General features: G+C 39.0%; 7 protein-coding genes, 1 long non-coding RNA gene, 1 other non-coding gene and 1 pseudogene across 11 annotated transcripts; 3 read left to right on the top strand and 7 right to left on the bottom strand.

The window, feature by feature from the left end:
* Positions 1-11292: 11292 nt before the first annotated feature.
* Positions 11293-32763, top strand: LOC131235148 (uncharacterized). 2 transcript variants are annotated; one of them, XM_058232377.1, is made up of 10 exons: positions 11293-11469; positions 21768-21932; positions 22968-23162; positions 25092-25173; positions 25282-25424; positions 26598-26679; positions 27680-27753; positions 28660-29921; positions 30748-30839; positions 32453-32763. In XM_058232377.1, exons 1-10 carry the CDS (start codon positions 11428-11430, stop codon positions 32614-32616), a joined length of 2301 nt encoding a protein of 766 aa, XP_058088360.1. In that variant the 5' UTR covers positions 11293-11427; the 3' UTR covers positions 32617-32763. The 2 variants fall into 2 exon arrangements, with proteins under 2 accessions (XP_058088360.1, XP_058088302.1); XM_058232319.1 differs by having other exon boundaries at positions 27680-27756.
* A 4385-nt stretch (positions 32764-37148) lies between these two features.
* LOC131235073 (putative glucan endo-1,3-beta-glucosidase GVI) lies at positions 37149-38279 on the bottom strand. The gene has a single exon (XM_058232212.1). The coding sequence runs from the start codon at positions 38277-38279 to the stop codon at positions 37257-37259; it is 1023 nt and encodes a 340-aa protein (XP_058088195.1). The 3' UTR covers positions 37149-37256.
* Positions 38280-38327: 48 nt separating this feature from the next.
* Positions 38328-50033, bottom strand: LOC131234984 (uncharacterized). Of its 2 annotated transcripts, XR_009165903.1 has the most exons (3): positions 49666-50033; positions 42093-43792; positions 38328-38441 (listed from the first exon to the last, which is right to left on the bottom strand). XR_009165903.1 is itself a non-coding variant. In XM_058232072.1 (2 exons), exons 1-2 carry the CDS (start codon positions 49840-49842, stop codon positions 42224-42226), a joined length of 1746 nt encoding a protein of 581 aa, XP_058088055.1. In that variant the 5' UTR covers positions 49843-50033; the 3' UTR covers positions 41962-42223. The 2 variants fall into 2 exon arrangements, 1 of the variants encoding a protein (XP_058088055.1); XM_058232072.1 differs by lacking the exon at positions 38328-38441 and having other exon boundaries at positions 41962-43792.
* A 9734-nt stretch (positions 50034-59767) lies between these two features.
* LOC131221664 (small nucleolar RNA R71) lies at positions 59768-59874 on the top strand. Its single transcript, XR_009159518.1, has one exon. It is a non-coding gene; the product is annotated as a small nucleolar RNA R71 (small nucleolar RNA).
* A 12055-nt stretch (positions 59875-71929) lies between these two features.
* On the bottom strand, positions 71930-73727 carry LOC131234919 (uncharacterized). The gene is made up of 2 exons (XM_058231957.1): positions 73263-73727; positions 71930-72563 (listed from the first exon to the last, which is right to left on the bottom strand). The coding sequence occupies exons 1-2, from the start codon at positions 73648-73650 to the stop codon at positions 72052-72054; spliced, it is 900 nt and encodes a 299-aa protein (XP_058087940.1). The 5' UTR covers positions 73651-73727; the 3' UTR covers positions 71930-72051.
* A 6499-nt stretch (positions 73728-80226) lies between these two features.
* On the bottom strand, positions 80227-83418 carry LOC131234762 (UDP-N-acetylglucosamine transporter ROCK1-like). The gene is made up of 3 exons (XM_058231741.1): positions 83101-83418; positions 82867-83010; positions 80227-81337 (listed from the first exon to the last, which is right to left on the bottom strand). The coding sequence occupies exons 1-3, from the start codon at positions 83416-83418 to the stop codon at positions 81311-81313; spliced, it is 489 nt and encodes a 162-aa protein (XP_058087724.1). The 3' UTR covers positions 80227-81310.
* A 251-nt stretch (positions 83419-83669) lies between these two features.
* On the bottom strand, positions 83670-134510 carry LOC131234838 (PI-PLC X domain-containing protein At5g67130-like; annotated as a pseudogene).
* Positions 91537-92070, bottom strand: LOC131251388 (UDP-N-acetylglucosamine transporter ROCK1-like). Its single transcript, XM_058252087.1, has 3 exons — positions 91894-92070; positions 91727-91820; positions 91537-91616 (listed from the first exon to the last, which is right to left on the bottom strand). The coding sequence occupies exons 1-3, from the start codon at positions 92068-92070 to the stop codon at positions 91537-91539; spliced, it is 351 nt and encodes a 116-aa protein (XP_058108070.1).
* LOC131250867 (uncharacterized) lies at positions 91540-103920 on the bottom strand. Its single transcript, XM_058251284.1, has 10 exons — positions 103881-103920; positions 103628-103816; positions 99895-99925; positions 99697-99812; positions 99292-99467; positions 99111-99216; positions 93714-93911; positions 92874-93097; positions 91727-92712; positions 91540-91662 (listed from the first exon to the last, which is right to left on the bottom strand). Exons 1-9 carry the CDS (start codon positions 103918-103920, stop codon positions 92470-92472), a joined length of 1323 nt encoding a protein of 440 aa, XP_058107267.1. The 3' UTR covers positions 91540-91662; positions 91727-92469.
* A 7252-nt stretch (positions 134511-141762) lies between the features above and the next one.
* Positions 141763-143239, top strand: LOC131227780 (uncharacterized). The gene is made up of 3 exons (XR_009164045.1): positions 141763-141858; positions 142253-142363; positions 142696-143239. It is a non-coding gene; the product is annotated as an uncharacterized LOC131227780 (long non-coding RNA).
* The last annotated feature ends 940 nt before the right edge of the window (positions 143240-144179 follow it).

Below are 144179 nucleotides of genomic sequence, written 5' to 3'. Positions count from 1 at the left end.
GGACCATCACACCTAATATAATTCAACATATGAGTAGAAACCCACATCGCATATGGATTAGCCCAATTGAAAAAGGTGATCTTGAATGTGGGTACCATCATTTACATGGCATGGATGTCCTATACAACTTCCACTTGATGACAAAGAAGGGCTGCAGGTAAGTTAGCATGCAACCGGCTCTAGGTGAACTCTTCAATAAAAATATTCCCCAAGATGCCCCCACAAGTTACCAAAATCAATCTCCTTTGTATAAATTTCAATGATGGACCAGTTGGAGTAGACCCGTGATGGTGACTTCTTGGTTGGTTGTGCTTGGCTGATCAGCCCATTCACACTAGCCGAGTCGACCACCTTCATGTCGACCGGTCATGGTCAGCTACAACAACTGCTAGGGCCAGTTTTGTAAGTTGTGGAAGCATCATGGTCAAATCAAAACAGCTAATTTGCATTTTTTTCCATCAGCCCAAATTTTGGACCATAGGTAGTGGGCCATGCCAATTCAAACTTTCTCATTTGCTTGTCTGCATGCAACCACTTAGTGGGCCAGAGTCGTCCATTTGATACTCTGGCAGAGTGGGATGGTTAATACGCAGGCACTAGGAAACTGGAAGCCTATCTTATATTATCTAAATAAAACGCAGGATCCACTATGGTTGGATTATCATTGCAAAATTAGATTGACTTAAACTTTCTAACCTTTTACAGGCAGTAAACACGTTTGCTTTTAAAAAATAATCATGCATCATGACCATGACTTCGTGGTCGCCTACCACCCACACGCATTCTTCTCCAACAACCTCAATGAGATGTGATGCCAGCCTAACATGAACATTGCGTGTGAGATGACATGCCAATGTGAAACGTGTGAATGATATGAACCATTTGTTAGGTGTGGCCCACCCACACCCAAAACTCAGGCCAATCGATTCATAAGTGGGCTACACTGTATGTTGAATATGGGATGTGGGTGTTTTTTTCATGACTGTTTATTTTTAGCAGGGAAATGTTCATGGTGGGCCCCACTTGATAAATGGCCCATTGGAGGGTTTTATTAATTTGTGGGAACAAAATACAATCTAACCATTGACATTTCCTATGTATAGATAAAATTGCAGCATAACCAAGCTGATTTTATAACTGGCCAGTTCTTTTACTAAATATCCTCCTACAGAATAGTAATGCTTTTTAGATTTGAGATTCTTGGTATGGCATGAAAATAAGATATGGCCCACCTGATGATTGGTGTAGCACTAGATACGGAAAATACGTACCCAAAAGCAAGTCATTGATAAGCTATATGCGACAGAAAGCGACGTCCACATTATAATTCAACGCCATTAAAATGATTCAAGTGAGGAATGAGAAACAATCAAAATGAGTATTTCAAAATGTATTGAAATTCCCTGATCTTGAAATGGTGGGAAGTGTGCCTATACCAGCTTTCAAGTAGGGTGGAAGTGTTTTTAACAAGGTTTTAAAACCCAACCGAGTCGAGTATGATTTGTGTAAGTGTGACGTGGACTCAGTCGGACCTGAACTAGTTTGACACTGCAAATCATGATTGAAAATAAGGGGTGACTAGGCCAAACTCCTCAACTCAGCTGAGTCACGGCTCACTCAAGATTGAACGAGTCATTCCGAATCACTGATTCTGAAAACCATGATTTCTAAGCACCCCCAATCGGCAGAGTTACAGCCCACTGAGGAGTCGTTCTGAATCACTGAGTCACAAAACCATGATTTCTAAGCACTCCGCTCGGCCGAGTTATGACTCGCTCATGATTGAACGAGTCATTTCAAATCACTGAGTTATAAAACCATGATTTCTAGGCACCCATGTGATCTTTTTGTTGTTTTATGGGCAGTTGAATCTGTGATTGGATGGGTCACGTTTCCAAGATAAAAGATCTACGGAAATCTACTCATAGTTTCATGCTTTAGTGTTTGACTTTAAGCTAGTTGAGTTTGATGACTTTAGCCAGTATAAGATTTGGGTTTTGATATTGTATTCCGTAATGCAACTTGTCTTGAAAAATAGAAAAATAAAGTTTCCAATGCATAAAATATTAGATAGTTACAACTTACAAGAATAATGAATCAGGTGCAATTAGCTGTCCATTTTTTAATCACATTGATTATTACTAACCATTTGATCGTTATCGGTTATCGGGCATCACATGCGTGGGGACCACTATTTGAAGTTGATCACGACCAACCTACCCTTCTGTGGTGGTCCCCACATGCTACCGTTGCATCAATGCATATCCATAACTAACGGATACACTGAAAATTTCGTGTGCATAAAGGTCTTGTAATTCCTGAGTTGTCAGGGCCCACCACGATGTATGGTTGGCATCCAACCTGTGCATTGCATGCCGCCCTGTATTGCAAAATTCAGCATGATTCACAACTTAGGTGGGCCACACTAAGAAGTTATCTAGGAGTGTAGATTCGATGGTGATTGATGTGATTAGTAAAGTTGGTGTAGTTGGGAGAGTGTATTTTATGTGAATTAAAATTTAATTTACATCAAATATATTAAAGGCCTTTTATTTTAAAAGCATATCAAATGTAATGTATGTTTGGCTCTTCCATGGGCCCCACCATGATGTATGTGTTTTGTCTGTTCCGTTCATCTATTTTGCTACCTCATTTTAAGGAAAGTTGTTTTCCTGCCTAAGCCTTTAGCAGAAAGTTTCTGCACGGAAACTTAGATGGGGGCCAACGTGTGTTTGTGAGAAATTTATCTTGTCCATCCATTTTTTTAGCTCATTATAAGACTTGAGACAAGGACTGAATAGGATTTGAGACTCAAGTGGTCTGCACAAATGGAAAAGGTGTTTAGAAAAATTTCAACCGTTGAAACCTATCTGGGCTTGACAATAATGTTTACAAGCCATCCATACCGTTCAAAACATCATTCTTACTAGGATGAACCGTGGACATTCAATCCTCATGTTTTCAGATCACTTGAGTCTATGATCAGGTTCATTTTTGACATTATGTTAAAATGAGATTAAAAAACGAATAAACAAGATAGATTTAACACAAACATAACAGTTGAACCCACCTAAGTTTCCAACGAAATCCACATCCCATTCCAGGGGATGAGCCCAAAAATAAAGCGATCTCAATCTCAGGTGAACCACATCACAAGAAACAAGGGTGATTGAACACCTGAGTTTTATATCTAAATGATTCTAGGGATGTATGATGCAGGTTTTGGATTCTTTACAAGTCATGGGTGGGCCCCACACAGCTCACATCAGAACGTATGGGATTATTTCTCATTAATCATTCCTCTATATTAAATCAGTTTCATAACTATATTTTATCAATGTGTGACAAAAACGAAGGTATGATGATGTAATGTATGGGAATAGGGAATGCTACTTGCAGGTTGACATGTGCACGCGTCAAAACATGTGACCAGCACGTGTCAATGTGCACACGTGTGCAAAATTTGGGGCATTCATGAGGCAGGTGGGCCCCACGGAATGTTCCTCAAATAAAATAGATTTGGACCGGTCATTGATCATCCTTTAGGCTACACGGAAACGAAGAAATACCAGCCGTCCTCATCTGATCGATCTGACACGAGGCCAGACACTTTCATCAAGAGTACCTGCCTGATGAACGTCCCAGATCTCACACACGTGTGAGAAAATGCATTGCATCTGGATGGTGGGTTTCATGAGTAGATTGAATGGAGATAAACACCATCCTCAATAATTTATGGAGAGTGGTGGGACCCATCGGAAGGGTGACCAGCTATCCAACTAAACCCCCATTATGTATATATATAGAAAACCTTTAATACTCTGGCAGGGTTTGATGAACGATGCTCAGGCACTTATTCCAATTTGTGGTCCCGGATTACATTTATCGTGAACCCAAAGTTACGTTGATTCGATTAAATGACTTTTGGGTTGGTGGACATCGTTTGGACGGTTCAAAATGAATAAAAAAATAAAAAATCAATGGCCATATTTTAATAAATAAGTGTCCGCAAATCATAGATTAAGATTGTTTAACCAATCTGATTTGGGGAGTCTGACAGCTATGGTGGGTCCGCAATTTAACCGACTTAGTTTTATTTAGTGCATGCCACGTGTATAATTTCTTCACGCTTGTGTATCAAGTGTCATACTCCGCAGAGTATCAAATAACTTCTCCTGTACATGTGGCACCATCAAGGCATCTCATCTCACGAAAAGTGCATTGAATATTGGTAGCCTAACAAGCAACAAACAAGTATGGGTGCACGTCAACCTGGCACGCGTATAGCACATCCGAGCCGTGTATTAGGTGGGCCCCACTGCATAGATTATCTGGCCAGACCTTGCTGTTTGGTTTTTGTAGTAGGTGATTCATGCATAAAAGCACGGTCGAAAATGACTCCATCCAATGTTTTCATAGATGTCTGACCACCAGATTGTCAAGCAGACAGGCGATCTTCTCTGTGGGTCCCACCTGATACTTGGCTTGACTATCGTAAGAACGAGCCAGGTTTGGGACAGGCGATTTTCATTGTGGGGCCCACCTCTCGGACGGGTGAGATGTCCTCTAATGTGATACGTGCTGAAGTGACGTCACTAAGTTCGATGGGCCCACCATGAGATATGTGTTGTATTTACACCGTCCATCCATTTGGAGAGATTATTTTAGGGAACGAGACAACGAATGAGGCAGATAGCAGTAGTGGACCCCACCACAGAAAACAGTGGGGAGAGTGACGACCACAGTTGAAACCTTCTTAAGGTCCACCATGATGTTTATTTGAGATCCAACCTGTTCATAAGTTAAAACAGACATGAAAGAAGGGGAAAAAAAACATATCAGCTTGATCAAAAACTTTGGTGGCCCTTGAAGATTTTAGTGGTGGGCGTCACTCTCCCCACTGTTTTCTGTGGTGGGGTCCATTGTAGCTTTGGATCTGAATAATTCTTTGAATCATGCCTTAAAATGGTCTTTCCAGATGGATGGACGGTGTGGATACAAAACATACATCACGGTGGGCCCACAGAACTTAGTGACGTCACTTCAGCAGCAGTCTCCCTACTCCACCTGTCAGTAGCTAATCCGCGTCCCCGTTGGTGTCATCAGGCGTGCGCCACGTCAGCCACTTTACGTGTGGCATGCATACCTGCCAATTTTGGACATTCTGAATTGTGGGCCCCACTTTGGATGGAGAGTAGACTGAAAATCAGCGTGATTGTAAAAGCGTCTAGCTTCAGATCTGGCCGATTAAAATTGGACGACTGACAATTTTCTGCTCAACCATCACAGTCAGATGGTTAGGATCGTCCAACCGGTTGGAATTCCAGTCCATCTATAATAGTGCTCACGGGTCTATTAACCTGGTGGGGTCCAGTTAGCTGGATTTCAGCCTTTTCTATTTATTTACTTTTCCTTATTTTCTTCTTTTTGGTAGGTGGATTTCGTGTTGGCAACTAACCCATAGCTGCTTGTTTGACCAGAATGGGATGTGCGCCCCCTGATTTGTTCGTCAGAGGTGATGTTGAGCCATACCCTATCCTATCCATGATGTGGGCGACTAGATGAACGGTTCTCATCTCACCTTATATTTGAGAAATATCCATTCATAATTTATTTTTATTTCACTTATAATAATGTGTGTCCATGTTGAACTTGGCAGAGGCCTCTCTGAGATGCGTGGCGATGGGTCGGGTTCTGCCGGTGGGTGGGCCTACTGGCCTGACACACTTTTGAGGTGTGTTCAAGCTTGGGCTGAGCTCGATCTGACCTGACCATGGCTTAAAATGAGTGCATTGGGTATCGTATCATCCACCACAGATGGATCCTAGCTCATCATGCATCTATTTGGTAATTTTGGACTGAAGTAGTTGCTTGTTCAATGTAAGGTACTGGTAATGATGGTACTGATTTCGGATGATACTTCAAATCATGGGCCTGACTTGCCCATGCTGTTTGTGTCAGAAAATATTTTGAAAAACTGAAAAATAAAATTATTTAACTTTAACAGTTATACTGAAATCACATATAAATATGCTGTCCTTAAAGCTTGATTTGCCCCCCTTAAAAATTACAAACGGATTATAAGAGATTTACTTAAAAACTTTTCAAACGTAGCTGATTGTCTGATAGATTAGATTAGTAGTCATCTAACAAAAACTTTAGAAGAAATTCTTTTTAGAGGGATCAAATGAATTTTGATGAGGTATACTGGAGTTTATGTTTCCGAATCAAAATAATTTAGTTTATATAAGCTCTAGGGGAGTAGGTTGTTGCCATGTAAATAGAGACATTTCAAATTGTTAGATCTTCAAAGCACGTCTGTTTCGGACTATTGTGGCTTTAAAGGCTATTGGCCGTTTTCAAAACAACCGACACTTTTGAAATCATAGATCTAATCGTTCCCACTACCTATGCGTGTTCCAATGCATATTGGAACACACAAACCTTGTATCTTAACTTTCAACTCTTCAAGTAAGAATATTACCAATACAACCTCTTAAAAACTGCAAATTATTATTTTTATTATTTTTTGATGTGGGACTTAAGAAAATGCAGTTTTTTATTTGAAAATTTTAACATCATTTTTAGATGGAAAAGCAAAAATTCCAAAATTTTTTTATTTTTTAAAATCAAATTTTCAATAGTTTGCCAATTGATGCAGCCTCCGTTAGCCCAATTAAAGTTGAGTTCAGCTACTGAATTAGGACCATGTCTGGAGATTTAGCCCATTATTTTAAGCCCATGTGCATTCACCGAAGGTAACTTTTGACCGATGACTTTGGGAATATACCGCATGCATGAAAAATAAATGATATTCATGTATATTTTAGAGAGGCCTTTTGATTTGAACTGTTTCGTTGTTATACTTTTGAGTGGAGCAAATGCTCCTTTGAAGTTTGAGTGATTGCTCATGCTCCGTCGTGGCGATTCAACTCTAATTGTAGAGAATTGTCAGTTTTCAACCACCTCTGCAGCCCTACCCTGCCATCATCAATGAGCGGGCTAGAGTACCCTACTCAGTCCCGGACGCCAAAAAAACTAATAAAAGATTTGTACACATCGATAATACGTGCATGTAATGTATGTTTCCTCTAACTAGGACATGTTGTATTCCTTCTTAAACATGAGTTCGATCATGCCAGGCTTGGTTGGGCTGATCAAATCAGGTCCAGTCAAGCTTGGACCTAATGAATTTTAAGTGGGTTGCGTCAAGCCACAGGATAATAGGTCGCAAATTTAGTCTAGCTGACAATTCTCTACCTGTTTTGTAAACATATCATGTTAAAATTCCTTCATATACATTGATACACTATTTTCTAATAGCTTGAGCATTTAGAACAAGTGATTATTTAATGTGATATCAAAGCAGAATATAAATTATACTCTCATTGGAAAGTTCAATGTCTAAATACCTATATTATTCAAACTCAACTTTCTAGCTAAATATCAAAGACTGGGCCCAGATGGTGTTAAGCTGGTTGGGCTAGGTTATCCTATTATGCCATTATTTAGACCTAAGCGTAATTTGAATTCATGCCCAAGCTCATCTCATGGCCCCGGCTCGGTACATCCACTTTAGTACACTGATAATGGGAGCGGATTAGGTTTGGGCCCGGCCTCATCCAAGACAGTGCAACCCCTATTATTGGGCCTACCTTGATATGTGTATTCTATATGATGTTGTCCATTTGTTTTTCAAGATCATTTGAAGGCATGTGCCCAAAAACAAAAGACATCCATTCTATATCTTTGGGACCATGCCATGGGAAATAGCAGCCAGACTACAAAAGATTTGAATTAAGCTGGTTTTTTAAAACCTTTGTCTAGATTTGTGTGACCTTATCAACCGGTAGGATGGCAAAGAAACATTATGGAAACATCACAGTGGCCCTACAAAGGTTTCAAAGGTGGAGTATTCAATCACCATTGTTTCCCATAGTATAGTCAACCTGTAATTTTGATCTACTTCATTTTTGGGCTCATACCCTGAGTGAACTGACAAAACGGATGGATGGTGTGGATATAGAATACATACATCAAGGTGGGCCCCACGGTATGGGCCACACCATCTTAGGTGAGGCCGGGCCGCACCTAATCCTGCTCCCACTGTTAATGCCTTGGTAAAAAATTGGAACCGTCCACTTATTAGGTGGAACCGACGAGCGAAAGAAGGACGGATGGTTATAACAATGGCCAACTGTCAGCATTTTATTTTTGTTGGGACTGTCTGACATTTTGCCGGGGCATCTACATTTTGGGCCCACCTGATGAGTGGCGTGGATCTCACGCATGTGCCCCACTAGTAAGGGCGAGTCCTTTTCCCTTTTTCAACGGGTGGTTTTAGACTTTGCATGCTGAGGTATATTCTACATGCGTATGCAGCTAACCCATACGTCCCATGACACACGTGTAGAATACCTGAGCCGTTCATTAAATGGTAGGCCCAGCACGAAAATGACCTGTTCTAGGAAAACGGAGGCCAGAAGAAAATTTTTAAATGAGAATTTGATACTCTACGAGTGTGATGGTTGATACACGGGAACTAAGAACTCGTGCATGTGGCCAATAAGTAACTCAAATTAAACCGTCCAAAGGGTGTACGCAATGGATCACAAACCAAACTAATTACTTATTTAGTTGACTGGTGCTCACGCAATTCGATCAAAAGCAAAGGTATAAATGTAATCGAGAGCTTGTACTATTTGGTTTTTTTATACAAATAAGAAGCATGAGTGTGCTAGAGTTGTATTGGACTTGATGCTTGATTGAACATGGTGCGGAAAGACGGTGTAAAACTGAATTCAAAAATCTAGTTGTTAAGTCAACCACCAATTGTGATTAGCGATTAGGTGATTTACTGAAGAGGAATTCTTTTTTGCTTTGTGTATAATGATTTTTCTTTCATCAATAATTATAACTAATATATTTCTTAAAAGAATAAAAATGAACAAATAAATAAAAAGAATGCTAAAATAATATTAATTTTATTAACATGTAAATGAAGTTCATCACAATTGATATAATATCAAAATAAACAAAATGAGAGATATATGCCTAATTGGTCAGCAAAAACAATATACCGTTGCGAATTGTCAACAAGATGTGACAAAAAAAAGATCATTCAAGTACAAACTTGGTTGATCATAATTCGAAAAAGCAAATATTCAATATATTTTTATGATATTGTAGCTATGTCGTTGGACAATAGCAATCTATGTTAGAATTATATTATGTTAAGATAAGATAAACGTAAAGTATATAAGAGAGATTATATTTTGCATGGGCTTCAAAGTCTTCATCAAATTATGCTATGTTAAGATAATATAAATATAAAGATAAATATAAAAGATATACATAGTATTTGTGTGTAGTTTATATTTGGCGTGGCATTAAGTTCTTCATTGCATGGTACTTTTATAAGCTTCGGAGAGACGGTGGACTTGCATAAATTTTAACATTGTAAAAATTTTAAACTATCAAATGTGCAAATCTTCTTAATTATCCCACATAAGTATAATTTATTGCATGCAGCCGTGTGTATAAAGAATATATTATTGCTTAGTCAAATCATAGTTGGACTCTCATATAGAAAATTTGTTAAAGTTCCCACATCACCCAACTTTGGCATTTGTAGAGTGCTATTGGCTTTGACATTTAATACTTTCTTATTTGCGATCTCTAACCGTCATGGAGTCTTTTAGACAATTTGATTTGGTTACAATAATTTTTTATTTATTTTTTATTTTTTTGTTTATTTGTTAGTACACTTGTTGTCAATTTACATTTCATAACAAGATCCCAGTGTTGAAATGAGGTATCTTTCACTTAATCTACCACTTATGTTATGGATCTAGTTAGATACAAACAATACTTTTAATACACGAGTATAATTTCATCCATTATTTAGCACGCAACATCTCATTGGTCCACGTAAGATGCATTGAAAATGAATGTAAACAAGTGAAGTTGCCTGACGGTACAAATTCAGCAAAAAAAGCCCCGGTGAATTAGAGCCGATTAGGCGATAACCTCAGTGGGCTATTCCAATTCCTGCAGTTCAATTTGAGTTATTGCAAGCAACGTGTACAAGTTCCGAGTGCCAGTGTATCAACCATCGCACCGGGAGAGCATTGTCTTGACTGTTTGGCAGTTATTGACAGTTCGGTAGTACACATGCATGCACTCCCATGGCAACAGTTCGACACCACTTAAAAATTGGTGGTGAGTGGTGACTCTTCAACTGCACGCACGGTGTAGAATTATTGAAATCCAGACCTTCCAATTCTCTGATCCACTTGTAAATAGAGCACAGTTACTCTGAGAATATGATAGTAGTCATATGGGGTTGCCTTTGGAGTTTGGGCCACTCACATTTTTACTTTCAACACTTCAATTTAATACCGGTCGTGGATTGCGTGGCGAACCCAAGGCCCAAGTGGCTACATGGTGTGAGGATTCTGTGGGGCCCACCATGATGTATGTATTTTATTCCAGCTGTCTATCCGTTTTGCCATCTCATTTTTGGGGCATGATTTCAAAATTAAAGTATATCTAAAGCTTAAGTGAATCACACCACAGTAAATATTAGGAATGATAAGGAACACGGTTGAAACCATAGCAAGGCCCAAAATGATGTTTATTTGTCATCTAACCTGTTGATAAGGCCACACATACCTTTACGAAGAGAAAATACAAATATCAACTTGATCCAAAACTTCTGTAGCCTCAAGGAATTTTCAATGGTAGGTGTTCAATCCCCACTACTTCCTGTGGTGTGGTCCATTGAGCTTTGAATCTGCTCAAATTTTGGTCTCATGCTTTCAAATGAGCTGGGAAAACAGATGGACGGACTGGATGAAACGCATATAGATCACAGTAGACTCCACAGAGTGCTCACACCACGTAGCTATGTGGTGTTGGGTTCACCACTCAATCCGCGTCCTTTGATGCCCACCATTGGATGGTTATGATTTCTTGACCACTGATTTTACAGGCATGGCCAGGGCAAGTCAACTATCATAGGCGTCCAAAAATGTTTATTAATTTGGGACCATTCAATATTTTCAATCTAGATCATCCATTTTAAAAAATCATTACAGTATCCTTTATTTTTTATGAACAACCTAAAGTAAGGGCCACCATTTGGACGGTCCAATTTCAGAGAAATAATAATTCTACGTGTACAATTTCTAGGTGCATGTTTATGAACCATGAACACCGCCGGAGTATAAAACTCTCTAGAGAGCTTTCGCTCCACATTGCAACTTCCGATCAGAAAGAAAAAGGTACTCCTCTGTCTTTCCTTTTCTCTGATATAAACAAAATTCAAATCACTTGCAAGAATTTCATTTTGAATTCTAAAGAAAACCAGAAATTCATTTTTATCTATTTTGCTCTCTTCATTGATTTTCCAGGGCTGTTTTTGCAATGGAAGATTCTGTGAGAAGGAAACTGACAATGCAAAACGAGGTTTGTTCTCCGCCTTTCATTTTTCCTTAGGATTTCAATTGCAATTTTATTGGAGACGCGTTTGGCTGCTGAAAAATAAAATCTTATTTGTGAGTTTTTTTTTTTCTTTCTTTTTTTGGGGAATTGACATATACGCCTTCATTTTTGTTAGAGTAGAACACTTTGGTACTCGTCTAGTATCAAAAGTAGAAAAGATGCATGGGAGAACTGTATAGATTTTTCGTAACACTCCTTTCGTACGTAACTGAAACTCATTAGTCAAAAGCTCAGATTTTTTTTAATTGGAATATAGTAATTAACGTCATTAAATGCTAATGATACTGTTAAAATTGGAAATCAGAGATCGTGCCGATTATAGAGTGGGAAAATGCCCCGAGACTGGGAATCACAATGGGCAGTATGTTCTTCCAGATCATAGGAATTGTCTTGTGTTTTCTTGTTGTGTATCAAGGGGTTGCTAAAACCCCCTTTATAGCCACTAATCTACCATCCCAATGGTTGGATCATCGATACCCTAATGTGAAATGACTCTACATGCTTTAGAAATGCTAACAAGAGTTTGATCTTCAATTAAACGGTTGCAAACTGATATTTTGAAAATAAGTATTATTTATTGTAATAATAACATATTAGAAAGTTTAAAGACTTGATTAGCAAGCCATTTTGAGGATTACCTAGGATCTCCAATGTGAATGGCCAAGGTCAGGAGAGATTGATCCAACAAAATATACATTTTTATGCGGTTTTGGGGGTGTGCATCAGTACCCATAGTGTGTAGAGTTTTGACATCATGAAACAAATGTTGTTGCTAATGGCTTAGGTTGCATGGATTCACTATTGAACTGAATTGTGACAATTAGGTCAATAAAGTGGAATTGACCAAATTGTGGTTACTTCCCTTAGTATTCATATTGAGGGACTAGTATCACGATCCAAGTGCTTCCCCCAAACGTAGACCATGTTGCACTCTCCTGATAGCCCCTTTCTGAATGAGTTTGCCAACCTACCAAGTGTAGCCAAGCTGCTTTAAGAGCATAGAGAGCACAAGAGTGTTAAAGGCAAGAGAAATTATATTTCACTGATACTTGAGAAATCTTACAACTTTCTAAGATGTCTCCCAGATGATGAGCCCTCCCCCTTATATAGACCTAAGAACCTTCTAGTCTCCTTACATAGATGACTAGCAATAGAGAAGGCAATAGAAATCTTTAGAATGTTCTAGAAATCTCTACACAACTCTTATCTTCTCCAGAATTCTCTAAATTATATGTATAAAATCTCTAGTGTACAAGTAGTGCCCAAATGGCTAAGTCAATGAGGCCATGGGGATATCCTGTTGTGACACTAGGCTCCAAATTGTTTTTGTTGTTACTTTCAAATTGGATTTGAAAGGAATGAAATTGTAGTTTAGGTGGTACTTCCTCATAACCTCGTTATGGATACTAAGGAACTCATCATCATCATCTAAGCTTCATCCCAACTAATTGGGGTTAGTTACATGAATCTTGTTCCTCCATTCCATTCTATCAAAGGCCATTACTTCAGTTAGACCATAGGTCGTACTAAGGAACTCATCTGCAATATTTTCAATTCCACTTGATTGAAATCATTGTTACAAATCTATTCAATAGGTATTGAAATGCATCCTTACCTAATTGTGGTGTTGCTCTACTAGCTTGTTGCATTATTCATGGGCTTTCCCGAACTTTCCGGATTGATGGTCTAACCTACAGGTGACTTTGGATGCACTACTGAATTGAATTGCAATAATTATTTCAATAGAGAGGAAGTTACTAAGTTGTATTTACATTCCTTCTAATTCTATACCGAGTGAAGGCTCCCAACTGCAATTGCTTTTTCTTATGCATTACTTCTAATGTGTTACATTCCTTCTAGTTGAGTACCTTTGAGTTGGACTAGAAAGGAACAACTTTAATTTGGGAGCTACTTCCTCATTATGAATACTAGGAAACGAAACATCATTGCATTTTTGTCATTTTTTCTTGACTATCTTAGTTGTGCATCCAAACATAGCCCAAGTCTTTTAATCTGCCAGCTTCTTGACTCTCAAAAGGAAAACAAAAAGTCAATACCTTTCCAAGGTAGTAGGTGAGAAAGGACCCTGTTTTGTCATCTCTATATCTTCTCTTATACCTCAGCTTCAAAACTTGAGTTGCTGCCTATGAGAATCACTATGTGTGTCACATCTTATTCAAATTTGATTGGTCTCAAATGATCCCACGTGGAATGCATTAAACTCCCCAAGCTTGATTTAGACATTGACCACGTTCCTATAGATACTACCATTTTACAAACAATGCATACAGGAAAATTCCAGTGTCCTCATGTAGGGATTGGGAAACAAAGTCAATTCTCTAAATAGTAGTAAAAAAGGGAGCGAAGAAATTCACCTCCAACTATATTAGAAGCAATAGTTTGAAAAAAGAGAAAACTTCCTTCACTAAAAAAAGAAAAGAAACTAAAAGAAACGACACGTGAAGTTTCCAACCCAAACCTCTTTATTTATGCTTCTACAAAGTACCCAGTACCCACTGTAACTCTCTCCGGAACTATTTTACCTAAGCTAAGACAACCCAAATCCAATTGAATAAAAATTCAAGATAAAGACTTGACTATACTATTCAAGGATTGAATGCTTGCCATATATAGCAAATCAACACTTACCCAAAACCTTTCACACTATAAAGTTTGTGACCAAATCAGCATTCCAAATTGCACTACCAACCCATCTCTTCTAGTTTGACTCAAATCCAAACAGGTACCTCCCAAAGCCTCTAAAATACATGATTCATGACTTATGCCATGTACTAAAGATCCTCTTTATACCTAAATTCTAACTAAAACCATACTCCTAAAATAAACCTTCCTAAACACAAACACAAACTCGTAATTATGTTTTACTTCAGGTGGACCATAGTTGACTGCATTGCAGCTTCGTTTAATTCACCTTTGGAGACAGGGGCAACCCTAAGATACTTAGAACCAGTGGTAAGTACTAAGTAGTAAGAGCAAGGTATTCAATAACAGTAACAATGGCTGTAAAGGCCAGCCTTATAGCTGTTACAACACAGGCTATAAAGTCTGTTACAGACGTGTAATGGTCGTTACAGCCCTGCAGTGGTCAATTTCTTTTAGTAGAAGAAAATTTATTTGCCCCATATCGGACTGTTATGGGCTCATATTGGCCCATTATGACCCTATATCAGCCTGTTAGGGGCCCTTAACGGCTGTTATAGGGCCATTTAACGGACCATTTAAAAAAAAATTAAAAATTAAAGAATGGGCATTACAGCACCATATCGCGTAACAGATCCCGGCATTACTGTTAATGCCATTATGTAACTGTTTTTTAATGCCATGAGTAAGAGAAAAAATTCATAACCAATGGTAACTAGTAAGAAGGAAAAAAATTCATCATTTCCACTAAGGGTCTGCAGTGTTTTTCATAACGTTATCGCGTAATATAGCGCACCCTTGGGATACAGATACATATTCGTTATCGCATGGGATATATCTGTTGTATCTTGTAATGTATCTCTTTTGTTGTGAAACATTGGGAAATTGGTCGATTTTTTTCAATGAAATTTTAGGGATTGTTAAAAATGACATCAATACATACTTAGAAATTAAATCATTACAAAAAACAAATGCACATAATCGGTTTCCTTTGTATGTGGTCCTAATCTATCTGCTATCCAACTGAAATGATGCAAGTATATTCAAAGTCAATTCATATAATCTATAAATGTAAGAAGACATGTATGGAAACACAACCAATACATTCCAAAGCAAAAGAGAAAGTAGAAAACTAGAAATATGTCTGTGAATAATGTGTATGGTTTTGGCTCAGACCCACATAGAGTTGCACGGTGGCTTAAGATCATCATCTCCATCTCGATGAAGCTGGGTATAGAATTGCTGCTCTACAAACTGACAATACTATGCCCAAGTCATAGTAGAATGATACCAGTGAAGACACTCTATAATATAATGCTAGTACTTATCCTCTCTGATTTGAGAAAATTTTAATTTTTTCCAAAATTTTCACAAATCAGCCCATTTTCCCCGAATTCCAATATTAGAGTGTATGTGACGATGATTTCATAAAAAACTCTCCTAAATACTCTGAAATAGGGGCCAATTGAATGCTGATCAGAGGGGCTTCGATGAGTTTTTTTTTTTTTTTTTTTGCCTTTGACCTGGATTTCCCACGCTTTCATACGATATTTGTTGGTATCAACAAATATCGTTGATATGAAATATTTTTCTTGTTCTAAAGGATTGGTCATGATATCTTGTGATATTGCATGATATTTTCGATACCATGTGATATATTACGATATATCCTATGATATGAAAAATTTTAGACACTACTTGTGCGTTTTGTATCGCACAAGTGGGATACAAGATATATTGTGGGATATATCTGTTGATATCGTCAATATTGAAAACATTGGGGGCCTATTTGATAAGTGGGAATCTATGGAAAAGGAAAAGAAAAGTGTAATCATTAATGTTATCTCGTGTTTGATTTGCAATCATTACAATTTTCTACTACAATTCTTAAGCATAAGATACAAGGTGACCCTTGTGAGATGTGTTAGACAGGCTATGATAGACAGGCTGAAACATACCTTGTATAGACCTTGTATAGCTAGCATACCTTATATAGTTGGTTTTCCATAGGTAGATGATTCTGATTTTATTTCTTTCCTTGTATAGATGCTGTAATCTCTATATATTCAACCCCTTTGAGTTGTCTCAAATACACAAAAAGCTTTCAGCTCGTCTTGGTTTACATGGTATCAGAGAATCACTGATCCAAATCCGGCACCACCTGTCAGATCCGACCACCCCTGCGTCGTCCGGCCACCCCTGTTGCGTCGTCCGATCATCCCTCTGCTCGTCCAAGCACCATCTGCTGCTCGTCCCGCGCCCCTGTTGCAGATCCGACTATCCCCTACTCTTTCAAACGTCCCCTGTTGCAGATCCGACCACTCCTTGCTTGTCCGAACGTCCCCTGTTGAAGATCCGACCACCTCCTGCGTCCGACTGTTCGTCCGACCACCCCCTGTGCGTCCGACCGCCCCCTGCTGCGTGTCCGACCACCCCCTGTTGCCCGTCCGACCACCCCCTGCGCGTCCGACCACTCTTGTTGAAGATCCGACCACCCCCAGCGTCGCCCGATCTGTTGCTGTTGCTGCTGCGTCGCCGGATCTACATTTTCTAGATCCACAGGTCCTGTTGCTGTTCCTATTCTTCTTCTGCTGCAACTGTTGCTGTTCCTATTCTTCTTCTGCTGCAACTGTTGATGTCCTGTTGCTGTTCCTATTCTTCTTCTGCTGCAACTCTTTACGTGCTTTATATTAACTCCGATCAATGGACAAGAACTCATCACGTACAGAGGCCCCAAGGTGTAGTTTTGATGGTACCAACTATTCACTATGGGCCATCCATTTTCAGAACTTCCTGAAGGGTCGTGGTTTGTGGGGACTAATTGATGGATCTGTTACTATTCTCACTTCCACGGATGCCGATAAATTGGCTGATTGGGAAATGAACAATGGACGGATTATTACCTGGATTCTCGATTCAGTCGATCGGTCCATTGCTGTTGGCCTCACACCTCATCGCACGGCTAAGGCAATGTGGGAGCATCTTCAGACAATTTATCAACAAAGTAATGCGGCCTGGTCATATCGTCTGGAACAGGATCTCGTTAACCTTACTCAGGGTGACGACAATATTCAATCATTTTATTCTAAAATTGTCACAATTTGGACTGAGATGGCCTTGATGGATCCAATATTTCCTAATGACTTTAGGATTTTCCAAACTATGCGCGAGAGTGCGCAAGTTCGCCAATTTCTTATGAAACTGCGTTCGGAATTCGAGCATTGTCGAACTGCTCTCTTGAACCGTAGCCCTACTCCTTCATTGAATTCGGTTATTAATAATCTATTGGCTGAGGAACAACGACTGAAAGTTCTATCACTTCCTTCCTCGACTCCGGGATCCTCTGATATGGTGCTTGCTGTGTCCACCACTATATCAACGCGTGGCTCCTCTCTTTTAACATGTTGCGGCTGCAACAAGGTAGGTTATGTTGTAGCTCAATGCAAAGAATGGTGCGCTTATTGTCGACGAACTGGTCATGGCATTCAAGACTGCCGTACACGTGCATATGCATCTTCTTCCGTCCGTGGACGTGGTGGTCGTGGTCGTGCTCTTTCTGCTACTGCTGCCACTATTTCTTCCGAGCCAACTGTTACTGATTCTACATCTACTGTTTCTGCTGAAGGACTTTCATCTCCGTTAACTCCTGCGATGCTCCAGCAAATCGTTCAGGCCCTTTCTGCTGTCGGTATGTCAGGTATATCCCCATCTTCTACATGGTTCTTCAATTCGGGTGCTTCCAATCATATGACTGGTGCTGTATCCCATCTTCGTGACATTCGTCCTTACACCGGCAATCAGGCTATTTCTACTGCGGATGGCACTAGACTACCTATTCAGTCTGTTGGATCATTGACTTTCTCTCCTTCTGCTCATCGCCAGTTCACCCTTCGTGATGTGTTTCATGTCCCTAACCTCTCCTTCAATTTAATTTCAGTTGGTCAACTCACATCAAATAACTGCTTAGTCATATTTCTTCCCAACTGTTGTTTTGTGCAGGATCTGGCGACGGGGAAGGTACTTGGGAGGGGTAGGCGGCATGGTCGTCTGTACGTGCTGGATTTTGATCCATCTATCACTCCGGCCCGTTGTTTCTTTTTTCCTTCTTCATCAGATATTTCTTTAGCAAATAAATTGTGGAAACTATGGCACTTTCGCCTGGGTCATCCACATTCCGATCGGTTACTTCAGTTAATTTCGTCTGGCATGTTAGGGAATATTTCTCTTAATAAAAATGATTTGGATTATTCTTGTTCTTCCTGTTGTCTTTCAAAAAGTAAGTGTGTTCCATTTTCCCTAAGTATTACAAAATCATCTTCTATGTTTGAACTTGTGCATACGGATGTCTGGGGTCCTTCACCAATTATGTCTCTCTCTGGTTTACGATACTATGTAATATTCATTGATGATTTCACACGTTACACTTGGATTTACTTTCTACAATCAAAGTCACAGGTTTTTGAAAAATTCAAGTTATTTCACTCTATGGTGGAGACTCAATTTCGGGTTTCAGTTCAAACTCTCCGCTCTGACTCAGGGGGGGAATATCTCTCAACTGATTTCCATACATTTCTTCAAGGGCATGAAATTATTCATCAAACCACCTGTTCTGATACTCCACAACAGAACGGGGTGGCTGAAAGAAAAAATCGTCATATTGTTGTAACTGCCAACATCCTGATGACAGCTATGAGTGTTCCTCGTTCTTTCTGGGCTGAAGCAATGTTACATTCCGTCTACTTGATTAACCGGATGCCAACCAAAGTTCTGAACAGTAAATCTCCTTACTCTGTTCTCACTGGCTTACCTCCTGCATATTCCACATTTCGTGTTTTTGGTTGTATCTGTTATATTCACCTGGCTTCACGTGAACGTAACAAACTATCTCCAAAATCAGTCAAATGTATGTACTTGGGATTTGGGGAAACTCAGAAGGGTTTTCGGTGTTATGATCCGGTTTCTCGTCGTGTTCGGGTTTCACGACATGTTGTTTTTCTTGAGCACATTGCTTTTCATTCATCTCTTCCTCCTCCGCACACTCCCAACTCTCCTGGTCTAACTGCCTTTCCAGAAATTCCGTTTGCCTCAAGTACTCTCCCTCGTCCGTTGCAGGTTTACTCATGTCGACCACGTACAGATCCACCACCTATTACTCAACCCGAACCTACTGTACCCGTTGCTGATCCCGAACTTACCTCGATCCGTCGTTCCGCTCGTGAACATCGAGCGCCTGATCGGTTGATATGCTCTATGTCTGCCATGAATGCTACTCTGGATACCGTTTCTATTCCTACTTCATACTCTCAGGCAGCCACTCATGATTGTTGGAAGAAGGCTATGGCAGAAGAACTTGCAGCATTGGCAGATAATCATACGTGGGACATTGTCACTCGACCTGCTGACCAACAGCTAATTGGTAGCAAATGGATTTATTCGGTCAAACTCAAGTCTGATGGATCATTGGATCGATATAAGGCTCGACTTGTCGCTCAGGGATACAAACAAGAATATGGAATTGATTATGATGAGACTTTCGCTCCCGTGGCCAAGATGAAAACTGTTCGTACTCTTCTGGCTATATCTTCTGTTCGCTCATGGCCACTCGCTCAGATGGATGTGAAAAATGCCTTTCTTCATGGAGATCTTCAAGAAACAGTGTATTTGAAACCTCCTCCTGGTTCCTTAATCCCTGACAATAAGGTATGTCGCTTAAAAAAAGCCCTGTACGGCCTCAAACAGGCACCTCGGGCACGGTTCCAACGCTTTCACGATGTTGTTACGGGTGCTGGCTTTACTCAAAGTGGTCATGACCCATCCTTATTTTTGCGCACCACTGCTCGCGGAATTGTAATTGTCCTCGTCTGTGTTGATGACTGGTAGTGATGCTACTGGCATCTCGGCTTTAAAGGAAGTTCTGCAATCCTCCTTCAAGATGAAGGATCTCGACCATCTCACATACTTTCTTGGGCTTGAAATTTCACGTTCTAAATGTGGGATCCTGGTCAGCCAGCGTAAATATACCAAGGATCTTCTCGCTTTGGCATCATTGACAGATCAGAAAACAGTTCAGACTCCCTTAGAACTTAACATTCATTATGGCCGCGACGATGGTAATCTACTTGCACAGCCCGACTTATACCGTCGTTTGGTTGGGAGTCTGGTTTACTTAACTATGACTCGCCCTGATATTGCCTATGCTGTCCAAGTCGTCAGTCAGTTTGTTTCTGCTCCTCGGACTCTTCATATGACTGCGGTGTTACGCATCATACGGTACCTGCGTGGAACTCTAGATCGATTACTGTTCTTCTCCTCCACGGCGACTCTGGACCTTCGTGCTTATTCGGATGCTTATTGGGCTGGTTGCGCTCTCACACGAAGATCTACCACTGGCTACTGTGTTTTTCTCGGCAATTCTCTCATCTCTTGGAAGTGTAAGAAGCAGGCCACTGTTTCCAAATCAAGCACAGAAGCCGAGTATCGAGCGATGTCTGCTGCATGTAGTGAGCTTGTTTGGTTACGTGGACTTCTTTCCGACTTGGGCATTCCTGTGCAGAATCCTACTCCACTCCATGTTGATAATCTCAGTGCCATTCAGATTACCTCTAACCCGGTTTTTCATGAACGGACTAAGCATATTGAAGTTGACTGTCACTTTATTCGTGAGAAATTTCAGTCTGGGCTCATTTCTCTACCACATGTTGCATCCCATGATCAGATTGCAGACATTTTCACCAAGTCCCTAACTTCTACACGTCACTCATTTCTCGTTGGCAAACTATTACTTGTCGATGACCCGCATTAGTTTGAGGGGGCATGTTAGACAGGCTATGATAGACAGGCTGAAACATACCTTGTATAGACCTTGTATAGCTAGCATACCTTATATAGTTGGTTTTCCATAGGTAGATGATTCTGATTTTATTTCTTTCCTTGTATAGATGCTGTAATCTCTATATATTCAACCCCTTTGAGTTGTCTCAAATACACGAAAAGCTTTCAGCTCGTCTTGGTTTACAAGATGAACGGGATATTTCGACTTACAAATCAAGCATACCACTTAAAATGGCATCCCTCGGAATCCATATTTCAATAGCACCTTGGGAAATAATAATTATGGATTCTTTTGTTTTCCCATGGATTCCCACTTATCAAGCAGGCCCTAACTTGAATGGCAGCTTACATTCACAAGGGACCCCAAATAAATCCATCTAGACTAGGGGCTTTATTCCAGCAAATGATAAATTTCAATGCAGTAGTGACCTTTTTTCAATATCTCATCAAAAGAAATCTTCCATAAAAAAAAAAAAAAAAAAAACTCATCAAAAGAAGTTCAAAGTGTTGTCCTTTTAGTATGGTATCCATGTTGTGCTGGTGTTTTCAGTACCATTATCTTGTTGTCTCTTCATACTGTCTATCGTTTCAGCATGCAAGTTACCTTAATTAAGCTAGATTATGTCTTACTGGTCCAAGAATCTCGTTGGTTTCTAATGCCCCTTTCTAGGCACGATCTTTGTTTCTAGGCAGGATCTTGATATTTTGTGTTGGATTATATGCTACATTATGAATGTCCATTGTCTCATTCCTGGTAACTATTGTGTTAGGTTCTCAAATGGTTGGAGGACTTCTCAGAAAAGCTGCAAAAGAGAGCAGATGCTACCACAGTGGAAGTACTTGGGTTGCTAGACCAGACTGAAGTTGTTGAGCGAGATCTGAAGAACACTTTCAATTCTTTTCGCAACCTCTCCTATCACCGATTTATTGAAAATGCAAGTATTGCTTCCAGCGGATACACTTATTTATCTACCTACCCATGGTGTTCCAATGGATACAATTTGAGTAGAGATGCTAGTTTTCAACAATTTTGCTTTTCTGCGAGGTTTTAGATGAAAATGAAGCTTGATTAGCACGAGGGTTAATTTTTCCTGCAAGCTTTTGTGACTGTTACATGCACGGTTTAAAATGTCGTCCAATACAATAGGGATTGCATGTTGTAAAGTTTCGGCCCTCTAGTGAATGATACACTATGGATATGTGTATGCATCACTGATACAATGCTAAAACTTGCGAAAATTCATGATGTACAGAAGGTATTTCCTACGCATCATCCTACATGTACCGATATGTTATTGTTTTAGGAGCTGTCTGCCTCATGCTCCAGTATCGATATTTTAAACTAAGGTTGCTTTCAAGGCTTTAACACTTTGTATGTGTCAACTTAGCCATGATTAGAACTGATGCATAAATAATGAGAATATTTCAATCTTTATTTATTTATTATTATTCCATGGATTATTCCCCTTGTTAACATGCACAGAAGGGAGGAGACGTATGAGATGAAAATATCACATACAGTTCTGGAAAGACCAAGTCAGGTATGAATTGGCGGGTCTTGTATGAAGAGTATTGGAAAAGAAGGGATAAATTTATGGAAACTTGGTGTATCTGCCCATCCATAAAGGTTGAGTCTCCATCACAATGGGCCATATCATACAAACGATTCAGCTATTTTAGATATGTATAGGTCGACTCATCTGATTCGGGAGAGGTATCTGCCGAGTCACGTCGCTTATATACAAGTTGCTGGTTACATAGGCGATTCATATTGGTGACCTTTGACACTGAGTCATGACAACCTGGCCATGTCTTGGCTGGATGCCATGATCCTTTTTTCCATGTGCTCTGGTGGTTTTATTAGTTATACTGCCAGTATCAGCTGACATTTGCATTTATTGCATTTCATGTACTATGTTATCTGCTTTGATATTCTCTTGTTTGAGAAGCACCATCTCCCTTGGATGCAGAAAATATCCGAAGAAAAGATAACCGACAGTATGAAGGAAGACATAAAAAATTCAGTTCATGCAGGCATTCCTGCTCAGAGTTATGAAGTTGACATATTGCCAAGATATAAGGAAGCTTTATCCCTGGGCCTGAGTTCATACAAGCATCACTTGCAGAAAACAAAGATAACTGCATCAACAGGTTCTGTTTTCAAAGTATGCTTCTCTGTTTGTAATGTCTTCTTATATGCTTGGTTTTTAGATCTAAAGCTGATTATTACTATTTTTAAAGTGTTGACTGTCCAAAGAGACATTAGTTAGCTTTTTCTGCAATCTGTGATGTTAATCAATAACAATGCCATATGTACAAAGCCAAATCTTGGTGACTTTAATTGCTCTTCACTGCCAACTTCTCCACTTAACGAAGACAATGTCCTTTTTCTCTTTTCAACAAAGATAAATTCCGCTTCACTGTGAAAATTAGGCAGCCATATATATTGTCTCTATTCTCGTTTTCCATGAATGCACCAAACATACAGAACTTCATTGTCACTTTGTTTGAGAGAAACTGACAGCTAAAATTCTACATACTGCATTTGTTCGTTCCGAAGATCAATATGTGGACATTTTCACCAAGGCATCATCATCTCACCACTTCAAGCACATTATCGGCAAGCCTGGCATATATGATATCCATGCACCAGCTTGAGAGGGAGTGTTAGAGCACACGGTTCTTTCTTATATGTGCAGAGCTCCATCCCAGCATATTCTAGCATACATTGCTCTATGGTACTTCGAAATACCCTATAATTTTTGTGTCTCCTTTGGATTTATTTTTTGCTTATCATTGTAATGACCTTGATTATTAAAATTCCACATGTTCTCCCCATTTCCCCTCTTTCCTCCTTTCCCCAGATTACAGACTGAAATAAGGATTATCTTCACACAATATATTTCTGCACACTGGGACCATTCGATGGTGAGTTTATGGGGGTACATAATCCAATCGTTGCTTGGATAAATTGCAAGAAATTGGAATGTCTCAGTTACCCATGAAAATATCCAACCAACCATACTTTCAATTTCATACTTGGATTTCTTGGCCAGCAAAACAGAGAAGAAAGCTTAGCTTTCTAAACATGGAATAGGCAGGATGCCAGCAATGGCAGGAACAGTTGATGTAACCAGATTGCAGATCGCTACATATGCTGTCCCATCAAAGCTCTGGTCATTATGTTTGAGATCAGGCCATATATCTTTTTCAAATTCTTGCAAGTAGAAACAAATGGTTGATACTTTTGACCTTGACCGGGAAGAAGGAATCAAATCTGCATGCATCAGATGAACTGATGGTATGTCCTGAATCCACTGAAAGTTGCACATGTAGCTTGACACCCATTCACATTTACTTTCTGCGGAAGCACATGGGGATTTCTATGTCCATATGTGGTGGAGGAGACCAGAAGTCATTTTTAGAAGTAAATGTGTTTCTATAGAAATTAAAAAAGGGCTGCAATCATAAGCCAATCAAATTACCCTTAGGATCAAAGACTTGAAGTAGTTAATTACCAACTGTTCTTGAAGAGTTTGACCAATAGTTATGACTGTCCTTGCAGCATGTTGTACTGGAAATTTAACCACCCAAAAATCTAGGAGGTTCAAATTATAATTTATGCTTTTTTGATCAGTAAAAGTATAATGCATGTTCAGTACTCTCATTGCAGGAAATGCCTATCCCAATTACTTGGGGTGAGGCTTAGATGATGATGATGACGACTCTTATTGTAGGAAATGGAATTTTTAAGTGAAAACGCTGATAGTTGAATCTTTTTCCATGACTTCATAAAAATTATTGTATGAAAATTGTGAGTTCCACCTTGTAGTTATTTAGACAGTATTGTTAAGATTTCTTCAATAGCTTTGAGAATGTCCAACATTTAACTTGTGCCCCCTTGAAATTTATGTCATTAATCATGCTTGAACTCGGTACTTATTTTTCTTAGCAGTCTTTTTTCTGAATGTTTTCAAATGCAAACTTTTGCTGCAACTGTTAATTTGTTTCTGTTGGAGTTAGATGGAAGCTTTGTAAAATAGAACTCTTGGAAATGAAATTGACCTGTTTCTTTTATGTATTCATGTCCAAAGATTGGGTCAGCACGTGGTCCACTCCCTCATATTATTGGCTCAGAAGAGTATATTCATGACAACAGCTGTGGATTAGCAATTGGTAGTACCTCATTTAATGTTGATTTAAAAGATGCGTGCATACTTCTATGTTCATGTTGGTATAAAGCATTTAGCATTAATTTGGTTTCCTTGATTCATATAAATGCAGATAATTTCATGTCAGATGCAGCATCACTTGATTTCAGACATGCAGTGGAACCGAACTCACTGCATTCGAGTTCAGGAGAGTCCGGCTCTCATGCTAGGTTCAATGCAGATTTGTTTGGGATGGAACAAGGTCCATCTGAGAAGGCATGTTCATGTGACCTGACAATGCTTGCTATATTTACCATATTTCAGACTTCAATATTTTAACAATATCACTTCTAAGGGTAACATAAAATAGGTAGCTTGATTAGAAATGTTAGATCTTAGTAGAGCTTATCTTGCTTATTTGTTGAATGTTTTATTGGAGAAACTTTCCTTGTTATAAGTTTGATAAGAGCATATTACTTGATTGAGCTTTATCTATAAAACTCATTCACAAAAATTTGAACTTCTATCTTTCTATTTTCATATAATTCACCAGCCACATGCTAGCTTCCGATTATTTTATTTTGTATTGAAATGAGTTTCTTAACATCAACCATTTATGTTAACAGCCTTCTCCTCTGAGAAGTCTGGATGAAAATGGCCCTAGAGAAAGTTCTAATTTATTGAATTTTTAACATGTCTTGACATCATTTGGAAAATATGTAAGATATTTCCATTTTCAGTAAAAATCTGCTGATGCAATTTTGCCTTTTATTAGGTCAATGAGGCCATTTCTTTGGCTGTCAATTGACCATCAGATGTAACACATGGAAATGTCAGAAGAAACACCCTTATTGACCATTGAAGAACAAGATAGCCATACCATGCTCTTTTTTCACAATACCGCGCCTATAAATTTTCACAAATTCTCCTTGACTAAACCCACGTTACCTTCTAGCATAGTTAATTTCCTGATGTTCTTCTCTTTCCTTTTCTTGTTCCATTTTCTTCTCAATTAATGGAACACATGTTTATCTCTTGCCTTCATCTTCAATATTTCCACATTTTATACATTTCGCTTGCCTCTAGATTTGACTTTTTCCTTCCGTATTCTTTATCATCTAAAGAGGGACACTTGACACGCGGGATCAAGCTGAAGGTGTACTTTTGCTAGTTTATCTTTAATGATTATTTTTCTTGAATTTTGGTGGATAATTGTCTAACATTCCTTTTAGTGACCCTTTTATTTTCTTCAGTTTTAGTTCAATGCCATTTCAAGTGTTACTCCCAAAAGTAAAAATAAAAAACAAAAAACAAAAAACAAAAAAAAGAAAAAAGAAAAAAAGAAAAAAAAGAAAAAAGAAAAAAAGGTTGTTTCGAAAATTGTTACTCCAACTGTTTCTTGTTTTGAAAATTGGCTTTGTTACATTCTGATTTTTCCATCATTGACAGGATGGAATTGAACCCCTGGTATCTGCTGCATTAGATTTCAAAGCGATGCTTGAGGCGGCACTTCTTAGCCCTTATAAATTCTGTACGCCATGCTTCTGGATTTCTATACTTGTTATGAGCATCAATGAGCCTGCTGAGTCATATCAATGGTCCTTTAGTGGCAGAAGGCTGCTCTAAGATTTTATTGCTTTTGGTATCTTATGAGTAAGTGGAACCATGGAGGCTTGCCTTGATATTCAGTGAAATCAGTGACAGAGCCTCATGGTTAAACATTTTGATTTCCTTGGTTCCCGGTGATAGTAACGTCATAGCCATTGTTCTTGCCAAGAGGGATCCAGACATGAATCCTTATGTATTGGGAATACATTCTTGTCAATGTATCTTTCTTTTGTTTCTAGTAAATTTGCATATCCATCAAAGAGATGCTCCAGTGCTCTCAGAGCACTAGTGTCCCTAGTTGCATTGGTTCCCTTGGGCAGTCCAATCAATCGATCTGAACTGTCCAATAAGTTCAGAATACATATCATAGTCTACCATGCAAAAATCACACTGATTGGGTGATCCAATCCATCCTTTATTGGTCTTATTTTCTATACCCATCCCTTTTCCAAGCTATGGATGGGATGGTTATGATTGCCTTGCAAAAGTGATTCTTTAGAATCATAAGCATTCCATGATACTCCCTAACAGATAGATGGATCAAATTGTTGCTTAGACCACCTTTTTTTTTTTGGTGTGTGTGTAAATGGCCATCGCCGTCTGTATTTAATGCCATTGACCAATGGTTAATATTTGTCAGATTAGTATGATATTTCATGGTATCCCATGAAATTTGGACCAAATGAACAGTCTAGATCAACGGATTAGACCGTCCAAGTGTCCCAATGCAACTAGGAGCACTGGAGCATCTCTCTCCGTAAAAAAAGTTTGCTTTGTTGAAATGGATCTGAGTTGATTGCTTGTTGAAATGGTCAATCTCATGCTTCTCCATGGTACAAAATAGTTAGACTTTGAAATCATTAGTGTTGATTCTGCACAGATACATTCTGATAGAACCTAAAATTGCTCTTTTTTGTGTGTAGATGATGAGGATAGTCCCTCGTTACCTGATGCTGTGAGTGGCTATAACAACAATGTGGAATATTTGCATGCAAAGGTGGTCGGTTTGTTTAATTTCCCTCTGAAATTATCTACTCAATCATATTGTCTTTGGATTTCATGTTTTTTTGTTGTGAAAAATTTTGGAATCAAGCTGGCTCTACTTTACAAGAATCTTGCTGTTTTCTCTTTATAGTTCTGCACACTTAGCAGAATTCTTTAGACTGTTTTATCACCTTTATGCTACTCTTCCATATAAACTTTGGTCCACTATGCTACTCTTCGGGGAAAAAAAAAAAAAGATTCAATAAGGGTATGCTGTAAAACATGCTGTCATGTGAGGAGTCCCATAACTACAAGATTTCAGTTGGTCTCCCCTGATACTTGTATGTTTCAATGCTTTATACCCTCTTTATAGGGAACTTATAACTCCTTTTCTTTTGAAGAGTAGGAAACTTCTAACTCACCCACACTGATCCAAAAAAAAAAAACAAAACTCTTTTAGTCACTCTCAAAGTCTAAAAACTTGGTTTCGGAGGGACTCACAGTGGCTGAAACTCCTAAGAATCCTCCTGTTTTGGCTGAAATCTTTGAGTTGCTAAGTGGCTAGTCTGGAATGCATACACGTTTCAGGAAAGTGAGTTGGTCTGTTCTCTAGAAAAACTGGATGAGTTAGACCTGGTTTTGATGGTTTTTAATGCCTTGCTCATTTGTGTGTTTTTTTTTTTTTTAAAAAAAAAAAATCTTGATCTTTATAGGATGTTTGTGAACTTCTTCTTTATCTGATGGTCAGGAGTTCGCAAACCATTTGATTACTGATTATTCTAAATTGGATGTTTAAAAACTGGAAATGTCTAGATATTTCGATTGACTTTTATAAGCACTGCCTTGTCAGTAGGCAGGGTTATTATCTGCCATCGAGAAATTCTTATTTTTTTTCATATTTTGATATTCTTTCCTGAAGGATCATGCAACATCTACAGTATCGAGCACTGATGTAATTTCAAAGTCCCAACACCGTGGTATTGAGGATGCTGCTGCCAGTGTGGCCGATACTGCAGGAAATCTTACTTTCTTTCAAGATTCAGACATTCACAGACATAAACTATGTTCTGCATTTCTCTCTGATAGCCTTTTTGATACAGAAGAAGAATCAGTTCCTTCCAATCAACAGCAATCCGATTGTATTCCTACATCAACTGCAGAGGTTGTTTCCTCATTATCAGTAAGCACCTCTGGTTTATCCTTTCAAGAAAGTTGGGATGTTTCCTCAAGTAATGAGAAAGAAAATGCATCAAAAGAAGTCCCACCAGAAATCGTTTCTACCTTTAGAGAAGATATTGCTTCAAATTCCAACTCATTATCCTCAAGTGATTGTGGTGATAGAACAGAATTTAGTAAGAGACTGTCTGGATCTGATTGCTTGGTTAGTCAAGTTCCCGAGGAAGGGAAACCATCTGGTAGTAGCTCAGTGACCTTTCACGATTCATTCAATCATGAGATTGCTTTAGATCACGCTATGCAAAGATCATTACCTCTTCCAGCAAAGGTGGTGTTTGATGATTTTGATAGTGATGATGACAATGATCTTCCAAAGCCCGTTCATGCTCTTGGACATCAAGTTATGCCTAAGACAGCAGTTGTAGTTGTGAATTCAGACACCAGTCATGCCATCCCCACTTGTGAGTTTAGTCCTTCAAGTGCTGTTGGTGGACTGGTCAGTGAAATTCAGCCAAAATCTACTAGCAGCATCTTTTCAGTAAGTTCATCTATGATAGCCAATACAGAGAGTTCATCTCCGCCAAGAGAATTTGCACAAAATAAATTAGCCAAGTCAGTTATTAACGAAATGCCTAGACAAGAGGAGCCCACATTCTCGACAGTGGTGTCTGTTTCTCAAGAACCAGGAAGCCTGTTCTTGCCAGCCACTTTGAACAGATTCCCTGATTTGGATGCCTGTTCGAGCTCTAGCAAGGGGAATACTAGCGGTGGTTCATCTCTTGAAGAAATTACAGAACCAACAGAAAGCTGCAATGTTGCACAACTACCATATAGGCAGTTGCAAGCATCAATGGTTGTTGGGGAGCCATCCATAGTGAGAATTAAGGATGATTCTGTAGCCGGCAGTGTTCAACACTTTTCTGTTCCTGGAGAGACTGTTGGTGGGGGACCCTCTCTGGATACTGAAGAAAGTAAAAGATTTCAATACCCTTCTTCTGAGAAGAGGTCCTTCTCATACCCTTCAATGCTGTCTTGTATGTGTTCTATGATAGAATTAGTTGCAGAGGACAGATATTCATGTTTTTTAAGCTACTTGCCTGCTCCTCCTTTTTTCCTTTTTTCTTTCCCGCCTCATTTTACTTTTCAACAATTTACTGGGAGTACATTTGCTGTGGTGAGGTCTCTTCAAATTTATGTAAGACAGCTCTTTTTACACTCTGTTTGATTCGTCGATTTCATTGAAATGGTTGTTTGATTTAAAGATGTGGTAACTTGCATAGTTACGCTAATTGATTTAGTAATCTTTTGATATTATTTTATAATTGAGAAACTACCTCTCAATAGTGCAAAAGAACACAGTCAACATCTATATCCAAGATATCCCATCTTTGAGTCCGATTGCACCTATCCTACAATGATCACTTCTAAAGACAGTTTGCTTACAAAATTTTTTATTTGGAAACACGACAAATATGAAAGGTTGGCCTAGCTTTTATGGACATTCTTACATTCTCACCATCCTCCATCCAATTCTTCAGCTTCTATGAGAACTATGTGAATCTTCAAGCAACCTTATATATTTCATTTGGGTCTTTTGATGCTTTTGCGATCACATGAATGGATGAAAGGAATTCATATTCAGGTGGACAACCCTATATAAACTGATTTCTGGTCACTTGTGTTCCAACTGTTTTTTTTTTTTTTTTTCCTATTAATGTTCTCCTTTCTAAGAACAACTGCCTTTTTCTTGTATACATGAGCTGCACTGTTTTGGGCACTCATTGAATTTCACTTTCTTTTGTATTTTACTAACTATTTCTTTATTTTTCAGCTGCAAGTTGGATTCAGCAGTGAATGATTTATTAGAGGCAGAAGATGTCCAACATACATCAACTACTCAAGTAGAGCAACATGGAGATCAAGGTCAAAAGATTTATCTTTTGTATCCTTACACATTCTTTTTTTATTTCTCTATGCAAGTGATCACTGTAATTGTCGTATACCACTCATTGTGATCATCGGGTACTAAAGCTGAAAGGAAATTTTATAGGATAACTATAAGACCAGCCATGCTTTATGAGACATAATGTTGGGAAGTTTAGGAACAACATATTCATAGGATAAGTGTATCTGAAATGAGGATGTGGAGATAGATTATTGGTAGGATGAGGGAAGATAGTGTTTTAACTAGGGCATATTTGTTTCATTGACTTCCGTGGTAAACCTAAATGGGCCATCATTATTATTTTGCAACATTTGTTTAAAGAGATATTACGATACATATTTCGAGGGTCAAATGCAGATGTAATCGGAGACAGGTAAAGAAATGTGTAATCATTACAAATTTACATTGTATTGCAATGGAAATTCCAATCCAAACACTAACATTATTTTGGTGTTGATTTGACAATGAAGTAATGTGAAATTGCCATCATTACATTTTTATCATGATAAACCAAACAATGTAATTGGTGCTGCTATTGTGATCAAATGCAATTGCTGTCATTAGACAAGAAATTTGTAATCATTGCCCATTTCCATTACTGTGGTAATTAGTAAAACAAACAAGCCTTTAGATGTTTTGGTCATGTGCAATGGAGACCAAGAATTGCGTCAGTTAGGAGTGAGTTAGTACAAGTTGAAGGCTTTGAAAGGGCAAGGGGAAGGCCCGAAAGGACGTGGTTGGAGGTAGTATGAAAAGACTTGATGACCTATGGTCTAACCGAATTTATGAACCTTAATAGAGTGGAATGGCAAAACATGATTCATGTAGCCAACCCCAATTAGTTGGGATAAGGCTTAGATGATGATGATGATGATGCAAGGTATAATCTGCAAATGAATATCATGATCTAACATATTCAATTCATATTAAGGGACAAGACCAAAATTGGTTTTAGGGCTTTGGTTGTCATTATGAATTAAAATGGTGCTACCCCACTTTGGCCATTTCTTCTACAATGGAATGTGTGTTTTCTCAACTTAGTCAATTGACTATCCAAAATCCAAATGTATCCTACTCCTGGGTCAGAAAATGACCTACTTTGGACAGTCCTAAAGGAAATCTATCCTTAGGTACAAGGCTTGGTTCTTGACTGATTCTACTTTTTAAAACAATATAAGATTAAGGTGTTGAAGACTTCTAACAACTTTTGGAGTTCTCTTTAGGTTAGAATGTGCTATTAGTTTTATTTGAATTCTGGGGACTTCCACCACCTTTTCAGTTCCTTGGGCTTGTGTTAACCAGATTTGTATATTTCTTTTATCAGTGAATCCCTGTTAACTGAAAAAGAGGAAAAAGAATTATCAGGTTGTATTAGCATCTGTAAGAGAACAGCCAGTGGCATTTCAATCCGCACTTATTAGACTAGTTATAATTAATGATCATAGAATTGCAGACTGTTGTGTATGATGTCCTATTACAGACCCCAAAAGCATATGATTTCTACTGTTAGATAAACATTTTATCTGTTTCATTAACAATGAGATGTGTATTAATGTATACTTTTGTGTACATGTGCCCACAAAATTTTCAGGAGCAAGCAGTAATTTGAACTACAGAAGCGCGGTTTTCACTGAGGGGAAGAAAGATGATACAGCCCTTGGAACGCAACCTCCAGAAGGAAAAAGGTCGGTGATCGAATCGCTTCTAAAACTTCCTGTGAGGCGTCCTTCGCTTTTTGACAGCAATGAGGAATAGATAGATCTATATTTTTTTGTTAACCATCTGAGGAATTCATGATTCTCGGCTGCTCAACCAATGATCAATTCCTTTTATGGATGTAGTGTTATTGTGTTTGGGTTATATAAATTTCCAATCTTATTATAATGTATTATCATTCATTTACTAATAAAGCCACTTTCTTCAAAATGTTGGTATTGAGGATTTGAATAGTGGCTTGAGTAAGTGATCCAGATCACTGACCTGATGGGCCCTACCATGAATAGACCCTATATAATCCTAACTACTTGATTGGGTTTGTAAACAGACATTTAGGACAAAACAAAGTGTTCCATATCCGTTACGATACACTTGTAAAGGCCGATACGTATAGGTAATGACCATGACCGTCACACAATATGGGGGTGAAACGGGGTAGTTGATTTTTTGGGACTGTATCAGCCATTACGGTGGCCATAATGGCCGTTACGGGGCATAATGACTGTTACCCCCCTAACGGTTGAAAAACGGGCAGTTTTTTTTTTTTTTCTATTTAAATCCATTTTTCCCTCCCCCCTTCCTTTTTATTAATTTTTTTACATTTCTCATTCCAAAAACTCTCCTATATCATTTTTACAATAAATTTCGACCACTCTTACTATAGTTTTTAATATTAAAATCGTAGATTGAAGTGATTTGAGTAAATAGAAGCTCCCATGGCCTTTTTTTTTTTTTTTTCAAAAAATTGAAAAAGTAGTATTTATGCAAATTTTCTTATTTCTAGTTTTAATGCTTTATTGTGATGTGTAAACATTAGATACATATAGTCATGTTCACAAATTCACTAGACAATCTCATAAAACACTCTCACCAAAGAGTGGACCGTTACACTACCATAAACATGTTCAAAACAAAAAATGAATACATATTTCGAATATTTATATTATTCTTGATTTTTAAAATATTCTTTTAGAATTTTTCAGGCAAAAGAGAATTTTCAACCGTTACGGTGGTCATAACAGCCGTTATGCCCCCATATCGGCCGTTACAGACTATACACGTATCGGTAATAGTAGTGACCGTTAGGGCCACTATTACCGATATGGAATACCGTAACTATTACTGATACGGAATACCTTCGGAATACCTTGGGAAAAAACACACAACTATTGTCCACTGTGAATGGTAAAAGAGGCCAAAAGGTTGAATAGCTGGACCCCTGTCTGGGATATTTTTGGGCAATGCGGTCTGTGCAGTCCTCGACCTGGATTCTAAATGATGGAGCCTGCTTGTATGAACTCAATGCATGAGGATGCTATGCAAGGATAAGGTTGGTGGTGACACGATTCTTTCACCTGACATCCAAGCTGTTGCAAAAGCTTGTCGTTAAAGAATGTGGCGGTTTTCCCCTCACTATCATTAAGGTTGGACAGTCACTGAGGCAAGTGGATAATGTTAGGGTGCGGGAAAACGTGTTGAATGAATTGAAAGGATCAAGGTGAGAATGAATATTTGATATTTTGGAAAGTTTCTATGGTTAATTTCCTACTCCATAACAAAATATTTGTATGTGTTCAACCAAATGGATGTAAAAATATCTGGATTTGCAACAATCACAATGACCAATGTATATTAGTATGAACTTTGAATTATCAATTCCCATTTGAGAGTGATTCCCTTGGAGTATTGCAATGTTACTTCAGCAATTTTCTTAACTTAAAAAGGGATAGGAGTTTCATACACAAGTTTCATTTTCATACAAAAAAATAAAATAAAAAAATCATTGGTTTCTGGGTCACTGTCATGCATGGTCCTTTGTTTCAATCCAATGTTAATTTTCTATTGATGAATTGGCCAAATCCAACTCTCCAATTATAAAATTATTTAAACATACAATTTGACTAATCTTGAATTGTATCACACGAACCCATTTGATTATCTTTAATTGATATTAAGAAATAATAAAGATTAGTATGATGCAAGTAGATTCAATCTGAGGTGGTGATTACTATGTACTTTTCGTCGTAACCATTTATCAGCATGCCAATAATTTAAAGGTTACAGGTCTCCAATTAAAGAGATTATTTGTGCATGGTCCATACATGATGGGAGCCACAAGCTTGGTGGTCTGGTTCACTAAGCCATGGCCCCACATCTACAATTATATGCAGTTTTCTATTAGTTATAGGGAACTTTTATCTCAAGAAGAGGTATTATACAATTGTCAGGTATGCTCTTTTTTTTTTTTTTTTAACCCCAATTTACATAAGCAGTGCCTGTAATCCTCTAATCCAAGACATTGATCTGACCAGATGGCCCATTAACCAAAATTCTCCTAGATTTAGGCTAGAGTTTTTTTTTTTTTTCTGGGCCTCGGCCTAGGTCTACCCGAAAATTGATAAAATCCACATTTCCCACTTGAATGTTTCTAATCTATTTGTTTATCAGTGGCCCATACATGCATGAAGAAATCAACACCTGATAGGGACGCGGGTTAGCTACTGACAGGTTGAGCAGCGAGACTCGCTACTGAAGTGGCGTCACTGACTTCTGTGGGCCCCACCATGATGTATGTTTTGTATCCACACCGTCCATACATTTTGGGAGATCATCTTAGGGCATGATACAAAGAATGAGGCAAATCCAAGGCTGGAGTGGACCCCACCACAGAATACAGTGGTGAGAGTGGCACCCACCATTGAAACCTTCCGAAGGTCCACCATGATGTTTATTTGAGATCCTACCTGTTCATGTGTTAAAGTAGACATGAAAGAAGGGAAAACATAAATATCAGCTTGATCGAAAACTTTTGTGGCCTTTAGAACTTTTTAATGGTGGGCATCGCTCTCCCCACTGTTTTCTGTGGTGGGGTCCACTAGAGCTTTGGATCTAACTCATTCTTTGGATTATGCTCTAATATGATCTCTCCAAATAGATGGACGGTGTGGATACAAAACATACATCATGGTGGGGCCCACAGAAGTTGGTGGTGTCACTTCAGTAGCAAGTATCGCTACGCAACCTGTCAGTATCTAATCTGCTTCAACTTAACATGAATGAAATATAAATTCATGCATGTGTTACTTAGTTAATTATTAGAATAATATATTTGTAAGATATAAGACATACATATGAAGTCCGTTGGTTCATTCTGGACCAGGTTGTTAGATCTGTATTGTAGAATTGACGGATCTTCTATGCATCAATAAATGAAATTCAACACAATAATCTTAAGGTGTACTTGATTGAGAAGACATTCCCAATGCCTCGATGTCGCTAAGAGGAATCCTGATCTTTCGCGCCTCACACCTTTAGGAGAACCTTTAATAGGACTAGAGTTTTCTCTCTTGTGTTGGAGAGGGGACCAAGACATCTATTTATAGGAAAGAGAGCTAGAAGCTTACCCATCATACTTCTCTCCTTTAGGGTTTCTACACCGTAGGTTTCCCTATCCAGCTTAATAACTGCGTAAAAGATACTACGGTTCAAGCGTCACACTCTAAACCTATTTACAATTATCACAACTATAGTGGCGCCCACTGAATTGCTCAATCTGAATAATCCAACGGTCAGATCTGAACCGATGATCATGTGTGGCCCACCTAATAGCAGTCTTACACAAGCCACATTAGGCTAAAATGACTAAGTCCTCCACGGGCCAAATTAATTGGTCGGGCGTGCCGGTTACCTGGCCCATTGCCACAAGTCCTTGCTTCCCTTCAACTAACTTTACCGAATAATCTCTACCTAACAACAAATGGTTTGGTTAGCAAACTCGCATGCCGTTTACTTTAATAGAAGACTAATGGTGGCAGGTATTATTGGTGAGGTCGGCATGATCCTACCAAATCAAATTAAAAAAATAAAGAAAATAAAATTAAAAATACTAGTGGGTGTGGCACGTGCAAAGTGCAACGATTGATAGATTGATACACGTGCATTAAGAAATTGTGAAGCAGCACATACTACGCCATTTCGACGGCCCAAATTAGGAAATCTGTTGCAAATGGGCCATCCAAAAATCATATTTGTGGAGCCATCTTAACATCTGATAAGTGGACACATGTTTTCTAAAATCAATCTATCAGATGTTTTTCATTTGAACGTATTTTAGAAGTCCATCATTAAGTTGTGTGGACACTATTTCAGTGCCTGTATATCAACCATCCTGCCAGGCCGAGTATCAAAGTGAATAGGTTGTTATGGGGAAATCACACTGAAGGATGGATTCACCTCTTAATTGTTTAAAAGCCCTTTGAATATGCTTCATATATAAGATACCTTCTGATGTATGATTAATATTAAATGGATTACACTTCTATGTTAGTTTTGCACCGTTCAAAAAATGGTGGTGACTCTTCGAACGTGCACATGGCATAGTTGTATGGCAATCCAGACCGTACCTTACCCAACTACTGATGGAGCATAATCTACCAAGGAGATGATATTAACCATCTGATTTTTCATTTGAATTTGAACAAATCACCATGTTACTTTTAACCGTCCATTCGATAGCCATTAATTGGATGGTTAGGATTGCTCGCTTAGTGTGATTTTAGAGATGTGATACATCCACAATGGGACCCATAATTTAGATGGTCTTGATAGTTGTAAATCAGTGCCACATGTGAGGTGAAATAGCCACTAATATATCCATTATAAACATTACTAGCCGAGGTCTAAGAAGAAAAATTAACATTGTAGACCTGAGTCATGTTGGGGTAATACAACCCGAAGTTCTGCTCAGTTCCAACAGGCTTTTGATTCTCATTGAAAATGGAAAATATGTAGGACTCAATGGCCTTTCCAGGCCTCTTTGGTGTCCCACTCAAGTGTGTGATCATATTGTTGATGTAGGTCTGTGCATTCGCAATCGTCGCGATGTCGCCATTACCGGAAGATGGCCATCCACTCTCTGCAACCACAATCTCAACTGATGGCCCGCCTGCCTTCTCAAGTGCCGAGTACGCCGCATCGATGATTGAATCGTAGAGGTTGAAATATCTGACAGTACCATCGGTCACGACCGGATCGACAGCGGTGAAGAGCGCGTAGTCTAGACGAACGTTCTTGGGGTCACTTGCATGGGCGAAATATGGGTACACATTGACAAGGAGTGGTGCCTTGTTGGCTTCCAAGTATTTTACAATAGGGACCATGTGGACACCAGCATCATCAGAAAATACACCTTGAGATGGAGGGAATGATGCTCCAAGAACTTGGGTAGCAACTACTGTGCTGACAGGGATCTCCAGGTTGGCAGCTTTTAAGGCCGCGTCAAGGTTCTTCATAGCTGGGAGCACGTTTACAGCTAGATCGCCGGGAATTACCTCATTGCCAGCGGTCACATATCGGAAGTGGATCGCATTAGCATGTGGAACCACATTGGTGCTGACCCAAGTTGCGGCGAAGGCCGCATCACTGCCAAGTCTTTGGAGATCCTCGTTGAAGGTCCCTAGGACGACGTCGATTCCCGAACTTTGTAGAGCCTTAAGTGCATCAGGATTTGGGTCGAAAAGCCGGACCATCTTGATATTCTTGGACTTGAGAAGGGCGACCACCTTGTCTGGGGTTGGAAGGTTATCACCCAACATTCCATAGTTCACACCAACACTTTGTGCTTCTGCTGCCCAGGTGTTGAGAATTGCAAATCCCACAACACTGACCAAAAGCAAACCTCTCATGGAAATCAACCTCTCCATTTCTTCTAACTTTTAGCTCTGTATTGCAATATATTTATATTGCATGGATGGTGAATCAATCTTCCCAACTCCACTTGTATAGATGATTGGATAAGCTCCAAACCGCCACGTGTACACCGCGTGGAACTCGTCCAATTGGATTGGTCCCACCTTGAGGATCACCTAGTGCAAATTTCAGCTCAGTAGGTGGGCAAGACTCTTTGTGCTAGTTTGCACCATTTAGAAAATTGTGGTGGCATTGTTGTGTGGCAATCCTGATCATCCAAATGATTGACCCAACTCTTCGTCGAGCATAATAAAGAAATTGAACTCTTAATGTAATATCAACCATCCAAATTCTTCATTTGGGAGTGTAATTTTAGTAATAATAGGAGTTGGAATGAGGAATTAATTAAGATTGCTTACCAAAAAGTTTTCTAAAATAATAACTTTCAATATCTTGGATTGATAATTCATGAGATTGGAGAGATTAAAAAGGATGTTGTCTATTGAATTCAAGTGGGGTGGGAGAAATAGAGATGTGCCCTTGGAGTTTTATGTCATCATCGTAAACCACTCAAGCTGAAGTGATTAGACTATAAGATTAGATATGCTTTATAAGACAGAATGTTAAGTAATTAAAGAACAACATATTTATAGGATGATCATAGCTGAAATGAGGATGTTGAGATGGATGAGTGACAAGGAGAGATATAATTAGAAATGAATGCATTTGAGCCAATTTAGGAGTCGCACTGTTAGGTAGTAACATGAGTGAAATTAACTTAGAAGGCTTGATCATGTGCAACTCATCATCCTTTAAAAAGTGGTGGTGACTCATCAATCATATATGTAAGGCTATGACAGTCCAAATTGTGATTTTGGGCAGATCGAAGCTGAAACCATACTCATTTGATGATCTTATCCATTGGGCCCGTTCATTGAATTTGGACGGATGGCTGTTTTCTTTTCAGCCATGAATTTGCTAATCAGCAACTCCGTTGGATGGTTGTATTCATTTGACATTAGGGTTATGTTCTATCCACCACATGAGTGATGAGTCACCACCATTTTGAAAAGTGGGGATGAACTATCACCATATTTTTTCATTGAACAAGAAACAAAAACACCTGAGGACCAAGTCATAAAGACAAATTTTCATATATGCATTTTCAAAGAACTGCAACATCACATTGACATTGAAGCACAAGTTTGGAGGTTTCTGTTCAACCTTTCCATCCATGCATTTGACTTCTTCGGTGTTTGTTTCCCATGGCACACCCTTTTTCTTTGTGAGTTAAGCTCAACGTAAGACATGATGTGTGTATTGGACATTGTCATGTGGGGCCCACTGGTGGGTGGGTCCCACACATTTTCCCCTCCCACTGCCCTCCTAGGCCCCATTTTAAAATCAAGATTGGACGAGATAGGGATAAGCTTGCCTCACCCAAGAGGGTGTGGCCCTTACCATGGGGCCCACCTTGATGTATTTCTTCTATATCCACACCGTCCATCCATTTTTAATGATTGGTGTCACCATGCCAACCATTCCCTGCGGTGTGGCCCACCTGAGCATTGGATCAGTATGATTTTTGGGTGCCCAGGATAAAACGAGGGGCAGATGATAAATGGATTCGATGTCATGAACACATCACAGTGGACCCCACACCACGTGTTATAGGTTAATCTTAACCTACAAATCTTTAGACTAGATCCGGTCAATCTCAATCTGTATCTAGAAAGCCGCTTAAAATACATACACAAAGCATCAACCATCTTTGCAGAACCGTGCAAGTGAAGCAGGATCCACCAGTACTTAATCAAGATTCTGATAATTTTCATTTTGATTCCCTTAAAATAGAGGATATCCTTTTGCTCGGAGAATCATGTCAGCTCATGTGGCATAAGAGATAAGTTAATATGGCATCTGAGCTAGTTCTTAAACTTCATCTGTTTATACTTTTAGAGATAGTTAAAAACATAACAACCCAGAAAAATAAAAATACATGGTGGCAGCTAAAAAATGAGTTAATTTCGTTTTAGTTAACAGTAACTATGTATCATTGACCGTCGTTTATATAAATTACATGCCTCCATGAATGAGGCATGGCCATTGCCATAATTCTACTGCATAAAGTCGAGCTCTGAGTTCATTTCGGGATGCTTTACCCTGATTGGTCGAGGAAATCCCGAGCAGCAATCCGGTTATAAGATCTACAAATAGAGAATGCTTTGTATCATATTCCAAAAACCTGAAAACTCGGCTAGATGTACAGCTTGGTTGTTTTTTATTTCAAGCCTAGAACCTGGTGGGGTTGACTCAAAAGACTTTGACCCAAATTAACTCGATATTTAATTAATTATAATTAAAAATTTAGGACTGTGTAGATGTTTAAAAATTTTAAAAGTTATCCACTCAATATTTAATTAATTAAAAATTAAAAATTTAGGATTGAGGGGAGAGATTTAAATTATCTATATCTTATATATGTAATATAAACCACAACCCAATGAAACAGCTATGTTAATGCCACAATATTTAAGGCTATTGAAGCTGAATTTGGGGTCGGGGTTCAACTCCCAATCTCAGCATATTTTATTTTTAATAAATTCCCACCAGCTCAAGGGGAGTGACTTGGTTCGAATCACACCGAGTCGACTGAGCCACTGAGTCAACACAGAATCTCTCCGAGTTGGTCCAAGTAATGAGTTGTTTTCTAGAGACTCGGCTCGAAATCTCATCATTTAGTCAGGAAGTTTTAGAACCATGCTTTGTATGCTATTGAAAAAAAAGAAGGAAAAAAATACATAAAAGTTTCTCTAAACTCACTTGGTTTGTCATTTATGGTGGGTGCAAAGTGTTTTAGCTAAAACATGTCTAGAAAAATAAAAGGCTAAGAGACCTTGTGATATTGCAAAACCAATGACTGTACATGGAGGGTTGTGAATTGCACTGGCTTCTGTGCATGGAAACTGCACTCGCAGTGTGGACACAAGGTGGATTGATAAGGGATCTCATCTGCTAGAACATACTAAAAACCTATTCAATATGATCATCAGGTGGCCACCCTGTAAAAGACTAACGGATGGTTAAAGAGAAAATTTTAGAAGGATTTTAGTTCTGCATGGCTACAGCCCACCTGAGGATTGTATTTGCCTGATGAAGGATATGTAATCTACACAGTGAAGAACTGGTTTGATACACATGTTGCATGCCATGAGCATTACAGATGAGTTGCTTATTATTATGAGTATTCTACAGCTTGAGCATTGTGGATCAGGATTTTTTTTTTCTTCTTATTCTTATTCTTTTTTTTGGCAATCCAGCAGATGAATGGTCTGGATAACTAAAAAGGTGGGTCCCATGTAAAGAGGTGTTGTCGTCTTTTTAGTCTCAACAAAAAGTGATTTTTACCACCTACGCAGCTACACTAGAATAAAACTTAAAAAGATGTATTTCTGGCACATATTGGCAGATAAATACTGAAGCTGATTCTGACAGAACACAGGCCAATGCAGCACAGCTTCTGCAAGATCCATGCCGTCAACTAGGTAGTGTTCAAAGCGAATATGCTGTCCCAAAAGTCAATCTGCTCCACTCATCAGGTGGGTCACATGTGCATGTAGGCCCATGCCCAACTATTTTGACTTCTCCCAAGCAACTCTATTATGTCTTCCTAAATGCATATATTGAGATGGTTAATAGAAAAATCTAAACTTTTGCATATAACTTTTTCTTCTAAATAGCTATATAGCAAAGGAACAAAAAAGAAAACTACTGTTTATCTGGCACCATTATTTATAGAAAACATGTATGCCATACATAGTACATACCATCTGCTGCTGGATTCAGTTAATTCTCCAGTTACTGCCCGTCTCTTGAAATAGATATTTCCTCTTCACCTTCGGATGCGATTTTGTCACTTTTTTCTGTCTTGCAAATTCTTAGAAATCTCCAACTGTCCCTAGTTAGAAACTGCTTCAGATTCCTTACCTTCTTCCAAATTGTTTTCATCACCATTTTCCACTATCGTTGTTGAATCGTTGCCATATCCCAATTTTTGGGGCACTTTCAACTGCACATCACCAACTGCTTCTTCCTTTTCATTGCCTTCTGACATGTTTTTATCACCTACCTGAGAATTCTCCACTATTTCCATCTGCCCATTTTTAGAAACAGCTTCCTGTTTGATTTGTTCAACTGCATTTTGATCTGCAGTTTCAGCTGTCATACTTGAATCTTTGCCATTAGATTTTACAGTCATTTCCAGCTGCCTGTCATCAGAAACCACCATCTGCTCACTACCTTCCAATGAGTTTTTATCACCACTTTCATCTCTCATTTTGGTGCCTTCACTGTCATTAGAATTTTCAGCCATTTCTGGCCACCTGTTGTCAGAAACTGTTCCTCCCTCATTATTCATCTCCAAACCCTCCATTGCACTTTCATTACCATCTCGAGACTGCCTGATATTCTCTAGCTCTTCACCACTTGGAATTGCCTTCCTACTTTCATCCTCCACTGCATCTCTATCACCGCTTTCAACTTTCAGTGCTGCATCTCTATCACTGCTTTCAACTTTCAGTTTTGTATTATCATTGCCCCGAGAATTCTCAATCTTCAACAACCCACCTGTGGAAATAGTTTTCCGTCTTTTATTATGCAATTTAGTTCTAAAAGTTTGTTTTTCAACTTTTCGAGAATGCTTGGGCGTTTCCAAGTAATCATCTTTTGGCATTGCGATCGGTTCCTTCACCTCACCATCTTCAGAATTCTTGAGTTTCTGTTGTGGCCCATCTTTAGAATCTCCTCGTTCTTTGGAAGTTTCTCTTCGTTCATTGCCCTCAGTAACATTTCTAGGACCCTTTTTGTCCATCTTTACAAAGCCTTCACCACCTTGCGATTCTTCAAGCTCCTTCTCCAACTGCTCTTCCAAAACTTCCCCCTTTTCACGACCCCCTAATGCATTTTTCTCACCCATTCCTTCTCTCCTCACACTGTCCCCATCTTGATTGCTGTCCGGCTCCTTTGATAGACCATCTCTGGCCTCTATTCCATTTTTATCCCCATATTCACCTCCCTTTGCCAAAGCTTCACCATCTTGGGAGGTTGTAGCATTCTCTGCTGAAGCCATATTTTCATCCTTGACTTGGACATTTTCCACCACAGTAACATTTACGGGCAGCTTTGATGAGTTACCGGCACTAACCGACCAGACATTAGTTGGCTTCCTGAGGCGGCGTTTCATCTCCTCAATTTCAGAATCTTTCTGCTTCAAAAGCTCTGTTAGAGCTGTCACCTGAAGGTTTCCCTCAGTCGCATTTGTTTCCTTATCTGCTAGAATTTTGATTCTGTTATCTCTCTCCTCGATCGCTGATTCCAAGGCTCTTCGTTCTCCTTTAAGGGATGCTATCATGGATTGCATTTCCATGATCTTGTTAGAAAGTCCCATCTTTTGGGTCCTCAGGGCGACTGCTTTGACCTTCATTTCTTCAATTTTTCTTTTCATTTCTTTGGCAGAATCTCTTTCTTTCTGTTGGACAAGAAAAATGAAGCTGGGCTAATGAGGAAAAGCCAGCCCGTGTTGAATAAATGCAAGGATGGTTTAAAAGTAAAATTGGATGAGAGGGCCTATTTGAGTTCAAGCAATTAAAGAGGATGTCCTTTTGATTGGTTTTAACAAAATTACCACATCAGAAGAGGATACAAATCCTGTTTCAATTCACAACTGTGCTATTGCTGCTTGGCAGAACCAGTTCCAAATTCAATGCGTCTCCTTTTAAAAGGAAATTAAATGTAACCTATTCTAGTCTATCTGCTTGTTTCCATTAAACAGCGAGGCTGCCACTGATGTGGTGCTCTTGTCAGAAGACTCAGAACATTGAAAAGGATCCGTATCCCTTTTCATCTCTTGGATGCAAAGGGGCCCTTAAAATTGAAACTGATTTGGTTCCCATGACTATTAAAGCTTTGAAATTTAAATTTAAATTGTAGAATGAGTGGTTATAAAATAGATATGCAGGCAAATACTAAGACCACTTTAAGAAATGACATTGAACACAAAAAAATGACCAAAACACGATTTTGGAATGTTAGAATATGTTTGATTAAGTTCTCTTGCCATTGCTTTAAGTACTTTATATTTCAGTAAAAAGCTTTTGAAAAACGTATATTGCATGGAGTATAGTAGTTTTTTTTTTTTTTTCTTTTGTTCTCTTTCTAGAAAATTGAGCATGAAACAAACAATACATCATCACAAATATGTAGACCCATTGCACACTCCCCCTTTTCAGATAAAAAGGGACATAAATGTGCACTCATGTGGAAATTTAAAAGAAATGTATAACAGAGATATTACACTGTGGATAAATAAATGGGAATGCTCTGTTCTTAGCTCATGGGATTCATCATGATCTGCTCATGATATGGCATATATACCAACATTCTACGATAATAACATATGGATAAAATACATTATCATACAGCACATTAGTTGACAAAATAAATGCATAGCATGGTGCCTTATAAATGACCATGCAATGATGTTGTGCTTTATATTTTAAACTATGTTTACCAATACTCATTGAGGATTGTATGCTGAAATGTACCATAAAAATGAAAGAATTGTCATGGGGTTATCTGCAATAGCATTTCATGACTTTTTACTATATACAAGGACTTGTTTTGCATTTTCTTTTGACCAATAAGGTCATTTTGGTCATTTCAATGACGAAATAAGTTGAGAAGGCTGGGCATTTTGGGAATCATCATTATCATCATCTAAGCCTTATCCTGATTAATTCGGGTCAGCTACATGATGGGAATATGATGCAAAAGGTATAAAGCATAAATGCTATTGCACGCAACAACTTTTTACATTAGTTATATGATGGCCAATAACAGACCTACATTATTATGACCATTATGGTTGACAACGGGCTAATATATCACTTCATAATGGCTATCATTTAGGTCCATCACAACCAATATCTTGCTAATTATAATCGAGCTATCAAATTATTTAATTAAGCTTTGGGTGCAGTTGGTTACATCAAATATCATGATATTTTTCACCAAATTAGACTGATTAATAATGAAATACCATGAAATTTGGTACAACCAAATACATCCTTATATAAAATAATAATTGCATTTAATATTAAGTTAAATGCATGTATGGCACTATACGCATGCACTGTATAATTCTATTGTTAAAAAGGATTGTAGGGTTTAGGGTGGGAGACATGCTTCCTGCTCTGTGCACTTCTCTTGAAAAGTCCAACTTCAAAGTGTTTATTAGATTCCTTCCAAAATCTTTAAATGTTGGGATATATGAGCATACAACTTGATCTGTTCCATGTGCCCATTGAAGTGCCACTATAATCATGCATATATTATTTTTAAAAATATCTGCTGATAATGACCATAACGGCTGATTCATCACCCGGTATCTTGGTTCCTAATGTCCAATGTAAATAAAAAAATATGAGAAATGCTGAGTCCCCACCTTCAACACCTTCACAGGGAAATCAAACTGATATGCAACTAAAGAACAGGTGGCGGATGATGACTTTATGAACGACCAGGAGGGAAAGAAATCAAGCTGGAAGAAGGCTCGAACTAGGCCAAAAACGGCCTAAATGCGCACTATTGCTTCTAGCAGCAATAACTAAGCAACCGTTGTCCATTTCATGCATATAATACACAGTTGGAAACATATAGATGAGATCTACTCCTGGACTCAAGGGCATGACAATGTTTTTGGGAAGGAAGGGGTATGTTCCAGCCCATTCCAAATTCCAAATGGATTTTTATATTGAGCCCGTCAGATTGAGAGAAGGACGAGCAGCGGAGAGGGATTTGGGCCTGGTAATAGGGTTTGAAGTTGAATTTGAACTTCAACTTTGAGAGTAGATCGGATAAGGGGATAGGATGAGACCGGATAACCTCCAGCCTCATCTAAACTCCCGACACTTCCCTACAAATGGAGAGTTTTTCTTGTGAAAATCATCCCCTGTAACTCCAAGAGTCCATAGAGAAAAATAGAGAGACTAATATTATCCATCTGGCCCATCCCTTAAACGATCCAAACCATTCATCAAAATCTAGGGCCATTTATACCGTAGAATCAGAGGGGCGATCAGACCCATCTGTTCCTGTAGTGGTTAGGCAGACCACTGGACCTGCGCGGTTCATCATCCGCTTTTGCAAAGGTCCCATATCATGTAGACTGTTGTATCCTATGGGCCTACTCTTCCGGGCCGACTTTCATCTAACCCTGGCCAACAACCCAAGGTTCATTGGCCCCAAATTGCTTAACGAAATTCAATAATCTTAGGGGACATATTAGGGCTTTAAGTTAAACTTCCAATCTTTAGTTTCTTTTTTGTTATTTTTTAAGATTTTAAGAGTCCAGTTGTAGTCCAGTCTTTATTTTAGCCATCCAAGGGTTGTTTACAAGTTTAGTAGGATTAGACATGTTTTTACTATTTTTAGTAATTGTTACTATTTCAGGCAAGTCTCTTTTTTAGTCCAATTAGGTATCTAAGGCTTATTTTGCTTATATAAGAACATCAAATAGTACTCAACACTTTCATCAATAATATCAAATTTATATCCTTTTCAGAGATTCTCTCTCATTGGGGATTCAAGGACTATTTTCTGAGAAGAAGACGGCAATCTCCTTTTTATCTACACACCCTCTGCATTACAAACCTCTTAAATGACACTAGGAAAATAATCAATTTCAACTCTATTCATTCCATTCCATTAGGGCAGGCCATGGTACAAAAATCAAGCCAATCAGATGATCCTAACTTTGAGTTGACCATTTTGCAATAACTCTGTTTTTTGTCTGTTTTTCCATGACCTATAGATTGAATGTTAGCATCATGTGACCGAGTGAGTTTTTGGAATCACAGGTAGTCCATGCTAGGCCTAGTGAATAGATGTTTCAAAATAATGATTGGACCTATTTTTCTACCGCTCAATCTTGACCATCCATTAATGCAATTAATCAAAAGTTAAGATTATCTAATAAGATTTATTTTTTCCTCTTGGTAGTATGGAACAAATGGACAGTCCAGATTGATGATTGGTTATTCCACATGTTGTTTAAAATCTCTAGGGATGTTGCTAACCTTCCCATGACAATAACAATGGTGGCATATGTTAAAAAAACATGATCAAACGCTAGTATCTTGGCTCAGAATAGATTTGGAAAAAATATAAAAATAAAGTGAGAAAGACAACACTTCATGATTGGGGAGGGGAAATATCATTAGGCTGAAGATGGCTGTTGCAAAGCCTTTCTCTTCAAGGAACATGACAATGTGATTTTTCTTATTGATTGGTGATGAACCATGCATAACATTCAGATTTCCACATTGCACCAGGGCCCACCCTCTGCTCTCGGAAATTCCATTTGCATCATGTAAACATTTGTGCTTATGTAGTAAGGCTTTTCAGGAAATCAATAACAAGAAGACAAAAAAGAAAAAGAGAGGCTGTAATGGCCATCTGTACCAACATTCCGCTACGGACTGTTATGAGATGGTTGGCCGTTATGAACCGTTACATTGGGACTTCTGACCCTGACACAATTAGAAACGGTCACGTGGAAAGTATAAAGTCCGTGACGGTTGACATCTTCCCACCAGTTGGTTTTGAGTTTGTCCTCACCTGACTAAATTGCCTTGTACTTTTAATTGGGAGTTTCGGAAGCACAAAGGAGTTATATCACTTACATTTGGCAATCGGCTAGGCTGGCTAGTTACGTTTTTAGGCCGAAGGTGCTATGGGCTGGTCTTGGGCCTATATTTAGGCCCGCATTTGGGGCCATACCTCAATCTCTTGTTCAAATAAATGAGAAGCATAGGCCCACTTTCTACATATAAAACAATTGCATGAATTTCAAACTTGTCTATCATAATCATCATCCATCTCCCTGGTCATCGATCAAATGGTTAGAGTCATCTGAAAGAGACTTTAAACATGATGAGCAACCCATTGTGGGCTGCACATGATGGACAGTTCAGATCAGGTATAAGAGGATGGGTGATTTAAAGGTGGGATCACATGATGGACAACGAATAGGCACATATACGATGGGTCATCCATTTCCTAGCAATGGATAGGATGGTTTGAACCCTCCAATCAAAGTGATCTTTTGGGAGGAATTAATAACGAAAGGTGGGCGCCACTTGACGGCCAGTCCAGATCACAGATAGGACCTTTTTCTAATATAATAAATATGGACATACCATTCCTATCCATTGATTGGATGGTAAGGATCATCATATTGGAATAGCTTTTTGTGGGGCAATCAAAGGTGGGCCCCAAATGATGAACACTCAAGATCAATGATTGAATATTTAAAATTACCCCATCAAAAGTGGGACGCGTGATGGATGGCTTAGATCCATCATTGGACCATTCTTATACTATATTTGATTATGACCATTGATAGAATAGTTTGAATAGTCTAATCCCAGGCAATTTCAAAGGACTTTGAACCAATCTAATGAAATATAAATTTGATTTAACCCAAGCAAACAACAAAAGGAGAAAATCATGAATTTTACAAGCAAAGCCCCAATCAACAAATCTGCTATTTAATGAACTTCCAATTTCACAAAGACACAAATTTAAAAATTCAAATTCATGAATTGAATATTATCATGCATCCAAACATGTCCTTGGGCCTGGCCGCACTAGGTCAGATTTTCAGGCCCAATTAATAAATGGGCCCACTCCATTATCACCTACAAATCAAACAACCCCACATGAAGGAGTTCCATTGCATGATTCAGACTTTAAAATCTTACCCAAAAAATCCTGAAAACGGCCCACCACCCTGCCAGTATATTTTTCTTTGACCAAAATACCCTTTCAAGCATCTGATGCATGGACGCAAGATCTGGTTCACCATTAGGCGAACCCTATCACTTATGTTCCCTGCCTCCCTGGTCCAAGAATCAGGAATATCCAGTTGTAAGATGAACGTGGATCATTCCTCAATCATTTTTAACCGTCCGTTTCTTTCATGCATGTGGCCCACCTGATTGAAGGAAGGCACTGGTCCAATTTTCGGATCATTACAACATACACACCCATGACCCACATGATGAACAGCTCAGATCTCGAACATGCATACTGCATGGGACAGGAATCTGGGAAGAGTAGGAGTCTGTGTAGGGGACAGGAGTCTGGGAAGTGTAGAAGTCTGTGTAGGGGACAGGAGTCTGGGAAGAGTAGGAGTCCGTGTAGCTATTATAGAGAAGATACAGATGATGCATATGTAAAAACTCAAAAACAAGGAAAATACAGACATAAAAGGCATGCATGTGAAAGGGAAGGGATCTAACGTGCATGTGGGGGAACGTGCGAGAGGAAGGAGGAATATACCTGCAGAAAGAGCTGAAGAGAAATGAGTTCTCGGTCCTTTTCGCTGATGAGGATGTTGTAGAGACGCTTCTCTCTGAGCTTGTGGAGGACCATCACCCCCAAAACAGCTGCCCCAAAAGCCAACAGCAGCATCAGTGCATAAGGCCTACCTCTATTGCTCTTTGACCCAATAGCCATCTCTGTCTCTCTCTCTCTTTCTCTCTCTCTCTCTCTCTCTCTCTCTCTCTCTCTCTCTGTATACAGCCCGAGATACTAGTTTTCTAGCTACAGTGGCCTTGTTGCTTCATAACTGAGAAGACCCACAAGCTGCTTTTTCAGCTCTCTCCCTCCCTCTCTCTCTCTCTCTCTCTCTCTCTGGCTCTCACGTAGAAGAGAAGGCGGAGAGGTGGACGAAGCTTGGGGACATGTGTCTAAGAAGGCGCGAGTCTCATATTTTTCTTTATTTGGATTTTTCTGGGAGCTTACCTCAGGGGTGTTACCAAAATACCCTTGTACTTTCTTGGGGCTGACACTGTAGACCCTATAATAAAATGAAAAATGACAAAAGTACCCGTCAATAAATTTTGAGTGTTGCAAACACCCCCATCTTCAAGCGCCAAACAAAAACGCACCACATGAGCTAATGTGGCATACTTCCTAGGTGGGATATGTTCATATGGTGAATGCTCCTTGTACTAAAATCAGACTAGTTCCTTCATTGGGTGGAAAAATTCATAGGAAGAAATGAATGGTTAGGAAATTTAATAACTATTTATCGACATCCAATGTGCATGTGTTGCTCCCCGGATGAGTGGCAAGCCTCATCCTAGCATAGTATATGAGTAATGTCACCTTATAAAGGTTCAAGATCAAGTGTGCCATGTAGGCATGTGAATGGATTTATATCCTGCGCTTGAAGTTGTTGTGTTTGAATTTGAATTATGATTTTTTGCATCGGGCATATATAATGGTTTCTAATCTCAGATGGATAAAATAAAATAAAAAGCGAAAATTTTATGTCTTCCGCCAATCAATCATGAGAATTTATGTTTACAATTTTGGTGATTTGAAAAAAAAGAAGAAGAAAATTTATGATTTCTTTGCTAACAAAATTTTAAAGAAAAAATATTAATTTGATAACAAAATTTAGATAGAGGAATCACTATATCTTAATGCATGATTATGCTTACATTGCTTGTGTACTTGCTTGGTACAAGCGGAGTATGCCATTTTTGTGGTGGAGACAATTCTTCACATAACCAACCTCCATCATCCATGTGGAGTGCCCTAAGAATTTGATGTTTGAAAATCCCAATCACCCCTGAATTTCAAAACATTGGACATCTAATGATTTGAAAAGATTAAATTCAACAATGGACATTGATCTTTAGTTGATTACCTAAATCCCCACATGATAATCGTTATTGCTGGATCAATCACAAAACATTGCTTCTACGAAGGAATTATTTACCCACGAGTAATGGACTGATTCCTAATTTATTTGTGCTCATCACTTTGTTGCATGATCGAATTATTACGAGGACATACAACTTTCATATGCTTTCCGAAAGTCACGCAGATCACCTTGGGAAATAAATTAGCTTGAAATCGAGTCACGGGAGGTGTGATAGGATCACATATGACCAAATGATGGTAACCATATATGAAAAACTTGTTCAAGTCAAACGATCGAATGGATGATCAAAATTTATTATAAGTCTTTTTTAAAAATTATTTATGTTCACACCCCAAGTATAGAGTTGTGATGTAGTAATAAACTCGGTAAGACCGAGGTCGAATCCACAGGGACTGATACCTGTACGTTATCTGAAACCAAGTAAAACTAGAACTAGACTAAGATGTGATCTAACCAAATAGAATTTTAAGGAATAATTGTGGAATAATTATCTAAAACTTTAAGGAATTCAGAGGAAGGAAACTAGGGATTCAGAGGATCCACTTGTAGAGATCAGGGAGAAATTATGCCTGCTTCAGAAATCATGGAATTTAACTAGACTTCCTTTGATATAGTTTTCAAGAGGTGAAAGATATATGAATTAGAATGGATTCCATTATCTAACCATGCCCAGGAGATAAAGCAAACAACAGGATTAAACTAATTACCAACCAATCAACAATGTATGAGGATCAGGAAGGGTACTGCCATCCTACCATGCCCATGGAGCAATGATGAACAACAAGGCTTCCTGACTTCATAAACATAAAAAGAGGAAAGAAATATTCAAAGCCATTGCAAACCTATTGTAATTTTAGTCACAACAGACCATTAAAGACTAATAAAAATATTCCTTATAATAATCAACTAAATCAAATTAAGTTCAGAAATTTAATTTAAATGCATAGAATAGACTCTCCCATCTCGCTACAGGCTTCACCTCTTAGCCCTAGCTAAGAGGTTTAGCCATACATGAATGGCCTGAACAAATCAAATAGAAATAAAAAGAGAAAGAAAAGAACAAGAAGGAAGAAGAGAGAAAACCCGCTTCACATCCCTGCCAAACTATTCCCGTTTTCAGCCTCCATGACGTCTAGCCCCAAGTCCTCTCTCTGCCTCTGCTCTCTCTCTCCAGCCACGTCTAGCAAAAACCCAGCCGCTGCTTCCAATCCTCCCCAGCAGCAGAAAACCCACCTGCTGCTTCTCTATACGTTGCCGACAGCCCACCTTCTCCCTGTTTTCCTCTGTTTACGGCTTCTCACGTTCCTGCCAAAAACTCCTCACGTTCCAGCCCGTTTTTCCTCCCTGCCAAACTAAAGACCAGCCAGCAGCCAACCTCTTCCTTCTCTTTTTAAAGGTGAACGGCCTCCTCCGAGAGCTACTGTCGAGTCCCATACGGAATAGGTTGCAGAACCTGTTTTTACGCAGCCAGCTTTCAAAACCGCGTTCGTATGCGCGTGAAAGAGAAACATATTGTGTTTGAATCGAGATTTTGGACGACTGATCGTCCAAGATCAGAATCGGACTTCTTGGAGGTGGTCACGGCTCCCTGTTGATGAGGATGAACGATTTGGATTGCTGATCCGATCACCGTCCTGATCACGGAACGGCCTGGAAGTCCCGGTTGCGCATAACAGGGCTTGCGCGGTTCTTGCGCTGGGATGTTGGTGGAGGCCATGAACGATGCTGGAGAGGAAATCCACTCCGTCAGTTGGATTCACCTCGGAATTCCGGTTGGAGATGGACGGTTTTGGTTGTCCGTTGATGCGGCCCATTGAATTGCAACTCAGCCGTCCATCCTGCATTTAAGCAGAGACCCACGCACATATGCGTGTATGGGTTTAGAGAAACCCCTCTTGTACGGTCGTTTGGATCCTCTGGAATGACTGGACGGTCCGGATTGTCGAAATGAGGCGCGAGTGGGGCCCACATGGAGTGCCCGTCGAAACAGCGTCGGTCGCTGTTTCCTTGTTGAGGACGGACTTCGGGTCAGCTCGATTTTTGACCGGACTCTCCGTCCGGTGCATTGCTCGTGCACATGCACCCTATGTACATGTAATGTACATATGGGTCCATCGTAATGTTTGAGAGAAATCTGTGCCGTCCATCCATTCTGTCATATCTTATAAACCGTCCATACCAATTTTGAAGTATATCCAGATATCAGGCGGGCCCCACATAATGATTAAAGGGGCTGATCTATCCGTTGAGCCACTTCCACAGTGATCCAGGAGCTGAAATTTTACGTGTATGGTTCATTTATGGTCCTCAGGCCACGTATGGAGTTTCGAACTGATCGGATGGTGGGAACCCTATGATCTTGCATTCTGGACACTTTTCAGGCCAATTGAGCTTCAATTTCTCGATTTTCTTGGATCCTTGGTGTGCAAATCTGTCGATCTTGGTCCCTTGGAGTCTGTCCCTTGCCTTGGTGCATTCTGAATGTTAAATCCATGCTCTTAGTACCTTTTCCCAGTCCAGGCTCGTAAATACGCCCTGCAACACAAATATGATTAAAATGGGCTATTAAACGGTACCATGTTGATAAATCCAGGCAATAACTGGGTATAATATGCAATATTTGACCCTCAACACAACCCCCAACCAGCATTTTACTAGTCCCGAGCAAAATATGCGAAAAGTAAGTTGAGAATTACAGAACAATTTCTATAAACTCGAGAGATTTATGAAAAACAATTCAGATATTCGAATTCTATGATTCATGAATGTTGGCATTACTTTCTCCTAGAATCAAACTCACAGTACTTCATAATCAAGCTCAAATATTAATCCATTAATTAGAACGATTCTAAATATTGGATTCCATGGATGTATAGTGTAATCTCAGCTTAACACCATTAAATTTCACTCCTCTATTTCAGGATATCATTGGTAACCACAATAGAATTCATGATAACCAATACCCAAGCCCAAGCTTGATTCATTCTTCCAGCTTTTGATGATTTCCATACTATGTCCACTTTTTAAAAGTACAGCCAAGGAGGAGAATCGAATCTACACCTATAGGGAGCAAACCTATGGTAAAGACCGGTCGCCAAAAAGTTTATGAATGTCAACCTTGGGAAATCAAACCTTCACCTGTAGGGAGCAAACCTATGGTGAAAACCATTCGCCCAATCTTTTCAATTTCTCAGGTTGGTTCCTTTCAAGCTTAGTGATCACCAAATTAATCCTTCGATATCGAATGAAACCTTAATGTGTAAGCGAGATGTGACATGTAAAATTATGATTCAATCAATGGTTAAAACTTCTAATCATGGATTAATAGTTCTAACTTAATTGTGAAATCTAACAAATAGTTAAATCCAAGAGTCATCAATTCCAACATCACTTATTTTGTAATTCTAAATCCAAGATGGCCATCAAAATCGCTTCGAATTCATCCAAAATTCTAGAAAAAATTAAAAATTTTCACAATTTCTGCTCAAGACTAAGAAAATACAGATTAGGAGACCTAATCTCCCACCCCCAACCTAAAATCTACATTGTCCTCAATGTAAAAGAAATAAGCATGCGATGCACATGGGACAAAATAAGTAAATGAGAAGTGATGAGAAGATAATACTTGAAAGAATCAAGAGGCTTTCCACAGATATTTACGTAAAAGGGGTTTAGTACAAGAGAGAAACCAAAAAAATAAAGACAAAATCCTACCTATACCACTTTCGTAGGTGCTCTCGATTGCATTTAGCGTATGCAACAAGCCTTTAAACCCCTAGGTTACCCCTAGGGGACGAGTTGTAGTCTCGTGAGGGTTTGCAGTAATGTTACCCACAAACATTGAACTAACTAATGATACAAACAAAATGAAATGAAGAGCTGGGTTGCCTCCCAGGAGCGTTAAGTTTACCGTCTTCAGCCAGACAAATAAAGCAGCTACCCTAGTCCTATAAAAGCGATAAACTTACCTGTACCTCCATCAGACTAGGAGATCAATCCTGGTAAACAGGAGCAGTCAGGGGCATGGACATGTCCTCTGAATCAAATTTCTCGACAAATGGTTTCAATCGTTGTCCATTGACTTTAAACTCCTTGCCATTGTCGGGATCTCTTATCTCAACGGCCCCATAAGGAAAAACAGTAACAACAATGTAAGGGCCGGTCCAACGAGATCGAAGCTTACCCGGAAAGAGATGTAATCGAGAATTGTACAAAAGGACCTTCTGACCAGGCGTGAATGATTTTCGCAAAATGTGTTGGTCATGAAATGCTTTCATCTTGTCCTTGTAAATTCTTGAATTATCGTACGCATCATTCCGGATTTCCTCCAGTTTATTCAATTGAAGTTTGCGTAGCGAGCCAGCGTTGTCAAGATTGAAATTAAGATTTTTGATCGCCCAGTACGCTTTATGTTCCAGCTCCACAGGCAAGTGACAAGCCTTCCCATAGACAAGTCTAAAGGGAGACATTCCAATAGGGGTTTTAAATGTAGTACGGTATGCCCATAAGGCATCGGTCAATCGAATTGACCAATCCTTACGATCAGGGTTGACCGTCTTCTCCAAGATGTGTTTAATTTCCCTATTAGAAATCTTGGCTTGCCCACTTGTCTGTGGATGGTATGGGGTGCTCACCTTATGAGAGATACCGTATTTCTTCATTAAGCTCTCGAATGGTCTATTACAAAAGTGTGAGCCCCCATCACTAATGATGGCTCGAGGCGTTCCGAATCGAGAAAGGATGTTTTCTTTTAGGAATTTAATGACCGTGCGATGGTCATTCTTTCGACACGGAATCGCTTCGACCCATTTAGTGACATAATCCACGGCGAGCAAAATATACAGATTCCTAAACGATTGGGGGAATGGTCCCATGAAATCAATGCCCCAGCAATCAAATGCTTCAATGATAAGGATGAGATTCAAAGGCATCATATTTTGACGGGACAATGCTCCCAATTTCTGACAACGCTCACAAGCTTTGCAAAACTCATGAGTGTCCCTAAACATAGTGGGCCAGTAAAAGCCACACTGCAGAATTTTGGCCGTGGTCTTTTTAGCAGAAAAGTGACCACCACAGGTCTGTGAGTGACAGAAGGAGATGACGCTCTGATGCTCATCGTCTGGTACACATCTCCTTAGAATTTGGTCTGGGCAATATTTAAATAAATAAGGATCATCCCAGAAAAAGTTGCGCACCTCGGTGAAGAATTTCTTCTTATCTTGCGCAGTCCACTGTGTCGGTATGGCACCTGTAGTAAGATAATTAGCAATATCAGCGAACCAATGTGAATGAGAGACTCTGAACAGTTGTTCATCAGGGAACATATCATTGATATGGGTCGCCTCAAGGGAATCAGAGGTATTAAGGCGAGAAAGGTGATCGGCCACTACGTTCTCTACTCCCTTTTTATCTTTAATTTCCAAATCAAATTCTTGGAGTAAAAGGATCCATCGTATCAAACGGGGCTTAGAATCATTCTTAGAAAGAAGATACTTAAGTGCCGCATGATCTGTATAGATAATGATCTTGGATTCGATCAAGTAGGACCTAAATTTGTCCAAGGCGAACACTACAGCTAAGAGTTCCTTTTCCGTGGTCGAGTAGTTCACCTGGGCAGAATTTAAAGTTCTACTTGCGTAATGAATGACGTAGGGCCGCTTATCTTTTCTCTGGCCTAGGACCGCTCCAAGAGCATAATCAGAAGCGTCGCACATAAGCTCAAAAGGAAGGCTCCAGTCTGGTGGCTGCATGATAGGTGCAGTGGTTAACGTCCCCTTAAGTTTGGTGAAAGCTTCCTGGCATTGCTCAGTCCACTCGTACGGAGCATCCTTTTGAAGAAGATTACATAAAGGACGAGAGAGAAGACTAAAGTCCTTTATGAATCGCCTATAAAATCCTGCGTGTCCTAAGAAGGATCGCACGTCTCTGATGTTCTTGGGTGGAGGTAGGTTAGAGATAAGATCGATTTTTGCCTTATCTACCTCGATTCCTTTGGACGAGATGATATGCCCAAGGACAATTCCCTTCTGAACCATGAAATGGTACTTCTCTCAATTAAGTACCAAGTTCTTTTCTTCACATCTTTTCAGCACACATTTAAGACTTTCTAAGCACTTGCTGAAAGATGGACCGTAAACAGAGAAATCGTCCATGAAGACCTCTAGATATTGTCCTACCATGTTAGAAAAGATACTAAGCATACATTGCTGAAAGGTGGCAGGGGCATTACATAGTCCGAATGACATCCTTCGGTAGGCAAAGGTGTCGTAGGGACATGTAAATGTGGTCTTTTCCTGGTCTTCAGGGGCTATCTCTATCTGGTTGTAGCCCGAATACCCGTCAAGGAAACTGTAATAGGAATGACCAGCTAACCTTTCCAGGATCTGATCAATGAATGGTAAGGGAAAGTGGTCTTTCCTCGTGACGGTATGCAACTTCCTGTAGTCAATGCACATTCTCCAACCAGTAGTGACTCTAGTTGGCACGAGTTCATTATTAGCATTGATTACGATGGTGATTCCGGACTTCTTAGGGACCACTTGAGTTGGACTCACCCATTGACTATCAGATATAGGGTATATAATACCCACGTCCAATAGTTTAAGAACCTCGGCCTTAACCACTTCTTTCATATTTGGATTTAGTCTACGTTGTGGTTACCGAGCGGTTTTTGCATTATCCTCAAGATATATGCGGTGAGTACAAATCGAGGGATCGATTCCCTTGAGGTCCGCTATCGTCCATCCCAGGACTCCTTAATGCTCAATGAGAGTAGATATAAGCATACTCTCCTGTTCTTTTTCCAGGTGGGCAGAGATCACCACCGGGTATGTCTCATCTTGACCTAAATAGGCATATTTCAAATTAGAGGGCAAAGATTTTAGGTCAAGCTTCGGCGGCTTGAGTTTAGACGGTAGAGGCACTACATCGGTTTGTGGCAATTCTTCAAATTGTGGCCTGCACCGGTTAACTTCAAGTACTGGTGGAGTATCAAGCAAGGCACACGTCTCCCTAATTATGTCATCATCAAAATCATGGGAGTGGGCCAGGCACGTCTCCAGATGGTCGGAGGATAAGGTCAGCGGTGTCGTATCTTCCACGAAAGAGTCAATCATATTAATGTCGTGGAAATCGTCATCATCCTCTGAGTTGCTTCCGTTATTGAAAAAAATGTTTGACTCCAATGTCAAATTTCCAAAAGACATAGTCATGACACCATTCCTGCAATTGATAATTGCATTTGATGTGGCAAGGAATGGGCGACCAAGAATGACGGGAATCTGAGTGCTCATGTTATTGATGGGTTCGGTGTCCAGGATGATAAAATCTACAGGGTAGTAAAATCTATCGACCTGGACTAACACATCCTCAATTATCCCTCTTGGTACACGAATAGAGCGATCAGCAAGTTGTAGTGTGGTTAGGGTGGGTTTTAATTCACCAAAACCTAACTGTTTGTATACCGAGTAGGGAATCAGATTGACGCTCGCTCCTAAGTCAAGAAGTGTGTGATCAATTCGATGGTTTCCGATTACACATGATATGGTTGGGCTACCGGGATCCTTGAATTTCTGTGGCACGTCTTGCTTCAGGATGGCACTCACTTTCTCAGTCAAGAAGATTTTCTTTTGAATAATTTTCCGTCATTTGGTCGTGCATAAGTCTTTCAGGAATTTGGCATATGAAGGTATCTGTTTAACGACATCAAGTAGAGGAATGTTGACTTTCACTTGTTTCAACACCTCTAGTATATCCTGAGAGTTAGAGAGAGGTTATGGTGAAACCAACCGTTGGGGGAACGGAGTAACTGGCTTCTCTAGAAGTTCCGGTTCTAATTTTTATGGGGCATCACTGGATCCATCATTGTTGTCCTCTTCTAGTTCTTGAGGCTTTTCGGGCCTAACCGGAAGAGTTTTATCAATGATCTTTCCACTCCTAAGAGTGGTGATGGATTTAGCGTGCCCCATCTGATTTGAAGAGCTGGGATCATTAATCTCGTATTGCGGTTTAGGATTGGGGAGAGGTTGTGCAGGAAGCATTCCCTTTTTTATAACCGTCATACGAGAATCTATCTTTTGCATAAAATCTGTAATTCCCCGCATAGCCTGAGCCAGCTCTTGTATGAGATTTTGAACAGGTTCCTCTTGAGGTTTCACTTGATTTGGATTTTGATTGAAGAAACCTGGAGGAGTCGCTGTTTGTCCATTCCTCCAACTAAAGTTTGGATGATTTTTCCAGCTAGGATTGTATGTATTGGAGTTAGGTCCAGTAAAAGGTCTTTGATAGTTGTTTACGGCATTGGCTTGTTCATTCAATACTCCTCGAAAGGCGGGTATGGTAGGACAGTTTTCAGTTGTGTGAATGTTGCAATCACAGATGCCGCAAACAATTTCATTGACCTTATCCTTCTTTCCTTCCATGGCCTCAACTTTCCTTATGAGCGTAGTCACTTTACACTTGAGATTATCCTCTTCTTTCAAGAGATATAATCCACCTTTCTCCTTTAATTGAGTCGGCCTAGACGTGGTGTTCGACTTTGGGTAATAGTCCCAAGATTGTATTTTTTCAGCCAGACTGTCGAGGTAGTCCCATATCTCGTCGACATCTTTATTAATGAACTCTCCATTACACATTGTCTCGACCATTTGATGCATGGAAGATGTCAGTCCATTGTAGAAAAAATTTGTAATGCGCCACGTTTCAAATCCGTGTTGTGGGCATGAACTGACCAAATCTTTGAACCTTTCCCAACATTAGAAGAATGTTTCATCTTCCTTTTGGGCAAAGTTCATGATTGCTTTTCTGAGGGTAATCGTTTTATGATGTGGGAAGAATTTTTTTATGAATTCCCTCTGCATGTCGTTCCATGTGCCAATGGATCTAGGACGCAGTGAATGTAACCACGTCTTAGCTTTCTCTTTTAAGGAAAACGGAAAGAGTTTCAGCCTAATTGTATCCTCAGATACATTAGGAAAACATAATGTAGCTATAATCTCATCGAACTCTTTCAAATGCAAATATGGACTCTCTGATTCAAGTTCATGGAATTTGGGAAGGAGTTGGATAACTCCTGGCTTGATGTCCATTTGTCTTGTGTTTTCAGGGAAAATCATGCATGAGAGCGTACTCAATCCCGCCGGTTGTAGATAATCTCGTAAAGTACGAGGCGGGGGTGCCTGTTGCACCTCATTCTCATCTTGGGTATCCTCCACCCTGGGTGGAAGTAGAGAAGGTTGGTCTTCAGCCATAACTTCAATTAACTCAGGGGATTTTGAGCGGTGTCTAGTCCTGCGATGGATAGTCAACCACTCAACTAATCCTCCTTCAGTCAAGAGACGTCGAGTGTCGTCACGGGCCCACTTGGGCATGAAAACACTCGCAGCCCTCAATTAAAAACCTAATCCTAAGAAAGGAAAAGAAAATCTAGAAAGAAAGAGAGAGTTGGAAAGAAATTACCAAATTGAAGCTCCTAAGTTAAGGACCTGCAAAATAAAACAAAATAAGTTAGATTCTAAAAAGGAGAAGAACAATCCTTTAAAAGAAAGGTAGCAGTGAATTAATTTCTAAAAGAAAGTGGAAACTTCTAAAATAAATTAGGAAAGTCCTAAACTAGAAAGTAAATTACTAAAAGAGAACTGAAAAATAGAAAGTAGGGAAGGAGCTTACCGAATTAGAAATTTCTATCTTAAAGGCCTACAAAATAGGAAGGTTAGTTTCTAAACAAAAATTCTAAAAATAAATTAGGAAAACAAATTAGATTTTAAAAGAGTTAAAATTAGAAAGTTACTAAAATAAAAATAGAAAGTTAATTTCTAAAAAGGGAAAGAAATAACCTAATTTCTAAAAATAAACTATTTCCTACAGAAGGGAGGATACTAGAATTAGAAAATTTCTAAAATTTAAACCCTAATTCTAAAAATAGGAAAAAGTAGAGAGATTAGGAAGGAATTACCAATTGAGAAACTTATGTCAAGATCCTATAAAACAGGAAACAAGTTAGTTTTGAACTCAAATAATAGTTTCTAAAAATAAAATAAAAACCTTTAACCTAAAGTTAGTAAAATCCTAATCTTAACCTAATTCTAAAACTAATTAATTTCAGAAAAACGTAACCGTCAGTCTCCGGCAACGACGCCAAAAACTTGTTCACACCCCAAGTATAGGGTTGTGATGTAGTAATAAACTCGGTAAGACCGAGGTCGAATCCACAGGGACTAATACCTGTACGTTATCTGAAACCAAGTAGAATTAGAACTAGACTAAGATGTGATCTAACCAAATAGAATTTTAAGGAATAATTGTGGAATAATTATCTAAAACTTTAAGGAATTCAGAGGAAGGAAACTAGGGATTCAGAGGATCCACTTGTAGAGATCAGGGAGAAATTATGCCTGCTTCAGAAATCATGGAATTTAACTAGACTTCCTTTAATATAGTTTTCAAGAGGTGAAAGGTATATGAATTAGAATGGATTCCATCATCTAACCATGCCCAGGAGACAAAGCAAACAACAGGATTAAACTAATTACCAACCAATCAACAATGTATGAGGATCAGAAAGGGTACTGCCATCCTACCATGCCCATGGAGCAATGATGAATAACAGGGCTTCCTGACTTCATAAACATAAAAAGGGGAAAGAAATATTCAAAGCCATTGCAAACCTATTGTAATTTCAGTCACAACAGACCATTAAAGACTAATAAAAATATTCCTTATAATAATCAACTAAATCAAATTAAGTTCAAAAATTTAATTTAAATGCATAGAATAGACTCTTCCATCTCGCTACAGGCTTCACCTCTTAGCCCTAGCTAAGAGGTTTAGCCACACATGAATGGCCTGAACAAATCAAATAGAAATAAAAAGAGAAAGAAAAGAACAAGAAGGAAGAAGAGAGAAAACCCGCTTCACATCCCTGCCAAACTCTTCCCGTTTTCAGCCTCCATGACGTCCAGCCCCAAGTCCTCTCTCTGCCTCTGCTCTCTCTCTCCAGCCACATCTAGCAAAAACCCAGCCGCTGCTTTCAATCCTCCCCAGCAGCAGAAAACCCACTTGCTGCTTCTCTATACGCTGCTGGCAGCCCACCTTCTCCCTGTTTTCCTCTGTTCACGGCTTCTCACGTTCCTGCCAAAAACTCCTCACGTTCCAGCCCGTTTTTCCTCCCTGCCAAACTAAAGACCAGCCAGCAGCCAACCTCTTCCTCCCCTTTTTAAAGATGAACGGCCTCCCCCGAGAGCTACTGTGGAGTCCCAAAAGGAATAGGTTGCGGAACCCATTTTTACGCAGCCAGTTATTCAAACTGCATTCGTATGCATAGTGAAACGCAAAACATCTTGTGTTTGGATCGAGATTTTGGACGACTGATCATCCAAAATCAGAATCGGACTTCTTGGAGGTGGTCACGACTCCCTGTTGATGAGAATGAACGATTTGGATTGCTTATCCGATCACCGTCCTGATCACGGAACGGCCTGGAAGTCCCGGTTGCGCGTAACAGGGCTTGCGCGGTTCTTGCGCTGGGATGTTGGTGGAGGCCATGAACGATGCTGGAGAGGAAATCCACTCCGTCAGTTGGATTCGCCTCGGAATTCCGGTTGGAGATGGACGGTTTTGGTTGTCCATTGATGCGGCCCATTGAATTGCAACTCAGCTGTCCATCCTGCATTTAAGCAGAGACCCACGCACATATGCGTGTATGGGTTTGGAGAAACCCCTCTTGTACGGTCGGTTGGATCCTCTGGAATGACTGGACGGTCCGGATTGTCGAAATGAGGCGCGAGTGGGGCCCACATGGAGTGCCCGTCGAAACAGCGTCGGTCGCTGTTTCCTTGTTAAGGACGGACTTCGGGTCAGCTCGATTTTTGACCGGACTCTCTGTCCGGTGCATTGCTCGTGCACATGTACCCTATGTACATGCAATGTACATATGGGTCCATCGTAATGTTTGAGAGAAATCTGTGCCATCCATCCATTCTGTCATATCTTATAAACCGTCCATACCAATTTTGAAGTATATCCAGATATCAGGCGGGCCCCACATAATGATTAAAGGGGCTGATCTATCCGTTGGGCCACTTCCACAGTGATCCAGGAGCTGAAATTTTACGTGTACGGTTCATTTATGGTCCTCAGGCCACGTATGGAGTTTTGAACTGATCGGATAGTGGGAACCCTATGATCTTGCATTCTGGACACTTTTCAGGCCAATTGAGCTTCAATTTCTCGATTTTCTTGGATCCTTGGTGTGCAAATCTGTCGATCTTGGTTCCTTGGAGTCTGTCCCTTACCTTGGTGCATTTTGAATGTTAAATCCATGCTCTCAGTACCTTTTCCCAGTCCAGGCTCGTAAATACGCCCTGCAACACAAATATGATTAAAATGGGTTATTAAACGGTACCATGTTCATAAATCCAGACAATAACTGGGTCTGATATGCAATATTTGACCCTCAACAATTTATACATTAAATATTAGATACTTTTAACTAATTTTAATTGAAAATATTTACAAAAGAAATTAATCAAATCTTAAAAAGTAGATAAGCATGTATCATGATGAGTACATTAGATTTTATGCTTTAATACATAGAATTAATTAATCATGCATGATTAGATGTGATCAAATCAATGGCGATAATAAAAAAACATTGAACGTGCGTGAGATGTCCGTTGCCATTGGTTTCAAATATGAATTGTTGTGCCATGCTACCCTAGGGAAGATAAACAGTCCTCCAGGTTTCACATACAAACTAGCAAGATATGATGCTAGATGTACAACTTCCTATGCAGAATGTAGATGGGAAATTTTGTACCTCAATGCGTATAAAAAGAATGATGATCATACTTAATTTGGAAGTATTTAATCAAACATTCTATATTGGTGTGCTAGGGCCTAGAGAATAAACATAACTGTAGAGAAATTGTCTTTAAAAGAGTAAAATCTTTTGAAGGTTTATTACATTTAGAATTTTGTAGTTGTTGAGACAATTTAGTAGTTTTAACCTGCGATTTTACATTTTTGTTCCTTCCCATCTTCAAGGATAATAATAATATGGTTTTCTACATTTATTTTTATATTTATCATTGATAGGATTATTATGATTTGGTGTTGTTGCGTCGGATTTAATGCAGTGGCAGTGAAAGTTGCTACATCAACTATGTTGGCCAAGGCAAAGGGAGAGGAAAAGAAAGGTGAAATAGTAAAGGGAAGGCTTCCCTTACTATTGTTATTATATTGGATATAGGATTTTTTTCTACTTTAATACCATGTTGTTGGAGGAAAAGATCAGTGCTAAGATCTTTCCATAAATCATCTTATTTATAAGAAAAAACATGGAAACAAGCTATCCTACTCTTAATCAGCCTACTGGCTATGGCCCAACAACAATACAACACAAAGGTTGGTTCAATCCAACCAATATATATAAACATCCTATGTATGGATTCTCATTCACTTCATAAAACCATCCAAATAATGAGCCACTTTAGGTAGGGTATTAATAAAATATCAGCTTGATTAGATGATCTTAACAACTGTTTCATGGACTCTTATGAGTTACTTTCTTACCCAACTGTTTCCAATCTCAACCGTCCATTAGAAGTCCACCAATCAGCTAGTTAAGACCATTTTTCAGTGTGGTTTCCCATGTTTTGGACAGTTCAGATTGAGGTACATCTTTCCATGTATGCAATGGTTGAGTGCACGCATATGGATGCTCACACTTCGCCCGAGTATCAGAGCTTTTCTTATTTCCATCTGTAAGGGTAATCTCGTCCGTTCGCAAAACATTAAGGGTAACTTTGTCATTTTGAGAGTCTCGGGCATTGGGGATTGTCCATTCAATTGAAAACTCCTCTTTCAGACCTATAAAAAGTAATTGTACGTAAATACTCGCAGCGGTAGCATTTCTAAAATGGCAATAAAATAGAGGCCGTTCTTCTGCAGCGATTGTTTGTAAGCCTATGCTATTTCTATATTTATGAGAATTAACATACATGAGGTCCCAAATCCAATCCGTCCATCATGTGAAACACCTCATATTCCTCATGGATCCCTTAAATTAAATTGATTGAAAACGCAGGTAACCCATACCATGTAAAATCATGCTGGAACCTCTAACTAAAATCATCTGATCTGATCCACATGAATTTCGTTAAATCCAATTATTTTTTACCTAATCTATTAATCCTGAAGAGGATAATCTTTTTAATGGACTGGATGGACTATAACAGTCACTGTGGCCCCCAAAAAAATCTGGAAATTTTTAATGGTTTTCATCGCCATCCCAACATTTCCAGTGTGACGTGGTATATATATAGTTTATATCAGTCTAATTTTAAGCATAAGAGTGAAATTGAAAGGATACATATTATGGACAGAGTAGATTTATTCCCTATTTGATGGTGGGCCCCACATACGGAGTTGTATTATAAGCTTATTTTACACTAGTGGTCACTTTTCCAAGGGAGATGCTATTTACACCCAATTTTCTTGATATTCATGCACTCATTTTTTCTACGTGAACTCAAATAGTACCATATTTTACTACTAAAATTACAAACTGAGAAAAATGGTGTATGGAAATAGAAAAAGAAGGGTGTAAATCTCAATTTCAACAACTTTATAGTAAAAGCAGGTGCATGTCTCGTGAAAAGGGCTTGCATTTATTAACTCCCAAGTCAAATGCATGTTAAAAAAAAAAAGTGGAATGCTACAATGCAGTCGCACGGTTTCACTTTTAAATCGCACTTGACTCACATGAATGGGGAGGCACACATGTCGATGATCCGGTCCATTCATCAGCCAATCCGAATTAATTAGTTTCGTGAATAAAAATATAAGACTATAATAATCAGATAGGTCATAGATCTACAAAATAAATGGACGGGTCTGTCAAACTGATTAACGGTTGAAAGTTTTTGAATATTTGTGGTAGATTTTATAAACAAATTTATCCTATTTTAAATTAATAAATGTAAAATCTGAGGATAGACAGGATATACAGTCCGATGTCATACACATATGAAGAACTTGCACGTATGACGCGCTCGAGCATGTGGAATGGGTGTTCCTGGAGAAAGATCAGGCCCCATCGGAGATTACAAGGTCTGAAAGGTCTGAAGAATCCGTTCTCTGAAAACGTGTGAAGCGCTTTGGCACGCTCGCATGCCATTTGGAGGATCTTTCGCTGCAGCCGGTTGCATGTTTAGATCTAGCTTTAGACGGCCCATGTATTTCTACGTTGTTTATTGGGCCTAGACATGGAAATCTGACGGACCACAGAGACCCATTGACAGGCCTAAATTGTTAGGTAGTCTGCTGTGTTGATATGTCTGGTTCATTTATGGTGCATGTATTCATTTTGTGGTGCTACTGCGGCACACCATATGTTATGTAATTAGTGTTTCTTCATTTCTTGGAGAAAAGGGTGAGTGAGCGGCTCTCTAATCTCACTTGAATGTGGGGTCCACGGTGATCTATTTATTTCATATCTAATCCGTTCATCTGTTTTCCTAGCTCATTTTAAGAGATGATGCCAAAATTAAATCAGATCCAAATCTCAGGTGGAGCACAATATCGGAAACAGTTTTGATTAAACACCCACCATTAAAAGCTTCCTAGGCACCGCAAGAGTTTTCATTTCTCTTTGCTACGGGAACAAGCGCAGTCTCACCGAGTTATTACTACATCCTGGACGTACACTTAATTTTGATATCTCTTTGTTATCGCCCGCTAAAGTTTTAAATTAGGTTGAAATTTAGGCTTACATAGTTCCAAGGAGTGCCTCATCACGTGGACCGTTTAGATTCTATGCCCATGATATGTGTGCAAAGGTGGGCACAGGCGCTAGTGTAAGAAAGCGCACATGTTAGCATCTCTCTCTCTCTCTATATATATATATAGTATCATTGGCCCCTACATACATTTTAGAATGCTTTAGTGGTGAATGGTTTGAACTTATCACTTAGACACACGTGCCATGTTGCTCGCAAGTGCGAGATCAGGGCGCCGATTAGATACTCCAAATCACTACTGAAGTGATGTCACCAAGCTTTGTGGGCCCCACCATGATGCATGTATTGTATACATACTGTCCATCCATTTGGAGAGATCATTTAATGGCATGAGAAAAATAATGAGATAAATCTAAAGTTCAAGTGGACCCCACCATAGAAAACAGGGGGACAGTGACATCCACCGTTCAAAACTTCTTAGGGGCCACGGAAGTTTCCGATCAAGCTTATATTTTTGTTTTCACTTCATCTATCTCTACGTTAACTTATGAATAGGTTGGATCTAAAAAAAAATCATGGTGGGCCCTCTAAATGTTTCAACAGTGGCTGTGACTGATCCCACGGTTTTCTATGATGGGTCCACTTGAACTTTAGATCTATCTCATTCTTCTTCTCATGCCATAAAACCTACGGATACAACACATGCATCATGGCGGGTCCATAGAGCTTGGTGATGGCACTTTACGAGCGATTTGCCTACTGACCTTGTCAGTATCTAATCTGTGCCCACGAGATCATATCCCTGCTTTACAAAAGTGTGAGATCCAATTGGTTTGTGTCGAGTGCCCCGTCCCCACTCTCACATGTAAATGTATATGTGCAAACTTCAAGCCTACTCAAAAGGCGAACCATGAGGTTGAAAACAAACTTATTCAATGTTTTCTTGGAATGAATGTTTTTACTTTTATTTTTCACCGGACTATCCGGGCCACCATGATGTATGTGTTTTATCTATGCTGAGATTTGTTTTTCCATGTTGTTTTAGAGCATGAGCTCAAAATTGAAGAATGTCCAAAGGTCAAAAGGACCACACCATAGGAAGATGAGGATATTGATGTCCGCAGTTGAAAACTTTTTAAGCTAGCCATCACACTTATTTTTTAACCTGTTTATAAGGTTACACAGGCCTAGGTGAAGGGGAAATAAAAACATCATCTTGATCTAAAACTTTTGTGACCTTTAAGAAATTTCAAAAGTGGACATCTAATCCCCACTACTTTCTGTGGTGAGGTCCACTTAACTCCAAATACACTTTAATTTTTTTGCTCATTTTCTAAAGTGAGTTGGAAAATTGATGTAGAGCAAGCTGTAGACCTATTCATGACATAAATAAACCAAAAGAAGCTCGAACGAAAGTGAACCTAGTCCCCGGGGAGGCATGACGTAACTAGGCATTAAGTGTGTCCAAATTGAAGAAATTCATTTCGGATTGAGAGAAATCATCATTTGAAATGTAAACTATAACATTTGATCTAAGTTGAGTTACGAGAAACATGACTTATGCATTTTGATTGGAATATACGCATCGCTCCTTTTTGTGAGAAAATGATTCATTTCTATTCAAAACTACAAATTTATGGAAAACTTACTACACTTACTAAATTTTAAATTTGAAGTATTTCTTTTATTTTAGAGTTTTAGTATGTAATGTCTTTTTAGAATTTGTTTCTTATGATGCCAAAAATCATCTGACAAAATTAAGTTAGAACTTTTTATTTTTAGTGAATTTTATTATTTTTAGTAAGCTTTGATTTAGTCAAATAGGATCTTAATTAGGGTTTGCGTTAATCATCACTGTTTCCCATGTACCATCCACACCGTCCATGGTATAGGAAACAATGGTTATTGACCATAAAGAACGTCTAGAGGGTCTTAAAAGCTTTAGATCAAGATGATACTTGTGTGGTCTCTTCATCTTGGTGTTTGTGACTTTATCAACAGGTTGGATGGCGGATGGCAAATAAACATTCTGGCGGAATCCATGAAGTTTCTATTGGTGGGTATTCAATCAAGATTGTTTCCTGTCATGTGGTCCACCTAAGATTTGAGTCAGCTTCATTTTTGGGATCATGCTCTAAAATGAACTTTCGAAATGATTGGTTGGTGTGGATTTAAGGCACATACATCACTGTGAGCCCCACAGTCAGGGTCCCACCCACCTCGGTGGATCCGGGTCACGCTTAATCCGCTCCCCACCCAAACTTCAAGATACTGAAGACAAAATTAGTCAAAATTTTCTCATCCGTACACTCGTCATTAAACTATGGCCCACCTAATTTAAAAACTAGAATGATTGTTTTCATCAGGGCATGTACATTATAGTTCTACATCAAGGATGGCTACGATCGTCCACTCTCATGGGACACCCTTTTCGAACCAGGAAAACGGATTGAGTGGTGACCCTAACGCCACCAATATCCTTTGTGACCAGACTATGGGTTTTATCTACACCATCTATCTATTTTTCCAGCTCATTTTAAGGCATGACCCGAAAATTGAAGCATGATCACGAAATAGACTAGATCATCTCCCTTTAGGCATTGATCTAAACCCTTAAAAGTTTCATGTCCTTTTAAAGAATTATCTGGGCTGTGTTTGAGTAAGAAGCCCACAGGATCATTCAAACCCAGTACACATGTCTGATAAGCATTGGGTTGGGCACGTACCTATGGGCTTGGCGGCCCGTTGGCCTTTCTTTGGATTGGGCTTGGACTTATTACCTCGGCCTGTGAGCTGGGCTTGGGCTCAAGTCATTTTTCCCAACCCACTTTAGCCGGGCCCGACTTCATATTCTATCCTACCAAGAAGCTTTTCTAGTCTCAGTTGGGTAAACACATGCATCTTCCACACAGACTGTTAGTTTCATTTTTGTAAATGTCTATTTTCAACCGTAGTTTCTGTGTGAATTTGAGTGTATTTTGATTTCATTTAGAATTCAAAAGTGAGTGTATTTTGATTTCATTTAGAATTCAAAAGTCATTTGGCTGGGATTTGGAACAGGAGGTATTTGAAATACACAATTTTAGTATGTTTTGAAATCTCTCATTTTTCTATGATTTCAAATCTTAGCTATTTTACATTTAAAAAAAGTGTTCCTAAGTTACTAATCCATTATAAATTATATATGTGGCACACTCATGATAACGTAAAATAATTAAATTATTAGCTGCATCACTAAAATTACATCAATAGAATGATTTGAACAGTCTAAAAATTGACTATGTAAATTGATGGTTAAAAAACATCGACGAGTTGCTCATTTGTGATCCTATACTTGTGGCCCACCCGAGACTAAGAATTTCATCATTTATTGCCAAAGTAAATATTTCAATGCACTTATTACAATCATTCTGTCAAAATATCATACATGTATACTAATTTGGGATATTAACATAGAATTTGTAATCAAATTCAATTTCCTATAAATATACTACAAAATTTCAATGCATTGCTATTATAAAATTATAGCTACACCAATGGGTTCAATGTGGCATAAACACATGCTATTCCAGCCCATTCAAACCATGGGCCTCATTGACAATTGAGCACGCCCTGAAAATTGTACAGATTAGATGACCTACTATCTAATGTTAGCCATCAAATGGACAAGTACAATAATATGTCTAAAGGTCCAAATTAAGGAGGCAAAGTCAAACAGTCAGGGTCGCCCTATAGATGGGATTTTTGGGCCATTCCACATTCACATAATTAGGACCCACAATTTGGACAGTCCAAACTAGTAATTGGCATGCAGGCATGTGTCATGTACAGTAGACGAGTTGCCACAATTTAGTGAGTTGGAACATATATGCACATTGCCAAAAACAAAAAGAACAAAACAATTCTCTTTTAAGAGGAAACTACTTAACCTTATCTCTTGAAGGGAATAAAAATTAGGTTGTGACAACCACATACAACCAAACTGAAAATAAAATAAACTTAAAAAATCATAGAAGATGGATTCTCTTTCTTGATTGGTATGGATATGACAGCTCAGATGAATGTAGAAACGACAACCATTTTATCATGGAGAGGGAAGTGGGGTAGACAAAATCAAGGAGAGAAGGAAGGGAGAAAGAAATATGGGAGACAGGAATGGGAAAGGAGAGCAAATAGGAGAGAGAAGGGGCAGCCGCTGGCTAATTGCAAGTAAAACAGCAAGTAAAATCTAAGCCTGCTTTTCGTGGATAAAATCCTTGCCGTTGATTGGATAACATCTGCATTTTCGAATTTCCAAATGCCTTTCCACGTCTTTGGAAGATTTAATCCTTGACACCCTCTAAAATCTAATTGAGGGGCAAAAATGCCCAAAATCTGGTCTCTTCGGTTAGCGGTAAATGCATATAAATTGTGTAAATAAATAATGATGACTTGGTATTTCCTGATGGTAAAGATGCTGGTAAGTATAGTTTTTGGAAGGAGTGTCATTTAAACTTTGTAGGCTCTACCATGATACAAGTGTTGCATCTACACTATTCATTCATTTTGTCAAATCATTTTTGGGCATGAGCGCAAAAAATGAGGCAGATTCAAAACTTCTATAGTCTCCAAGAGGTTTTCAATAGTAGGCATTCCATCATCACTATTTTCTATGGTGTGGTCCACTAGAGATTTCAATCTACCTCATTTTTGAACTCATGTCCTAAGATAATCTGAAAAAAAAATGAATGGACAACATGAATATAAAATATATATTATGGTAGGGCTCGTTACCACGTTGAGTTTTGCCCCATTTTTTTAGGCTAAACCAAACATTGACCATGGTTGGACTGTTGATCTAATAGGGCACCTTGTAAATGGCCCATGGACTGAAATTTTCAGTGATTGCATGGTCCTATTGTCAATGTTTTCTATTGAATGCGGACCATTGCTCATTTTAGCTCAAATATCCCTTGCATGGATATCAACAGGATCAGTACCACAGTCTGGTCTCCTAGCATTTTGTTCTATGGCAAGTCCACATGATGGCCTATCAAAGAAAACAGTCTGAATTGGGGCAAATAGGTGCTATGTCATGTGTATGGTGAAAATATTCAATGTCCAGCAGTCTAAATCAGAGTACCATAACTACAATGGAAACCAAATATACCTACTAAATGTAAACTCTAATCGAATGACAGAAGTATGTGGATAATTCTTCACATACACACACATAAAAGCTCAATTGAATTACTCCAATTGCGATGTTGCTTAATCAAGAAAACCCAATTTCAAATAATTTTCAATGATCTCTTCGGGTGATAGATCAGTAAAATAACCATTCCCTACCTTCATTCCCTCTTCCCTTGCGAGCCGCTCAACTTCCAGCTGAACTTGATCAGCTCCCACTCGACTTGGATCCAACAGATTACATGCCACTTCAATTGTGTCCTCACCATGGGCAAGTGCTATCGCTTCCACTGATGCAAGCCCACCTCCTCGACTGCTCACCTGTCTAGCAATCCTACGGACACCAGCAATGTCAGTTGATGAAATGGGCACATTGTAAGTGGCAACCCATTGCGTTGCACCAACAATTGCAACACCTTTGGACCGAGCCGCTTGAGAAGGGCCAATGTCTGGCTCTAGCTGCAAGGACTCAGGTTCTACCCCACCTGACCACTGGTTGCCAATGGCATTGGGCTTGTAGTAACCCAATTCTCTTCTGATTGAATCAAGGGTCCTCCCTCGTTCATCTGCTGCTCCATATAGAAACACAGGAACTGCATGATTTGTATCATGTAACATTAGCAACAGGAATAAAAGTTTAAAGAACTGTTTAGGAAAACAGGATTTAGAACGTCTCAATCATAACATGCAAAATCAATTGATATTTTGCAAACTACAGCAGATTTTTATTGAAAGGATTGGCAATGTTCAGCTCTTGGATATTCAGAATCTTGTAAAGCTATTGAATTTGGGTGCCAGTTAAAAAATGAGTTCATCTCATTTTAGTTAATCCTATGTGTAAGAATGACGGTTTTTGGTTATCGAGATTAATCTTAATCCTTACCCAAAATGAATATGATCCCTAATACACAATTACATTAACTAAAATGAGATGAACTCCTTTTCAGGCCCTTCTCATCTCGCTTGAGATTTTTGGTGGGCTCTGTTTTCCGCAACATTCCAAACATGAAAACCGTGTTTGGATGCTCAAGTGACTTGAATTGCAAAATTCCAATATGAAGTATCCCTCAAATTGCAATTTTCTAGTCCCACTTAAAAGCAATTCAATTGAAAAATGGAGCGCTTTATCACTTTATATGTATGCCATTCAAGGAAATAAAAACATGGTCATTTCACATTTCAGGGAATAATAAAAACTACAATCCAATCAGATAGTGCATCCAAACAAACCCATTATAGGAAATTTGAGAAGTGCAATTCAATTTCAATTTCAACCCCAACACCACACATACCTCCAAGCTTAAGTCCTATATCGGCTGCGACAGAATTGGCAAGGTGGGCTGCTTGATCCAGCGAAGCCTGAGAGAGAGGGTGGAAGCAGATGTGATCGACGACTCCTATACGTGGATGAGTCCCGGAGTGCAGTTCAAGATCGATTGCGTCGAGAGCCGCTTCGACCATTGAAAACACGGCATTTCTGAGGGGAGAGGGATTTGATGGGTCAGTCGTGAAATGGGAGACGAGCGTGTAACGGACTCGGTTGTAGGAGTCGTCTGGGAAGTTGTTGATGATGGGAACTTCCGGGAATAGCTTGGCAGCTCGCTCGATCGATTCCAGTGCTGCTGGGTTGCGGCTTTCTGATATGAAGAGCGTGCAGCAGACAAGCATCTGCTTCGGCATTTTCTTTTGAATTTCTTCCAAATTCCTCTGCACGAGAGAGAGAGAGAGAGAGAGAGAGAGAGAGTTTCTTCCAACTTCCTCTGGAGAGATTCTTCCAATGTCGAGAGAGAGAGAGAGAGAGAGAGCTGACGATAAAAAAGAGGTGGTCTCTCGTCCGGGAGCGGATTAGGTGTTACCCTCACCGTATGGGGCCCACCTTGATGAATATTTTGTAAATCCACTCTGTCCATCCGTTTTTTCATTCATTTTAGGACTTGATCCCAAGACTTAAGAAGATCCAAATCTCAATTGAACCACACCATTGGAACCTGTGATGAATGGTCATTAAAAACATATTGTGGGCCACAAAATTTTTGGATTAATATGATGTTTGTATTTTCCCTTTATCCATATATTTTTGACTTTATCAACAGGTTGGATGGAAAATAAAAATTACGATAGGCCCCAGGTGGACCCTTGGTATTTTTTATGGTGGAAAATCAATCACCACCGTTTCTTATGGTGTGGCCCATCTGATATTTTGATCTATTATTTTTTACAAAAACTTACTAAAAATTATCTTTAATAAATGGATGGACGGTGTCGATATGTAAAAACGTAATCAAGTTAGGCCACGGTCAGGGTAACACCCACTAACCTGTTACCGGGTAACACCTAATCCGCCACAAGCACCGTCCACCCAGCATTTTAACTTCCAATATTTCACGTTTCGAAAAATCCAAACCGTCCATTAGGTTTTCTATATAACGAGAATCACGTTATGTAAAAATCAGCCACATCCACTCAGTAGGTGGACCAGATCATAGAAAAATCTGTACACCCATTGATGAATGACAAAATACAAGTAGTCCACTCGATGAATACCAATCAATACATAATACAAATAATCCCCTGATAAATAACAAATCATCCACCTCCACTCATCAAGTGGACTACTTTTATTTTGTTATTTGTCAAACCCCTGAGGAATTAATGGGGCTTACATTTGCACTGTGTGATTTTTATGGTCGGGCCCCACAATTGGACGGGTTGGATTTTGCAGGCACAAGACATTTTGAAAGTTACCTGCTCGGCGTATGAGGTAGATTATCGTCCCGAGCATTTCTCATGATAAAAACTCCCAGAATGCGCTTGTGAATGTGATTTCTTCTGGCCCAGGCCCACCTACTCACGTGGTTGGTGATAGTGGATAAGGCGAATCCGGGTTGGTGGGGCCGAAGCAGATTGCGTTCGATCAGGTCAGACATTTAAGCGTCCAACCAGATCTGTGTGGGGCCCACCTTGATGTATCTGTTTATCTAGACCGTTCATCCATTTTCTAAGATTATGGTAGGATGCGAGCTCAAAATTGAGGCAGATCCGACGCTCTAGGTGGACTACACTAAATACTAAGCTTGGGTTGTATTAATGTCCATTGAATACACAAGGCATTAAATGCAAGAGTTATCTACGTGGGTGCACTAGAGCGTTGGATCTACCTTATATTTGGGATGAACAACGTTAATAAATAAATAAATAAATCACGGTGGGCCTCACACGGATCTAATCGCTTAAAAGTATGAGCACGTGCATGTGCTGTATCCATACCGTCCAATCATTTTTAGAGACCGTTTTATGGCATTACAAATAGAATGAGATAGACCTAAAGTTCAAGCGGACCCCATCATAGAAAATAGTGGGGACAGTGACATCCACCGTTCAAAACTTCTTAGGGGCCAGAGGAATGCCCTTACCTAATTTTTCCAGACGTGCGGCCCACATAAGTTTTGGATCTGCCTCATTTTTGAGTACACATTCTAAGATGATATGGAAAAACAGATGGACGGGGTGGATTTATCATAGACATCACGGTGTGCGCCACCTAGCTTTGCATGGAAGGAAGTTGCTGCGGATAGCTTTGGCCGCTTAGGCAACACCTAATCTACTTCCTATGTTCTCCAGATTGAAAATTCGATGTAACCAACAATCGGTAGACGTCCACTTTTTCATTTTTTTAAAAAATGGCCCACCGTGATGTGTTCATGAGAACCACTTAAGTCATTAGATGTGTAATGCTATGTTGGGCTCGGAGCTAAAAAATCAGGCCATGCAACGATTTAAGTGGGTCATACCAATTGAAACAGTAAGGAGAGACGTCCAACCTTAATTTTTACGTGGCCCAACATGATGAGCATGTAAGATTTACTCCAACCATTAGCTGCCGCACCAAATGTTAGTCCTCTGACCTAAAAATCAGGCCCAAGTCCAGGAAAGCACCGATTCTGAACCTGACCACGTTGTAAAATGGGTCCAGTCTTTTAGGGCCAAGAAAGGCCCAATTAATAGTTCATCAAGCCCCAGGCTGGCCCATTACATCATTTCTACATGTAAATAATTGTTACTCGTGGATCTGTATACAACCAATGTACCTCTTTTCTTTTTTTTCTTTTTTTTAAAAATTATTTTATGAGGCTGGGACCAGACCTGGTTCATTGATGAACCAATGAGCTTGATTCGAGCTCAGCTTGATTACTCTTCAGACGTTGATTTTAGACCTGAACGACGAGCCTAGAAGTCTACGCTTACGATTAACCTATGATGGCCAGGCCCAATAACCTACAGGCAGGCCCGCAACATTTAGACATCCTTCAAACGCCAACTTGGGACTGACTGAGTATTTCCGCCTCCAAAACAGATATACCAAAAGGACTGTCTAAGATTTTTGGGCCCAACAGTGATGTATGTGACATATCCTGCCGTCCATTTGTTTTGTCGGAACATGTTAATGCATGAATCCAAAAAGAAGGTAGATCCAAAGCTCAAGTAGCCCACATCAAAGAAAACAATGGTCTTAAAATGTCCACCATTGATGGAGTGTTTCCTTCCTAGGGCTCACATTGATATTTATTTGTCATCCAACCTGTTCATTTCGTCACATATACATGGATAAGTGCAAAACACAAATATCAGCTTGATCCGAAACTTCTGTGGCCCCCAACGGTAAGCGTTCAATTCCCACTATTTGGTGTGGTGTGGTCCATTTGAACTTTGGATCTACCTCAGTTTTGAACTAAAGCTCTAAAATCATATGGAGAAATGGATGGACAGTGTGGATAATTCACATACATCAAGTGGGCCCTAGATTTCTTTTCACCCCTTCCCCATTTTAAAGTGAAAAGACAGGCCGTATATTTACCCATTTACAATTACAATGATTTTCTGTATATTAACATGGGTTTGAATTTAATTATTAAATTAACCTTAATATTTCTAAGTAGTGTACTTATATAATCTTTGACACAATAGTTGTAAAAGCCCGTTGAAATATATACTTCGCTTGAAAAGGATGAAATTTCAAGTCTCGTATGGGGCACAAGCACAAGATCACATCCGAGTGACTAACCAACAAATTTTTAACCATTGATTTACATGGATAATGTTTGGATGACATAGGTTATCCTATTAAAGTAATTACAGTGATGCAAATAAAATGATTGTTTTGATATCATCAATGGGTCATGTGCCCAATAGCCTAGTGACATACGTGTTACACATGCAACTCTTGAAAGGATTTTAGATGTAATCCAAGCTTCTACCTTGAATTTCAAACCCCCTTTTTAACAGGATTTGAAATTCCTTGTATTTAAAACCCACAATTATCTAGAAGTGTTTTGAGTCAATTTTGGTGATTTTGCTACTTTTGGTGACTTTACTAGCATTTGAAGTAAATTCAAGTTAGGAATTTAAGGCCAGTATAAGCCTCATCAATTTGTTTGTAAGAAGGGCAACTCATTTTAATCAATTTTATTCAACTTTGAGAAGTTTTCTTTTCTTGTGGATGATCTTTTTTCCTTCTCCCTTTGCCTTTGAGAAGTTTTCTTTGAATGTCGCTAGACATAGCCCTTCCAAGTTGGGGTCTATTGAATTAACAATCTTAAAAATCTGATCACTAAAGCATATCAAGTTAAAAGTCTTGGATACTAATTACAACTTTACAGCCATTTGGGAGCTTGTATTTCTAATGCTTAGATTTCGAATCAAGGTGATTCAAAATCCTTCACTTATGTTTGGCAACTTGCATTCAAATTGCACTGGAATCCAAAAATAACAATGCATTGAAATTATGTAGTATATTAATGGGATATTGAATTTGATTAGTAAATCAACTTTAATATCCCTAATTAATGTACTTATGTAATCTTTGACACAATGATTGTAACAAGCCCACTAAAATATGTACTTTGGTAAAAAATAATGAAATTCAAAGCCTCGAATGGGCCACAAGCATAGGATCACAACTGATGAACCAACCAACATTTTTTTAACCATTGATTTATGTGGCTAATTTCGATTGCTCGGATCATTCTATTAATGTAATTTTAGTGATGCAACTGATAATATGATTTTTTTTAAGGATATCATAAGTGGGCCATGCGTGCAATGGATGATTAGACTAACAATAATAATGTTACACACATGTGACTCTCCTACCTTTAAAAATGAGTAAAATAGAGGATTGACAATTTCAACAAAAATAAGAGACTTCAAAACTCAGCAAACTGAGTATTTAAAATCCACATAGCTTCCAAATACTTCCTAATCCACATTGCCAAATGATCCCTGGATTTTGAATCCATTTAATACCCCCAGAATCCATTCAATACCCCCATCCACGACCCCTTAATAGGTTTATAAATTAAGATTATATGAATACTTTAAATGGTATGAATCAAGGAATAACGATATTTCATTTGTCATCAATCTTGTGGAGATACTAGCCATAGATTCAAAAAACCAAAATCCAGACAACCAATCCACTCACCCAAACAAAAAATACGATCGTCCATTTCTAAAGTTTAAGCCGTGGACATGCGCCCGGTATTAGTTCGCGCCGGCAAAGGATCCCCTCCAACGTCGGCTTTGCTCCAGGAAAGACATAAAAGGGTACAGAAAAATGGATGGATGGTTTGAATTGTACACATACAACAGGGTGGGTCCCACGAGTGGAGCACCTATTGTTTGGAATGTTACTAGTCCAGGCTTGTATCACTTTATGAAAAGTTAAGTGCAATGAATGCCATGGTACTGGGTGGTGTTCAATGGTGGACGTTTTTGTCTCCAACCATTTCCTACAGTGTGGCCCACCGAGAATCTAGGTCAGGCAGATTATTGGGACCAATGCCTAAAATGGAATAACCAATCAGATGAACAGTGTGGATTCTCACAAAACGGTGGATCCACGACAATATGTATCAACTAGATAGTTATGTTTTCACTTTACATAGGCATACATGACAATACTAATAGATTAGATGGCAATAAATGCCATGCTATGGCTATAGGAATATTTCAATGGTGCACGATGGTGACCACTGTATTTCATTTTCCGCTTTCTCCTGCATAACATGAAATGGGCATAAATGCTTGGATGAAGACCATCCATCCACCAAACTTGAAAACCCATGTCCCAAAAACAGAAATCAATGCTTCTCTACTTATTACAAAGTCTACATGATCCTTTGGAAAGTGCAAAAATTCGACAGGTTATATGAATCAAAACAAATCCTAACTTAAAATGCTGAGATGAGTGGGTTATACCTGAAAATGATAGCCAACAAGAAAGTCATTGATGGAAATAAGTTGGACATGACATATACAAATGTCGATGAAGTTCGTTCTCGTCATCCAGTATAATACAATATCCTAGCAAGCATAACCCTGAAACACACCATAACAGAAAAAAAAAAAAAAAAAAACCCCTCTGAAAATCATGGGTATTAAAGACTGCATTTAGTTACAAATTTCAGCTGAGTTGGGAACATCGATTCTGTTTTTTGATAACTTTTGGGAATGCATGGTCCATTAAGCAAAAGAGCTTGTATAAGAAAGTTCAGTGATTTTATTTCCAGATCGCTATCTATAGCACCTGTCGTGTGCAATGGGTACAAAACCTGCCTATCATGTTGTGTGTGACATCTACTTGGTCTGCATCTCATGTGAATGAATGGTCCTAATCATAGGTGAAGATGCTTTCATCATGAGGCCAGTGTGACAAAGGGTCTTGGACCACCAGCATGTCTTTCAACTTTTTGTTAGACACCTATGCTGCATACATGGCTTCATAATTACCCTGAGTAGATAAGCACACCCATCTGATTAAGAGCCTTTGAAATGGACGATAAGACCATTTTGCACTAACCATCCCTTTTGCTACAAATGAATGGTCATGGAGTGTCATACCACATCAGAGTGAATAAAACTCTTACACAATAGTGTGGTCCACAAAGCTTTTCCAGCACCACCAAGTGACAATGTTGGTGAGTGCTAAAAAAGCCAGCCATGTGTATGTGAAATCCTATTCTATCAGTAGATGTGCCTTGAATTGAATATTCTTACAGTTTTAGCTAAATTGTCGAGTGCACAAGATACTGTTATAGTCCATCATTTCTATTATCTTGCTTCACCATGGAATGTCACATTGATGATTTTATTGTAGGACATTTTCTGTAAGTGCCGGTTCTTCATTTTTATCCCCATTTTAAAAATGGCTCCTACCTTTATCTTTAGAAAAAGCAAAGCTAAAAGAAAAAGAAAAGAAAAAAAGAAGGAAGGGCATCTTTATCTGTTCATGACCCCATGTTTTTAGACCTTGTTTTCAGCTCAAGCAAAAGATTTTTCTTAAAAAAAAAAAAGAAGAGAGAGAGAAAAGAATCATCCCAAAAGCAGAAAGAACTGCATCATCATAATTGTAAAGATACAACTATCTGCATAATATGATCAAAATATACTTCATGTCAGACCTTAGGAAGGTTCCAACAGTGGGCAAACTTGTCAATCTCATGGGACAAAATGGCAACTGATGGTTGAAAAAAAATCAAACCGATAGTACAATCCTAGCTGCCTAACATTTTCTCACTGAATGTGATCCAATGCCATTTTATTTAACTGCCCATTTTAAGGCCATTAATCTGACGAATAGGAATAACCAACCAGTATTTATACAACTGCCCACTGCATGCAACTAGAACCCACATATACAAATCACTTCTGTATTTTGTATCTCATGTAAACGTTTTGAAATGAACAGACCAATACCTTTCTTAAGCATTGAATGTGAGGTCAATCTATCTCAGACAAAGTGTCAAGATCTGAGCATTCCACCTTTTTTTTTGGAAAAAAAAGGGCTTTTTCCCCTGTATCTTTGTTAATTAGCAAAAACAGATATACAAAGACTGGACATTCAGGAGGGCTCCACAGATACATCGGGCCTCACCTATCGTATAGCCAAGATAGGCAGCAGGAAAAGGAAAAAAAGAAAAAAGAAAAAAAAAAAAAGAAGAGAAAATTGGATAGACAAAATGGGCACTTCTCGAGGATGAGAAGAGGGAGACGGGGGACCATGTAGGATGAGAGGTTGAACCTAGCTGCGAAGCAGTCCAAGCTCCCAACCCACTCACTGAGATCGAATCTCTCAACCCACTCCCTGCCTTGCGCTGGAGCTCCTGATAAAAGCCCATACCAGTGCAATCTAGCACAAGGGAGCCTCTAATGTGTCTCGGGAGATTGGCTCTGGAGCGATAAAGGGATTCAGCCTGTTTATCGCTGCCTAACTTTGCTAGAGCATCCGTGACAGAGTTACCTTCACGGAGGGTGTGGGAAAAAAGCAGGTTAAGTGGCCGAATCATGCATCTGAGCATTCCACTTGAACCTGTATGCAACATGAAAATTAAAGCATTTGCGCAAGTATTCAAAAAAAAGCTAAGGTAAGCTAACAACATTTGAACAATGCAAAGAACTCCAGCTGCAGCACCATTCCACATCTAAAATCCTTTAAAATCCATGTATCAGAAAATTGATTTCTTCTCATAGAAGTGAAGATCTGATGTAGTGAGAAAAATTGAAAATTCATATAGTAGACTAAGGAAATAAAATTTCAAACAAAATTCACGATGAATCATTAAATACAAAGAAGCAGAAAATTCAGAATTTCAATCAAACTAGCAGGTCAGGACAGATGCAACCTATTACTATGAAATCTAAAATTTTTGAGTAAGAAATGATAACAGAACAGAACCTTTCTGTAAATCTTCACAATGAGCATATGTTTTTATAATTTTTAGTTGGAATTATAATCTAATGGTACATATCATGTGCCATGCACTCATGTTGCATTGTGCACACTCTTTCTCTATGTTCAAGCAACCACTAATTTTCTTCTTGAAAGTGCTTTAAATTTGTATGAATTGGAAATCTTTCCATCTCTTCCGTTCTGTTTGTTTCATTCTCTTAGCTTCCATTTCTAATGAGTTTTCTCACTGCCTTTACTGTAAGATATGATTGTGGGACGATTCTCATATATCATATGATTTTTTTATATTTTTTTCTGTGCTCTTGACTCTCTTCTCAATATCTTCCAAAGAATCTTATTATTATTCAGCAAAATCCAGAAAATCTGGCTGTAATGCTGTGCATTATAATGACTGACTTTTTTTAAAGCAGCCAAATTCTGGCGTTGTGAAGGAATTCAGAATGAAGCTTGAGGAACAGGGACACATGTGCAAGCAAGACAATGTAAGAGCACATGATGAAAACATAGCCCACGTACAGCTAAAAGTAACTGGATGATTGGAGTGACAGATAGGTTGATTTAAAAAGTTTTGAATTAACCTATGAGAGGCAAGCATAGTCTATCATGCGGCTGAAAATGAAGAGAACACAGACCAGAAAGATATTACGCTTGAGAGTGAGTTTCAGGTGTAAGTTGCATACAAGTGAAATCACTTCTCTTGCTCAGGATTTCAAATGCACTAAAAAAGTTGTGAGTGACGACCTACAGGTGAAATTTTCTGTCCAAACACCACCTTTAAGTGGGTTGCCTGTAAACCCTTACCAACTAATAAAACTTCCAGGCATCCAAATGACCCCTAAATGCACCGGAAAATTGAGAAATCATATGATCCTTGGTCTAAGAATGTAGTGTCCTCAGATAGATGGCTAAGAAAGAACTAGAGTGACAATCTAAATTCAACAGAAAATGCCAAATTTGGGTTGGTGGGTCTTCCCAATCTTGTTATATTTGGGGCATGGTCCATCCACTGTGCGTCTCATCATAGCAACGGTCTCAAAGACTGAACCATTGGCTCCACTTGTACAAATTCAAGGCTTATACAGTAAGTATCCCTGGGCCAATGATCAAATAGTATTTCAAGGAGAAAATCATATAGAGGAGACAATTACCACAGTCAATGCAGTCCAACCATGAAAAAACCCATGCTGTCTGATGGCTTCTCCATCTGGAGACTTAGACATACTTGCCAATAAGCACAGGCTTCCAACTATAGACATTTCCACATTCATGAAGCATGAGCTATGTTTCTTCACCTGCACCAAAAGGAAACAATATGGAAAGGATAGAAGAAAATGGAGAAAATGGAGGAATGTAAAGGAGTCTAACCTGAGAAGCCCACTGACAGAGAGAAGAAGCCCACTGACAGGCTTCCAACTATAGACATTTCCACAGTCATTAAGCATGAGTTGTGTTTCTTCACCTGCACCAAAAGGAAACATTATAGAAAGGATAGAAGAAAATGGAGGAATGTAAAGGAGTCTAACCTGAGAAGCCCACTGATAGAGAGAAGAAGCCAGACAAGAGAGCAAAGAAGCAACTAAAACAGGAATGATTCCATGAAAGAGAACTTGATCTGGGTTAGTGCCACTAGAATCGCTGCCAGAACCTTCTCCAAAGCTTAGAAGTATGGCAGCAATTATTAGTAAGAATAGGGCCCCCATTTGTTTAACTGATTGCTTCTACCTGCAGATTGCACCCAGAAAAAATAGAGTAAAGTGACTATCAGAGAACTTGGTAATTCCCTGAAATTACCTGCAAGCGCATAGCCATTAAAAAGGCCTAGCATCAGCCTAGCCAACAGAAATGCTCAACTCAGAAAATATAAGAAAAGCTTTCTACTGCCTTTGGAACCAATAGGAAATGATTGAAAAGTTAGACATAAGACAGTGATTTACTATCTAGAATGGGCCTAGGAAAATAACCAGTGATTAATAACCGCTACATTCAAAGAGTAAAATGGAGAGAAAAAATCAATCTACAATACATCTGGTAGTATAAACTATAAAGTGAGTCAGGAGTCAACAAAAAACATTGAAACTTATAAAATACTCTTACATGTATCAAGACCAACGGACCAAGTCTATGATTCTTATACGGTTTCCCGTCAAGCTAGAAGTGAGGTTCTCAAAACTCGGTTTTAGTGTGCAATTCAACAACGAATGAAACCAACCAAGCAGACAGTGACTCATCCCAAAACATACATGTTTATGGTCAAAAGTCCAAAAAGAAAGAAAGAAAGAAAGAAAGAAAAAACTGATGGCTAGGATTATCCGGTGGGGCTTCCCCTCCATCGCTTCTCTGCAACACAAGATCCACATGCAAATAGGCACATGTACTAAAATAAAAAAAAAATAAAAAATCCATGAACAAAGACCCAAATGCATATAAAAGAAACACAATTCTTTATCATGTTTCCATTTCCATCTATAATGAAAGTGAGATCTCATGCATTACCTTGTAGAAATCGACAGCAATGAAGTTGGGCCATCGTTTTCCTGCTGCTTCATGACATGTACCAGTCATGCTAGTAAGTGGAGCTGAGTTGTCCTTACAAACTATCGCTAAATTAGGATTGTCAGGGAAATAGTTCTCTAAAACAAGGGATCTTGTTGTTGTGTTCATGGGAGATGATTCCGCATGATTAGGATAAGAACTCGCCTTCATCCTACTGTCACCTTCTGCAGTTTCAGCCCAATCACCAAAACCAATAAAAAGAGAATCAGCAATAGCTTCACATGTTTATACTCCTATGCATCAGAAATTCAAATTGGACAATGCTTCCTATTTTGATGTATTTTATATCAATTTCATTTTATCTCCAAAAGCAAATTGATTCAAGGAGAAAAAACAGAAATTTTATATTTTTACTGAATTTCATTAACAGTGCAGACCTCCTCATGAGGCCGCATTCGCCAACCTGCAGAAAGCATTAGAGCATGCATCAAGCGGTCGACACTAATAAATAGCCAGGCTCGAAAATCACGCCAGTTCACTCGTCAGGTGGAACACATTAAAAAAAAAAACAATGAACATTTTAAAAGAATTACCAGGAGTCCACATTCAACTATAGCACGTGGCCTGCCCAATGAGTGTACAAGCCTGATTCTCAGGCACATCATCTACCCGGCAGGGCCCATGTTATGCATGGCTTTAACATCAGGGATGGATGCATGTGGGCTTAGCAAAGCATGTACTAAATTTCTACAGAAAAAAATCATCCGTCTATCTAAGATAGTTCCACCGCAAGATCTGCATGGGATATACATTTATGAAAGGAGAGAAAACAGGGCTTACATTGGTTTTCTACAACGTATCTCCACTCATAGGCAATGCCTTCAGAAGCCTCCTTGGCCGATTTTGAGGTGAATACCAACAAACGCTGGTTCTTACTAAACATATCATCGATGATGGGCCAATCCTGCCCATTTTTAGGCATCCCCAATACCAGAAACCAAAATTTCCTAAGGCCGGCGGCATTGAATACCTTAGTTAGGCCTTGAGGTGATGTGACATAATCTTCTATGAAGATCGTAATGATCTCCAAAGGGTTGGCATCAAGGAACAGTTGAATTTCTTTCATCACATTAATAGCAGGTTGTTGTTAATCAGATAGGTCAATCAGAATTCAATCATTTCATTAGATTTATATAAAAAGGAATCAGCTGCGACTTACGAATGCTGTCAAATTGTAGCATTGGCCTCCAAAGGAGTGGCACAAACAAATGTCATTGTTGAAGTCGTACATGTCAAGCATCAACCCTCTAACATCATTCTGCAATGATTCAGAGTAGAAATAGCAGCAACTAAAAAAATAACAATATCTTCTCCTTTTTTTTCGTTCCCTTTTTTCTTTTTGCACAAATAATTCTATATTTGTTAAGATGGACGTCTTGTTCATGAACATTATATATTAGCAAGCATGTAAATCATATCTTCTATCTAAGAAGACCCACCTACACATACATACAGATCCCATCTTCAAGATACAAGTGTTTATATGTTGCGTGTATGTGATTTTCTGTTAGTAGAGATTGCTTACGGATTTATTATGGACTCCTAGCTGAGCCCAGGTGATGACTTCCAAGAGCTCTTCTAAGGTTCCATACCCACCTGAAATAGGAATGGAAATAAGAAAACCTGAAGGCTTTAGGAATCTGATTAATTGGGTTGTTGAGAGAAGAAGAATAGAACCTAGTAATGCGATGAAAGCATTGGAATGGTGGGACATATCTGCCTTCCTTTGATGCATGTTGGCCACTAGTTTCACCCTCTCCTTCTGTTTCTCCTGTAATCTGCCATTAAAGAACATCTTTCAGTAGCATAAGAAAATGAGAATAGATGAAAGATGCAAGAGAAGAAAGGCATATCTACTTACTTCTTTGCACTTGAGAGTCTTCGGTATGATCCTACAAAGAAAAGCCATCAAAGAAAAGGTTGAAAAACGTTCATTAATCCAATGAAAAACAAAACCTATATAAAAAATCATTCCTTTCTTTTATGATTGTGTTGGTTTTTCTCACCCTAAAACATGTCCGCCTCCTTTATGAAACGAGTGAGAAAAACTCTGTTTCAACATTAAGAAAAGAGTGGCAAACTCAGCTCCTTTCTTTCAACCAACATTTATGAAAAATTTTGTTTTCTTCATCGAGGAAACAATGATAAAGGTTGATGAAAAGAGTAACAAAACCTTGAGGAGAAAATAAAGTGATGATGGAATGATTAATGACCCAGTCGTGATTACAGGATTCAAATGTCTAAAAAGCAAGACATGCACACATGCCAATATGTTAGCATTAATATTATAAAAACCTATGTATCAAAAAAATATATTATAAAAACCTAGAAAAAAAAAAAAAACTAATAAGCTTTTATTCTCTTCACAATTTGTTGAGAGAAACCAAGAAGACAAATAGTTTGATCCGGATCCAAAAGAAATAGTACCATGCCTGATCAAATGGCACCTAATCATCACATCAAGGATTAAAATAGTTTGTGTGATGACTTCCAATGTGTCCACATGTGCAAACATGGGTAGAAGCCCGATTGTCAAAATTAATTCTAGAGCATTTAAGCAACCATGAAAGGTAAAGATCAATTAGTACAGGGTGCATAGGATGAGATTTAGCTTACCGGAATGATTAGCTTTTGCCCCCAACGATGGAATTCAATTCTCCAAAAGGTTCCCTACAAGGACAGTTCGAGTCTAAATACATTGAGCATGACGAAAGTAAAAACAAATCTCAGCATGATAAATGGTGCTAATTCAAGGTAATTATGAACCATGAACCAAAAGATGATTTTTTAGAAATTGAAACGGGAATTGAAAAAATGACAAAATGACAAAATGACAACGAAAGCAAGAAAAGAAATCACATTTAGATACAAATGGCAAAACAGAATACCTTTGATAAAAACAATATTGTAATGAAATCCCAATTTCCTAGTATTCATGTTGAGAAAGTAGCCCTCAAATTACAGATAGATTCTTTTCAAATCCAACTTGAAAGTAATGCAATTGCAATTTAGAGCATGGTTCCTCAATATGAATGCTGAGGAAGGTAATTACAATTAGGTTGTTTCTGCTTCATTAGTCTGAATGGACTACTGAATATTTTTCTTGTCTATTTTTAGTGATTTTCAGCTCCATTGCTGAGCATTGGAGGAAAGTCGATGTGGGTGTCGTTGTTTGCGGCCCGCCAAGCCTTCAATCAAGTGTTGCAGCAAAGCGCAGATCATGAAACGCCCCACCCAAAGACACAATATTGTCCGCTTTGCCCAGAGGGCTCACGGCTTTGTTCTCGGGGTTGCCCCCAAAACGCGTTATATCCTTAAGGTACGAACCCCACATATAACCACCACAACTTCCTACGACTCTTCCGATGTGGGACAAGTTCAACCCCACTGTGTACACAATAGGTTGCCAACACATTAGCCTGCCAACCACTGGTAGCTCGTCCAGGCCCTTAGGACCCACCCACATCAGCGTCCACCCACATGCGCCCGCCCACATGTGCAACAGTGACGAGGCGTCACAATATCGCCCACCGAGGGTAGAGCCGTCCTCGGCTCTGATACCATATGAAACGCCCCACCCAAGGACACAATATTGTCCGCTTTACCTAGAGGGCTCACGGCTTTGTTCTCAAGGTTGCCCCCAAAACACTTTGTATCCTTAAGGTGCAAACCCCACATATAACCACCACAACTTCCTACGACTCTTCCATGTGGGACAAGTTCAACTCCCACTATGTACACAGTAGCCTGCCAACCACTGGTAGCTCGCCAAGGCCCTTAGGCCCCGCCCACATACGCCCGCCCACATGTGCAACAATGACGGGGCATCACAATAAGGAACTTCAGTGATTTTATTTCCAGATAACTATCTATAGCACTTGTCGTGTGCAATGGGTACAAAACTAGCCTATCATGTTGTGTGTGACATCTACTTGGTCTGCATCTCATGTGAATGGATGGTCCTAATCATAGGTGAAGATGCATTCATCATGAGGCCAGTGTGACAAAGGGCTTGGACCACCAGCATGTGTTTCAACTTTCTGTTAGACACCTATGCTGCATACATGACCTCATAATTACCCTGAGTAGATAATCACAGCCATCTGATTAAGAGTCTTTGAAATGGACAATAAGACCATTTTGCACTACCGTCCCTTTTGCTACAAATGAATGGTCATGGAGTGTCATACCACATCCAAACTGAGAGTTGGATCTACTTCATTTTTGGGATCATGCACTAAAATGATCTAGAAAAATGGATGGACAGAGTGAGTAAAACTCTTACACAATAGTGTGTAGTGTGTTCCACAAAGCTTTTCCAGCACCACCAAATAACTATGTTGGTGTGTGCTACAACAGCCGACCATGTGTATGTGAAATCCTATTCTATCAGTAGATGTGCCTTGAATTAAATTTTCTTATGGTTATAGCTATATTGTCGAGTGCACAAGATACTGTTATAGTCCATCATTTCTATTATCTTGCTTCACCATGGAATGCCACATGATGATTTTATTGTAGGACATTTTCTGTAAGTGCCGGCTCTTCATTTTTTCCCCCATTTTCAAAATGGCTCCTACCTTTTATCTTTAGAAAAAAGCAAAGCTAAAAGAAAAAGAAAAGCAAAAAAGAAAAAACGAGGGGCTTCTTTATCTGTTCATGACCCCACATTTTTAGACCTTGTTTTCAGTTCAAGCAAAAGATTTTTCTGAAAAAACTAAGAGAGAAAAGAATCATCCCAAAAGCAGAAAGAACTGCATCATCATAATCGTAAAGATACAACTATCTGCATAATATGATCAAATATACTTCATGTTAGACCTTGGGAAGGTTCCGACAGTGGGCAAACTGTCCCTCTCATGGGACGAAGTGGCAACTGATGGTTGAAAAAAAATCAAACTGATAGGACAATCCTAGCTGCCTAACATTTTCCCACTGAATGTGATCCAATGCCATTTTATTTAACTGCCCGTTTTAAGGCCATTAATCTGATGAATAGGAATAACCAACCTGTATTTATACAACTGGCCACTGCATGCAACTAGAACTCACATATACAAATCACTTCTGTATTTTGTATCTCATGTAAACGTTTTGAAATGAACAGACCAATACCTTTCTTAAGCATTGAATGTGGGGTCCATCTATCTCAGACAAAGTATCAAGATCTGAGCATTCCACTTTCTTTCTTCTTCTTTTTTTGGAAAAAAAGGGCTTTCCCCTGTATATTTGTTAATTAGCAAAAAGAGATATACAAAGACTGGACATTCAGGAGAGCTCCACAATTACGTCGGGCCTCACCTATCATATAGCCAAGATGGGCAGCAGGAAAAGGAAGAAAGGAAAGAGAGAGAGAGAGAGAGAGAGAGAGAGAGAGAGAGAGAGAGAGAGAGAGAGAGAGAGAGAGAATTGGATAGACAAAATGGGCACTTCTCGAGGATGAGAAGAGGGAGACAGGGGATCATGTAGGATGAGAGGTTGAACCTAGCTGCGAAGCACTCCAAGCTCCCAACCCACTCCCTGAGATCGAATCTCTCAACCCACTCCCTGCCTTGCGCTGGAGCTCCTGATAAAGCCCATACCGGTGCAATCTAGCACAAGGGAGCCTCTAATGTGTCTTGGGAGATCGGCTCTGGAGCGATAAAGGGAGTCAGCCTGTTTATCGCTACCTAACTTTGCTAGAGCATCCGCGACAGAGTTAACTTCATGGAGGGTGTGGGAAAAAAGCAGGTTAAGCGGCCGAATCATGCATCTGAGCATTCCACTTGAACCTGTATGCAACATGAAAATTAAAGCATTTGCGCAAGTATTCAAAAAAAAAAAAGCTAAGGTAAGCTAACAACATTTGAGCAATGCAAAGAACTCCAGCTGCAGCACCATTCCACATCTAAAATCCTTTAAAATCCATGTATCAGAAAATTGATTTCTTTTCATATAAGTGAAGATCTGATGTAGTGAGAAAAATTGAAAAATCATATAGTAGACTAAGGAAATAAAATTTCAAACAAAATTCACGATGAATCATTAAATACAAAGAAGCAGAAAATTCAGGATTTCAATCAAACTAGCAGGTCAGGACAGGTGCAACCTATTACTATGAAATCTAAAATTTTTGAGTAAGAAATGATAACAGAACAGAACCTTTCTGTAAATCTTCACAATGAGCATACGTTTTTATAATTTTTAGTTGGAATTATAATCTAATGGTACACATCATGTGCCGTATACTCAAGTTGCATTGTGCACACTCTTTCTCTATTATCAAGCAACCACTAATTTTCTTCTTGAAAGTGCTTTAAATTTGTATGAATTGGAAAATTTTCCATCTCTTACGTTCTGTTTGTTTCATTCTCTTAGCTTCCATTTCTAATGAGTTTTCTCACTGCCTTTACTGTAAGATATGATTGTGGGACGATTCTCATATATCATGTGAATTTTTTATATTTTTTTCTGTGCTCTTGACTCTCTTCTCAATATCTTCCAAAGAATCTTATTATTATTCAGCAAAATCCAGAAAATCTGGCCGTAATGCTGTGTGCATTATAATGACTGACTTTTTTTTAAGCAGCCAAATTCTGGTGTTGTGAAGGAATTCAGAATGAAGCTTGAGGAGTGGAGACACATGTGCAAGCAAGACAATGTAAGAGCACATGATGAAAACATAGCCCACGTACAGCTAAAAGTAACTGGATGATTGGAGTGACAGATAGGTTGATTTAAAAAGTTTTGAATTAACCTATGAGAGGCAAGCATAGTCTATCATGCGGCTGAAAATGAAGAGAACGCAGACCAGAAAGATATTACGCTTGAGAGTGAGTTTCAGGTGTAAGTTGCATACAAGTAAGTGAAATCACTTCTTTTGCTCAGGATTTCAAATGCACTAAAAAAGTTGTGAGTGACGACCTACAGGTGAAATTTTCTGTCCAAACACCACCTTTAAGTGGGTTGCCTGTAAACCCTTAACAACTAATAAAACTTCCAGGCATCCAAATGACCCCTAAATGCACCGGAAAATTGAGAAATCATATGATCCTTGGTCTAAGAATGTAGTGTCCTCAGATAGATGGCTAAGAAAGAACTAGAGTGACAATCTAAATTCAACAGAAAATGCCAAATTTGGGTTGGTGGGTCTTCCCAATCTTGCTATATTTAGGGCATGGTCCATCCACTGTGCGTCCCATCATAGCAACGGTCTCAAAGACTGAACCATTGGCCGCACTTGTACAAATTCAAGGCTTATACAGTAAGTATCCCTGGGCCAATGATCAATGAAAAAACCCATGCTGTCTGATGGCTTCTCCATCTGGAGACTTAGACATACTTGCCAATAAGCACGGGCTTCCAACTATAGACATTTCCACAGTCATTAAGCATGAGTTGTGTTTCTTCACCTCCACCAAAAGGAAACAATACGGAAAGGATAGAAGAAAATGGAGGAATGCAAAGGAGTCTAACCTGAGAAGCCCACTGACAGAGAGAAGAAACCCACTGACAGGCTTCCAACTATAGACATTTCCACAGTCATTAAGCATGAGTTGTGTTTCTTCACCTGCACCAAAAGGAAACAATATAGAAAGGATAGAAGAAAATGGAGAAAATGGAGGAATGTAAAGGAGTCTAACCTGAGAAGCCCTCTGACAGAGAGAAGAAGCCAGACAAGAGAGCACAGAAGCAACTAAAACAGGAATGATTCCATGAAAGAGAACTTGATCTGGGTTAGTGCCACTAGAATCCCTGCCAGAACCTTCTCCAAAGCTTAGAAGTATGGCAGCAATTATTAGTAAGAATAGGGCCCCCATTTGTTTAACTGATTGCTTCTGCCTGCAGATTGCACCCAGAAAAAATATAGTAAAGTGACTGTCAGAGAACTTGGTAATTCCCTGAAATTACTTGCAAGCGCATAGCCATTAAAAAGGCCTAGCATCAGCCTAGCCAGCAGAAATGCTCAACTCAGAAAATATAAGAAAAGCTTTCTACTGCCTTTGGAACCAATAGGAAATGATTGAAAAGTTAGACATAAGACAGTAATTTACTATCTGGAATGGGCCTAGGAAAATAACCAGTGATTAATAACCGTTGCATTCAAAGAGTAAAATGGAGAGAAAAAATCAATCTACAATACATCTGGTAGTATAAACTATAAAGTGAGTCAGGAGTCAACAAAAAACATTGAAACTTATAAAATACTCTTACATGTATCAAGACCAACGGACCAAGTCTTTGGTTCTTATACGGTTTCCCCTCAAGCTAGAAGTGAGGTTCTCAAAACTCGGTTTTAGTGTGCAATTCAACAACGAATGAAACCAACGAAGCAGACAGTGACTCATCCCAAAGCATACATGTTTATGGTCAAAAGTCCAAAAAGAAAGAAAGAAAGAAAGAAAAAACTGATGGCTAGGATTATTCGGTGGGGCTTGTGGGGCTTCCCCTCCATCGCTTCTCTGCAACACAAGATCCACATGCAAATAGGCACATGTACTAAAATTAAAAAATAAAATAAAATAAAATCCATGAACAAAGACCCAAATGCATATAAAAGAAACACAATTCTTTATCATGTTTCCATTTCCATCTATAATGAAAGTGAGATCTCATGCATTACCTTGTAGAAATCGACAGCAATGAAGTTGGGCCATCGTTTTCCTGCTGCTTCATGACATGTACCAGTCATGCTAGTAAGTGGAGCTGAGTTGTCCTTACAAACTATCGCTAAATTAGGATTGTCAGGGAAATAGTTCTCTAAAACAAGGGATCTTGTTGTTGTGTTCATGGGAGATGATTCCGCATGATTAGGATAAGAACTCGCCTTCATCTTACTCTCACCATCTGCAGTTTCAGCCCAATCACCAAAACCAATAAAAAGAGAATCAGCAATAGCTTCACATGTTTATACTCCTATGCATCAGAAATTCAAATTGGACAATGCTTCCTATTGTGATGTATTTTATATTAATTTCATTTTATCTCCAAAAGCAAATTGATTCAAGGAGAAAAAACAGAAATTTTATATTTTTACTGAATTTCATTAACAGTGCAGACCTCCTCATGAGGCCGCATTCGCCAACCTGCAGAAAGCATTAGAGCATGCATCAAGCGGTCGACACTAATAAATAGCCAGGCTCGAAAATCACGCCAGTTCACTCGTCAGGTGGAACACATTAAAAAAAAAAACAATGAACATTTTAAAAGAATTACCAGGAGTCCACATTCAACTATAGCACGTGGCCTGCCCAATGAGTGTACAAGCCTGATTCTCAGGCACATCATCTACCCGGCAGGGCCCATGTTATGCACGGCTTTAACATCAGGGATGGATGCATGTGGGCTTAGCAAAGCATGTACTAAATTTCTACAGAAAAAAATCATCCGTCTATCTATGATAGTTCCACCGCAAGATCTGCATGGGATATACATTTATGAAAGGAGAGAAAACAGGGCTTACATTGGTTTTCTACAATGTATCTCCACTCATAGGCAATGCCTTCAGAAGCCTCCTTGGCCGATTTTGGGGTGAATACCAACAAACGCTGGTTCTTACTAAACATATCATCGATGATGGGCCAATCCTGCCCATTTTTAGGCATCCCCAATACCAGAAACCAAAATTTCCTAAGGCCGGCGGCATTGAATACCTTAGTTATGTAAACCGAGAGAAGCTGAAAGCTTTTGTGTATTTGAGACAACCCAAAGGGGTTGAATATATAGAGATTACAGTATCTATACAAGGAAAGAAATAAAATCAGAATCATCTACCTATGGAAAACCAACTATATAAGGTATGCTAGCAATACAAGGTATATTTCAGTCTGTCTAACATCCCCCCTCAAACTAATGCGGGTCATCGACAAGTAATAGTTTGCCAACGAGAAATGAGTGACGTGCAGAAGTTAGGGACTTGGTGAAAATGTCTGCAATCTGATCATGGGATGCAACATGTGGTAGAGAAATGAGCCCAGACTGAAATTTCTCACGGATAAAGTGACAGTCAATTTCAATATGTTTCGTCCGTTCATGAAAAACCGGGTTAGAGGCAATCTGAATGGCACTGAGATTATCAACATGGAGTGGAGTAGGATTCTGCACAGGAATGCCCAAGTCGGAAAGAAGTCCACGTAACCAAACAAGCTCACTACACGCAGCAGACATCGCTCGATACTCAGCTTCTGTGCTTAATTTGGAAATAGTGGCCTGCTTCTCACACTTCCAAGAGATGAGAGAAGTGCCGAGAAAAACATAGTAGCCAGTGGTAGATCTTCGTGTGAGAGCGCAACCAGCCCAATCAGCATCCGAATAAGCACGAAGGTCCAGAGTCGCCGTGGAGGAGAAGAACAGTGATCGATCTAGAGTTCCACGTAGGTACCGTATGATGCGTAACACCGCAGTCATATGAAGAGTCCGAGGAGTAGATACAAACTGACTGACGACTTGGACAGCATAGGCAATATCAGGGTGAGTCATAGTTAAGTAAACCAGACTCCCAACCAAACGACGGTATAAGTCGGGCTGTGCAAGTAAATCACCATCGTCGCGGCCATAATGAATGTTAAGTTCTAAGAGAGTCTGAACTGTTTTCTGATCTGTCAATGATGCCAAAGCGAGAAGATCCTTGGCATATTTACGCTGGCTGACCAGGATCCCACGTTTAGAACGTGAAATTTCAAGCCCAAGAAAGTATGTGAGATGGCCGAGGTCTTTCATCTTGAAGGAGGATTGCAGAACTTCCTTTAAAGCCGAGATGCCAGCAGTATCACTACCAGTCAGTAGGAGGTCGTCAACATAGACCAGAACAATGACAATTCCATGAGCAGTGATGCGCAAAAATAAGGATGGGTCATGACCACTTTGAGTAAAGCCAGCACCCGTAACAACATCGTGAAAGCATTGGAACCATGCCCGAGGTGCCTGTTTGAGGCCGTACAGGGCTTTCTTTAGGCGACATACCTTATTGTCAGGGATTAAGGAGCCAGGAGGAGGTTTCAAATACACGGTTTCTTGAAGATCTCCATGAAGAAAGGCATTTTTCACATCCATCTGAGCGAGTGGCCATGAGCGAACAGAAGATATAGCCAGAAGGGTACGAACAGTTTTCATCTTGGCGACGGGAGCGAAAGTCTCATCATAATCAATTCCATATTCCTGTTTGTATCCCTGAGTGACAAGTCGAGCCTTGTATCGATCCAATGATCCATCAGACTTGAGTTTTACCGAATAAATCCATTTGCTACCAATTAGCTGTTGGTCAGCAGGTCGAGTGACAATGTCCCACGTATGATTATCTTCCAATGCTGCAAGTTCTTCTGCCATAGCCTTCTTCCAACAATCATGAGTGGCTGCCTGAGAGTATGAAGTAGGAATAGAAACGGTATCCAGAGTAGCATTCATGGCAGACATAGAGCATATTAACCGATCAGGCGCTCGATGTTCACGAGCGGAACGTCGAATCGAGGTAAGTTCGGGATCAGCAACGGGTACAGTAGGTTCAGGTTGAGTAATAGGTGGTGGATCTGTACGTGGTCGACGTGAGTAAACCTGCAACGGACGAGGGAGAGTACTTGAGGCAAACGGAATTTCTGGAAAGGCAGTTAGACCAGGAGAGCTTGGAGTGTGCGGAGGAGGAAGAGATGAATGAAAAACAATGTGCTCAAGAAAAACAACATGTCGTAAAACCCGAACACGACGAGAAACCGGATCATAACATCGAAAACCCTTCTGAGTTTCCCCAAATCCCAAGTACATACATTTGACTGATTTTGGAGATAGTTTGTTACGTTCACGTGAAGCCAAGTGAACATAACAGATACAACCAAAAACACGAAATGTGGAATATGCAGGAGGTAAGCCAGTGAGAACAGAGTAAGGAGATTTACTGTTCAGAACTTTGGTTGGCATCTGGTTAATCAAGTAGACGGAATGTAACATTACTTCAGCCCAGAAAGAACGAGGAACACTCATAGCTGTCATCAGGGTGTTGGCAGTTTCAACAATATGACGATTTTTTCTTTCAGCCACCCCGTTCTGTTATGGAGTATCAGAACAGGTGGTTTGATGAATAATTCTATGCCCTTGAAGAAATGTACGAAAATCAGTTGAGAGATATTCCCCCCCTAAGTCAGAGCGGAGAGTTTGAACTAAAACCCGAAATTGGGTCTCGACCATAGAGTGAAATAACTTGAATTTTTCAAAAACCTGTGACTTCGATTGCAGAAAGTAAATCCAAGTGTAACGTGTGAAATCATCAATGAATATAACATAGTATCGTAACCCGGAGAGAGACATAATTGGTGAAGGACCCCAGACATCCGTATGCACAAGTTCAAACATAGAAGATGATTTTGTAGTACTTAGAGAAAATGGAACACACTTACTTTTTGAAAGACAACAGGAAGAACAAGAATAATCCAAATCATTTTTATTAAGAGAAATATTCCCTAACATGCCAGACGAAATTAACTGAAGTAACCGATCGGAATGTGGATGACCCAGGCGAAAGTGCCATAGTTTCCACAATTTATTTACCGAAGAAATATCTGATGAAGAAGGAGAAAAGAAACAACGAGCCAGAGTGACAGATGGATCAAAATCCAGCACGTACAGATGACCATGCCGCCTACCCCTCCCAAGTACCTTCCCCGTCGCCAGATCTTGCACAAAACAACAGTTGGGAAGAAATATGACTAAGCAGTTATTTGATGTGAGTTGACCAACTGAAATTAAATTGGAGGAGAGGTTAGGGATGTGAAACACATCACGAAGGGTGAACTAGCGATGAGCAGAGGGAGAGAAAGTCAATGATCCAACAGACTGAATAGGTAGTCTAGTGCCATCTGCAGTAGAAATAGCCTGATTGCCGGTGTAGGGACGAATGTCACGAAGATGGGATACAGCACCGGTCATATGATTGGAAGCACCCGAATCGAAGAACCATGTAGAAGATGGGAATATACCTAACATATTGGCCGCAGAAAGGGCCTGAACGATTTGCTGGAGCATCGCAGGAGTCAACGGAGATGAAAGACCTTCAGCAGAAACAGTATATGTAGAATCAGTAACAGTCGGCTCGGAAGAAATAGTGGCAGCAGTAGCAGAAAGAGCACGACCACGGCCACGACCACGACCACCACGTCCACGGACGGAAGAAGATGCATATGCACGTGTACGGTAGTCTTGAATACCATGACCAGTTCGTCGACAATAAGCGCACCATTCTTTGCATTGAGCGACAACATAACCCACCTTATTGCAGCCACGACAGGTTAAAAGAGAGGAGCTACGTGTTGGTGTAGTGGTGGACACAGCAAGCACCATATCAGATGATCCCGGAGTCGAGGAAGGAAGTGATAGAACTTTCAGTCGTTGTTCCTCAGCCAATAGATCATTAATAACCGAATTCAATGAAGGAGTAGGGCTACGGTTCAAGAGAGCAGCTCGACAATGCTCGAATTCCAGACGCAGTTTCATAAGAAATTGGCGAACTTACGCACTCTCGCGCATAGTTTGAAAAATCCTAAAGTCATTAGGAAATATTGGATCCATCAAGGCCATCTCAGTCCAAATTGTGACAATTTTAGAATAAAATGATTGAATACTGTCATCACCCTGAGTAAGATTAACGAGATCCTGTTCCAGACGATATGACCGGGCCGCATTACTTTGCTGATAAATTGTCTGAAGATGGTCCCACATTGCCTTAGCCATGCGATGAGGTGTGAGGCCAACAGCAATGGACCGATTGACCGAATCGAGAATCCAGGTAATAATCCGTCCATTGTTCATTTCCCAATCAGCCAATTTATCGGCATTCGTGGAAGTGGGAATAGTAACAGATCCATCAATTAGTCCTCACAAACCACGACCCTTCAGGAAGTTCTGAAAATGGATGGCCCATAGTGAATAGTTGGTACCATCAAAACTACACCTTGGGGCCTCTGTACGTGATGAGTTCTTGTCCATTGATCGGAATTAATATAAAGCACGCAAAGAGCTGCAGCAGAAGAATGTTTTAGGTGTACCGTACAGCAGGAGATATCTAACGGGTAGCAGTATCTGGATCTTGGCGGAATAGGAACAGCAACAGGACCTGTGGATCTGAAAAATGTAGATCCGGCGACCCAGCAGCAACAGCAACAGATCTGGATGGGAGCAACAACAACAGATTGTCAACAGATCTGGATGGGAGCAACAGCAACAGATTGTCAACAGATCTGAATGGGAGCAACAGATCAGGATGAGGTTACTGGAACTCAAAGAGAACGAGCAATAGAGGTGACCAGGCGACGCTGGATGAGCAGAGGGGCGACGCTGGACGAGCAGAGGGGCCAATGGACGAGAAGAGGTGGTCGGACGGGTGGTCGGACGACGCAGGGGTGGTCGGATCTTCAACAGGGGATGGTTGAACGCGCAGGGGTGGTCGGATCTTCAACAGGGGACGGTCGGACGACGCAGGGGTGGTCGGATCTTCAACAGAGGGCGGTCGGACGACGCAGGGGTGGTCGAATCTTCAACAGGGGACGCGGGATGAGCAGCAGATGGCGCTGGACGAGCAGAGGGATGATCGGACGACGCAGGGGTGGCCGAACGATGCGGGGGTGGCCGGACGACGCAGGGGTGGTCGGATCTGACAGGTGGTGCCGGATTTGGATCAGTGAGGCTCTGATACCATGTAAACCGAGAGGAGCTGAAAGCTTTTGTGTATTTGAGACAACCCAAAGGGGTTGAATATATAGAGATTACAGTATCTATACAAGGAAAGAAATAAAATCAGAATCATCTACCGATGGAAACCCAACTATATAAGGTATGCTAGCTATACAAGGTATATTTCAGTCTGTCTAACAAGTTAGGCCTTGAGGTGATGTGACATAATCTTCTATGAAGATCGTAATGATCTCCAAAGGGTCGGCATCAAGGAACAGTTGAATTTCTTTTAGCACATTAATAGCAGGTTGTTGTTAATCAGATAGGTTAATCAGAATTCAATCATTTCATTAGATTTATATAAAAAGGAATCAGCTGCGACTTACGAACGCTGTCAAATTGTAGCATTGGCCTCCAAAGGAGTGGCACAACCAAATGTCATTGTTGAAGTCATACATGTCAAGCATCAACCCTCTAACATCATTCTGCAATGATTCAGAGTAGAAATAGCAGGAACTAAAAAAATAACAATATCTTCTTCTTCTTTTTGGTTCCCTTTTTTCTTTTTACAAAAATAATTCTATATTTGTTAAGATGGACATCTTATTCATGAACATTATACAGTAGCGAGCATGTAAATCATATCTTCTATCTAAGAAGACCCACCTACACATACATACAGATCCCATCTTCAAGATACAAGTGTTTATATGTTGCGTGTATGTGATTTTCTGTTAGTAGAGATTGCTTACAGGTTTATTATGGACTCCTAGCTGACCCCAGGTGATGACTTCCAAGAGCTCTTCTAAGGTTCCATACGAAAGCATCGGAATGGTGGGACATATCTGCCTTCCTTTGATGCATGTTGGCCACTAGTTTCACCCTCTCCTTCTGTTTCTCCTGTAATCTGCCATTAAAGAACGTCTTTCAGCAGCATAAGAAAATGAGAATAGATGAAAGAAGCAAGAGAAGAAGGCATATCTACTTACTTCTTTGCACTTGAGAGTCTTCGGTATGATCCTACAAAGAAAAGCCATCAAAGAAAAGGTCGAAAAACATTCATTTATCCAATGCAAAACAAAACCCATATAAAAAATCATTCCTTTCTTTTATGATTGTGTTAGTTTTTCTCACCCTAAAACATGTCCGCCTCCTTTATGAAACGAGTGAGAAAAACTCTGTTTCAACATTAAGAAAAGAGTGACAAACTCAGCTCCTTTCTTTCAACCAACATTTATGAAAAATTTTGTTTTCTTCATCAAGGAAACAATGATATAAGGTTGATGAAAAGAGTAACAAAACCTCGAGGAGAAAATAAAGTGATGATGGAATGATTAATGACCCAGTCGCGATTACAGGATTCAAATGTCTAAAAAGCAAGACATGCACACATGCCAATATGTTAGCATTAATATTATAAAAACCTATGTATCAAAAAAATATATTATAAAAACCTAGAAAAAAAAAAAAACAAAAACTAACAAGCTTTTTATTCTCTTCACAATTTGTTGAGAGAAACCAAGAAGACAAATAGTTTGATCCGGATCCAAAAGAAATAGTACCATGCCTGATCAAATGGCACCTAATCATCACATCAAGGATTAAAATAGTTTGTGTGATGACTTCCAATGTGTCCACATGTGCAAACATGGGTAGAAGCCCGATTGTCAAAATTAATTCTAGAGCATTTAAGCAACCATGAAAGTTAAAGATAAATTAGTACAGGGTGCATAGGATGAGATTTAGCTTACCAGAATGATTAGCTTTTGCCCCCAACGATGGAATTCAATTCTCCAAAAGGTTCCCTACAAGGACAGTTCGAGTCTAAATACAATGAGCATGACGAAAGGAAAAACAAATCTCAGCATGATAAATGGTGCTAATTCAAGGTAATTACGAACCATGAACCAAAAGATGATTTTTTAGAAATTGAAACGGGAACTGAAAAAATGACAAAATGACAAAATGACAACGAAAGCAAGAAAAGAATTCACATTTAGATACAAATGGCAAAACAGAATACCTTTGATAAAAACAATATTGTAATGAAATCCCAATTTCCTAGTATTCATGTTGAGAAAGTAGCCCTCAAATTACAGAATGATTCTTTTCAAATCCAACTTGAAAGTAATGCAATTGCAATTTGGAGCATGGTTCCTCAATATGAATGCTAAGGAAGGTAATTACAATTAGGCTGTTTTTGCTTCATTAGTGTGAATGGACTACTGAATATTTTTCTTGTCTATTTTTAGTGATTTTCAGCTCCATTGCTAAGCATTGGAGGAAAGTCGATGTGAGTGTCGTCGTTTGCGGCCCGCCAAGCCTTCAATCAAGTGTTGCAGCAAAGTGCAGATCATGAAACGCCCCACCCAAGGACACAATATTGTCCGCTTTGCCCAGAGGGCTCACGGCTTTGTTCTCAGGGTTGCCCCTAAAACGCGCTATATCCTTAAGGTGCGAACCCCACATATAACCACCACAACTTCCTACGACTCTTCCGATGTGGGACAAGTTCAACCCCCACTGTGTACACAATAGGTTGCCAGCACATTAGCCTGCCAACCACTGGTAGCTCGCCCAGGCCTTTAGGCCCCTCCCACATTAGCGTCCACCCACATGCGCCCGCCCACATGTGCAATAGTGACGGGGCATAACAATATTCCCCACCAAGGGCAGAGCCGTCCTCGGCTCTGATACCATATGAAACACCCCACCCAAGGACACAATATTGTCCGCTTTGCCCAGAGGGCTCACGACTTTGTTTTCAGGGTTGCCCCCAAAACACGTTGTATCCTTAAGGTGCGAACCCCACATATAACCACCACAACTTCCTACGACTCTTCCAATGTGGGACAAGTTCAACCCCCACTGCGTACACAGTAGCCTGCCAACCACTGGTAGCTCACCAAGGCCCTTAGGCCCCGCCCACATCAGCGTCCGCCCACATACGCCCGCCCACATGTGCAACAGTGACGGGGCATCACAATAGGAAACTTTAGTGATTTTATTTCCAGATAACTATCTATAGCACCTGTCATGTGCAATGGGTACAAAACCAGCCTATCATGTTGTGTGTGACATCTACTCGGTCTGCATCTCATGTGAATGGATGGTCCTAATCATAGGTGAAGATGCATTCATCGTGAGGCCAGTGTGACAAAGGGCTTGGACCACCAGCATGTGTTTCAACTTTCTATTAGACACCTATGCTGCATACATGACCTCATAATTACCCTGAGCAGATAATCACAGCCATCTGATTAAGAGCCTTTGAAATGGACGATAAGACCATTTTGCACTACCGTCCCTTTTGCTACAAATGAATGGTCATGGAGTGTCATACCACATCCAAACTGAGAGTTGGACCTACTTCATTTTTGGGATCATGCACTAAAATGATCTAGAAAAATGGATGGACAGAGTGAATAAAACTCTTACACAATAGTGTGTAGTGTGTTCCACAAAGCTTTTCCAGCACCACCAAATAACTATGTTGGTGTGTGCTACAACAGCCAACCATGTGTATGTGAAATCCTATTCTATCAGTAGATGTGCCTTGAATTGAATATTCTTACGGTTATAGCTATATTGTCAAGCGCACAAGATACTGTTGTAGTCCATCATTTCTATTATCTTGCTTCACCATGGAATGCCACATGATGATTTTATTGTAGGACATTTTCTGTAAGTGCCGGCTCTTCATTTTTCCCCCCATTTTCAAAATGGCTCCTACCTTTTATCTTTAGAAAAAAGCAAAGCTCAAAGAAAAAGAAAAGAAAAAAAAGAAAAAAACGAGGGGCTTCTTTATCTGTTCATGACCCCACATTTTTAGACCTTGTTTTCAGTTCAAGCAAAAGATTTTTCTGAAAAAAAAAAAGAGAGAAAAGAATCATCCCAAAAGCAGAAAGAACTGCATCATCATAATCATAAAGATACAACTATCTGCATAATATGATCAAAATATACTTCATGTTAGACCTTGGAAAGGTTCCGACAGTGGGCAAACTGTCCCTCTCATGGGACAAAATGTCAACTGATGATTGAAAAAAATCAAACTGATAGGACAATCCTAGCTGCCTAACATTTTCCACTGAATGTGATCCAATGCCATTTTATTTAACTGCCCGTTTTAAGGCCATTAATCTGATGAATAGGAATAACCAACCTGTATTTATACAACTGGCCACTGCATGCAACTAGAACCCACATATACAAATCACTTCTGTATTTTATATCTCATGTAAACGTTTTGAAATGAACAGACCAATACCTTTCTTAAGCATTGAATGTGGGGTCCATCTATCTCAGACAAAGTATCAAGATCTGAGCATTCCACTTTCTTTCTTTTTTCTTTTTTTTTTTGGAAAAAAGGGCTTTCCCCTGTATCTTTGTTAATTAGCAAAAAGAGATATACAAAGACCAGACATTCAGGAGGGCTCCACAATTACATCGGACCTCACCTATCATATAGCCAAGATGGGCAGCAGGAAAAGGAAGAAAGGAAAAGAGAGAGAGAGAGAGAGAGAGAGAGAGAGAGAGAGAGAGAGAATTGGATAGACAAAATGAGCGCTTCTCGAGGATGAGAAGAGGGAGACAGGGAATCATGTACGATGAGAGGTTGAACCTAGCTGTGAAGCACTCCAAGCTCCCAACCCACTCCCTGAGATCGAATCTCTCAACCCACTCCCTGCCTTGCGCTGGAGCTCCTGATAAAGCCCATACCAGTGCAATCTAGCACAAGGGAGCCTCTAATGTGTCTCGGGAGATCGGCTCTGGGGCGATAAAGGGAGTCAGCCTGTTTATCGCTACCTAACTTTGCTAGAGCATCCGCGACAGAGTTACCTTCACGGAGGGTTTGGGAAAAAAGCAGGTTAAGCAGCCGAATCATGCAACTGAGAATTCCACTTGAACCTGTATGCAACATGAAAATTAAAGCATTTGAGCAAGTATTCAAAAAAAGCTAAGGTAAGCTAACAACATTTGAGCAATGCAAAGAACTCCAGCTGCAGCACCATTCCACATCTAAAATCCTTTAAAATCCATGTATCAGAAAATTGATTTCTTCTCGTATAAGTGAAGATCTGATGTAGTGAGAAAAATTGAAAAATCATATAGTAGACTAAGGAAATAAAATTTCAAACAAAATTCACGATGAATCATTAAATACAAAGAAGCAGAAAATTCAGAATTTCAATCAAACTAGCAGGTCAGGACAGATGCAACCTATTACTATGAAATCTAAAAATTTTGAGTAAGAAATGATAACAGAACAGAACCTTTCTGTAAATCTTCACAATGAGCATATGTTTTTATAATTTTTAGTTGGAATTATAATCTAATGGTACATATCATGTGCCATGCACTCATGTTGCCTTGTGCACACTCTTTCTCTATTTTCAAGCAACCGCTAATTTTCTTCTTGAAAGTGCTTTAAATTTGTCTGAATTGGAAATCTTTCCATCTCTTCTGTTCTGGTTGTTTTATTCCCTTAGCTTCCATTTCTAATGAGTTTTCTCACTGCCTTTACTGAAAGATATGATTGTGGGATGATTCTCATATATTATATGATTATTTTTATTTTTATTTTTTGTGCTCTTGACTCTCTTCTCAATATCTTCCTAAGAATCTTATTATTATTCAGCAAAATCCAGAAAATCTGGCTGTAATGCTGTGTGCATTATAATGACTGACTTTTTTTAATCAGGCAAATTCTAGCGATGTGAAGGAATTCAGAATGAAGCTTGAGGAGCGGAGACACATGTTCAAGCAAGACAATGTAAGAGCACATGATGAAAACATAGCCCACGTACAGCTAAAAGTAACTGGGTGATTGGAGTGACAGATAGATTGATTTTAAAAGTTTAAATTAACCTATGAGAGGCAAGCATAATCTATCATGTGGCTGAAAATGAAGAGAACGCAGATCAGAAAGACATTACGCTTGAGAGTGAGTTTCAGGTGTAAGTTGCATACAAGTGAAATCACTTCTTTTGCTCAGGATTTCAAATGCACTAAAAAAGTTGTGACTTACAGCTTCTAACTCGCTTATAGGTGAAATTTTCTGTCCAAACACCAGTTTTAAGTGGGGTTGCCTGTAAACCTTGACAACTAAGTAGATTTTTCCGCGTAATGTTACACCTGAAAACAAAACCAAGTATAAAAACCGTCACGCCCCAAACTCGAAAATCGGGCTCACAATGTAGACATTTAACCATCATTACCCATCAATGTGGACATCTGACCAACATTGCTCCCTAGAAGTGGTCATTTAACAACCAAACTAGATATTGGTATTAGAATTTCTATTAAATAGCGTTAGTAAATTCTTCCACGACATGTTACTCCAGAAAACAAAAACAAGTATAAAAACTATCACACCCCAAACTTGGAAACCGAGCTCACAATGTGGACATTTAACCATCATTACCCATCAATGTGGACATCTAACCAACATTGCTCCCTTGGAGTGACCATTTAAAAACCAAACTAGATGTTAGTATTACAATTTTTATTAAATATACTTAGTAGATTTTTCCACTCCATGTTACTCCTGTAAACAAAAGCAAGTATAAAAACTAAGCTAATTAGATCTTAGTAGTAGAATTTAAATGTCTCGTGTCTCTCAATCCCCACAAAATATGTAAACAAGTAGTGGTCGGATTAAAAACTAGATGTTTCAATAATAATCAAATTAGATTTAATATCAGAATTTCTATTAAATAGCGTTAGTAGATGCTTCCACAACATGTTATTCCTGAAAACAAAAGCCTCAAACTCAAAAACCGAGATCACAATGTTGACATTTAACCATCATTGCCAATCAATGTAGACATCTAACCAACATTACTTCCTAGGAGTGGCCATTTAACAACCAAATTAGAAGTTAGTATTATAATTTCCATTAAATATATTCAGTAGATTTTTCCGCGTAATGTTACTCCTGAAAACAAAACCAAGTATAAAAACCGTCACGCCCCAAACTCAAAAATCGGGCTCACAATGTAGACATTTAACCATCATTACCCATCAATGTGGACATCTAACCAACATTGCTCCCTAGAAGTGGTCATTTAACAACCAAACTAGATATTGGTATTAGAATTTCTATTAAATAGCGTTAGTAAATTCTTCCACGACATGTTACTCCAGAAAACAAAAACAAGTATAAAAACTATCACACCCCAAACTTGGAAACCGGGCTCACAATGTGGACATTTAACCATCATTGCCCATCAATGTGGACATCTAACCAACATTGCTCCCTGGGAGTGACCATTTAAAAACCAAACTAGATGTTAGTATTACAATTTTTATTAAATATATTTAGTAGATTTTTCCACTCCATGTTACTCCTGAAAACAAAAGCAAGTATAAAAACTAAGCTAATTAGATATTAGTAGTAGAATTTAAATGTCTCGTGTCTCTCAATCCCCACAAAATATGCAAACAAGTAGTGGTCGGATTAAAAACTAGATGTTTCAATAATAATCAAATTAGATGTTAATATTAGAATTTCTATTAAATAGCGTTAGTAGATGCTTCCACAACATGTTATTCCTGAAAACAAAAGCCTCAAACTCAGAAACCGAGATCACAATGTGGACATTTAACCATCATTGCCAATCAATGTAGACATCTAACCAACATTACTCCCTAGGAGTGGCCATTTAACAACCAAATTAGATGTTAGTATTACAATTTCCATTAAATATATTTAGTAGATTTTTCCGCGTAATGTTACTCCTGAAAACAAAACCAAGTATAAAAACCGTCACGCCCCAAACTCGAAAATCGGGCTCACAATGTAGACATTTAACCATCATTACCCATCAATGTGGACATCTAACCAGCATTGCTCCCTAGAAGTGGTCATTTAACAACCAAACTAGATATTGGTATTAGAATTTCTATTAAATAGCGTTAGTAAATTCTTCCACGACATGTTACTCCAGAAAACAAAAACAAGTATAAAAACTATCACACCCCAAACTTGGAAACCGGGCTCACAATGTGGACATTTAACCATCATTGCCCATCAATGTGGACATCTAACCAACATTGCTCCCTGGGAGTGACCATTTAAAAACCAAACTAGATGTTAGTATTACAATTTTTATTAAATATATTTAGTAGATTTTTCCACTCCATGTTACTCATGAAAACAAAAGCAAGTATAAAAACTAAGCGAATTACATATTAGTAGTAGAATTTAAATGTCTCGGGTCTCTCAATCCCCACAAAATATGCAAACAAGTAGTGGTCGGATTAAAAACTAGATGTTTCAATAATAATCAAATTAGATGTTAATATCAGAATTTCTATTAAATAGCGTTAGTAGATGCTTCCACAACATGTTATTCCTGAAAACAAAAGCCTCAAACTCAGAAACCGAGATCACAATGTGGACATTTAACCATCATTGCCAATCAATGTAGACATCTAACCAACATTACTCCCTAGGAGTGGCCATTTAACAACCAAATTAGATGTTAGTATTACAATTTCCATTAAATATATTTAGTAGAGTTTTCCGCGTAATGTTACTCCTGAAAACAAAACCAAGTATAAAAACCGTCACGCCCCAAACTCGAAAATCGGGCTCACAATGTAGACATTTAACCATCATTACCCATCAATGTGGACATCTAACCAACATTGCTCCCTAGAAGTGGTCATTTAACAACCAAACTAGATATTGGTATTAGAATTTCTATTAAATAGCGTTAGTAAATTCTTCCACGACATGTTACTCCAGAAAACAAAAACAAGTATAAAAACTATCACACCCCAAACTTGGAAACCCGGCTCACAATGTAGACATTTAACCATCATTGCCCATCAATGTGGACATCTAACCAACATTGCTCCCTGGGAGTGACCATTTAAAAACCAAACTAGATGTTAGTATTACAATTTTTATTAAATATATTTAGTAGATTTTTCCACTCCATGTTACTCCTGAAAACAAAAGCAAGTATAAAAACTAAGCTAATTAGATATTAGTAGTAGAATTTAAATGTCTCGTGTCTCTCAATCCCCACAAAATATGCAAACAAGTAGTGGTCGGATTAAAAACTAGATGTTTCAATAATAATCAAATTAGATGTTAATATCAGAATTTCTATTAAATAGCGTTAGTAGATGCTTCCACAACATGTTATTCCTGAAAACAAAAGCCTCAAACTCAGAAACCGAGATCACAATGTGGACATTTAACCATCATTGCCAATCAATGTAGACATCTAACCAACATTACTCCCTAGGAGTGGCCATTTAACAACCAAATTAGATGTTAGTATTACAATTTCTATTAAATATATTTAGTAGAGTTTTCCGCGTAATGTTACACCTAAAAACAAAACCAAGTATAAAAACCGTCACGCCCCAAACTCGAAAATCGGGCTCACAATGTAGACATTTAACCATCATTACCCATCAATATGGACATCTAACCAACATTGCTTCTTAGAAGTGGTCATTTAACAACCAAACTAGATATCGGTATTAGAATTTCTATTAAATAGCGTTAGTAAATTCTTCCACGACATGTTACTCCAGAAAACAAAAACAAGTATAAAAACTATCACACCCCAAACTTGGAAACCGGGCTCACAATGTGGACATTTAACCATCATTGCCCATCAATGTGGACATCTAACCAACATTGCTCCCTGGGAGTGACCATTTAAAAACCAAACTAGATGTTAGTATTACAATTTTTATTAAATATATTTAGTAGATTTTTCCACTCCACGTTACTCCTGAAAACAAAAGCAAGTATAAAAACTAAGCTAATTAGATATTAGTAGTAGAATTTAAATGTCTCGTGTCTCTCAATCCCCACAAAATATGCAAACAAGTAGTGGTCGGATTAAAAACTAGATGTTTCAATAATAATCAAATTAGATGTTAATATTAGAATTCCTATTAAATAGAGGTAGTAGATGCTTCCACGACATGTTATTCCTGAAAACAAAAGCCTCAAACTCAGAAACCGAGATGACAATGTGGACATTTAACCATCATTGCCAATCAATGTAGACATCTAACCAACATTACTCCCTAGGAGTGGCCATTTAACAATCAAATTAGATGTTAGTATTACAATTTCCATTAAATATATTTAGTAGAGTTTTCCGCGTAATGTTACACCTCAAAACAAAACCAAGTATAAAAACCGTCACGCCCCAAACTCGAAAATCGGGCTCACAATGTAGACATTTAACCATCATTACCCATCAATGTGGACATCGAACCAACATTGCTCCTTAGAAGTGGTCATTTAACAACCAAACTAGATATCGGTATTAGAATTTCTATTAAATAGCGTTAGTAAATACTTCCACGACATGTTACTCCAGAAAACAAAAACAAGTATAAAAACTATCACACCCCAAACTTGGAAACCGGGCTCACAATGTGGACATTTAACCATCATTGCCCATCAATGTGGACATCTAACCAACATTGCTCCCTGGGAGTGACCATTTAAAAACCAAACTAGATGTTAGTATTACAATTTTTATTAAATATATTTAGTAGATTTTTCCACTCCATGTTACTCCTGTAAAAAAAAGCAAGTATAAAAACTAAGCTAATTAGATATTATTAGTAGAATTTAAATGTCTCGCGTCTCTCAATCCCCACAAAATATGCAAACAAGTAGTGGTCGGATTAAAAACTAGATGTTTCAATAATAATCAAATTAGATGTTAATATCAGAATTTCTATTAAATAGCGTTAGTAGATGCTTCCAAGACATGTTATTCCTGAAAATAAAAGCCTCAAACTCAGAAACCGAGATCACAATGTGGACATTTAACCATCATTGCCAATCAATGTAGACATCTAACCAACATTACTCCCTAGGAGTGCCCATTTAACAACCAAATTAGATGTTAGTATTACAATTTCCATTAAATATATTTAGTAGATTTTTCCGCGTAATGTTACTCCTGAAAACAAAACCAAGTATAAAAACCGTCACGCCCCAAACTCGAAAATCGGGCTCACAATGTAGACATTTAACCATCATTACCCATCAATGTGGACATCTAACCAGCATTGCTCCCTAGAAGTGGTCATTTAACAACCAAACTAGATATTGGTATTAGAATTTCTATTAAATAGTGCTAGTAAATTCTTCCACGACATGTTACTCCAGAAAACAAAAACAAGTATAAAAACTATCACACCCCAAACTTGGAAATCGGGCTCACAATGTGGACATTTAACCATCATTGCCCATCAATGTGGACATCTAACCAACATTGCTCCCTGGGAGTGACCATTTAAAAACCAAACTAGATGTTAGTATTACAATTTTTATTAAATATATTTAGTAGATTTTTCCACTCCATGTTACTCCTGTAAACAAAAGCAACTATAAAAACTAAGGTAATTAGATATTAGTAGTAGAATTTAAATGTCTCGTGTCTCTCAATCCCCACAAAATATGCAAACAAGTAGTGGTCGGATTAAAAACTAGATGTTTCAATAATAATCAAATTAGATGTTAATATCAGAATTTCTATTAAATAGCGTTAGTAGATGCTTCCACAACATGTTATTCCTGAAAACAAAAGCCTCAAACTCAGAAACCGAGATCACAATGTGGACATTTAACCATCATTGCCAATCAATGTAGACATCTAACCAACATTACTCCCTAGGAGTGGCCATTTAACAACCAAATTAGATGTTAGTATTACAATTTCCATTAAATATATTTAGTAGATTTTTCCGCGTAATGTTACTCCTGAAAACAAAACCAAGTATAAAAACCGTCACGCCCCAAACTCGAAAATCGGGCTCACAATGTAGACATTTAACCATCATTATCCATCAATGTGGACATCTAACCTGCATTGCTCCCTAGAAGTGGTCATTTAACAACCAAACTAGATATTGGTATTAGAATTTCTATTAAATAGCGTTAGTAAATTCCTCCACGACATGTTACTCCAGAAAACAAAAACAAGTATAAAAACTATGACATCCCAAACTTGGAAACTGGGCTCACAATCTGGACATTTAACCATCATTGCCCATCAATGTGGACATCTAACCAACATTGCTCCCTGGGAGTGACCATTTAAAAACCAAACTAGATGTTAGTATTACAATTTTTATTAAATATATTTAGTAGATTTTTCCACTCCATGTTACTCCTGTAAACAAAAGCAAGTATAAAAACTAAGCTAATTAGATATTAGTAGTAGAATTTAAATGTCTCGTGTCTCTCAATCCCCACAAAATATACAGACAAGTAGTGGTCGGATTAAAAACTAGATGTTTCAATAATAATCAAATTAGATGTTAATATCAGAATTTCTATTAAATAGCGTTAGTAGATGCTTCCACAACATGTTATTCCTGAAAGCAAAAGCCTCAAACTCAGAAACCGAGATCACAATGTGGACATTTAACCATCATTGCCAATCAATGTAGACATCTAACCAACATTACTCCCTAGGAGTGGCCATTTAACAACCAAATTAGATGTTAGTATTACAATTTCTATTAAATATATTTAGTAGACTTTTTCGCGTAATGTTACACCTGAAAACAAAACCAAGTATAAAAACCGTCACGCCCCAAACTCGAAAATCGGGCTCACAATGTAGACATTTAACCATCATTACCCATCAATGTGGACATCTAACCAACATTGCTCCTTAGAAGTGGTCATTTAACAACCAAACTAGATATCGGTATTAGAATTTCTATTAAATAGCGTTAGTAAATTCTTCCACGACATGTTACTCCAGAAAACAAAAACAAGTATAAAAACTATCACACCCCAAACTTGGAAACCGGGCTCACAATGTGGACATTTAACCATCATTGCCCATCAATGTGGACATCTAACCAACATTGCTCCCTGGGAGTGACCATTTAAAAACCAAACTAGATGTTAGTATTACAATTTTTATTAAATATATTTAGTAGATTTTTCCACTCCATGTTACTCCTGTAAAAAAAAGCAAGTATAAAAACTAAGCTAATTAGATATTATTAGTAGAATTTAAATGTCTCGCGTCTCTCAATCCCCACAAAATATGCAAACAAGTATTGGTCGGATTAAAAACTAGATGTTTCAATAATAATCAAATTAGATGTTAATATCAGAATTTCTATTAAATAGCGTAAGTAGATGATTCCACAACATGTTATTCCTGAAAACAAAAGCCTCAAACTCAGAAACCGAGATCACAATGTGGACATTTAACCATCATTGCCAATCAATGTAGACATCTAACCAACATTACTCCCTAGGAGTGGCCATTTAACAACCAAATTAGATGTTAGTATTACAATTTTCATTAAATATATTTAGTAGATTTTTCCGCATAATGTTACTCCTGAAAACAAAACCAAGTATAAAAACCGTCACGCCCCAAACTCGAAAATCGGGCTCACAATATAGACATTTAACGATCATTACCCATCAATGTGGACATCTAACCAGCGTTGCTCCCTAGAAGTGGTCATTTAACAACCAAACTAGATATTGGTATTAGAATTTCTATTAAATAGTGTCAGTAAATTCTTCCACGACATGTTACTCCAGAAAACAAAAACAAGTATAAAAATTATCACACCCCAAACTTGGAAACCGGGCTCACAATGTGGACATTTAACCATCATTGCCCATCAATGTGGACATCTAACCAACATTGCTCCCTGGGAGTGACCATTTAAACCCCAAACTAGATGTTAGTATTACAATTTTTATTAAATATATTTAGCAGATTTTTCCACTCCATGTTACTCCTGTAAACAAAAGCAAGTATAAAAACTAAGCGGTCGCAACAGCCTCCGTAGTACCCCATTCTCGGCTCCTGAGGTAGGTTCCGATCCTGGGATCCTACAAGGAGGATTTTCATAACAATATAATCACTTCTAATGCGAGCATACTCAAGATCACAGCAAGTACATCTGAGAATAACAAGGGCACACATCACAAAATCCACAAAAAATTTGAACTTTTACAATCATCCAAAAGGTCCAAAAGGGCATACATGAGAATAAAAGGAAAAGAGAGAGAAATTAGCAACACTGGAGTCCTCACTGCTCAACTCTACTCCATGCTCTGCTGCTACGGCGCCTACCTAGTCACCTGCAAGCAACGATCGTGCAAGCTTATAGAAGCTTAGAGGTGGTGTAAGTGTGTGACAATGGTGCACAGAAGAATAGTAGGAGGTATAAGGAGAGAAGCATAATCAATGAACATATCACTAGTCTTACCAAGGCTTACCATGAATGCGATGCAATAAGTAATGAGTGTCATACCAAGGCAATGTATGAAAGGGGGGCTTGTACAGCCAATGGTAATGCGATGTAAGTGATGTCAATGCTCATATCCAAACCATAAGTCAAGTACATTTTCAATCATAAGGAAATCACCGGGGTCCATTACACTGCTGAATGCGCTCTCCAGACCCGCACAATCAAACGAGCGTAAGAGACCTCACTACCCGCCTGTGGACAACCAATCACCAATGAGGCTGAAGGTAGCGGACCCATTTACGAGTGGTCAAACTCAACCTAGCAATGCCTCCTCACACCAGGGTAAGGCCACACCCTATCCAACCGACTACACGACGGTGGGAGTCGCGGCCTAACTATTCAGACCTCGTGCGCTCATGTATTCCACCGGTCACGGCTGGAGCAGATCCTTGTACCATGGAAGTTTTGGGAATCTCACCCATGGGCATCCTACGCACCCGTATGCTCAAGTAATATTTTCTGTCCACACATGCGGCCATCCACAAATGTCCTGTGGAGGCAAGGCCCTGATGAAGCAAAGGCGGTATCCTCATGAAATGCGATGCAAATGCATGAGTGCACACACAGATCATGCACAAGTTTCGGGCACTCAATGTGCAAAAGGGAGAAACTCCATCCCCGAATGACCACTATACAATGCAATCAATTCATACGGATGATGCATATGGGTCGCAATGATGTATGTGTGCTCCCTGAGGAATATGAAATCGTCTGTCCCAAGGAGGGTCAAGATCTAGGCACATCGACAGGTATTCTAAGAAGAAGAGAAGTCCTCTAGTGGGAGCCCAGTACTTTGGGATGACCCACAAACAAAGAGAGTCAAAATCCTAAGGAGGAACAGTCCTAGCCAGGCCCAAGGTGGGCCTTTAACCACCTATAAGGGCCTCTATGGGCCTACCTTAGGGCCACCAAGGAGGACATCCAACCTCAACTGGGTCCCAAAAGGTAGCCTACTATATATATAAAGAAAGGTCCAAGGCACAATCAACCCATGGCCTAGTGGGCCATACACTAAGCCTAAAAAAACAAAGGCAACCTGGTGGGCCCTTAAGCAAGGTTAGGGCCCAACCATAAGGGTCATAGGTTCATTCATTGTGGTAGGCTTAATGGGCAGCCCATTATCCCAACATATGGGAAATTCTTAAATTTTTAACACATGTAAGTTGGGCCTCACATCTCGGCCCAAGTATGAATTTATTATAGTGGGCAAACAAGGGCCCAACTACTGGAGTATTTGGCCCATAAGGCCCATCACAATGACATGGTAAATATAGGACCCAAGGGTTCAATGGGCCTATCAAAAGTTCCAGCCCAACCAAGGCTATAAGGCCCTTACTTAACTAAGAGACTAGCCCAAGAAGAATCCTATTTGGGATGGGCCTTTAATCATATACTAATTAAGCCCAAAAAATAAAAATTAAGATGATAAGATATTGACATAAATCCTCCTCAAATCTAGTGGGCCATATCGCCCCAAAGAACATCTATAGGCAACAGTTATTGGGCTCAATGCCAAATTCCAGCCCACCCAAATTTCTGGGTTGGTTGGAGTTCAGCATTAGAAGTATTTCTTAGTATAATTAATTCTGGATGGCTCACACACATCACTGTGGGCCCCACCAGATGAGAGAGGATATACAATACATATATGAAATGGGCCAGACTGTTAGAATGCAAGCCCAGCAGTAGCCTAAGGCAGGGATGTCCCATGTGTAGGCAGTCCTATGGGCCTGGGGTATATGGCCCAAAAATCCACCTAATGTGTTCTAATTGAATAAAAAGGGGGTAAGTATGATCAATCCCCTAAGGACCCTACATGGATGGGTGGTGGGACATTCAACACATCGAGGTGGACCCACGAAGCAGGCTAGATGCCCCAGCCTGGGCGTCCCTGCCTAGTAGACCACTTCCAGCCATACCACGGGCAACTCAAATGTATTTTGGATCTGAAATTTTACAGAGTGATACTTCCATAGGTGACCTACACCCCCACAAAATTTCAAGATTTTTGGACACTTAGAAATATTTTAATTTATTTAAATAAAATAGACTGTCCAGAAAATCGGACTGACCTGGATGTCCCAACGTGGTGGGCCAGTCCGGCCCTTGCCATGGTGTACACAGAGGTCCATTGGCCCTGAAATTTGGTAAGTGGGTCCTAGAATGGGTGGAACATATCTCCACAAAATTTCAGAATTTTTAGACATATATAAATATTTTAATTTATTTAAAGAAGTCAATCTGTCCTAAAAATCGGACTGATCTGGACACCGTATTGTAATGGGCCAGTCCAGCCACCACCATGGTGTGTACAGGTATCCATTGGCCCCAAAATTTTGTAGGTGGGTCCTACCATAAGTGAACCACCTCTCTGTAAAATTTTATGATTTTTGGATACTCATAAATATTTTAATTAAATTAAGAATTTCAATCTGTCCAGGAAGGGATGTTGTTGTCCATGCATTGTTTACCCAATAAGGTGGGCCCAACCTTCATCCAAGAGGGGAAAAATGGAGGTTTAGTATTTTCTTCATAAAATAAAGTAAGGTGGGGTCCATAAAAGTGGCCCATCCTTCAGAGAAACCAAGCTGAAGTGTATGTTTTCCCTCCATACATGTGGGTTGGACAGCCCAACAAGGTGGACTGCCCACCCCTATGGGCCTCCTTTTTGGGTGCCATATCATGGACCATCTGAGGTATGACCCATCACACCTCATGGTGGGGTCCACACCTTCTCATTACACTTCATACTTATAAAGAAAATAATGACAATCATGATCCAAAAATCCATGCCAAAGATTGAACATGACAATCCATGCAACAGTCCAAGTTTTTGGACAGCAATACATGGCTGGACACATCAGCCTATATCTCAATAATCCCAGCCATAAAAAGGGTGTGTGGCCTTCCTCAGTGGGCCCCACATAAGTCCAGATCACATACTAGAACTAGGACACTTGCATGCATTTGATTAAGGTGTCCGATGATCATGGAGTTAGGTGATAAGAGCATCCCACCTTGCTGGACTTTTATTTTTATTTATTTTGGGACATCCAAGACCCACTATAAATGGGCCACACACACACTATCATCCATACATCAGAGAAAAGAGAAGAAGGAAAGAGAGTAATCCGGCCATGGGGGTAGGGCCCCGCCACTAGTGGGCCCTCTCAAGAGTGAATCATACCCATACAACTACATTGATTTTACATGCAACATAAAATCACTACATGCATGATATATAATTGTTGTGGATGGTTAGGATGCCATCCCAACATGATCCTTAGGGTCTAGATGACCTTAAGATGGAGTGGATTATAAAATACATCATGATGGGGTCCATGGAGAATGGCCCCATCATGGATCATGACATGCATGTAGGATGGGCCAAAGGGCCACATCCATGGGATCAAATGGGATCCCCACCATGGATTGGTGGGTCCTATATGATCCATCTAGAAAGAAAAAAAAGATCAAAGGGTAGAAAATAAGATCAACAATTATAATCACCCACCTTGAATCTTCAAGCTACCACCAACACTAGGTACTCCAAGCTCCAAGCTTAAAGGTTCAATGGTCAAGATGAGTTTGTGATGGCTAGATGGAGGAAGAAAGGAAGGGAAAGTTGCTGGAAATTGGGAGAGGGAGGGCTGAAATTTCTTCCATGAAAGAGGAAAATGAGAGAATGAAGGAGGAGAGAGAGGAAGGGAAGGTTGTAGGGGAGTCATCATTACTCTCCCTCCTTGGTTAGAGAAAGAAATCATGACCTATGGTGATACAAACAATGCTTGCTAGGGTAGGTTAGGTGTGGGTAGTGTTTAGGATGGGTAGTGTTTATTCCATGGGAATTGTAGTGTGTGTGGGTGGTGTGCATGGGAACTTGTGCCTGAGAGTGGTCCATATGCTTTTGTACAAAAAGTGGGCCACATGATGAAATGCTCACAACTTTTGATCTATAAGTCGTATGAATGCATAAGACGCGTCGTTGGAATCGCAACGACGATGCGGTCACAATGGTATAGGTCTCAACTCGATCCGAGTCGGGTCTTCATGACTGGGCTCACGGATGACCGCAAACATTATCCAAGGGTCACGGGTCGCCGGGATTCGACCGGTAAGACCGCGGGATCAAGATGGACGGAATGCATACTCACACACACACATGCACACATGCGAACTCGGGTTGGGTCTCACACCATGTTACTCCTGTAAACAAAAGCAAGTATAAAAACTAAGCTAATTAGATATTAGTAGTAGAATTTAAATGTCTCGTGTCTCTCAATCCCCACAAAATATGCAAACAAGTAGTGGTCGGATTAAAAACTAGATGTTTCAATAATAATCAAATTAGATGTTAATATCAGAATTTCTATTAAATAGCGTCAGTTGATGCTTCCACAACATGTTATTCCTGAAAACAAAAGCCTCAAACTCAGAAACCGAGATCACAATGTGGACATTTAACCATCATTGCCAATCAATGTAGACATCTAACCAACATTACTCCCTAGGAGTGGCCATTTAACAACCAAATTAGATGTTAGTATTACAATTTCCATTAAATATATTTAGTAGATTTTTCCGCGTAATGTTACTCCTGAAAACAAAACCAAGTATAAAAACCGTCACGCCCCAAACTCGAAAATCGGGATCACAATGTAGACATTTAACCATCATTACCCATCAATGTGGACATCTAACCAACATTGCTCCTTAGAAGTGGTCATTTAACAACCAAACTAGATATCGGTATTAGAATTTCTATTAAATAGCGTTAGTAAATTCTTCCACGACATGTTACTCCAGAAAACAAAAACAAGTATAAAAACTATCACACCCCAAACTTGGAAACCGGGCTCACAATGTGGACATTTAACCATCATTGCCCATCAATGTGGACATCTAACCAACATTGCTCCCTGGGAGTGACCATTTAAAAACTAAACTAGATGTTAGTATTACAATTTTTATTAAATATATTTAGTAGATTTTTCCACTCCATGTTACTCCAGAAAACAAAAGCAAGTATAAAAACTAAGCTAATTAGATATTACTAGTAGAATTTAAATGTCTCGTGTCTCTCAATCCCCACAAAATATGCAAACAAGTAGTGGTCGGATTAAAAACTAGATGTTTCAATAATAATCAAATTAGATGCTAATATCAGAATTTCTATTAAATAGCGTTAGTAGATGCTTCCACAATATGCTATTCCTGAAAACAAAAGCCTCAAACTCAGAAACCGAGATCACAATGTGGACATTTAACCATCATTGCCAATCAATGTAGACATCTAACCAACATTACTCCCTAGGAGTGCCCATTTAACAACCAAATTAGATGTTAGTATTACAATTTCCATTAAATATATTTAGTAGATTTTTCCGTATAATGTTACTCCTGAAAACAAAACCAAGTATAAAAACCGTCACGCCCCAAACTCGAAAATCGGGCTCACAATGTAGACATTTAACCAACATTACCCATCAATGTGGACATCTAACCAACATTGCTCCTTAGAAGTGGTCATTTAACAACCAAACTAAATATCGATATTAGAATTTCTATTAAATAGCGTTAGTAAATTCTTCCACGACATATTACTCCAGAAAATAAAAACAAGTATAAAAACTATCACACCCCAAACTTAGAAACCGGGCTCACAATGTGGACATTTAACCATCATTGCCCATCAATGTGGACATCTAACCAACATTGCTCCCTGGGAGTGACCATTTAAACCCCAAACTAGATGTTAGTATTACAATTTTTGTTAAATATATTTAGCAGATTTTTCCACTCCATGTTACTCCTGTAAACAAAAGCAACTATAAAAACTAAGCTAATTAGATATTAGTAGTAAAATTTAAATGTCTCGTGTCTCTCAATCCCCACAAAATATGCAAACAAGTAGTGGTCGGATTAAAAACTAGATGTTTCAATAATAATCAAATTAGATGTTAATATCAGAATTTCTATTAAATAGCGTTAGTAGATGCTTCCACAATATGTTATTCCTGAAAACAAAAGCCTCAAACTCAGAAACCGAGATCACAATGTGGACATTTAACCATCATTGCCAATCAATGTAGACATCTAACCAACATTACTCCCTAGGAGTGGCCATTTAACAACCAAATTAGATGTTAGTATTACAATTTCCATTAAATATATTTAGTAGATTTTTTCGCGTAATGTTACTCCTGAAAACAAAACCAAGTATAAAAACCGTCACGCCCCAAACTCGAAAATCGGGCTCACAATGTAGACATTTAACCATCATTACCCATCAACGTAGACATCTAACCAACATTGCTCCCTAGAAGTGGTCATTTAACAACCAAACTAGATATTGGTATTAGAATTTCTATTAAATAGCGTTAGTAAATTCTTCCACGACATTTTACACCAGAAAATAAAAACAAGTATAAAAACTATCACACCCCAAATTTGGAAACCGGGCTCACAATGTGGACATTTAACCATCATTGCCCATCAATGTGGACATCTAACCAACATTGCTCCCTGGGAGTGACCATTTAAAAACCAAACTAGATGTTAGTATTACAATTTTTATTAAATATATTTAGTAGATTTTTCCACTCCATGTTACTCCTGAAAACAAAAGCAAGTACAAAAACCATCACGCCCCAAACTCGAAAATCGGGCTCACAATGTAGACATTTAACCATCATTACCCATCAATGTGGACATCTAACCAACATTGCTCCCTAGAAGTGGTCATTTAACAACCAAACTAGATATTGGTATTAGAATTTCTATTAAATAGCGTTAGTAAATTCTTCCACGACATGTTACTCCAGAAAACAAAAACAAGTATAAAAACTATCACACCCCAAACTTGGAAACCGGGCTCACAATGTGGACATTTAACCATCATTGCCCATCAATGTGGACATCTAACCAACATTGCTCCCTGGGAGTGACCATTTAAAAACCAAACTAGATGTTAGTATTACAATTTTTATTAAATATATTTAGTAGATTTTTCCACTCCATGTTACTCCTGTAAACAAAAGCAACTATAAAAACTAAGCTAATTAGATATTAGTAGTAGAATTTAAATGTCTCGTGTCTCTCAATCCCCACAAAATACGCAAATAAGTAGTGGTCGGATTAAAAATTAGAAGTTTCAATAATAATCAAATTAGATGTTAATATTAGAATTTCTACTAAATAGCATCAGTTGATGCTTCCACAACAGGTTATTCCTGAAAACAAAAGCCTCAAACTCAGAAACCGAGATCACAATGTGGACATTTAACCATCATTGCCAATCAATGTAGACATCTAACCAACATTACTCCCTAGGAGTGGCCATTTAACAACCAAATTAGATGTTAGTATTACAATTTCCATTAAATGTATTTAGTAGATTTTCCCGCGTAATGTTACTCCTGAAAACAAAACCAAGTATAAAAACCGTCACGCCCCAAACTCGAAAATCGGGCTCACAATGTAGACATTTAACCATCATTACCCATCAATGTGGACATCTAACCAACATTGCTCCCTAGAAGTGGTCATTTAACAACCAAACTAGATATTGGTATTAGAATTTCTATCAAATAGCGTTAGTAAATTCTTCCACGACATGTTACTCCAGAAAACAAAAACAAGTATAAAAACTATCACACCCCAAACTTAGAAACCGGGCTCACAATGTGGATATTTAACCATTATTGCCCATCAATGTGGACATCTAACCAACATTGCTCCTTGGGAGTGACCATTTAAAAACCAAACCAGATGTTAGTATTACAATTTTTATTAAATATATTTAGTAGATTTTTCCACTCCATGTTACTCCTGTAAACAAAAGCAAGTATAAAAACTAAGCTAATTAGATATTAGTAGTAGAATTTAAATGTCTCGTGTCTCTCAATCCCCACAAAATATGCAAATAAGTAGTGGTCGGATTAAAAACTAGATGTTTCAATAATAATCAAATTAGATGTTAATATTAGAATTTCTATTAAATAGCGTTAGTAGATGCTTCCACAACATGTTATTCCTGAAAACAAAAGCCTCAAACTCAGAAACCGAGATCACAATGTGGACATTTAACCATCATTGCCAATCAATGTAGACATCTAACCAACATTACTCCCTAGGAGTGGCCATTTAACAACCAAATTAGATGTTAGTATTACAATTTCCATTAAATATATTTAGTAGATTTTTCCGCGTAATGTTACACCTGAAAACAAAACCAAGTATAAAAACGTCACGCCCCAAACTCGCAAATCGGGCTCACAATGTAGACATTTAACCATCATTACCCATCAATGTGGACATCTAACCAACATTGCTCCCTAGAAGTGGTCATTTAACAACCAAACTAGATATTGGTATTAGAATTTCTATTAAATAGCGTTAGTAAATTCTTCCACGACATGTTACTCCAGAAAACAAAAACAAGTATAAAAACTATCACACCCCAAACTTGGAAACCGGGCTCACAATGTGGACATTTAACCATCATTGCCCATCATTGTGGACATCTAACCAACATTGCTCCCTGGGAGTGACCATTTAAAAACCAAACTAGATGTTAGTATTACAATTTTTATTAAATATATTTAGTAGATTCTTCCGCGACATGTTACTCCTGAAAACAAAAGCGAGTATAAAAATTGTCACGCCCCAAACTCCGAAACTGGGCTTACAATGTGGACATTTAACCATTATTGCCCATCAATGTAGACATCTAACCAACATTGCTCCCTCAGAGTGGCCATCTAACAACAAAACTATATGTTAGTATTAGAATTTCTATTAAATATCGTTAATAAATTCCTACGCGACATGTTTCTCCTGAAAACAAAAGCAAGTATAAAAACTGTCACGCCCCAAACTTGAAAACCGGGCTCACAATGTGGGCATTTAACCATCATTGCCCATCAATGTGGACATCTAACCAACATTGCTCCCTAGGACTGGTCATTTAACAACCAAACTAGATGTTAGCATTAGAATTTCTATTAAATCGCGTTGGTAGATTCTTCCATGACATGTTATTCCTGGAAAAAAAAAAACAAGTATAAAAATTGTCATGCCCCAACCTCGGAAACCGAGCTTACAATGTGGACAATTAAGCATCATTGCCCCATTAATGTGCACATCTAACCAGCATTGCTCCGTAGGAGTGACCATTTAACAATCAAACTAGATGTTAGTATTAAAATTTCTATTAAATAGCGTGACTAGATTCTTCCGCGCCATGTTATTCCTGAAAAAAAAGTAAGTATAAACACTGTCACGCCTCAAACTAGGAAACCGGGCTCACAATGTAGACATTTAACCATCATTACCCATTAATGTGGACATCTAACCAACATTGCTCCCTAGGAGTGGCCATTTAACAACCAAACTAGATGTTAGTATTAGAATTTCTATTAAACAACGTTAGTAGATTCATTCGCGACTTGTTACTCCTGAGAACAAAAACAAGTATAAAAACTATCACGCCTCAAACTCGGAAACCGCGCTCACAATGTGGACATTTAACCGTCATTGCCCATCAATGTAAACATCTAACCAACATTGCACCATAGTAATGGCCATTTAACAACCAAACTAGACGTTAGTATGGAAATTTTTATTAAATAGCATTAGTAGATTCTTCCGCGACGTGTTACTATAGAGAATGCTAGTGTATTGTATTGTGTATTGTGTGTGGTTAGTGGGCTCTTTTAGTGTAAGTGCATGTGCACACCTTCCTATTCTCCTACAGTGTACTTTATGCATTATCATAATAAAATATTATGTGTTAGGGCAAGTAAGCTTAACACATTATCTCTCCCAAACTCTCCTCCTTCTCTCTCAATGCAGTGTACTTTATGCATTATCATAATAAAATATTATGTGTTAGGGCAAGTAAGCCTAACGCATTATCTCTCCCAAACTCTCCTCCTTCTCTCTCAATATTCTCATCTCTTCTTCACTTTATCCTCATCAAATCATGCTCTACTTGGTATCAGAGCAAAGATCCAAACATGCCGCATCCAACAGGTTGAGAGGCGACACGTCACCTTGTTAACGTCAGCAACCGTACGGCTGACGTCAGCGTTGTACGGACGTATGGACTCCGTTTGAGCTAAAAGTTTAGGTGTTTGATAGATCTTGATTTTAGAAGATTTTTCATGAATTTTTCAGAATTTATTGGGCCTCATTTCATGGTATTTTGGGCGAAATAGAGAAATTCAAAAATCGGTCCTATATTTCACTTTTCTTCGATCTAATCAGTAAGCTTTTCTTTGGTTTCTTTGCTCAAGATGGACCGAAATCTTCCTCCCAAATTATCCATGGTGAATTTTTTACTTAAGATCAATGTTTGAGAGGTTTTTAACCTCAAACGGGTGTGCGGCTGGGCCGTTTTTTCACTCGTCAGGCCCTTTTTGACTGCGTTTCATGATTTTTTGGATGATTGATATTTGTTTGAGGTTTATATCTTGTTATCTTGAAGGATTGAGTTAGATAGAGTTGTTTGAATCAGTCTTTCTTGGCATAGGGGGTCTCTTGGCATAGGTTTATTTCTCTTGGACTCTACTATGGCTGACAAAGGGCCCTCATCTCTTGGCATAGGGTCTCTTGAATCCAACCCCTTGCAGATTTCCTCCATTAGGTTGAATGGTGACAACTATCTTCAATGGGCACAATCTGTAAAAGTATTTTTAGGAGCCCGTGACAAGTTATTGTATATTTTAGATGATCCCCCAAGCTTTACAGATGTTACCTACAAGTCTTAGATAAAGGAGAATTATCAAGTTATTGCATGGTTGTTGAATAGCATGGATTCCTCGATTAGCCACTCAGTGATGTTTTTATCCTCGGCTAAAGGTATTTGGGATACGCTTCATGATATGTTCTCGGAATCTCAGAAATTTTCACGGGTATTCCAGCTTATTCAAGAAATTGGTCGGTTTCAACAAAACTCCAGATCCTTAAAAGACTATTATTCGACGCTTCGGGGTATGTGGGATGAGTTGGATATGTATCAGCCTCTTCCTTCCAAATGTAAAGAGGATCATGAACATGCTCATAAGCAACGGGATGATACTCGTATCATGCAGTTCCTCGTTGGGTTGAGTTCGCGATCAGGTTGTTATGCAGGATCCTCTTCCCCCATTGACGACAGTCTATGCCATGTGTCAGCGTGCTATGGCCTCTACTCTTCCTTCTCATTCATTTGTGCCACCCGAGCGTTCGGCACATCTTGCTGGCGATCAGTCCTCCCTTGGTCTTCGGGTTCCATCCTTGAGCTCAGGGCGCATTTCTGGTTTTGCTGGTCGTGGTAGAGGCCGCGAGGGAGATCGCAGTCGTGGCAGCCGTAGTCTTCGTGGTAGTGGTGGACGTGGACGAGGACGTAATGGTTCCCGCATTTGTTCACATTGCGGTGGAACTAATCACACTGTTGATTACTACTGGCAGCTACATAGTCATCCTACGTATGCCACTACTTTTGTTACTTCAACCGTTGCTTCTGGAACACAGTCTTCCACCCCGACAGCTGAGCAGACTACTTCAAGAGAGTCTTATCATTTCTCGAGCGGCATATAATGCCCTTATGCGGCTTCACATTCGGGATATTCCTGAGCCTTCTCATGCAGCTTCGGCCTAGTCAGGTACTGCCCTTCTTGTGTCATCCTCTCCTACCTCCTGGGTCATCGACTCTGGAGCTTCCTCCCATATGACTGGTAAGTTGCAATTCTTTTCTTCTTATTCTCCTTCTTCTCCCACTCAGTATGTCACAGTCGCAGATAGAACCCAATCTCCCATCTCTGGGATTGGTTCCATCCCTCTCTCTTTTTCCTTGTCTTTGTCTTCCGTATTGCATGTGCCTCGTTTTTCATTAAACTTATTGTCTGTTAGCTCTCTTACTAAATCATTCAATTGTTCAATCACCTTCTTTCCTTCTTATTGTTTGTTTCAGGACCTACAGACGAAGAGAGTGATTGGTGGAGGGCATGAGCGAGGAGGCATTTATCTTCTCGATGATACACCTGTTGCCGCTTCTAGTACCCTTTCTCTAGATCAAGAGTCCATGACTTGGTGGCATTGTCGCCCATCCATTTCTAGATTGAGACTTTTGTTTCCCTCCTTATCTGTCACTAAACCATTATGCTGTGATATTTGTGAATTGTCTAAACATCATCATGTTACGTTTCCTCCTAGCTCTTATGGGAGGAAATCTCAACCTTTTCATCTGGTTCACTCGGATGTCTAGGGACCAGCTCCGGTTATCTCGACTTTTGGATTTAGATATTTTGTTACCTTTATTGATGATTATTCCCGCATGACTTGGATTTATCTTTTGAAATCTAAAAGTGAAGTGTTTAATGCGTTTAAAGTGTTTTATCATGAAGTGTACACTCAATTTCATTGTTCCATCAAATCCCTCCATTCTGATAATGAGCGAGAATACATGTCTACTGCCTTTCTGTCCTTCTTGCAGGAACGTGGTATTTTGTCTAGGACGTCATGTGCTCGCACTCCTCAACAAAATGGTATTGCAGAATGAAAGAATCGCCATCTTCTTGACGTTATTCGCACCCTTCTGCTTGGTATGCATCTACCCAAACATTTTTGGGGTGATGCTCTTTTAACTACTACTTTTCTTATTAATCGTATACCCTCACGTATTCTGTCTTACAAATATTCATTTATTATATTGTATCCTCATGATAATCTATTTCTCTACCACCTAAAGTTTTTGGTTGTACATGCTTTGTTCAAATTTTGGATGGAAGTAATGATAAACTTAGCCCCAGGGTGATTAAATGTGTCTCTATCGGGTATACTCGGAGTCAGAAAGGGTATAAATGCTTTGACCCATTGACTCGCAAGAAATATGTCTTTGCCGATGTCACCTTCGTTGAGGATCTTTCTTTTTTCTCCTCTCCAGGCCGTTCCCTTTGTGATCCTCTTGCGAGTCAGGGGGAGTATGACTTTTATCCTCTTTCTACTAGTGATCATGGGAAAACTCCTCTCCCCTCTATTCAACATCCTGTTGGTGATATGGGTGAGCCTAAGCCTCTGCGGGTGTATCATCGTCGAGATAAATCTTCACAAGCTCAGCCATCCACCCTTCCGCTCACTTTGGATGTTGGTTCAGGTGACTCTCCTAACTCAAGTTTAGATCTTCCCATTGCCTTGCGCAAAGGGTCACGATCTTGTACTCAACACCCCATTAGTAATTTCGTTTCATATGATCATCTTTCACCATCTTTTCAGTCGTTTGCAGCTTCCCTTTCATCACAGACTATTCTTAGATCTCTCTCACATACTCTTCAGAGTCCTGCTTGGACAAAGGCGATGATGGAAGAAATGTCTGCTCTTGAGAAGAATCATACTTGGGATCTTGTGCCACTTCCTGTAGGCAATAAACCTGTTGGCTGTCGATGGGTTTATACAATCAAGTTTCTTCCAGATGGCTCAATTGATCGCTATAAAGCCCGTCTTGTTGCTAAAGGTTACACACAGACTCATGGTGTGGATTACTTCAAGACATTCTCTCCGGTGGCTAAGCTTAATTCCATTCGCGTTGTGCTCTCCTTGGCTGTTAATTTATCATGACCCTTGTTTCAGCTTGATGTTAAGAACGCATTTCTCCATGAGAATCTTTCAGAGGAAGTTTACATGCATCAACCTCCTAGCTTTGTTGCTTCTCACAACCCTGCACTTGTATGGACTCAAACAATCTCCACGTGCATGGTTCGAAAAATTTGGTCAGGCTCTCTTGGAGTTTGGCTTTTTTCGTAGCCATGCCGATCATTCTCTCTTTATATGTCGTCGATCGACGGGCATCATGGTTCTCATTGTCTATGTGGATGATATTGTTTTGTCTGGTAGTGATTCTGCTGGAATGAGGGAGGTCAAAGATTTTTTGAAGACCAAGTTTGAGATCAAGGATCTTGGTCCTCTTCGCTACTTCCTCGGAATTGAAGTTGCTGGCTCATCATCCAAATTGGTCTTGTCACAACGAAAATATGCGCTAGATCTTCTCATGGAGACCGGCATGTTAAGGTGCAAGCCTGCTACCACTCCCATGGATACTTCACAGAAGCTTCTCGACCAGATGATGGTGCTCTCCTTACTGATCCCGAGATGTATCGACGACTTGTAGGTCGACTTATTTACCTGACTATTACTCGCCCAGATCTCTCATTTGCGGTGGGGGTTGTTAGTCAATTCATGCAAGCCCACCGAACTTCTCATCTCACGGCTGTCTACCGCATGCTTCGGTATTTAAAATCAACCCTGGGTCTTGGCCTTCGCTTTCAGTTGCATGGTCATCTTTATCTTTTTAGCTATTCCGATGCTGATTGTGCAGGTAGTACTTTTGATCGCCGCTCTACATCCTGCTTCTGTACCTTCCTAGGTGGCAATCTTATAACCTGGAAGAGCAAAAAGCAGCCAGTTGTTGCTCGGTCCTCGGTTGAAGCAGAATATCATGCTATGGCTCATGCGACGTGTGAACTCATGTGGCTTCGCAATCTTCTTGAAGAACTTGGCTATCCTCCTTCGGATCCTATTCCTCTTCACTATGACAATCAAACGGCCATCCATATTGCTCGTAACCCAGTTTTCCACGACCGAACCAAGCATATTGAGGTCGACTGTCACTTTATTTGGGAGAAAGTCGCTTCTAAGGAAATCGTCACTCCTTTTGTTCGATCTGGGGATCAACTTGCTGATGTTCTTACAAAGTCCTTGAGTCGAGATGCTCTTCATCGTGTTCGTGACAAGTTGGGCATGATCAACATCTATGCTCCAACTTAAGGGAGAGTATAGAGAATGCTAGTGTATTGTATTGTGTATTGTGTGTGGTTAGTGGGCTCTTTTAGTGTAAGTGCATGTGCACACTTCCCTATTCTCCTGCAGTGTACTTTCTGCTTTATCATAATAAAATATTATGTGTTAGGGCAAGCAAGCCTAACACATTATCTCTCCCAAACTCTCCTCCTTCTCTCTCAATATTCTCATCTCTTCTTCACTTCATCCTCATCAACTCATTCTCTACTGTTACTCTTGAAAACAAAAACAAGTATAAAAACTTTCACGCCCCAAATTCTTCCACGCCATGTTACTCATGAAAACAAAACCATGTATAAAAACTAAGCTAAATAGATATTAGTAGTAGAATTTAGATAACTCGTGTCTCTCAATCCCCACAAAACAAACTAACAATCTATAATTGGATTAAAAACTTCATGTGTCAACAACAACCCGATTAGATGTTAGTATTAAATTTCTATTAAATAGCAATAGTAGATTCTTCCACGCCATGTTACTCCTGAAAACAAAAGCAAGTATAAAAACTAAGCTAATTAGATATTAGTAGTAGAATTTAGATGGCCCATGTCTCTTAATCCCCACAAAACACACAAACAAGCTGTGGTCGAATTACACTTTGCACATGTCAAAAATAATACAATTAGAAGTTAGCACTAGAATTTCCATTAAAATAATGTTAGTATATTTTTCGGCACCATGTTACTCCTAAAAACAAAAGCATGTATAAAAACTAAAGTAATTAGATATTGGTATTAGAATTTTGATGGCTCGTGTCTCTCAAGCCTAACAAAACACACAAACAAGCTGTGGTCGGATTAAAAACTGCATGTGTCTACAACAACCCAATAAGATGTTAGTATTAGAATTTCTATTAAATAGCGTTAGTAAATTCTTCCGCACCATGTTACTCCTGAAAACAAAAGCATGCATAAAAACTAAGCTAATTAGATATTAATAGTAGAATTTAGATGACTCGTGTCTCTCAATCCTCACAAAACAAACTAATAATCTATGGTCGGATTAAAACCTAATTAGATGTTAGCATTAAAATTTCTATTAAATAGCGTTAGTAGATTCTTACGCTCCATGTTACTCCTGAAAATAAAAGCAAGTATAAAAAGAAAGCTAATTATATATTAGTAGTAAAATTTAGATTACTCATGTTTCTCGATCCCCACAAAACACACAAACAAGCTGTGATCGAATTAAAAGCTGCACATGTCAAAAACAACACAATTTGAAGTTAGCTTAGAATTTCTATTAAATAACGTTAGTAGATTCTTTGGCGCCATGTTATTCTTAAAAATAAAAGCATGTATAAAAATAAACTAATTAGATATTAGTAGTAGAATTTAGACGGCTCGTGTCTCTCAACCACCACAAAATGCACAAACAAGCTGTGGTCGGATTAAAAACTGGATGTGTTAACAACAACCCAATTAGATGTTAGTATCAAAATTTTCATTAAATAGCATTAGTAGATTCTTTCGCGCCATGTTACTCCTGAAAACAAAAGCATGTATAAAAACTAGGCTAATTAGATATTAGTAGTAGAATTTAGATGGCTCGTGTCTCTCAATCCACACAAAATACACAAACAATCTGTGGTCGGATTAAAAACTACATGTGTCAACAACAACACAATTAGATGTTAGCATTAGAATTTCCATTAAATAACGTTAGTAGATTCTTCTGTGCCATGTTACTCCTGAAAACAAAATAATGTATAAAAAAACTAAGATAATTAGATAGTAGTAATAAAATTTAGACAGGTCATTGTCGGATTAAAAATTGCATGTGTCAATAACAACCCAATTAGATGTTAGTATTAGAATTTTTCATTAAATAGCGTTAGTAGATTCTTCCGCGCGATGTTACTCCTGAAAACAAAACCATGTATAAAAACTAAGCTAATTAGATATTAGTTGTAGAATTTAGATGACTCGTGTCTCTCGATCCCTACAAAACAAACTAACAATCTGTGGTCGGATTAAAAACTGCATGTCTAAAGAACAACCAAATTAGATGTTAGTATTCGAATTTCTATTAAATTGCGTTAATAGATTCTTTTCGCGCCTTGTTACTCCTGAAAACAAAAGCAAGTATAAAAATTGTCACGCCCCAAACTCGAAAACTGGGCTCATAATGTGGACATGTAACCATCATTGCTGATCAATGTGGACATCTAACCAACATTGCTCCCTAGGAGTGGCTCACATAGAGTCAAACATATAGTGAGCCCATGGCCCCACAAAAACTAAGTTAATTAGATATTAGTAGTAGAATTTAGATGCCTCATGTCTCTCAATCCCCACAAAACACACAAACAAGCTGTGGTCGAATTAAAAACTGCACGATTTAAAAACAACACAATTAGAAGTTAGCATTAGAATTTTCATTAAATATAGTTAGTAGATTCTTACACGCCATGTTACTCCTGAAAACAAAAGCAAATATAAAAACCAAGCTAATTAGATATTAGTAGTAGAATTTAGATGACTCGCGTCTCTCAATCCCCACAAAACAAACTAGCAATTTATAGTCGGATTAAAAACTACATATGTCAATAACAACCAAATTAGATGTTAGTATTAGAATTTCCATTAAATAACGTTAGTAGATTCTTTCGCGACATGTTACTCCTGAAAACAAAAGCAAGTATAAAAACTGTCACGCCTTAAACTCAGAAACCGGGCTCACAATATGGACATTTAACCATCATTGCCCATCAATGTGGACATCTAACCAACATTGCTCCCCAAGAGTGGCCCACATAGAGCCAAACATATAGTGAGCCCATGGCCTCACAAAAACTAAGCTAATTAGATATTACTAGTAGAATTTAAATGGCTCATGTCTCTCAATCTCCACAAAACAAACAAACAAGCTGGGGTCGAATTAAAAACTACACGTGTCGAAAATAATACAATTAGAAGTTAGCGTTAGAATTTCCATTAAAATAACGTTAGTATATTCTTCGGCGCCATGTTACCCATGAAAACAAAAGCATGTATAACCAAATTAGATGTTAGTATTAGAATTTCTATTAAATAGCGTTAGTAGATTCTTCCATGCCATGTCAATCTCCACAAAACACACAAACTAGTTGTTGTCGAATTAAAAACTGCACGTGTCAAAAACAACACAATTAGAAGTTAGCATAAGAATTTCCATTAAATAACATTAGTAGATCTTCGGCGCCATGTTATTCCTGAAAACAAAAGCATGCATAAAAACTAAACTAATTAGATATTTGTAATAGAATTTAGATGGCTCGTGTCTCTCAATCTCCACAAAACACACAAACAAACTATGATCGGATTAAATACTGCATCTGTCAACAACAACCTAATTAGATGTTAGTATTAGAATTTCTATTAAATAGTGTTAGTAGATTCTTTTGCGCTATTGACATTTATGATAAATAGCTTGACCATGAATGGACAGTTTGAAATGTTTGATATGTAGTGGATAGATTGGGAAAACTTTTGGCTTGGTATTCACATTTATGATAAATAGCTTGACCATGATCTCCGAAAATTGGTCACTGAAGAAAAACAGACAGCGAAGATAATCAGAAAACTTGTAGATATTGGAAAGGAAATCATTGATGAGTTCAAAGGTGGGGGGCGATGGAGAGAAAAGTCACCGTGAATGGCCTACAAAGGTATTGGCTGCCAATTCGATGTACCGGATTTGTGAGACAAGCTCGCCGAGTAGTAGTTCATACCTATCACCATAAGGTAGAAAATGGGTCAACCTATGCAACTATTTTATAGACTCGAAACAAGACCAATATGGCTTACATGGAAAAATCTTACTGATTGAAGAACCTTAACATCGATCTTGGAACCCTCATGCCGAACCCATGCTTCACCTTTTGTACCCTGTTCAAATGAGGAGAGTGCTTCAAGAGTACGTGGTGTGTTGAGGTGTGAATGCATGTGTATAAGTAAAAATAATAATAATAATAAGTGTTAAACAACCTCATGGAGAGAGTGCATTGGAGATTGAGTTTCTTTCAAAGCCAGTGGATTAGTAGGAGAATAAACACCAATAGGATAATACATTAATTTGGTTATGAAGGTATAACAAAATCATGGTGAGCATAATCAAAACAAATGCATACCTCTTTTATTTTTTTGACTTTGTAAAGTCGTTGTCTTTCTGAATTTCTATGGAAATTTTCTTCTGAAGAACATGTTCTTTCTTCTCCAACATTGTTTGATCATAGGCAAAGTTCCCAATTTTGCTCATTTCTATAACAAAGATTTGGCATGAAATTTTGAAGAATACTAACATAATCATGCCACTGGTTACTAAAAAGCATTTGATATGGATAAACCTGGTTTTACATGCAAGAGTCCAAATACTAATTCGAAATCAAATGACATGGTTTGCAGGAAACATTGTTTCTGGCATGGAAGAAGCCCTTCTTTGAGATTATGACATGCACCAATATGATTGCATTATCAGTAGTAGACATAAGAAGATGAGGAAGAAGAAATTAACAAAATAAATAAATAAATGAATTTTCAAGGAAAAAAGAAACAACACAATTGCTATGTTCAGAGAGTGCATAAAAAGTATTTATAAACAGCATCTGCATATATAAACATGCATTATAGATTAGCAAATACTTGTACCCACCAGTGAATAACCAACAAAAAGGTAACCTGTGTAGCACTCCATGGCTGTGACAATGAGCAGCTCCTTTGTGCAACTGATACAGGAAACTATGTAAAGAACAAAACAGAGAAATTCAAGTAAGCTACCATGTTAAAGGTCTACAAGATCTGGAAATCTGCCTCATGAAAGCACAAAAAAAGAAGAAGAGAGAAGCTAAAATATAGTAGAATCAGCAAACAAAATGCAGACATGAAATTATAAGACTACTAAAACTGAGGTTTTAACGATAAGTATTAACAATTTCCATAACCAAAAGCCAAAAATGAAGATTCATATTGAAACCTACAATTAAAAATAGGCTTTGGAACCAACGGGGGTCTAGATAAAGGATTGCATTCTAACAAACTGATGTCTACAAAACCTGAGAAGATGGGTAGGTTTCCATGCCAAATATCTGAAAATTTGAACCAATACCTAAGTGGTTGTTTGGATGGTGGTAAATGGTTTAAGTTGTAAATGATTTTGTGCAAGTGAGCAAACCACTTGAATATCCTTATGAGTACAATGGAAATTCATTTCCAACCAATACAAAACTATTTATTTATTCATATTTGTTCAAGGCTAGTTAGGATCCTCGGTTGAACTGATGCATGGCTTCAATTAGCAACAACCATTAACAAGAAACATCCTTTTCAGGCATTTTGTCAAATGAGTAGAGGGCAGATATAGAAACAGACTATTTCCACTATGGACAAACCTGATCTCACCATGGCACAAGTACTCATCACAAACTAAGGCATAAACCTATTTGGTTGGTAAACTGTTCAGGTACTCCATCAAATTTTACAAGTTGCACAAGTGCACACCCACAAAAATAATTACCAGAACAATAATTAATATATAATCTGAATATGTGCTGGTAGGTGTATATGTAGGTTTGGCATTGAGTATTCCTTCTACTACTTAAATGCAGCAAAACATGCATTTGAAATAACCATATGGTCTTCCAAACAACAATTAGTTCCAAACAGCATACCCAGATCCAAACATGATTAAGGAATTCTGGTTTGAATCCCATTTTCTTTGGATCCAGGTATCGTATTTGAAACTTGTGGTTACTTCAGAACACACATCAGTAGTACTATTGAAAAAACAAAGAAATCAAAGAAATATTCAGCATCTATACTACCCAATACTAACACTGACAGATTGGTTGCTCCACTTAGCTTTGTTATTGCTCTTGCAGCTTCAAATATAACCATTAGGCTGCATATAGATGAGAAAATTGCGCGCATGTTGAAAATTCCAGGATGGAAGATCCCAAGATAGATGAAGCAAAGTTTTTTTTTTTTGAAAGAACCATAGAGTCATGTACAGTAGGCTCTTGCTTGTAGTAAATAAATGAAGTTTGGGGAAAAAAGAAAAGAAAAGAAAAGAAAAAACAAAAGCAAACAGCGACCGGCATTACACAGAGTTAAAAAGAAAGAAATCCTTGCCAACAACAATCATCAAATGCAAATACACACAATTTATATTAAGTATTAGCTGCTAGAAAGAAAGGGATAAGAACAAAGAAACAAGATCAAAAAGTTTCATGGCAATGAATTATCTTTGAAAATAGATATCACAACATTTCTTAAATGTTGTATGGCACATGTACAATTTCTATCTTACTGTGTATCAAGTGACATACTCTGCAGACTATCAAATAACACCTCAAAATAAAATGTGAACCCTGTGAACATGACCTCAACCTCTATCACAGATCCAAAAATGTCTTTTTACCCACCCATCACTGTTCAAGGAGATTATGAGTGACAGTTTATGAAAGATAAGTAATCTGACACAGACAGAGAACAAATAGAAAGAACATTGTTTGAAAACCAGGTACCCAGACTCTGCTCGGCTGAACAAGTCAATAGTACGATTAGTAAACCCAGTAACTCGAGCTAGTCACCTATTCAGTTGAGAGGTCTACAGACTGACACTATTGACCTCAACCTCTATCACAGATCCAAAAATGTCTTTTTAACCACCCATCACTGTTCAAGGAGATTATGAGTGACCGTTTATGAAGTATAAGTAATCTGACACAGACGGAGAACAAATAGAAAGAACATTGTTTGAAAACCAGGTACCCAGACTCTGCTCGGCTGAACAAGTCAATAGTACGATTAGTAAACCCAGTAACTCGAGCTAGTCACCTATTCAGTTGAGAGGTCTACAGACTGACACTATTGAAAGGATCTAAACGATACATCTTCAGAAGAGAAATACGGGAAGACCGGGACCATCTAGTATAGGGCTTCAACAAAAAACCTGAGAATGCATATTCATGTTGAACGCACAAGTGCAAGAACATGAAAATCAACAATGCAAAAATAAAAAGGAATTATTGTTTTACACATCTAACAACAGAAGTCCATAATTCCTAGGTGTACATTTTGCATGAATACTTTTGGGCTTTAACAAATATCCTTGTGATGTATATTCATGTGGAACGCATGCAGGAACATGGCCATCAACTTTTTGGATGAACATATATGACAAAGATCAATATAAAAGATCAGAAAAATGAAGGATTAACACATCTATCAATAGTAGTTCACAATTTCTATGGGTACATTTCACCATAAATACTTTTGTGATTGTCATTTACAGGTCTTTCTTGGAATGTTGTGAGAAAAAGTTGTGAGGCTTGTAAAGTAGAAGAAGATTATGATCTGAAAAGATAGAATATTATAATTTGAAAATAAATAGGCTTAAAATTGATAGATTAAAAAATTCAAAATAAAAAGGAAATATTACGAATATGATATTGAGAAGTTGACCTACAACAAAGATGCTCCTGATTTTAACACTATTTTCACTTGGTATTGATCAAAGCCAATTCAATGGTCAACTCCATTAAATTGTCGGCATATTTGTCAGCATATTTGTCAGCCAATCCAAGTCAACTTGGTTATGTCCCTTGGTTTGAGTACGTCCCTCAGTGTTAGACAGAATGCATTTCAGCATTGAGGTCTTGGGAATGAACCCCTACTTTTACCTATTCAAGAGAGTTCCTAGTTGACTAGCAAAATTTTCTGACAATCGAAGTGTGTGAGGCCGCTAACATTATAATAGTAGATATTTTTTTGAAAGATAATGAGAAAGCCAAACAGCAAAGATACAAAAGAAAGCAGAGCGGGAACAAGCCTAACAAGACAGCAGCCAAATCAAGGAACCCACTCCCTGATGAGCATTTTATAAAATAGAAAGCTATTAAATTTAAAGGTAAAATTAAACAGAAAGGGAGAGAATACAAAAAAGCACAGCCGGGGTCTTAACTTATATATATCGTAGACCTTCTGATCAGTGGGAGACCATTGTAGCATGAGACCATAAAATGCCCATGTGGTAGCACAGTCAGTTGGAAAACAGTATATGTTCATGTGGTAGCACAGTCAGTTGGAAAACAGGACATGTTCATGTGGTAGCACAGTCAAATGAAAAACCGTATGGGATGCTTGATGCCCCTCAGGCCATATAGTTATGGTGCAAGAAGGAACAGGGACTTACAGTATGAAAAACTTTTGGATGCCAGTACCAAACCTAAAGGAACAGGGGCTTAGAGTATGTAGGAAAAACTTTTGGATGCCAGTATCAAACCTAAAGGAACAGGGGCTTACTCCCTGGACTTTTCTATCTATTCCTATTTCCTCCTCTCCAATGTAACATACATTAGACCAACCACAAGAAGTTTCTCAACTATGGAAATGTAAATTAGTCAATTGGTCCATTTCACCTAATTGGGAAGGGAACATGCCCCTAGATAACTGTTCAAAAAATCAGAAACAAAGCCCCAAAATACAATCATTAACATTCAGTTTTGGGAGTCTAAATAAAAATTCAAGAAGAAGATACTGTACAGATCTGGTTCAACAGAAAACAGTCCAACATTGGTGTGGCTAGGGTCATCCAACGTCAGATACTTTAGGTGCATGATCCATCCACTGTGGAATGCCAACCCTAAAAAGGGTTTCGACAATGCAAATCCCTAAAAAGGGATTCGACAATGCTAATCCCTAATTAGGGATTTGACAATGCATATTCCTAATCAAGTAATCTAAATTGCAGAAAGCAACAGCAAGAAGGAAAAAGCCTTACATCATACTTGAGAATCCGAGATTCAGGAGCAGCGGAAGGCCGAACTGCAGCAGAGGGCCGAGGAGATAGAGAGAGTGAGAGGGAGAGGGAGAGTGAGAGGGAGAGCGAGCGGAGAGGGAAAGGGAGAGGGAGAGGGAGAGGCAGAGAGAGGGGAGGAGAGGGAGAGGGAGAGGGAGAGCGCGCAAGAGGGAGAGAGAGCAGCAGAGAGAGGGAGGGAGAGGGAGCGGCAGCGAGAGGGAGGGAGATAGGGGATCGAGGGAGGGAAAGAGAGAGAGAACGATGGGGGCCGAGAGAAGTATCCGTTGAAATTCGACCTGTATGCTGCGGCTGGCGCCTGGCTGTTACCGTTACGTTGATATGCTGGCGCCTTCCAGCTGGCGCCTGATTGTTACCGTTACGTTGATATGCTGGCGCCTTTCAGCTGGCGCCTGGCAGTTACCGTTACGTTGATATGGGTTTGAAACTGGAAGCGATTTCCTGCGAAAGCCTTTGGCAGGAAGTTCCTGTGCTGGGAATTCAGGTGGGGCCCACTGCGATGTCTATGGGAAATCCACCCCGTTCATCCGTTTTTTGTGTTAATTTTAGAATATTAGGAAAAAAATGAACCGGATCCATTGCTTAAGTGGGCCGATGACGTGAGAAGTGAACGTCCACAGTTGAAATATTCGTGGGGCCACAGAAGTTTTGAATCATTTTAATATTTGTGTTTTCAGTTAATCCCAGTAGGAATGACGTTATGGACGGTATAGATGGCATGTAAACATCACTATCGACTCAGGAAGGTTTCTAACGGTAGAAAATTTCCTAACAACTTCTCTTTTATTACGGCACAATTGATCTTGAATCCTGCTCAATTTTGGTTTGACATCGAAAATGAGCTCATAAAATGGATGAACAGAGTGGATTCCTTACAAAGTGGGCTCCACCCCAGTTTCCAGTGCGGGAATTTTCTGCGAAAGGAAAATCCGCGTCATTCAAACTTGCGCGCGGATTAGGTAACTACCGCCACAGACCTCGGTACAGGCGGAGGAGCGAGAGTTGGATACGGACAAAGTCAGTAGCCAAGTCCCTACTGAAGTGACGTCACCATGCTCTGTGGACCCCACCATGATGCATGTGTTGTATCCATACCGTCCAACCATTTTTATAGATATTTTTATGCCATTACAAAGAGAATGAGATCGATATAATATTCAAGTATACCCCACCATAGAAAATAGTGGGGACAGTGACAACCACCGTTCAAAACTTTTTAGGGGCCACAGTAGACCACAGTAGTTTCCGATCAAGATGATGTTTTTGTTTTCACTTCACCTATCTCTATTTTAACTTATGAATAGAATGGATCTCAAAAATACATCACTGTGGGCCCTGTAAATGTTTCAACGGTGGGTGTGACAGCTTCAACAGTTTCCTGTGGTGGGTCACTTGAAATTTAGATATATCTCATTCTCTTTTAATGCAATAAAACGATCTCTAAAAATGGTTGAATGGTATGAATACAACACATGAATCATGTTGGGTCCACAGAGCTTAGTGACGTCACTTCAGTAGCCAAATGGCTACTGACCTTGTCAGGATCCTACGGCAACTTATGTATGAGCTTTATCCACACGGTCCATATATTTTTCCATATTATTTTAGAATATTATCTCAAAAATAGAGAAAATAAAATTTTCAAATGGGCCACAGTGGATATTAAATTTCCACCGTTGAAAATTTTTTGGGATCACAGAAGTTTTGTATCAAGATGATATATATTTTTAACTTCTTCACGGTGAATATGACCCATATCAAGGGATTGTATGAAAAATAAACTAGAAAAGGGGCCCTAAAAAGCTTTTAACAGTGAGCATTCTTAGCACCTCCGCTTCCTATGGTGTGGTCCCCTTGAGAATTGGATATGCCTTAGTTTCGATCCCATACTCTAGAATGATATGAAAAGAGGGATGGACGGTGTGGATAATAGTAATACATCACAGTCGTCCCTCGGAGCCTCCGCCACTGGGGTTGTACCTAATCCGCGCCTAAGTTTCAAAGGACGCGGATTTCTCGCAAAAGGAAAATTCCTGCGTAAAGATTCTGGGTGGAGCCTAATGCAACGTTTGTTAGAAATCAAACCCATTCATCACGAAACAATGGGAAAATGAATGCCTACCGTTGAAACCTTCCTAGGCGCAACCTTGCTATTTATATGCCATTTAGAAGGTCATTTCCACGCAAATAAAGTGAAAATACCAAAAAATTATACCGTTACAATACTTTAATGGACATATAAATGTTTCAACGGTGGTCACTAAATCTCCACTGTTTACTCTCGTGTGGCCGACTTGAGTTTTGGATCCTCTTCGTTTTTAGTTCCACCTAATAAAATGAGCTTTAAAAACGGATGGAGGGGTTGGATTTCTCACAAACACCTAAGTGGGCCCACACAGAATCCTGCGCAAGAACTTCCCGCCGGAAGGCTTTCGCAGGAAATCCAGTTTCAAACCACCGTATCAAGATAACGGTCACAGCCAGCTGGAAGGCGCCAACGGATACTTCTCTCGGCCCCAATCGTTGTCTCTCCCTCTCTCCCTCTTCCGAACAGGCGGGAGCATCAAAGTTTTTCTCTTCGAAATTTGAATGCGTAAGGGCCGTCTCTGTACCATGTATGTTTGCCACCGTTTACCGTCTACCATACATGTGTACGATTATCCCGACCATCCAAATTGTGGGTCCATGGTGGATTGGGGATAGCCCGACAAAAAATCGCAATAATTGGACGGTTCCTAGCCACCTCTGCCGATAAAATGGGTTGCTAGAAAGAAAACGGTCACTAGCCGAATTCAACAGGCTAAATAAGAGGGGCGCGGATTAGATACGGACAAGGTGAGTAGCCAAATGGCTACTGAAGTGACGTCACCAAGTTATGTGGACCCCACCATGATGCATGTGTTGTATCCATACCGTCCATCCATTTGGAGAGATCGTTTTATGGCATGAGAAAAATAACGAGATAGATCTAAAATTCAATTGGACCCCACCATAGAAAACAGTGGGGACAGTGACATCCACCATTCAAAACTTCATAAGGGCCACAGAAGTTTCTGATCAAGCTTATATTTTTGTTTTCACTTCATCTATCTCTATGTTAACTTATGAATAGGTTGGATCTAAAAAAATACATCATGGTGGGCCCTATAAATCTTATAGAAATCCTGTGCAAAAATAAATAAAAAATTCTCTGTGGGGTCCACTGTAATGTGTGAGTGACATCCACTTCGTCCGTCATTTAGAATGCCAATCTAAACCTCAAGTAGACCCCACACAGAGAACTGAAAACAGGGCCACCTGCTAATGAAATCTTAACTTACAATGTGTTGTATTGGGCCACTATGATGGGTGCATGACACCCAATCTGTCTATCATCAGTGTCTTCTTGGGTCATCCTTGCCTCCCAAAAAATCAGATGGGAAATATCATGAAAAATCATGCCTAAACCTTTAAAATCCAGTGGTGAGGTCCACCTGGATATTGGACTGGTCTGATTTTCTCTCTATCAATTCATCCTTGTGGGATTTATCTTGCGAATGGATTAGATGACATATAAATAATAAGATGTGCCCCCACAAACAATCTAAAAGGTTTCTAATGTTGGGTATTCTCATTCCAACTGTTCCTGTGGCATGGCCTACCCGCCTGGTATTTATTTTCTAATAACAACACGAGGGCCCACACACAATGGATGGATTGGATGTCATGCATACATCATGGTGGGCACCACACATTGAGTTGTACGTTGAACTTAACTTACCAAACATCCTATTGGATCCAGCCTCGTTTATCAATGTGGTCTTTGGTCAATGGCCCATCCACATTGGAGCCTGTAATTTGGACGGTGCAGATTGGTGAAATCTAACCCTCCAATGGGAAGTCCCAACTCCCCAGCAATCAGAGAGCTCCCTTCCACTAACTCCACTAACTGAAAGTATCCAAGTTATCAATTAATCATGATATCGATGCACGTATGCATACGTATGCAAGATCTGGACCATTCATCTATCAAGCCTTACCTAAGATAGGCCATACCCCAAAAGCTATACTCATATAATTCTAGCCAAGTGAATGACACGTGGATGGATGGAGATGGATTTTTTTGCCTTCCAACTAGTGGGCTTATCTTCATGGGCAGAATTGTCCGGTTTAAGTGTTTTTAAACCTTAGGCCATCCAAGCACGTAACCACTGGATAGACGGTTTGGATCCACCGCCTCACCTGCCAGGTGTCAAATACTAGGGGCGCACGTCTGCAAGATAATGACCGCTCATCTCATCTGATGGGGGCTCGGACATGTGACATGTTGACACAGACTATGTGCTTCGTCACCGCTAGGGGAAGTGGAAACGGATTGCCTCGTTCCTGTAGTGGGAAGTTGTGTGGGCCCCACAGATATGGGCGTGACAAATCCACTCCGTCCATCGGTTTTGTAAGGTCACGATAGGACAAAATTATGCAGATACAAACTTATGTGAACCACACCAAATCGAAACAGTAGGAATAGAAATGTCCACCGTTGAAACCTTCCTGGAGCCCGACCATGATATTTATATGCCATCCAAACCGTTCACAGGGTTGACACAAATATCATCTTGATAAAAACTTCTACGGTCAATCGCTGATATTTCGCATGGTATAATCCACGTGAGTGAGTTTTGGATATGCTTTAAATTTTGTAGACACTTCATTTAAAATTTAAAATGAGAATAAATTATTTTTTGAGTTTCATTTCGATTTTGATAAAATCATTTTTTTTTTTGGATAATCCAAGAATCATTAAAATAAATAAATAAATAAATAAAAATCATAGGAGTTTAACAGGAAGTAACTTGGGAACACTTGACGGATCAGATTAACAAATTTAGAACCCGATCAATCAAATATTAATCAATCTATTTGAACTATTTAGAGACCCTATTCTTACAAAATTTCAACAAAATCATCCATTGATTATCCAAAAATTATTGATAATCCAAGCAGGTTAAAAAACAAGAATCCTTAGCACATTTAGGAAGCAACCCACGGTATCGATTAGCTGATTCATAATCTGATTGATCAAAAACTTAAGTTTCAATTGCATCGATTTGAAATCCGAAATTATTTAACAATGTTTTTGGATTTTTCCCCAATTTATTTACCAGTATGCAATCTTTGTTTCAACTAAAACAATGCATTTATGAACTTTTAGGTCCCGTTGTAGGAGCGAGTTCTTAATAGTAGTATTCAAGCAAGACATAATGACACTGGACCAACATGCTAGCATGTTGCTTGATATAATAGTGGGATCATATGCTATTTTAATGTTCCCAAATGGAGTAACGTCATCAGAACATGTTTGATTTTTCATATTGATTTGCTTGGAAATGAACCTAAGGTAGCATTGGACATTGATGATTCAAGCATCTGACCATTCTATAGGGTTGCAAATGGATCCATTCTCCAAAAATCGACCCATCCCTGATCAATTTTTAAGTGGGCCTTTGAATTGATTTGAGATTTCTAGAGTTCTGCATTGGAGGTATTGAAAAGGTAAAGTTCTCATCTCTCTCTCTCTCTCTCTCTCTCTCTCTCTCTCAATTTCCTCAGTCACATTTTGCATCCTCAACTCTGTTAGCTGAAAAGGCAACCTATGCCATTGTCTAATATTTTATTTTCCCTTAAACAGCTTTGACACTGCTTTCAAAGCTTGCTATTTTCAAGTTGAAATCCATATACACTGCAATGAACATTTTATATTGCACAAAATTTTCTTTCCGTGGGGAATAAAAGAAGAATGTTAACATTCTGGTTCAAATACGATTCTAATTCCATGTGCTATTTATGCTCAGTTTCCATGAATAATTTGCATTATTTGGTTGCAGCAATGATAATCCTCTCAGCCAAATGGAACAAGATTGGATCATCAAGCTGATCATTTTAACAACCATCATCTGGCCTTAAAAAGACCAAATTGGGGTGATCTTAGCAATCGAACTGACCATTTTTTCCGTGTTTATTGCACTCTTGATACGGTCACTCTTCACCAATCTGATTATCAGCTTCTTCAACATCAATAAGGGCATTGCCACCATCATGGCCACAATCAACATCAGGATCACAACTTAGTGTAAGTTCCTCTTTATATTGGTTTTCAAGCTTCTTTTTTTCAAGAGGTGGCTGTGCAAAACACATGCCAATGTGTCAAATGTGACTGAGATCTGAGCCATAGACAGAATAATACTGTAACATCCTCTTTTTTTTCAACGGTAGGTATCCCAAACCTCACTGTTTCTCATGGTGTGGTCCACCTGAGTTTTGGATCAGCCTCATTCATGCTCTAATATGGACGGGCAAGTCTGATGGACGGATTAGATTTGTCACAACATCTATGTGGGGCCTACCATCGTTAAAAAAAAGAAAAGAAAAGAAACTACGCAAGTCGCGAGTCACCACGTTAACAGCACAGCCCCGTATTTCTCTCTCCACTCCGTCTTCTTCCTCCGCAATAGAGGGTGCTAGACTCATCTAAACCCTCCAACCCACCATCCAAATTGGACTATCCTACCGATCTGAACCATTCATCCGGACCAGAGCTCGTAGAAATGGTAGCCAGTAGTGTCTCTTACATTAGATCTGCTAGTGTGGTCCACTTGATCTTCCAATCTATTTTATTTCTCGGCCTTACCTTTGATCAGTCTTGCAAACCAAATAAATGACGTAGATTTCTCACTACACATCATGGTGAATCCCACTTAGCTTCCGTTTTACAACTAAACTCCGTGAACTTCGGCATGCCTTCTGCAATCAACTCTCATTCTCTAATGTGTTCTCTCGACTTGGAAACCCAACCAATACTCAAATCCTTCTAGTCAGGTAATGGAAACCTTGAATTTTCTTCTGATCCCAACTGTTATTAATGAAATCTTCACCGTCCAACCCAAAGTACAGTAAGTCATCGCCCGAGAGAAACCTAACACCAAAGAATAAAAGGAGAAAGAGAGCTCAACTGCATCAGCTAGTGTTCCAGCGAGCTTGTCCAATGTTTCTGTCGTCGTGTTGCTGATCTTGGGTTGACCCCGAACTACTTCAAAAAGCATCCCACATTAGACCTTTAGGTAAGTGATCTTCTACTATTGATCAACTTCTCTTTTGCACCACTTCAACATACAATTCCTCCATTGCACCGTTGCATTAGCTCTTCTATTGTACAACGACTCATTGAGTCAACTCAGTGAGCCAGTGTGCGAGTTAGCTCTAGGTATAGGTTCATATATCCAATGCATTAAGCACCATCAGATTATCTTGTTGTCAATTGCAGGAAAGCTGATCTATCCGGGTCATAAATCAACCAAGTGATGCATTGTTA

Source organism: Magnolia sinica, chromosome 1, assembly GCF_029962835.1.
Source record: "Magnolia sinica isolate HGM2019 chromosome 1, MsV1, whole genome shotgun sequence".
Lineage (NCBI taxonomy): Eukaryota > Viridiplantae > Streptophyta > Magnoliopsida > Magnoliales > Magnoliaceae > Magnolia > Magnolia sinica.
The sequence above is the reverse complement of the archived record's forward strand: the minus strand, read 5'-3'. Positions and strand labels throughout refer to the sequence as shown.

Excerpts from the sequence above, each read along its gene's own strand:
- LOC131235148 (XM_058232319.1), top strand. The coding sequence starts at position 11,428 with ATGGAAGATTCTGTGAGAAGGAAACTGACAATGCAAAACGAG. Across the intron at positions 29,922-30,747 it reads TACCCTTCTTCTGAGAAGAG|CTGCAAGTTGGATTCAGCAG; the intron begins GTCCTTCTCATA and ends TTTATTTTTCAG. Across the intron at positions 30,840-32,452 it reads AGAGCAACATGGAGATCAAG|GAGCAAGCAGTAATTTGAAC; the intron begins GTCAAAAGATTT and ends CAAAATTTTCAG.
- LOC131235073 (XM_058232212.1), bottom strand. The coding sequence starts at position 38,279 with ATGGAGAGGTTGATTTCCATGAGAGGTTTGCTTTTGGTCAGTGTTGTG.
- LOC131234984 (XM_058232072.1), bottom strand. The coding sequence starts at position 49,842 with ATGGCTATTGGGTCAAAGAGCAATAGAGGTAGGCCTTATGCACTGATG. Across the intron at positions 43,793-49,665 it reads CTCTTCAGCTCTTTCTGCAG|AAAGAAAGAGATTCTGCCAA; the intron begins GTATATTCCTCC and ends CTTGTCCAACAG.
- LOC131234919 (XM_058231957.1), bottom strand. The coding sequence starts at position 73,650 with ATGCCGAAGCAGATGCTTGTCTGCTGCACGCTCTTCATATCAGAAAGC. Across the intron at positions 72,564-73,262 it reads TATAGGACTTAAGCTTGGAG|TTCCTGTGTTTCTATATGGA; the intron begins GTATGTGTGGTG and ends CAAATCATGCAG.
- LOC131234762 (XM_058231741.1), bottom strand. The coding sequence starts at position 83,418 with ATGGGGGCCCTATTCTTACTAATAATTGCTGCCATACTTCTAAGCTTT. Across the intron at positions 83,011-83,100 it reads TCAGTGGGCTTCTTCTCTCT|GTGAAGAAACATAGCTCATG; the intron begins GTCAGTGGGCTT and ends CTTTTGGTGCAG. Across the intron at positions 81,338-82,866 it reads GTTGGACTGCATTGACTGTG|GTTCAAGTGGAATGCTCAGA; the intron begins GTAATTGTCTCC and ends TGTTGCATACAG.
- LOC131251388 (XM_058252087.1), bottom strand. The coding sequence starts at position 92,070 with ATGGGGGCCCTATTCTTACTAATAATTGCTGCCATACTTCTAAGCTTT. Across the intron at positions 91,821-91,893 it reads TCTGTCAGAGGGCTTCTCAG|GTGAAGAAACACAACTCATG; the intron begins GTTAGACTCCTT and ends CTTTTGGTGCAG. Across the intron at positions 91,617-91,726 it reads TCTGTCAGTGGGCTTCTCAG|TTGGAAGCCCGTGCTTATTG; the intron begins GTTAGACTCCTT and ends AAATGTCTATAG.
- LOC131250867 (XM_058251284.1), bottom strand. The coding sequence starts at position 103,920 with ATGGTGCTGCAGCTGGAGTTCTTTGCATTGCTCAAATGTT. Across the intron at positions 99,217-99,291 it reads GCTACAATTTGACAGCGTTC|CAACCTGCTATTAATGTGCT; the intron begins GTAAGTCGCAGC and ends TCTGATTAACAA. Across the intron at positions 93,912-99,110 it reads TGTCACATCACCTCAAGGCC|TAACTAAGGTATTCAATGCC; the intron begins TAACTTGTTAGA and ends TCTCGGTTTACA.